Source organism: Cyprinodon tularosa, unplaced genomic scaffold (assembly GCF_016077235.1).
Source record: "Cyprinodon tularosa strain WSP-4 unplaced genomic scaffold, ASM1607723v1 ctg909, whole genome shotgun sequence".
NCBI classification, from domain to species: domain Eukaryota; kingdom Metazoa; phylum Chordata; class Actinopteri; order Cyprinodontiformes; family Cyprinodontidae; genus Cyprinodon; species Cyprinodon tularosa.
In genome coordinates, this window is record NW_024039684.1 from 867 (window position 1) to 131036 (window position 130170).

At 43.8% G+C, this 130170-nt stretch overlaps 6 protein-coding genes and 1 non-coding gene across 8 annotated transcripts; 3 read left to right on the forward strand and 4 right to left on the reverse strand.

Moving 5' to 3' along the window:
* Positions 1-1700: 1700 nt before the first annotated feature.
* LOC119776101 (dematin-like) lies at positions 1701-25480 on the forward strand. Its single transcript, XM_038274340.1, has 17 exons — positions 1701-1778; positions 7390-7456; positions 7975-8009; positions 10141-10221; positions 10303-10431; positions 12993-13037; positions 14083-14266; positions 16679-16723; positions 16895-17047; positions 17235-17335; positions 17413-17518; positions 22111-22169; positions 22261-22303; positions 22393-22400; positions 22497-22553; positions 22643-22723; positions 24489-25480. The coding sequence occupies exons 3-17, from the start codon at positions 7995-7997 to the stop codon at positions 24600-24602; spliced, it is 1221 nt and encodes a 406-aa protein (XP_038130268.1). The 5' UTR covers positions 1701-1778; positions 7390-7456; positions 7975-7994; the 3' UTR covers positions 24603-25480.
* Positions 25481-34152: 8672 nt separating this feature from the next.
* On the reverse strand, positions 34153-62868 carry si:dkey-220o5.5 (actin filament-associated protein 1-like 2). The gene is made up of 16 exons (XM_038274335.1): positions 62616-62868; positions 51838-51972; positions 51672-51749; positions 51508-51569; positions 48392-48509; positions 46194-46420; positions 45923-46102; positions 45743-45829; positions 42751-42820; positions 41396-41625; positions 41203-41312; positions 38086-38203; positions 37757-37847; positions 37502-37668; positions 37290-37400; positions 34153-34753 (listed from the first exon to the last, which is right to left on the reverse strand). The coding sequence occupies exons 1-16, from the start codon at positions 62629-62631 to the stop codon at positions 34727-34729; spliced, it is 1827 nt and encodes a 608-aa protein (XP_038130263.1). The 5' UTR covers positions 62632-62868; the 3' UTR covers positions 34153-34726.
* A 3536-nt stretch (positions 62869-66404) lies between these two features.
* Positions 66405-83430, forward strand: LOC119776100 (ras-related protein Rab-14-like). The gene is made up of 8 exons (XM_038274339.1): positions 66405-66485; positions 66792-66850; positions 69905-69958; positions 70053-70230; positions 80783-80849; positions 82139-82226; positions 82306-82336; positions 82507-83430. The coding sequence occupies exons 2-8, from the start codon at positions 66799-66801 to the stop codon at positions 82679-82681; spliced, it is 645 nt and encodes a 214-aa protein (XP_038130267.1). The 5' UTR covers positions 66405-66485; positions 66792-66798; the 3' UTR covers positions 82682-83430.
* Positions 83431-88227: 4797 nt separating this feature from the next.
* Positions 88228-93377, reverse strand: mak16 (MAK16 homolog (S. cerevisiae)). The gene is made up of 10 exons (XM_038274338.1): positions 93198-93377; positions 92631-92680; positions 92029-92138; positions 91891-91955; positions 89446-89597; positions 89314-89368; positions 89158-89232; positions 88969-89079; positions 88830-88895; positions 88228-88770 (listed from the first exon to the last, which is right to left on the reverse strand). The coding sequence occupies exons 1-10, from the start codon at positions 93210-93212 to the stop codon at positions 88564-88566; spliced, it is 906 nt and encodes a 301-aa protein (XP_038130266.1). The 5' UTR covers positions 93213-93377; the 3' UTR covers positions 88228-88563.
* Positions 93378-94091: 714 nt separating this feature from the next.
* On the reverse strand, positions 94092-94193 carry LOC119776107. The gene has a single exon (XR_005279737.1). It is a non-coding gene; the product is annotated as a small nucleolar RNA U13 (small nucleolar RNA).
* Positions 94194-98785: 4592 nt separating this feature from the next.
* Positions 98786-106657, reverse strand: spinb (spindlin b). Of its 2 annotated transcripts, none has more exons than XM_038274341.1 (7): positions 106532-106657; positions 103402-103674; positions 103224-103272; positions 102984-103078; positions 102744-102899; positions 99525-99758; positions 98786-99429 (listed from the first exon to the last, which is right to left on the reverse strand). In XM_038274341.1, the coding sequence occupies exons 2-7, from the start codon at positions 103439-103441 to the stop codon at positions 99230-99232; spliced, it is 774 nt and encodes a 257-aa protein (XP_038130269.1). In that variant the 5' UTR covers positions 103442-103674; positions 106532-106657; the 3' UTR covers positions 98786-99229. The 2 variants fall into 2 exon arrangements, with proteins under 2 accessions (XP_038130269.1, XP_038130270.1); XM_038274342.1 differs by having other exon boundaries at positions 103402-103500; positions 106532-106653.
* A 10150-nt stretch (positions 106658-116807) lies between these two features.
* mfsd14bb (major facilitator superfamily domain containing 14Bb) lies at positions 116808-127251 on the forward strand. Its single transcript, XM_038274337.1, has 12 exons — positions 116808-117176; positions 118340-118432; positions 118535-118597; positions 119135-119262; positions 121044-121158; positions 121453-121671; positions 121745-121858; positions 124258-124329; positions 124426-124538; positions 124613-124710; positions 124801-124943; positions 125948-127251. The coding sequence occupies exons 1-12, from the start codon at positions 117159-117161 to the stop codon at positions 126176-126178; spliced, it is 1407 nt and encodes a 468-aa protein (XP_038130265.1). The 5' UTR covers positions 116808-117158; the 3' UTR covers positions 126179-127251.
* The last annotated feature ends 2919 nt before the right edge of the window (positions 127252-130170 follow it).

Sequence of the window (130170 nt, forward strand, 5' to 3'; positions counted from 1 at the left end):
ACCACAGCAGGTAGAGATGCCTTCAGGTTCCATATGATGATCCTGGCTCTATTCTTCACATAGAAGGGATTCAGATTTTGTTTTTGTGGAATATTTATGGGAAACAGGAAATTCCAGGACTCCTGCTGCATCAGAGGGAGATCCAGACTAAATAGATGCAGATTGAGGGGAACATGAATCCATCCAGCAGCTACACAAACATCTTGAAGAGAAACATGAAAGCACAGTGAGAGCCTGAAGGGGCCACACTGCTTAAAGAATCAGTCTCAGATTAAACCGTATCGGAGGGAAATGAACCATGATACGTGGATAAAAGCAGACCAAATGAGACGCAGATCAGCAGTTAAATGCTGATTCTTCCAGCTGTAGCAGAGTTGTTTCATTTGTAGATCAGCAGCTGCTAGATGACTCTGCAAATTATGACTCAGCAGATTTCGGTGTCCGACCCACTTGCAGCCTCCAGCTTCGATGCTTTAACCGTACACTGCAGCAAACTGCAGCAAGACAAGCAGCTTCAAAGGCAGGAGGAAAACAAGAGCATCCACCATGAGAGCAGGAGACATCCTGCCGCAGAGCAGCAGGGAGAGAGCAGGAAACATGGCAGGAAGTCCTCAGGGCTTTGAATATTCACCCTAACGTTAGCGTCTAATAATTACAGCCAGGGAGAGAAGGAGGAGAGAGTGGAAACATCGACTGGACTGAAGCTGTGCTCGTATAGCACATGGAGAACGGGTCTGATCTGATCAGAACCAACAGAGAGGTTTATGAGCTGGTGGGTCTGATGGGGGGGGTCAGGAATCCATCCCCTGGAAGCCTCAGAAGATGCAGGGATCCTGCATGTCTGCACGGAAAGCCGAGTCACCATGTCAGAAAAAAAGTAAAAAATAATAGTAGTATTCATGATTCATAGTTTGTCCTTCTTTAACAGAAATAAAGTCCAATAATTACCTTTATTACCTTTGAACACTGGTGTCCAACGGTCCCTGAACGCAGCACGTTCAGGCCCAGAGATTGTCAGCATCCATGTCAGCCTGCAGGAAGTCAGTGACCGGCACTAACGACCGCCTCGGTGATACTAACGGGATAATTTACGGCTGCTGGTCCAGACACAAAGAGATGGAGACAAACAGGCAGAATAACCAGCCAGTAAACTGTCCATTTATTCAGCTTGTTAGAAGGATGAAGGAAAGCAGACACCCTGAGGGGGCAGGATACAGGCGTCGAGTTCAGAATTTAAAATATAAAAACTTAAAACACTGAAACTAAGAGTTTAAACCTTTAGTTTCATAAATTAGTTTTCTTTTCTGCAGCTTTGAAGAATAAAATCTTTTTTTTTCTTATTCATGCAAACTTCTAGAAGCTTCATGGTGCATTCAGTGACAAAAACGAATTTCCTGCATCTTTACCAGCCTGACAAACAAATTCCTCCGTCCTCCTACTGACCTGCAGCTGCAGGAGAGGCCTTGAACTAAACGCTGCTGGATCGGTGGTTTGATTTAAGCTCCGGGGCGTGGCAGGGGGGCGGGGCTCACCTGCTGCTGTGACCCCGGGCTCTGTGTCGGAGTCGTGGTGGTCCGATGGTGGGGCTCTGTGTCAGAGCAGTCTTACTCTCATTGTGTCGCCCACATCTCTGCCAGCTGATTGGACAGCAGGGTGTGGTATCCTAGCAACGGGCAGATATATCCCAGCATTCCTCCCAGTTATGTGGCGTCCCAGTGGACTGTAGGCAGATCAGCCTGCAGGACGCTGAGGGAAGGACACGAGGACAGAGTTCTGTGGTGAGTTCTGGTGTCGGTTTCACAATTTCATCTTCAGATCATCGCTTAGCAACAGAGTCCACTTCCTGGAAATCAAACAGCTTCCTAAAATAGACGGCAAAAAAGATGAGAGGAGCAGGAGGAACATGGTTTATTCACCCAGACCCGGGTTCTTCTTCTCCTGGGTCCTCATGTCTTCCAGGAGGAGCTGGATGAGAGTCGGTGTTAAACTGAGCTCATCTGATCCCTGGGTCCATTTCAGCCTCAGTCTCTGAGTTCCAGGGTAAATTTATGGAGATTGATTAGATACGTTCGCCTCATTGATCCGAACCGATCCACCTCTGGAGACCTCCTGACGCCTCCTCTCTGTCTACAGACAGTCGCGGTCAGATAACCGGCCCACACGTATTGCTCCTGATGGATTTTTTTCAATAAACCTGGGCAGCAGCTGGAGGATCTTCCTCTTTAACCCAGTTAGCTATAAAGCTGCTGAATGCTGAGGAGCAGCAGCTGGTTCTGGTTCTGGTTGATCAGATCAATGATGATGACCCAACATGGTGATGAGACTCTGGTCCGACTCTGACATCTGGAGATTAGAGCATCTCGCCAAACAAGTCATCTTAAGGCTCCTAAAACATAAAATCAGTTCAGTCCAATCAACAGATTCCTAGTCCGGCTCGTCCATTCCCGGTCATCAAGTCCAACAGCTAGAGTCTAGCATTCATTGTGTTGCTGATTCTGCAGCAATCCCTACCAGCAAGCAAGCATGCAGCGACAGTGGAGAGGAAAAACTGCCTATTAACAGGATGGTAAAAATGAAAAGGGGGATCAGAGGTCTGCAGCTGCAGGTGATTCTTTGGGTTTTCGAGCTGCTTTGGACAAAATAAATTCTAATGGTTATATTTTATATCAGAATTAAAAAATATTCTAGGTGTTTTAAAGTCGCAGGGAAGCGGCTGTTCCAACCGTTATATTTCCGAAATCTCCCGAGTGGTGCCCGACTTTACACGAGTGATAAAGTGAATGTGATTGGTCGGTTATGAAGGGGGCGGGATTGATTGTGGCCGGTTTGTGGGAAGCATCTTGCTAACCAGTTAGCATCTTAGCGCTAGCAGGTTCCCAATGGGAAATTCAACGCTGTCAAGGAACGCTATGGACAGAGGAAACATGCAAGAGGAGGAGAGTTTAGTGTCGGAGGTCGTGGATGAGTCTCCTCCGTCATCCATCTTTTATTTAGAGGAGGAAAGCGGGGACGAAGATGTTGTGGAAGAGGACGCCAGGGCGGCAGAAGCTTGGTTTGGTGTAGAAGGCTTCCAGCCGTACATGTTTGAGCCCTTGCCTCGCAACGCTGCCAGTTCTGTTAGCTCTACGCCTGCCGAAGACACAGACGTCCATCCCCGTGGACACTGGGACGCAACTCAGTGGGAAAGGAAAGGATTCTGGTTTCAACCGTTGCAAATATTAGCTGCGACATATGAATCAAGATGCTATGACCGAAAACATTTGATTGACAGATGAGCGTTGATATATGATTGGATGAATTTAGGTGTTCAGGCTGACGTAGAACTAACTGGGCTGCAGAAGATAACGGAAAAAAACAGATTTTAAGACAGGATTCTTTTTTTAAATAAAAATTTTCTAACTTTTGGTACAACATGGTCTGATAAAGAGTGCATTTATATACATGTTTAAGCCAGAATTATTTGACATTTAAATAGGATTTCTCTACAACTTTAAGGCTAAATCTATACAGGAGAATGATATATTGTTTGATGGTTGCTTTGTGGAAAGCAGCTCCTGGGTTTGGTTCTTCCGGCACTGAGGTTCCCTCCAGGTTCTCCAGGTTCCTTCACTGCCTCTGCTCTGCAGCAGAGCGAAGCCCAGAGGAGCTCCAGGGAGCATGCTCAGATGAATGCCTGCGATAAATGCAGAAGAAGGACCAAAACGACTCCTCATCTGGATGTTAAAGCAGTTAAAACCGCTTCACTCTGCATTTCCGGGCATCAGATGATTCTTAGGAGTTTTTGTGGGTGCAGAGAAGCTTCAATCCAGTTTCAATTAGCTATATTATTAAATGCAGTCCAGTAATGATGAGTTGCTGAGATACAGACACACCTCAGAACGGATCAACAGAGGATTTTATGTAGAAATATCCATTTTACTGAATAATTTTGAAGATCTAGATGCTGTAATCGTTATTTTTTCTATGCAGAGACGTTATTGCTCGATGTTTACTCCTTTCTTGCTGCAGCGTCTGGAAGAAAACGTTTTGCGTCATGCGTCCGCTCGCCGCTGCGCAGAGGCCATGTGAATCCTGTCATTGGTTAGAACAGATGTTTATTTGGAATCCCTGCTTGAATCAGGGGTTTCAGACAGTAGATGGTTGGAAGGAGCTTTATTTATTTATATTTTTACTTTATTTCCCATAAACTTGAAAAAAGACTCAGGTGCTCTCAGGTAGACGTGGGTCTTGCAGCTCTAGAGGAACCGTGACGCCTGCAGATCAGGTTAAAGGTTTTTTATGTGGTTCTGTTTGGCTTTTCTTCACACATCAAGGTTCTGAAGCAAGTTTGATGTTTAACAAACAAACTTAACAAAATGATCCAAAATAGTTTGACTTTGTAAATTTAACCTGACCTCCACACTCCTCTGATCTGCGTCCGGTGGAGCCTCTGGTCGATGTGGGTCGAAGCATCCATGGAGGCCCCCAGCCTTCAAGGTCTGCTGCTGATGTCATGAGGCGCCATTCCTCAGCAGGTCTTGATTGGACCAATCAGAGCTGCTCCAGTACCAGAGGGGCGACCAGCAGGATGGCTTAGAGGGGGCGTCATAGGTTGATCTGTCCACCCAACCCCCTCTGACTGTCCATAGAAACATCCAAGGCATAGGTGGTCATAATGTTAAGCCTGGTTGGTCTGCATGCTTAGAAATGTTCTGCTAATAATGAGAGAGAAGAGGCTCGTTGATCTGAAGCTCTGATTGGTCCAGAACGCTGCTCGTCTATAAACTGGTTTGGATGAATGAATCCAGTTTAATGAATGAAGGATTCAGCATCCGAAAGTGACCAGAATTCCCACAGCTCCCAGTCTGGCCATTAACAAACCATTAGGACATCAATAATTCAGAGTGTGGGTGACACCAGAGCCCAGTCTGATCCATCCAGCCTAGAATGAACCCCCCCCCCCATCCAGAGGATCATAGCGGGCAGGAAATCATCAGCATCTGTCTGACTTCAGGTTCACAAGCCGTTCATGTTTACATTAATCCTATCATATCTTTGGAGCCAACATGAAACCATTTTCTCGCCCCCAACAGGGGGGAATGAACCGTTAGGTAATACTAGGCAGTTGCTAAGGGCCCCACGTTCCTGGGGGCCTCATAAAACTTCATTTACATTTATAATTAATACAACAATTTCTTATTTGTGCACATTAATTATGTTTTTGATAAAATCCTTTGGCTAAAATGCCATCAGAACGCTGATAATATTAAGTGTGTCTCAGCCCCCCCCCCTTCAGTGTCCACCATATTGGATCAGTCCATTTGCTGCACATGTTCAGAAAGGTCCAAACAGACAGCACCAAACCATTTGAAAACAAACCATGCAAAGAGCAGTGTTGCCAACTTAGCGCTTTAGTCGCTATATTTAGCCACTTTTCAGACCCCTCTAGCACTTTGATTTCTAAAAAGCTCCTAGCGCCAAATCTAGAGACGTTTTTTCTGCTACTGGAGACTTTGGAGACAACATCTAAAAGCAGCGAACTCTGCTCTCCAGAGCGAGTAGATTGGTAACCCCGCCTCCTGCTCTCCTCTATCTTGTCTGCTGTCATGATTCATGCAGCTATTATTTAATCCAAATGAAAAACCATAACACATGAATGCGCATGCTGTCTGCAGCGCATGCTGTCTGCAGCTCATGCTGTCTGCAGCGCATGCTGTCTGCAGCTCATGCTGTCTGCAGCGCATGCTGTCTGCAGCTCATGCTGTCTGCAGCGCATGCTGTCTGCAGCTCATGCTGTCTGCAGCGCATGCTGTCTGCAGCGCATGCTGTCTGCAGCTCATGCTGTCTGCAGCGCATGCTGTCTGCAGCGCATGCTGTCTGCAGCGCTGATGCAGTAATGCAGAGCGCTATGATCACTCCTCTGAAACAGTTTATTAACCCCTAAATTAGCTTAAAATGTAGAAACCAGCCAGAAAAACATGTACGCTTTTATTATCCTGGTGCCTGCAGTTTGGATTACATACATTGAAACCGCCTTCCAGCTGCTGCAGTGAACCCCCAAGAGGCGAGCGGGCCTGAGGCAGCTGCTGCTGGGGATTCCCAGTGACAGCGCAGCGCCGGTATGTGGGGGTCTGAGCGGCTCCCACAGAGAAATAATCTTTGAAGGCAGGATGGTAATCTGGATGAACTGACTGCACAGACCATGTTTTCAGGAGGACTTTCTCACTTCAACATAGATTCTAACTACTTTTTACCCGCTGATCATAGCTAATATAGCTGCCATTGTTCCAGGGAAAGAAAGGATAGGGTAGCTCCGCCCACTGCGCATCAGACCCAATTTACCACCGAGCAGCAAAGATGCTTCAGCTGCGCATCAGAACTAAACTGGTACAAACATCTAAAAGGAAGCAGCACGCGTGATTTAGCTGCTTCTGCTGCTCTTGGTGTGAACGTAGCATAGAAGTGGCTAGCTTCCAGCCATGGCGTCTTAAACAATCATTGGGGGGTGGATTCGTTCAGGAACCAATCGTGTACAACATCCCGTCTTTTGTGATTGGTTTGAGTTATTCATTGATTTTTCACCATTTATTTTTGTTTTACTTCCAGATCTTCTATTTCACTGCTTACTAAGCGACTGTGAGGAGATCTTTAAGCCACATGGTAAAAAATGGGTCAGAGAAGATCTACTGCACCTTTAATGAAGTGTGGTAAACAGAGTCCAATATTTGAAGACATGAAGAAGCAGCATTCTTATAATAAATGTCACCATAATCTAAGAAGGATAAAAACGAGGCAGAGGCACAGCGCTTTTTTTACTCAGAAAGAAAAACATGTTTTATTAACAAAAGAAGAAGCCCGGTTTAATTTTTTATTTATTCACACGTTTATCAATAAAAGGTTTGAAGGTGAGGGAGTTAATTCCAGTTCCAAGGTATTAATATTCGTGTTCCACCTCAATGACTTTCCCCTCCAGAGTGGACACTGCTGGAAGGGTTTGAATCCCGTTCTTATGCTTTAAAAACAACATTAACTTTGTTTTGTCAGCATTAAGAGAAAGCTAAATCTTACAGATAAATACTGATGCATATTTATCTGTTTTATTTTTACAGAAGTCATGTAATAAAGACTCCTTAGCGTATTATATATTATAAAGTTTTGCCTATTTTAGAATAATTTCCTTTTTTATATTAAAGATTTGCACTTTTGGGGTTAACTTTATCACTTTTTAGTGTTTTTGTGTGTTTGTGATTAGTTTTAAATAGCTGCTGTCTGTGTTTTGTGTGGTTTTGCAGCACTATGTGTAATAATCATGTATTTATTACAAACATTTAAAATTGCTGGATTTTTGTGCTTGAAGCTGATGTTCTCTGGGTTTCCTCTTGTTCATGAGTCTCTGTGTGTTTTTTTTAGGAGCTGATTGGGCAGACGAGCCCAGAAAACAAACCCATCCAGAGATGATCCACCTTTTCTCTGTGAGGTAAAAACACTCAGCTGGTGTTCCTGAACGCAGCTTCCCGCTCCTCCGCCTGTTTTAGCCCCACAAAGCCGTGCACTCTGGAACCGTCCCTTTGTGTCATTTGGACGTGTCGCACAATGAAGCGCCGGCGGCCGTTAAGCTGCAGCTGCAGCCGAGCATGATGGGAGTTCTGCTCACATCCAAACAAGTCATCTGACCAGAGCCGAGTCCTCAGCTCACATGAATGCAGATGCTGGAATCAGGGGACAGCAGAGCTCAGCACCAACTCGCCTTTATAGACCTTATTCACCACCTTCCTCTGGTTGAGCTTTAGGAGGTTCAGGTTTAAGCCAGTTTCCCCCAGAAGGAGCCAGTCTTCATGTTCCCCCCCCCATGCTAAACTATGCTACCTTCCCTCTGTGCCCTGTGGACCTGGTTCTGCTGCTCTCCCATCAGTCTGCTGTGGACTTGTTCACAATTATCTCTCTGTATTTTACCTGCATGGTTTTAACTTCCTGTCTCACCTGTGTCTTCCTCAGGATCTGACCAACCAGCAGGCATGATGATGCCAAAGGTGAGTCTCTTCCTGTTCCTTCAAATGGGGGAGGGGCTTAACAGGAACCCAGATCAGAACCAGCTGAATCAACAATCTCCATACAAAAAAACATCTTCTAACCTTAGAACTGGAGCAGTGTTTAGGCTGTTTGCTCAGAAACCGCAGACAGGAGGCCTATGATTGGTCAAATCTCCATCCGCTGTACTCTATGCGTATTTCCTGTTTGGTTCCTTACCGGCTGGTTTTGTTTGTCTGACCGCCATTGTGGAAAACGACTGGTGAAGATGGAGCAGCTAGCAGAGCGAGGTGAGAACGCTGGGACCCTTTTTCCACCCGGATCCCCGCTCTTTTTGGCCCTCATGTCTCTCCATTGCGCACAAACTTGCCCCCACTTCCTCACCGCCGCATCTAGACCCACAGCTAATTCCTGAATGGCAATCTTGCGTTGTGGCGTGGAATAACATAGCGCAGACCACGCTTCAATATTGGGCAGAAATCAAAAATATCTGCGACACGCTGCTGCGGGAGGATAACCAGGCCTTCAGGCTACGTTCACACAGCAGCCTGAAGTGACTCAAATACTAGTCTATTAGATCCTCCAGAACTCAGTCGGGTCAAAGCATCAGAGAAACATGAGGACCTGCTTCTTCACGTGGGTCCCAGCATCAGTACCGGAGCATCAGCCTGTGCCTCCTGGTGACGGGGCCGCTGCTCTGTCACACTAGCATACCTATAGTCAATAGCATGTGGAACACATCAGAGTTGCGTTTATCCCTTAGTTTTGTACGAAAAATAGACTTTAACCTCTCAAAACCCGTTGGATCACCGGTGACCCGTTTTAAAGCCTTTTCAACTAATAACTCAGAATGCATGAAAATTCCAGGGGTAAAATGTTTACCAAAATAGTCCTGTTACACAACGTCAGAAAGCTAAATTCTCCACAAATCAAAGGCCAAGTTCATTTTATGGACACAGTGAGCACCAAAGCACAATTAAACAGAAAGAGCAGCAGGTCAAAATGTAAACATGTCAAAGAGCCACAACGAGCAAGAATGTCTAAATAAAAAAACAACTTTGAGTCTGTTTGAACTGATGCAGCTTGGGCTGTGTTTTACTCACCCAATTTTTATTTATATATTCAGAAAGTAGAAGGTGTTAGCTTTCAAATATTGCATCACACGTGTAATTTGGGCTTAAAGTTCCTCAGTTATTTGCTTTTCCATTTGGGTATGCAGAATAGGCGAGAATTTCCCAAAATCAGGAGGATGTTGAGAGGTTCGACAGGCGTGTTTCCCTCTAGTCATGCACAAACAAAACTATTCAAGGTCAGATCGCTGTACGCTTAAAAAAACACCAAGAAGTAAGTCATTTATTTTTTTTTTGTGCATGACTAAAGGGATACTCACCTCTTGAGGAAGTTTAAAGTCTATTTTTCATAAAAAACTAAAGGGATAAACTAAAGAGTAAAACAGGTAATGACTATGGGTATGCTGGTCTGACGGGGTATGCTCATCTGACAGATGATCAGAACCCCCCCATAAAAGGGTATCTGGTCAGACGAATTGCTGATTTCCATTATTGGAGACCTTCTCCATAAGGCAAAGCCTTTGCTCCTCAGATTTAGCCGTTGTTTCATTTAAATTTACCAATAATTTCACCAAACTGGACAGAAAATAAGAATAACAGAACAGCTTATGTAACGCATGCCTGTTACACCTGAAATGGTTGCACAATGACCTCTGACCCCTCCTTGGAAAGGTCTGAGCCTCTAGTTTCCAATATTGGCAGCCATTAGGGGGCGGGGCTAAAAATGAATACCTGCTGTTGCATTACTCCCACAGAGTCACACACGTCAGGTGGAATTTTAAATCTCTTTTTATTTGTTTACACAACTATAAAAAAAATACTTGTGAAAAAATAATTTTGAAACATGTTTTAGAAATTTTAAAGCCCCATTTGAAAGGCGCGTGGATGAAACCCCATGTGACTGTGTTTGGGCCATTTCTATAAATAGATAAACATCAGCAGGTATCAGCTGGGTCCTGTACCAGGCCCGCCGGGTTTAAGGGGTTAACCATGAAGCTCCGTGCTTCTGTCGGTGAAACTGACCTCTAACCGTGTTCCCGTCTCTGTGTGCGACGCGGAGCAGCAGCCGGCTCAGACGTCTCCAGGGAGCGTCTTGTCGCTCAGGGGGACCAGCGTTCCTGGCTCTCCTGCTGCTGCCATCGTGGTGAGTCAAGATGAACTCAGTAGACCTTCAGATCAGTCCATCCTCTGTCCTCTCTGACCCGTCCCCCGTCTGTCCCTGCAGGCCAGGGTAGAGGACGGCGTCATCGGCTACAAGGACCTGGCTGCACTGCCCAGGGACAAGGCCATCTTGGACATCGAGAGACCCGACCTGATGATCTACCAGCCGCACTACAGCTACAGCCCCCTGGAGGTGACTGACCAGCAGATTAGGGTTCAATCTGTCTGACCTCCTTCTGGGGGCTGATGGTTCTCAGAGAGTCTTTGCTGACATATTATGGCTCTTTATTGCTGCCTTTTGTGTTTTTCCTCTGAACATTAAGTTTATTTGTTGTCTTTGCTTTTCTGAGCTCGTTTTAAACCGACTGTAGTTCCTCAGCACCATTTCTTTCTGGCTCCTAACTGGTCTAAAGAAAAGATCTGCGGATCAAAATCTTTCCCTGATCGTCTCACATCTTCCTCATTATTCACAGAAACCGTGGAAATGTTAGAAATTACAGCTGTACAGTTCACCAGATCATCCAGTCAGATCGATTCAAAGTTTTCTATCTAAGGAAAACCAGCTGATTGCATCGACTCATTGACTCTTCAGCAATCCCTCACACTAAGCATGCTTGTAGCGACAGTGGAGAGGAAAAACTCCCTTTGAACAGGAAGAAACCTCCAGCAGAACCAGGCTCAGTGTGAGCGGCCATCTGCTGAGGCCCACTGGGGTTCAAGGAGACAGAAGCAGACATAGAAAAAGAAGCATAGATACAAAAGGCAACTGTCAACCAGCTCCACAGGCGGCCCCGTCCAGGAAACACACAGCCAGGCAGACGAGCTCCGAGCCAGCTCCCATGTCAGAGGATGAAGAGAGCACATCCAGTTAGTCACAGTCAGAGAAACAGGACTACACTGGAAAACAGGCCAAGCTCCAACATCTAGAAACAAAGGTGTTGATGGCAGCAGCACAGCTGATATTTCTCTCCAGGATGGAGTCACAGCCAAACAGGAACAGACCAGATGAAGCTACTATGAGAAAAAGCAGAGAGAGCAGAACGTTAGAGATTGAACTAACAGATTCTGCAGAGTGGGAGAATAGAGATAGAATGAAGCAGAATGATGAAAAAGGGGTCCCTATGTCCTCCAGCAGTCTAAGCCTATAGCAGCAGAACTATAGAGATAGCTCAGGATAACCTGAGCCACTCTAACTAGAAGCTTTATCAGAAAGGAAAGTTTTAAGCCTAGCCTTAAAAGTAGACTGGGTGTCTGCCTCACGGACTCTTCCTGCTGATTGGTTTAGCTCCAACTGGTCTCTGGACCAATCAGAGTGGCCTTTATGAAGGTAGGTTGGTGTCTTTATTATTCATTCAAAAAAAGTTGCTTCAATCAAAAAATATATTTTCAATTAAAAACACCTTCACTTCAATGATAATAAAAAATGTGAAAATAAAAATACATTTGAACACTGATTTTGGCTTGCTTGAACTCACAATGAATCCTGGGATATCCAAGGATAGCGAGGATACATCAGACCCGTCCTTCAAATCAAGCAAAAAAAAAAAGGTCAAATTTTTCAGCCGCATAACGAGGAGTCCTGGAATGAGACCAGACCTCGGCGCCGCGCTATGACGTAATCGGCCTTCAAATCTGGCCTTCTGAGGACGCAGCCCATGAATTTGAACGCAGCCCATAGACGTAGACGCCTCTATGCTGCAGATGAGTCACAGCGTCCGCCATGTTGAATGTGGCTAATCTACTGATAGACTCAGACACTTAAACAGTATCAGAGGGAATTTACTCTCAGAATATAGTTTATATTCCTAATATTTTTATTTTTCTAATATTATCAGTTTAATTTTGTAGCCCTTTGGCTTCATTCTCCTGACTTTATTGTCGTAATTTTCTTTCATTGAAGTTAAGGTGTTTTTAATTGAAAATATGTTTTTTGACTGAAGCAACGTTTTTTAATTGAATAATAAAGAAACAAACAGGCCAGTCTGGGTCCAGTCGCCTCCTAACTGGGAGCAGACAGGAACCAGTCAGAGGGTCAGAAGAGCTGCTGGTCCTCAGAGGGTCTGTCTCTCTTAAAGCGACAGGCACCCACACGGTGAGAAATTATTCCCAGGGGTTTTTCTTCTCAGGCTTCTCAGAATAACTTTAAAGCACATGGACAGAGTATTGTTTTCACTGACTTGATAGACACAGGTTACCTGAGGGCAGCTCCTCCTGCTGGTCACAGCTGGAACTGCAGCACTGCTGTCTCAGGCTACAGCGGATACTCTTGTTTATGTTATGGGGGCAGACCCACCATCCCGCTCCATTTAGATGCCTCCCTTGTCCAACATTTTGGCTCAGACTCTCGTTAGCAGGCCTTAATTAAGGAGCTCGTTAGCAGGCCTTAATTAAGGAGCTCGTTAGCAGGCCTTAATTAAGGAGCTCGTTAGCAGCCCTCTGCTGCTGGATGACTGAGGAGGAGATCAGGTGTTTCAGCAGAGATTCAAAAGAAAAGTTTTCAACATTGCTTTTTGTCTTAATTCTCAGTAATAAAGATTGTTTTAGACATTTAGATTTATTTCAAATGATTTTTCTTACAGATTAACTTTATAGATCTATATGTTTTAGATTTTGAATCTTTGTTTTTTTTGTGGATGATTTCTGGTTAATCTGCTGTTATCATTTCTTTTGTTTTGAATGGTTAAATGTGTTTAGGTGGAAATCTGCCGCCTGTTTGTTTTCTGACCTTCTCTTTTGCTCTGCTTCTCCTTGCAGAGGTCCTTGTCTCCTCGCTCCATCTCTCCTCCTCCCTCCCCAGAGGTAACCACCACCCCCCCATCAGCTCAGATGTTCTGTAGGCGTCACTGAGATGTCTGCCTAGTTCCTGTGAATCATCTCATTGTTCCTCTTGCTGCTGCTCTAAACCCGAATCCGGCTCCAGCCTTTCTGCTGCACCTTGTTGCTATGGACTGTTTCCTAGCAACCAGCAGGCAGAGTCTGTAGATGGTTTGGACCTTCTGTGGTTCTGAGTGCTCCACATAAAGGTGTGATGTTCATCGTGGTCTCTGTCTGAGATGGTGACGATGAAGATGCAGCTTCATGGCAGCCCCTCCCCTACCTGTTGCTCCATCCACCTTCAGGGAACCTGTTTCCATGGAGGAGCCTGGAAACAGTAGCAGGTTGAAGATCAGATTCACAGATTCGCAGCAGGAGCTGTGGGGAGATGGAAGGTGGAGGGTTCCCAGAAGGTCAGAGGTCAGGCTCATCATCAGGCTGAGGAGATCTTCTGGATGCTTCCACTTGCAGCTCTGGTTCCAACCTTCAACAATGTCCTTCAGAAGTGGCTCCTGACCCAAAGAAGTCCAGGAAGGTTCTGCTCTAAGATGTGGAGAGAAGTTTCATCATCCAGGAGGATCTCAGCTGCTCGTCCAAAGTGAAAGGAGAAGCTGAGATACTTCAATAGGCCAGGGTCCATCTGTTTGGATGGACCTAATGGGTCCAACTAGGATCAGAACTCAGCTCTGCTGGTCTGGGTCTCATGTTTGAAGCTGGTTCAGCTGGATGAGGTTTGCTGGCTCTCCACAAAGGTTCTGATGAGGATTCTGGGTCATAAGTTCCTCTGGAACGAGTGAGAAGATTTAGGTGTGACTGAGATGGTCCAAAATGTCCTCCAGGATTTCCTGGTTCTTTGGTTTATAGCTGAATAACGACCTGCTGGTGGGTTCCAGCGATTATTCAGAGATGCTCCACAGGAGGAGATCCTCCAGGTGTTTCCTCCCCCATGGAGTCAGAGTCAGCATAGATCTGGAGATCTGCTTCCTCACGGAGCTTCGCTCTCATCCTTCTGTTTCTGCTTTCTTCCCAGAACTTGTCCAAGGAGGCCCGGGACTGGCTGGAGAACCGGTCCCCAGGAGATTCTTCACCTTGTTCCACCATCCAGAGCAGCAGAACGCAAAGCTCTCACACACCGCCGACGCTAAACACACCCAGCACGCCCAACACACACCCCGTCGGCACCAGAACCGCCATGCAGCACTTCCACCGACCCGGTAAGCACCTAACCCACTGACCTCCAGTCTTCATTGGATTTTTAAGACTGTTCTTCCAAACATCTTCGCCTAGAACCACATCAGGGCCGCGGTTCTGATCAGAGTAGAGAGGTCAGTAACCCCCGCAGTAACGGGCTCATTATGCCGCCGCCCGCAGCATATCACCACGCTACCAGAGAACGTAGAAAACCAGCTTTATCAAAGACTCTTCATGCTGTTCCAGAGCAACAGTCAGGTCTTTCCTGGTGGTTTTCTTTTTCTGATAGTGGAGATGATTATGAGCTAAATCACAGGATGATGTAGATATTAACATTTGCGACGATCACCATCAGGAATTGCTGCTCGCTCGCCATGTTTTCCAAGTAGAGGACGCCCAAAATGACGTCATTTGGTCGTACGGACACGTCGATCAGAAACCAAGCTTAAAGTCGTAGGGAAGTCATATTTATACGTCAAATAATTCAGGCTTAAACGTTAATATACTTTTTATCAGACCATATTGTCCCAAAATTTAGACCATTTCAATTTTAAAATAATCCCGTCCTTTTTTCCCGTTATCTTCTGCAGGCCAGTTAGTTCTACGTCAGCCTGAACACCTAAAATCGGCCAATCACATATCAACGGTCATCTGTCAATCAAATGTTTTCGGTCATAGCATCTTGATTCATGCGTCGCAGCTAATATACGCAACGGTTGAAACCAGAATCCTTTCCTTTCCCATTGAGTTGCGTCCCAGTGTTCACGGGGATGGACGTCTGTGTCTTCGGCAGGCGTAGAGCTAACAGAACTGGCAGCGTTGCGAGGCAAGGGCTCAAACATGTACGGCTGGAAGCCTTCTACACCAAACCAAGCTTCTGCCGCCCTGGCGTCCTCTTCCACAACATCTTCGTCCCCGCTTTCCTCCTCTAAATAAAAAATGGATGACGGAGGAGACTCATCCACGACCTCCGACACTAAACTCTCCTCCTCTTGCATGTTTCCTCTGTCCATAGCGTTCCTTGGCAGCGTCGTTTCTAAGCCACCAATTTAGTGCTACTTGGTCCCAAAGGAATTTCCCATTGGGAACCTGCTAGCACTAAGATGCTAACTGGTTAGCAAGATGCTTCCCACAAACCGGCCACAACCAGACTTGCTTGAGAACCTTCCGCCACAACAATCCCGCCCCCTTGATAATCGACCAATCACATTCACTTTATTCACTCGTGTAAAGTCAGGATCCACTCTGGAGAATTTGGAAATACAACGGTTGGAACAGCCGCTTCCCTACGACTTTAAAGCCAGAGGGTCTGATGCTAAACGTGGCCCGTCTGGGTTCTTCAATAATCGGATTAAACATCCAACCGTGTTTGATGACAGGTGACAATCAGGAGAAACCAGAACAGAAGCAGAGCTTGTTTCTGTTGTGATCTGCCCTGAATTAATTGTTCATTTCACCACCTGCCTACTTCTGCCTGGTCACTAATTATCACTGATCTCATCCACCTGCATCCGTTCCTCTATATTGGGCTCAGTTCCAGCTATCGGGGCTAGATCATGATTGCTCCCCGTTTATTGTTTTGTTAGTTTTAGTTAGTCCAACGTTCATGTCCCCGTTCCAGTGAGGAGATTATTCTGGAGCCAGTGTCTTCTGGCGAGTTTAATCCCTAACCAGTGGTGAGAGCGTTTTAGGGTTTCCTTTGTGATTCTGATTTCCTGATCCTGTCCCTCTCACCCACTGGTCCTGTCTGTCCCCGTCTGATCTGTTTGCCTGAACCATCCTTTGGACTCTTGCTGGATTCTGCCTGTCTGTGCATTTCTGTCTGAGCTTGTTGCTCCGAACCTTCCTTCACGCTACGCGGATTCCTGGAAGCCTGGATCCCTGTTTCCTGTTTGGGTCAGAGCCTCCGATCGAGCGGCGGCCTCCTGGATTCCTGAGCATGATCTGTTTTCCCCTGACCCGGATCAGCTGCCTGCCTGTTCTCCGGGGCTGCAGCATCGGGGACGCTCTGGTCAGCTCAGGGCTGCATCTCATTGGCTGATCCTGCCTATAGCTGAGAGGATGGTCTGAGCTGTTAAACCAGAGTGTCATCCCCCCCCCCCGCCCCCCCCCCCCCCCCCCCCCCCCCCCCCCCGCAGTCGCTGCACGTCCGCAGATCCACATCAGCTCCATGCTTCTGTTCTGTCGGTTTATGGTTGTGTTTTAATAAACTAATCCTACTGATAGTCTCACCTTGAGTACTGGCTCCATCTGCTCCGTTTTATGACAGTTTCAGGCCGAGGTTCTGCAGGACTTCCTCAGATTCCGAAAAAAATGCTAAATAAAAAGGATGTTTTTTAGATTTTAGGACTGAAAGAAAATTCTTTTATTCTTTGTTTGAATCCCTAATGCCCTTTAACGTGTTTTCTGATGAATGTTTTGTTTTTCTGTGGTAGAAAATGGATCCAACATCTATAAGAAGCCTCCCATCTACAGACAGGGTGAGTCTGGGACACTGAAGCAGGAAGATCAGTGCCTCTGAGGCTGAATGTGGGTCAGCTGCTGCAGCCCCCCCCCCCCCCTTTTAATCAGCTTTAACATGCTGTATGTGTGTGTGTGTGTGTGTGTGTGTGTGTGTGTGTGCGTGTGTGTGTGTGTGTGTGTGTGTGTAGATGTGTCCTCCTCCGCCGTCCCTCAGGGGAAACACATCGAGGATCTGATCATCGAGTCCTCAAAGTTCCCTGCAGCTCAGCCTCCGGATCCAAACCAGCCCTCAAAGATCGAGACCGACTATTGGCCCTGCCCCCCCTCCCTGGCTGTCATTGGTATGACAACCTCCCAAATCCCCCCCCACCCACCCACACACCCACACACACACACACATTCCTATAGTCATAAATACAGCAGCTGCTGGTGCAGGTCAGCTTATATCTGAAGATGAAATCACACAAACACTCTGTCTCCTCACATCCTCCCCTTATTTCCTCCCCTTGTCTCCTTTCCTATCTGCAGAGAAGGAGTCTAAGAAGAAGGAGGAAGACGAGGAGGAGGATGGGGAGCAGGAGGATGAGCTGTGGGGCCTGCAGGTTCTTCAGAAACAGGAGCTGAATAAAGTAGGTGGAGTTCAGAGTTTTTATCCGGGCGGTTCTGGCGGCTCCTAAAACGGTTCTACGGTTTGATTCCGGGTCAGATTCAGTCCAACCTGGGAAAGATCATCCTGAAGGAGGAGCTGGGAAAGACTGCAGGTCCTCTGAGGAGGAAGACCCGCTCCCTGCCAGACCACAGCCACAACTCTGGTATGGATGGATGGATGGATGGATGGATGATGGATGGATGGATGATGGATGGATGGATGATGGATGGATGATGGATGGATGGATGGATGATGGATGGATGGATGGATGATGGATGGATGGATGATGGATGGATGATGGATGGATGATGGATGGATGATGGATGGATGGATGGATGGATGATGATGGATGGATGATGGATGGATGGATGGATGGATGATGGATGGATGGATGATGGATGGATGATGGATGGATGATGGATGGATGGATGGATGGATGATGGATGGATGATGGATGGATGATGGATGGATGATGGATGGATGATGGGTGGATAATGGATGGATGATGGATGGATGATGGATGGATGGATGATGGATGGATGGATGATGGATGGATGGATGGATGGATGGATGATGGATGGATGATGGATGGATGATGGATGGATGATGGATGGATGATGGATGGATGAATGATGGATGGATGGATGATGGATGGATGATGGATGGATGGATGGATGATGGATGGATGATGGATGGATGATGGATGGATGGATGATGGATGGATGATGGATGGATGATGGATGGATGATGGATGGATGGATGATGGATGGATGATGGATGGATGATGGATGGATGATGGATGGATGGATGATGGATGGATGGATGGATGATGGATGGATGGATGGATGGATGATGGATGGATGGATGGATGATGGATGGATGGATGAATGATGGATGGATGGATGATGGATGGATGATGGATGGATGATGGATGGATGGATGATGGATGGATGATGGATGGATGGATGGATGATGGATGGATGATGGATGGATGGATGATGGATGGATGATGGATGGATGGATGGATGATGGATGGATGATGGATGGATGGATGGATGATGGATGGATGATGGATGGATGGATGATGGATGGATGGATGGATGATGGATGGATGGATGATGGATGGATGATGGATGGATGGATGGATGGATGGATGATGGATGGATGATGGATGGATGGATGGATGATGGATGGATGATGGATGGATGGATGGATGATGGATGGATGATGGATGGATGATGGATGGATGGATGGATGGATGGATGGATGATGGATGGATGGATGGATGATGGATGGATGATGGATGGATGGATGGATGATGGATGGATGATGGATGGATGATGGATGGATGGATGATGGATGGATGATGGATGGATGATGGATGGATGATGGATGGATGATGGATGGATGATGGATGGATGATGGATGATGGATGGATGATGGATGGATGGATGGATGGATGATGGATGGATGATGGATGGATGATGGATGGATGGATGGATGATGGATGGATGATGGATGGATGATGGATGGATGATGGATGGATGATGGATGGATGGATGATGGATGGATGATGGATGATGGATGGATGATGGATGGATGGATGGATGGATGATGGATGGATGATGGATGGATGATGGATGGATGGATGATGGATGGATGATGGATGGATGATGGATGGATGATGGATGGATGGATGGATGGATGATGGATGGATGGATGATGGATGGATGATGGATGGATGGATGGATGATGGATGGATGATGGATGGATGGATGATGGATGGATGATGGATGGATGGATGGATGATGGATGGATGATGGATGGATGGATGATGGATGGATGGATGGATGATGGATGGATGATGATGGATGATGGATGGATGATGGATGGATGGATGGATGATGGATGGATGATGGATGGATGATGGATGGATGGATGGATGATGGATGGATGGATGGATGGATGGATGGATGATGGATGGATGGATGGATGATGGATGGATGGATGATGGATGATGGATGGATGATGGATGGATGGATGGATGGATGGATGATGGATGGATGATGGATGGATGGATGGATGATGGATGGATGATGGATGGATGGATGGATGATGGATGGATGATGATGGATGATGGATGGATGGATGGATGATGGATGGATGATGGATGGATGATGGATGGATGATGGATGGATGGATGGATGATGGATGGATGGATGATGGATGGATGGATGATGGATGGATGGATGATGGATGGATGGATGATGGATGGATGGATGATGGATGGATGGATGATGGATGGATGATGGATGGATGATGGATGGATGGATGGATGATGGATGGATGGATGATGGATGGATGGATGATGGATGGATGGATGATGGATGGATGGATGATGATGGATGGATGGATGATGGATGGATGATGGATGGATGATGGATGGATGATGGATGGATGGATGGATGGATGGATGGATGATGGATGGATGATGGATGGATGGATGGATGATGGATGGATGATGGATGGATGATGGATGGATGGATGATGGATGATGGATGGATGATGGATGGATGATGGATGGATGATGGATGGATGATGGATGGATGATGGATGGATGATGGATGGATGATGGATGGATGATGGATGGATGGATGATGGATGGATGGATGGATGATGGATGGATGGATGGATGGATGATGGATGGATGATGGATGGATGATGGATGGATGGATGGATGGATGATGGATGGATGATGGTGGATGATGGATGGATGATGGATGGATGGATGGATGGATGGATGATGGATGGATGATGGATGGATGGATGGATGATGGATGGATGGATGGATGATGGATGGATGATGGATGGATGATGGATGGATGATGGATGGATGATGGATGGATGATGGATGGATGATGGATGGATGGATGGATGATGGATGGATGGATGGATGGATGATGGATGGATGGATGATGGATGGATGATGGATGGATGATGGATGGATGGATGGATGATGGATGGATGATGGATGGATGATGGATGGATGATGGATGGATGGATGATGGATGGATGGATGGATGATGGATGGATGGATGGATGGATGGATGGATGATGGGTGGATGGATGGATGATGGATGGATGGATGAATGATGGATGGATGGATGATGGATGGATGATGGATGGATGGATGGATGGATGGATGATGGATGGATGATGGATGGATGGATGGATGATGGATGGATGATGGATGGATGATGGATGGATGGATGGATGATGGATGGATGATGGATGGATGGATGGATGGATGGATGGATGATGGATGGATGGATGATGGATGGATGGATGGATGATGGATGGATGGATGATGGATGGATGATGGATGGATGATGGGTGGATGATGGATGGATGATGGATGGATGGATGGATGATGGATGGATGATGGATGGATGATGGATGGATGGATGGATGATGGATGGATGGATGGATGGATGATGGATGGATGATGGATGGATGATGGATGGATGGATGGATGATGGATGGATGATGGATGGATGGATGATGGATGGATGGATGGATGATGGATGGATGATGGATGGATGATGGATGGATGATGGATGGATGATGGATGGATGGATGGATGATGGATGGATGGATGATGGATGGATGATGGATGGATGATGGATGATGGATGGATGATGGATGGATGGATGGATGGATGATGGATGGATGATGGATGGATGATGGATGGATGGATGGATGATGGATGGATGGATGATGGATGGATGGATGATGGATGGATGATGGATGGATGATGGATGGATGATGGATGGATGATGGATGGATGGATGATGGATGGATGGATGGATGATGGATGGATGATGGATGGATGATGGATGGATGGATGGATGATGGATGGATGATGGATGGATGATGGATGGATGGATGGATGATGGATGGATGATGGATGGATGGATGGATGGATGGATGATGGATGGATGATGGATGGATGATGGATGGATGGATGATGGATGGATGGATGATGGATGGATGATGGATGGATGATGGATGGATGATGGATGGATGGATGGATGATGGATGGATGATGGATGGATGATGGATGGATGGATGATGGATGGATGATGGATGGATGGATGATGGATGGATGGATGGATGATGGATGGAGATGGATGATGGATGGATGATGGATGGATGGATGATGGATGGATGGATGATGGATGGATGATGGATGGATGATGGATGGATGGATGATGGATGGATGATGGATGGATGATGGATGGATGATGGATGGATGATGGATGGATGATGGATGGATGGATGGATGATGGATGGATGATGGATGGATGGATGATGGATGGATGATGGATGGATGCTGGATGGATGATGGATGGATGATGGATGGATGATGGATGGATGGATGATGGATGGATGATGGATGGATGATGGATGGATGGATGGATGGATGGATGATGGATGGATGATGGATGGATGGATGGATGATGGATGGATGATGGATGGATGATGGATGGATGGATGGATGGATGGATGATGGATGGATGATGGATGGATGATGGATGATGGATGGATGATGGATGGATGATGGATGGATGATGGATGATGGATGGATGATGGATGGATGATGGATGGATGGATGGATGGATGGATGGATGGATGGATGGATAGATAGGTCGGTCGATTCTCCTGTTATCAAACTTTCCCTCCTTTCTCCTCCAGCGTCCAGCGCCTCCAGGTCGGTGTATTTCCCGGCGTCCTCTAAGAGCGGCCTCTCCAGGGTAGGTTTGGTTTTTTCACGTCTCCTGATCGATGAACATCCAGATGGATCCAGATCAGTCAGCTGATGATGAAGGTGTCTTTATCTTCTAGCTCCAGTCTGCAGAGTTCAGCTCCTCAGAGAAAAGTCCAACAGGTAAAAATGTCTTAATCCTCTCCAACACCTTCTCCTCTCTCCTGCTGCTCGTCACACTGATTCGTATTTCTGTCTCTGTCCGTCTGCAGGACTTCAGGTACAGCCGGCACCTCTTTAACCAATCAGCTGCTGAGGAGGTAACTAACTGGTTAAACTGGTTTAAAACCATAATTCTGTGTTTGATTTGGGTCAGAATGGAGACTCCAGGATGGACCGGGGGAACTCGCTCCCCAGCATGCTGGAGCACAAGGTGAGGCAGCAGGAACCAGGTGCTGCAGCGACCCGTGGTTCTGGTGGTTCTGGTGGTTCATCGTTTTCATGGTTTATCTGCGTCTGTAGATCTTCCCATACGAGATGCTGGTGGTGACTCACAGAGGACGGAGCAAGCTGCCCCCTGGAGTGGACCGGACCCGCCTGGAGGTAAAAACAACCACCAATTTCATCTCCAGTTTCATTTGTTCATTTCTATTCAAAGCAGAAAAATATCAGCTCTTAATTAAGATCCGAACATTTAGACTCGAAATAACATTGAAACATTTTTATAGATGGAAATATAGATAAAAAATTTGGGTTTAGAGGGAGACAAAGAACCTGGAGACAAAGGACATGTGGAGCAGCTGTGGATGAAGGAAAGTGGGGAAGCTGAGGGAGACAGTGAAAAAGAAACCATTAGTCAAGAGGAAAAGAAAAACAGAGAAAAAAATGTAAGAGTAAACTAAACACAAATAGGACCAAATATGGCAAGACCTTTTTGAACATAAACAATCAGGAAATCAAAAAGAAACAAAATGCACACGTCACAAACCCCTCACATAATCTTTGTGTTGCAACCAGCTCTGCTCTTTGAGGATTTAATGGATTTCTACCAACAATACTTTAGTTTTCACACAAAACATAGAACTAAAAGTTCAGGATGCTGTCATTGTTTGGCTGTGACTCCATCCTGGAGAGAAATATCAGCTGTGCTGCTGCCATCAACACCTTTGTTTCTAGATGTTGGAGATCAGCCTGTTTTCCAGTGTAGTCCTGTTTCTCTGACTGTGACTAACTGGATGTGCTCTCTTCATCCTGGTTGACAGTTGCCTTTTGTATCTATGCTTCTTTTTCTATGTCTGCTTCTGTCTCCTTGAACCCCAGTGGGCCTCAGCAGATGGCCGCTCACACTGAGCCTGCTTCTGCTGGAGGTTTCTTCCTGTTCAAAGGGAGTTTTTCCTCTCCACTGTCACTACAAGCATGCTTAGTGTGAGGGATTGCTCCTTAGATAGAAAACTTTTAATCAATCTGACTGGATGATCTGATGAACTGTAAAGCTGTAGTTTAACAGGAAGCCAATGAAGAGAAGCTTGGATAGGAGAGATATGATCTCTCTTTTTCGTTTTGATCAGAACTTAGACTGTGTTAGGGTTTGGTTGAGGTTCTGAGGACCCAAATGCAGAGGCAAGGAAGCACGGGTGAGTTTGTGTAACTTTAATGAAGTTATCACAGGTAACAGAAGCAGGAATCCAAAAATCCAACAAAAAAAAAGCAACACAAACCAGAACCATGGAGACATCAGGGAAATAAATGCATGAAGATCCAGAGAAAGACAAGGAACCAGCACTGCTGCACAGGGAGAGTATATACGGGAGACTGAACCAAGACCGGACTAATGAGCTGATTGGGAGCAGGTGTGAAGAGAGGATTCTAGAAGGAGCTATGGAAAAAGAAGACCAACACCAGAGGGCAAGAAAAGAAAAACCTAAGAATTCAAATATATCCAGAAAACCCCAATAAAGCTAGAAAACAAAGAAAATAATGGATTAACATGAAACTGAAAACTCACTGAAAACTTAACAGAACCAAGACCGTGACTGGATGCAGCATTTTGGATCAGCTGAAGGCTTTTAACTACAGTTTGTGGACTTCCTGATAGTAAAGAATTACAATAGTCCAGCCTTGAAGTAACAAATGGACTAGTTTCTCAGCATCACCCCTGGACAGGAGATTTCTCATTTTTGCAATGTTCCTCAGATGAAAGAATTTGATCTGGGATTTAAATGACAGGTCCTGATCAAAAACAACACCAAGATTTTTTACTTTATTATCTGAGATAGGTTTAATCAGTTGTTCTCTATAGTTACCTGTTTGGTTTATTGGTCGTCGTCATTGGTTACTGACTGTTCTGTCGTTTGTCTCCTGTCTGCAGAGACATCTCTCCCAGGAGGAGTTCCTCAGCGTCTTTGGGATGCCCATCGAGGAATTTGACCGCCTCTCCATGTGGAAGAGGAATGAGCTGAAGAAGAGATTTTGTCTCTTCTGACCCCCCTGGGACTTCATGTCCCAGAAGCCCCTGCTCCTCCCGGATGGGCCAGCGGAAAGCCAATCGAACTGTGAATGTGATCCTGAGACGGCGGCGCCGCCGTGGACTCTTCGGTTTGTGGTTGTCGTCTCAGACGGCCTTTGGGTTTGCAGAGAAACACGGAGCGGGCTTAGAGTTCTGCTGCACACATTGACGTCACCAGCTCTACTTTCTAGAGCTGCGGAACACCAGCTTCACTAAACTAGAGCGAGCGCACAGCAAACGGCTCCACAGCGCGGGGCAGGGCGGGCTCTGGTGTGGTGGGCGTGTAATGATATGGGATGTTCTTCCAGCCCCCCCTGCCTCCCCTCAACATTCCCACTGACCCGGGGTCAGTTTCCACAGCAACTAGATGTGGGCGGTCTCTAACAGAGCCCCTCCTATTGGCTTAGCCAGCGATGATGTCACAATGACAGCGTTTGTTTTCCAGCGCTGGAGAAGAAAAACAAGGAGCTGGTTGTTGGGCTGAAGCTGATTAATCTGCAGACAGACCAGAACTATTCACATGGGTAGAACCAGAGAGGAACGCTTCCATGGAGGAACCATCTAGAACCTTCATCTGCCTCAGAGATGATGTCACAGCTTTACTCTGAACTGTTCTGGTCACCAGCCAGAGGAAGAAGGAGAACTCTGAGATCCTCCCAGGAGAGGAAAACAACAGCCTGTTGGCTCCAGTTCCCATGTTCTAAAGGTTCTAGATGTCTCCCTGCTCCAACACAACTTAGTTCCCTCTCAGCTGGGTCTCTGGAAGCAGGAAAGTTCTACAGGGTTCTAGAGGCAGCGCTCGCCTCTGCAGGAGGTCAGACGATGAAGCATCAGACCCTGCAGGGGTCGGAACGGAGCAAACCTTTAAAGGTGGCCATGATCTGACCGGCTGAACCCAGACCTCATGCTGGTTCCAGACCAGTTCAGCTTCAGTCCAAATGAGATCCAACCTTTGGCTCCTTGTTTTCCTTCATTCGTCTTTTAGCAGAAACCACTGCCGCACACACACAGACTGAGGCGTCGGTGGCGATCAGACCTCCATCAGCAGGTCGGTGACCTTCAGTCCAGCTCTTGTTGCTTCGTGACCAAATGATGTGCAGCTATTTTTTAACCTCCTTAAAAAAACTGGCATGTTTGTTATGAAATCATCTAAAAATGTAAAAAAAAAAAAAAAGAATCAAGGCAAGCAGGAAGAAAAATAACTTTTCTGGGATTTTAGACCTAAACTGGATCTAAAGCACTTTAGCGTCAGAACCAACATCAACTCGTCCGTTCCCTGTAGCTCACACGGCTCCGAGTCTGGAGCGGGTCCGATTCATAGGCGACTCGTCACAGAGTTCATCCAGCAGTGATTTAAAAGTCTTAGAGCAGAGCAGCTGTTCCATTCATTCAGATGAATCATTTATTTAATCAATACTTATTTGATTGATTATTTAATCAATCAAATGAATCCGGTTGGTTTAAAATGGCCGACAGGAAGCAGAACAATAAAAGTTCCTCTCAATAGGAGATAAAATACAATGAAATTACTCTGCATGTAAAACAGGCTTTATTTGGTTTAATCAAAAACTAAAACTTAAAATCAGAAAACTTGGTTCAGTAAATAGAAAATATTTAAGTTGAACTTATTAATTAGATCAGAATAAAACTATAACTTCCCCAAACCAGGGATTTAAAGCTAAATCCTGCAGAGGGCGCTCTGAGCCTCACCAAGGGTCCGTTTCACTAAGCAGGTTTACCAAAAACTCTTAACGTTTCTAAACCTGAAATATGGGAAACTCTGAGTTTTCCGTTTCACAAAGAGAGTTTATTAAACATCTGTTTCTGTTGCCATGGTAACATCCTCCCAGAGCTAACCTGGTCAGCAGGATTTCCTCAGTTAACTCAGTTTCCTCTGTCTCTGCTCTCCTTACAGCCAATCAGGCTGCTTTAGTTCCTGATTTAGTCAGATTTTTGTCATAGTTTTGGCATAAAAAAATATATGTATTATTCACTAGGTCTGTTAGACACATTAGGGTTTTAAAAACAAACATTTCATGTCCGCTTGACAAGGATCTTATGATAGAATGAAAGAATGAATGAACAGAAAATTAAATATTTATAGGGAGATGATTCTAAACTCAGTGACAGGATAGGAGATTTGTTTTTGGTTTGTTTAATATGATCGAGATGTGGATAATTACATTTTTATTTAGTTATATTTACAGTACATGAAGAACTACTGAAATTATACACATAAATAGATTAATTAATTCCATGGGGGAAAATAAATGTTAGGATTAGGATTCACTCGATCATAACAACCTAATGAGACGTTTTACTACGTAAAAGAAAACTGAATCAAGGTGAGGAGGAACCCATGAGATGATGAACAGGTTCTATATATTAGAACATTTATATTATTCATCCTCTCCTCACAGGTGATTTCACCTAAATAAATACATTGATCTACTACCATTCAAGAAATAATCCCGTAATATGTTCACGGTAAAAACCCTCTATGGCAAGCCGTTTTGATATGTACTAGTTTTACTGATTGTGTTTTCCTGATATCTAAAATAACCATTTTTGTTCTTTGTCTAAATGACCATTTCAAACAAAATTACATTCTCCACATCTAGAATAAACATTCTGGATGTCTATAAATTAATTTAAGATATTTATATTCCTAATATTACTGCTCAGCATTTGTATGGTTTTAATTATAAAAAAAAAATGTCTCAAATATCATAAATACATTTTCAGTCAAGCTGATAGATGTCAGAATGTCCACTTAAAATGTTTCTGTAAACATTTGTAGGTATATAAAACCTAATTCTTAGTGGTACAATTTTTGTTTTTTAGCTCTCTAAAATTCAGTTTCTGCAACAAAAGTGTAATTTATAAATTATATTATTCCAGTTTAGTCTAAGAATGGCATTTTTATCAGGAAGAATCTTAATTTAGTGATCAACAAATGTAACACTGAGAGTGCTTTTAATAAATGTCAAACGGCCTGCCATATTTTACACATTAACTGGAGCAGCAATCTTCTCCTTTGCAGCTGTATTGCTGTTTCTCTGTGTTTTAAAAACCTTCTCCTTTTTATTTGCTTTTCTGCATTAATATCTCTAGTTCCATTGGGGTGAAATAGGCACTTCCTATTACCTGTCGTCATGGTGAGTCGTTGACTGGCGGCTACACTGATAATGGCTTTTCGTACTCGTTACACACGTGCTAAACTCTGAGTGGTTCTACTTGGACTTGATTAAACGAATTGATAGCAGCTGTTGTGAAACTGAAAACTCAGAGTTCCTGACTTTAGGCTAAATTAATTTAGAGTTGCAGATTTTAATTTGAGTTTGTTAAACCTGCTTCCTAACCTGGAGAGAAACTTTAAGAAACAGAAAACTTTAAGTTTGATTAAAAATGTGTTTGAGGATGCTCCGATGGTTTCTGGGGAAACTTTGCTGTTTTTACCAGCAGAATATGGTTTAAACGTTAAAGTTTGAACCATATTCTGCTGCTATTTTACTGCATGTTTAGGTTTTATCAGAGACGCCTGATGATTCCCCATCACTCTGAATGACTCCTGTGATTTCCTCTCAGCGCCTTTAAGTCCGAGCTCAGGGACTCAGACCCCTCCCTCTCACTGCATTGAATCAAAATGAAAACCTTTAATCACGCCGACACTGCTTCCTGTATCTGTGGAACAAAAACAAAGAAAAAACCCTGAAAACTCTAAAAAAAAAGATGGAAGCTGTGAGACGAGGCAGAGCGGAGAAGCATCCGTCACTTTGAGTTTATTTCTTCATGTGGTTTCTTTCTGAACAGGTCGGTGCTGTGTTCTGATTGGCTGCTTGCTGTGACCCATGACACAAAGATTGTTCCACGTTTCTCTTCTTGTACATTTTGAGCAGTTTGAATCTGTTGTTTTTTTATTCTTTAAGCCTGCAGGATGACTCAGATGCTCGTTAACATTTCAGAGCTCACTGCTTCCTCTGGATTGAACAGCTTCCAGATGTTTCTGCAGCTTTCAGATCCATTCATGCTGCAGGAGAACCAGGTGAAATGAACCATCCTGGTCTCCTGACATGTTAGGATGGAGCAGTCAGTTCAGAGGGTCCATGGAAAGGGTTCTCAGAGGGTGGGTTAGGGACCTGGGGTAGTACACAGAGACCAAGCAGAGGGACGAGACATGTTTGTCACCTCCTGATGTGTATGGAGACCCAAAAGGGACAATATTAAATAGGTCCGAATATTGTAAACTATAAATCTACCGTTTGTGTTTCATACATTTTGAATGATGGAATTCATTAATGAAATTATAAATTTTATTTGAATTCCTGGAAAGTGGCTGTAAAAGCCTCAGAAGCTGGTTTGTGTAAAGGAAGCTGAAGGCACGGAGCTGCAGACACATCTGGTCAAACATCTCCTCCTTTACTCGTTTGGTTTCCATCAACTCAGTCTGCTGAGCGTTCCTGCACCACTCATGGTTTCAGGTGGAGGTTCTCTGACCGTCCGACGTCGTCCTGCTGCTGTACATACTGAACCCTGGATGATGTTCTGATGTTTGCTGTTGATGTTTCATATCTGGATGCAGCTGTTGTAACAGAGGAATGGAGAAGTTACAATAAAGAGCATTTTTAGCAGCTTTCAGGACAGCGTCTCCATGTTTCTGTGACTCCATATCTTCATTAAAGCTGCCATGGTTTCACGTCCCTCTGACGGTATTCATCCAGAACCTGGGATCACTCTGGAGACCAGATCGACATCCAGCCTCAACTGAGCAGAGAAGGCACCTGATGTTCTCCTCAGGGGAGGAGGCAGCTTCTCTGGGCTCAGCTTCATGGTTGGACCATCGTGGATCTGATGGATCAGTTCTCGCAGCCAGGCTCTGTGACAGGCAGGAGGGGGTATCATGGTTTGGGCTCTGATCATCTCAGCATTGAAGCATAAAGGTCCAGCAGGGATTTTAGAGCAGCATCTACCTCCCTCAGCACCATATCTTCTCCCTGCTTGGGAAACCAAACTCCACAGACCCAACCACAGTCAAACTGAATTAAATCCTCACAGATGAACATTTTCCACCCAGACTTTAATATCCCGCTTACAGATCAGTATTTGCTCAAACAAAAACCTTCTCCTGAGTCCAAACTGCAGAAAATATGTTTTAAAAATTCTACAAAAGACATTTTATCCTGGTAAATTTCATCCATCAGTCGTTACACAATGCTGTTTAGTACAGGAGGAACACGGTTACAGATTACTTTTAAATAACGATCAATTTGAGCTGTGATTGGTTGACAGATTAGTGACATCAGAACTTCAGCAGCTGGTTTTCTCACAGTATGTTGGATTTGGCGACCCCTCTGGACAGTGGATGTCACTGCAGCTCTGATCCAGGAGCTAAAACTGAAACTTCAACCTTCAGAAAATAAAATCCACATCATTTGTCGTGATGTAACAGGAATTTAGGAAGTTAGGTCACCTCAATGAATAAAACCTCAGACGAACAACAGGTGAGAGGTTAGGCCACCATGACATCATTTCCTGAGAACAAACGGAACAAAAAAAGCAGCAGTAAATGATTCTTCTGCTCCGCTGATCAGATTTATCGACACAGGAGAGGATCCTCAGCAGGAAGTACATTTCATTCTGCTTTTATCAGGACTGTAGGACCTTAAAGAAGCAACTGTGGCAACCCCAAAAAAACTTTATATTTTTGGTCTGAAAAACAATTTTTAATTGTGAAAACCTAAAAAAAACTAACAGTAAATAAAAGAACAACAATGGAAGTCAGTTCAGAAAACCATAGTAGCTTTAGTGGCTTTTGATTCAAGGGTTCATTGTTTTTTTTTATGTTTAATTTCAACAATATTGCAAAAATCAATCCACTGGACTTTGTTTCCAAGTTTGAAGACGTTTCTCTTCCATCCAGGAAGCTTTTTCAATTCAAAATGTCAGAAATAGCGTTTAGTTCCAGGTTTTATCCAGCAGCCCAACAAAGCCTGGTTTTAGTTTAGAAAACATGCAAATAGAAACGGATGAACGGGTCCACCCCTTTGGAATGGGGGTCGTTTGGCTTCTTTGTTAGCCTGCAATGCCCCATACCTGTCTATGTCTCTGAAAGGGGGGTCGTTAGAGGGAATTGTTGGCCTGGCTGGATAGGCGAGATGTTTTGGCCCCCTGAATGGGGGTAGGGGTTGCGATGATGGCAGGAAGGAATCAACTCTGTTGCTGCGTTGAAGGTTTTTGAAAGCTCTCATCAATAAAAACCGCTGCTGAAGAGACGACTGCAGTTTCTTTACTACAGCAATAAATCCACTCATTTAAGTCATAAATAAATTACCCCGAGCTGATGGGGGGGGGGGGGGGGTTTAGGGATGGACATCACACCATCAGCTTTGAAGCAACTGCAGAGGTTGCGGGTTTGAAACTCAGATTGTTTCTGTCCCCGAAACAAAAGAGGTTTTATTTAAAAAAGCAGATGACAAATTTCTCCACAGCGAGACAATAAGTGCTAAAAAAAAATTTCCGTCTCAGTTTCACATCAATTGAAAAATCTCAGGATTCTAAATTACAGAAAAATTATGGAAGAGGATTAGGGCCACTGCAAAAAAAAAATAAATAAATTAAGTGATTTTTAAATTAGACAGCATGGGATTAATTTCCACTGTTATGCTGATGATACCCAGCTATATCTGTCTATAATCCAGATGAAGCTAAACCATTACATAGATTACAGGCATGTCTTGAAGACATAAAAACCTGGATGACTCTTAACTTTCTGCTTCTGAATGCAGACAAAACAGAAGTTCTAGTCTTTGGACCAGAGTCTCTGAAAAAGAAACTGATTAGCCAGTCACTTCATTTGGATGGGATTAAACTGATTTCAGATAATAAAGTAAAAAATCTTGGTGTTGTTTTTGATCAGGACCTGTCATTTAAATCCCAGATCAAAGAGGTTTCTAGAATTTCCTTCTTTCATCTGAGGAACATTGCAAAAATTAGAAATATCCTGTCCAGGGGTGATGCTGAGAAACTAGTCCATGCATTTGTTACTTCAAGGCTGGACTATTGTAATTCTTTACTATCAGGAAGTCCACAAACTGTAGTTAAAACCCTTCAGCTGATGCAAAATGCTGCAGCCAGAGTTCTGATGAAAATGAAAAAGAGAGATCATATCTCTCCTATCCTGGCTTCTCTTCATTGGCTTCCTGTTAAATCCAGAATAGAATTTAAAATCCTCCTTCTCACATATAAAGCCTTAAATGGCCAAGCTCCATCTGATATCAGAGATCTGATTGTTCCTTATGTTCCTAACAGAGCACTTCGCTCTCAATCTGCAGGTTTACTAGTGGTTCCTAGAATTTCTAAAAGTAGAATGGGAGGCAGATCTTTTAGTTATCAGGCTCCTCTCCTGTGGAACCAACTACCAGTTTTAGTCCGTGAGGCAGACACCCTGTCTACTTTTAAGGCTAGGCTTAAAACTTTTCTTTTTGATAAAGCTTCTAGTTAGAGTGGCTCAGGTTATCCTGAGCTATCTCTATAGTTATGCTGCTATAGGCTTAGACTGCTGGAGGACATAGGGACCCCTTTTTCATCATTCTAGCTCTATTCTCCCACTCTGCAGAATCTGTTAGTTCAATCTCTAACGTTCTGCTCTCTCTGCTTTTTCTCATAGTAGCTTCATCTGGTCTGTTCCTGTTTGGCTGTGACTCCATCCTGGAGAGAAATATCAGCTGTGCTGCTGCCATCAACACCTTTGTTTCTAGATGTTGGAGCTTGGCCTGTTTTCCAGTGTAGTCCTGTTTCTCTGACTGTGACTAACTGGATGTGCTCTCTTCATCCTCTGACATGGGAGCTGGCTCGGAGCTCGTCTGCCTGGCTGTGTGTTTCCTGGACGGGGCCGCCTGTGGAGCTGGTTGACAGTTGCCTTTTGTATCTATGCTTCTTTTTCTATGTCTGCTTCTGTCTCCTTGAACCCCAGTGGGCCTCAGCAGATGGCCGCTCACACTGAGCCTGGTTCTGCTGGAGGTTTCTTCCTGTTCAAAGGGAGTTTTTCCTCTCCACTGTCGCTACAAGCATGCTTAGTGTGAGGGATTGCTGAAGAGTCAATGAGTCGATGCAATCAGCTGGTTTTCCTAAGATAGAAAACTTTGAATCAATCCGACTGGATGATCTGGTGAACTGGAAAGTTCCTTCAGATGACGTGATGTGAATATGAGCTATAGAAATAAACTGAACTGAAATGAATTAAATATTTCAGTTTAATATGAGAAAAAAGTCAGAATTCTGACTTTAATCTCAGAATTTTAGATCTTAATGTAGATGAAGGTAGAGATGTGGAGCACTCAGCTTCACTGACAAAGATGTGAGTTGTTTAGGAGGAACAGGAACACATTGGTGGAAATGATGGAATTAGGCTCAGATAGTTATTAGTCTTTTTCCGTCCCTGAGGGTCCCTGCTGATTATATTTCATTAATGGAAGAGCAGAAGGTGATTAAAACAAGAGAGCTAGTCTGGTCTCTAAAACAGACACGGCTACGGCTTGATGCTAACATGTTTGTTAGCTGTTAGAATTCAGTCAAAATTCTAAGAAAAAAGTCAGAATTCTGAGATAAAGTCAGAGTTTTTCTTTTTCTCATATTATACTGAAATACAATTTTAAAATCAGTTACATTTTTTATTTTTTCAGTGACCTCAATCCTCTTCCTTAGAAAAATACAATTCAAAGTTTAGAAAATTTAAAAGCAAAACCTGGTTGGTTGAGTTTAATTCCTAAACAATTTACAGTGTAGGAAGGCTTATGATGTCATTTCCTGTCCAGCCATTGGTCCTCAGTTTTTGATGTTAGAAAAACACAGATAACCAAACAAACCATTTTGTTATTTTAGATGTTTTCTGTTTTTTTAAAGGCAGCAGAGTTTCACATATTTAGTCCCCAGAGGCAGATCTGGTGATTCTAGGGCCCAGGGCAGAAGACGGGCGCACAGTTGGTTCATCGACCCCTTTTTTTTCCAGCTGCAGATCAACCTGATCTCGGCTGAAGGTTGAGAATGTTGAGTTGTAGTTTTCCTCTATTTCGAGAATAAAGCCATAAAATTACGAGAACAAAGTCGCAACAAGAATAATCATCAAATTACGAGTGTAGAGTCGTAACATTACGGGAATAAAATTGTAAAATAAGAATAAAGTCTTAATATTAAAAGAATGAAGTGCTAAAATTATGAGAAACAAGTTGTATTTTATGACATCTCTTCCAAGAAGACAACTTTATTCTGTTAATATTAAGACTTTATTCTCGTAATGTTACAACTTTTTTCTGGTAATGTTACAACTTTATTCTCAGCAATAAATAAAAAATAAAAAAGGTCTAGCCTGGCCCTAATACTCCGTCATAGAAGGTTCAAATCTACTTTGGCCTGAAAAAATTTGTTTTTATATAAATTTGACCTTACTTACAGCCTTAAAAAGATGTATTAAAAATTAGTATGTAAAATATTTTTGTGGGTTAGGATGATATTGTTTACTTCTCAATAAATAATTAATGGGGTTGCCATACCCTCTTTAACCAACAGCATCAGGTTCCTGTTATTGACTAGCATTAGCATTTATCACCGTTTGGAACATTTCTGTATTATGTGCCGAATACGTACCAGCACAAGTAGAGGTTTATTCATGTGTCCCTGTGGGGCCCCTGGCAGCCGGGGCCCATGGCAGCCGGGGCCCCTGGCAGCCGGGGCCCATGGCAGCCGGGGCCCATGGCAGCCGGGGCCCATGGCAGCCGGGGCCGTTAGCCTCTGTTCATCGCTAATCAGTGTTCCCAGTAATCATCTGTTCCCAGCTCCTCACTGGGATTTAAATATTCTCCAATCAGAAGTAGATGGACGGCGGCCTTAAAGGGACGCGCTCAAGAAAAGTTGAAGGTTTTTCTGATCCTGAGGAAAATGAACATTTGAATCTGAAAATCCCTTAAAGAGAAAACCTGGTTTCTTCGGTGTGTAAAAACGGTGTTTAAGTCCAAGTGACCAATCCGAGCAGAGAGCTTCTCCGAGGCCTTTTAGTGACGCTGATTTTCCTGTCAGGCTGTAGATGGTGGACCTGATGGAGGACATCAGGCTGCAGCTTTGGTCTCCCATTCCTGGTGAAAAAGGCAAAAACACATCGATAGAAATTATCTCTAAGTGAATCCAGACAGTTTATAATCTTGATGTTTAATCAAAAAGGAAAAAAACAAAACAGTAGTCAAAATTTCTTTTAAATTTGGTTTAAAATTTCTTCTATTTGAAGAAAGAGTAAAATCCAAAAATACAACAATCTCAACTAATATAAACATTTTTTTAATATCTTTTTAAAAAGTTTCAAAAAAACATCAAGAAAAAAGTCATTTCAATCATTTAAGATAATCAGATAAATGTCCTACTCTGGCTGATCTGTAAGGATAAATTATTCACAAAATGAACACAGAGGACGTATGGATGTCGCACCACAGTATAAGTCGCATGACCAGCCAAACCATGAAAAAAAGTGTGACTTATAGTCCGAAAAATACGGTAAAGCATATCGAACAGGGACAAACGAACAGTTTCTGCTGTTTACAGTAATTTCACCTGTTATTACTCAAGTTAAGTTTCTTTGAAAATATTATTGAAGTAAATGTAACTAGTTACGAGCTCTGAATGAACAGCCTTCAAAATAAAAAAGTAATTCCTAATTTCATAAACACGTTTGTAGGCTCTCATTGGTGGAAAGAAGAACAGGGTGAACATATAGGAATACATTTAAAGGTACAGAGGACGATCTTTTATTTCTGGGTGGATCATCTCAATCAGTGGTCCTCCTAACTGTCAATCATTCTGGGGAAACGTTTAGGTAGCGCCATGCTACATGCTCGTCCCGTTAGCCATCATTTTCTGCGCACTTTCAGGCATATATCTGTGGTGAGCTACGGTTTCAGACAGTCACTGAAGCTCACCTTTCTCACTGCGGTTCTTTGAAAATGGCCGAGGGTCAGCGTGGGCTTGAAGGGAAAATTATTTGTTTGGAAATTAATTTTTCTATGACATCCTTTACCTCTTTCCAAAACCATATCATACCTCTGTCCTCTGTGCATTTTGGACATACATCAGGTATCTCCCCGTTATACCTAGAAAATTTCTATTTATAAATCTTTAAAATCTGTTCTTTTTTGTTTTGTTAGGAATGTATGAATGTAAACCATAATCAATAAAATAATAAAATAATTTCGCAGTCAGTTCTGGATTTGATGTCAGAGAGCCATAATTTAGAGGGGGGGGGGGGTGGGTTTCGTTATCTTCTGCAGGCCAGTTAGTTCTACGTCAGCCTGAACACCTAAATTCATCCAATCATATATCAACGGTCATCTGTCAATCAAATGTTTTCGGTCATAGCATCTTGATTCATGTGTCGCAGCTAATATACGCAACGGTTGAAACCAGAATCCTTTCCTTTCCCATTGAGTTGCGTCCCAGTGTTCACGGGGATGGACGTCTGTGTCTTCGGCAGGCGTAGAGCTAACAGAACTGGCAGCGTTGCGAGGCGAGGGCTCAAACATGTACGGCTGGAAGCCTTCTACACCAAACCAAGCTTCTGCCGCCCTGGCGTCCTCTTCCACAACATCTTCGTCCCCGCTTTCCTCCTCTAAATAAAAAATGGATGACGGAGGAGACTCATCCACGACCTCCGACACTAAACTCTCCTCCTCTTGCATGTTTCCGCTGTCCATAGCGTTCCTTGACAGCGTCGTTTCTAAGTCACCAATTTAGTGCTACTTGGTCCCAATGGAATTTCCCATTGGGAACCTGCTAGCGCTAAGTTGCTAACTGGTTAGCAAGATGCTTCCCACAAACCGGCCACAACCAAAAAGCTTGCAAACCTTCCGCCTCAACAACCCCTCCCCCTTGATAATCGACCAATCACATTCACTTTATTCACTCGTGTAAAGTCGGGCACCACTCTGGAGAATTCGGAAATGCTACGGTTGGAACAGCCGCTTCCCTACGACTTTAAACAGAGGGGGGGATTCAGATTTCAGCTTTCAAAAACCTACAATACAGCGATACAGTTGATTCCTTCCCGTCATCATTGCGGCCCCCATCCCCATGCAGGGGGGCAGAGCACTTCCCTGTTCAGCCAGGCCAACAATTCCCTCCCTTTCAGAGACATAGACAGGTATGGGGCATTGCAGGCTAAAGAACTTAAACAACCCCCATTCCAAAGGGGGGGACCCGTTCATCCGTTTGTGTTTGCATGTTTTCTAAACTAAAACCAGGCTTTATTGCGCTGCTGGATAAAACCTGGAACTAAACGCTATTTCTGACATTTTGAATTGAAAAAGCTTCCTGGATGGAAGAGAAACGTCTTCAAACTTGGAAAACAAAGTCCACTGGATTGATTTTTGAATTTTTTGGAATGACTATGACCAGGATGACTGAGAATCTTCACCGGCAGAGCTTCCAGAACATTTGGTTGGTTGAGCTCATTTTATTCTATCAATTATTGTTCCATAATATTCTTGGTTTCTGAACATCAAAGAGAACAAAGCTGTTGTGAACTACACCCAGGTCAAAGCTGACCTGTGATCTTTTAGTTCTTTTTCTATTTAAAGGGGTCATTTTTCACCATCGCACTGCTCCGGTCTATAAAGGACTCCTCACCTTTTTCCTTTGGAAAACCTTTCCGTGTTCAATGAAGAGCGCCGAAGGAGCTCGCCGCAGCGAGTTTTTAGCGGAGGCCGTCCGTCGCAGCAAAGGGTTCAGGAAACCCGCCTGGACCAGAGGAGACAGCCGAGGTAACATGAGAAACCAGTGGAACCAGTGAGCGAAAAGTTTCTGGAGAGCGTGAGCTCCTCAGGAGCAGGTTGTCTCACCTGAGCACGCTCAGTGCAGATGGCCAGAGACTGCCTGAAGGAGGTGCGTTTGTTTCGCCTCACAGCGGACACCAGGTTGGCTTCAGAACCGGTTCTCAGCTGCACCGTCGGTGCGTCAACCAGCTTCAGTTTCTGGACGTCGCGCTGCACTGCTGCTGCCTTTGTGTCTGAAAAATCAGAGTCCAGCTTGTTACGCCTTCTTCTTTCAGAACGAACAATTCCTTATCTTAAAACTTTAGTCTTGTTCTGACTCACTGCTGCCGCCGCTTAGAACCGTGTTGCTGTAGGTCACAGAGTCCCTGGAGGACATGGAGTTACGGTGAACTGAATCCTGAGAGCTGTGAAGCTGTGTCCACAAAAACGACACATATGATGCAGACAGAAGGCGTCATCATCAGTCAAACCTTCTACAGAACATCACCAGAATCAATTTGTTCTACATTTGAAGATGCAGCAGGTCCTATTGTTTCAATTAAAAAAAGGCTCCAGATATAAAGCAAAACCTTGGATCTCAGTGAATCTAAACCTCATCCATCATTCACTTTAGCAGGATGTTTGACATCATTCCTTGGTCTGGGTCGTACCATGGGTTCCAATAAGGAGGAGTTGGAGTAGACGGGCTGGTTTCTGATGGTTCTGCTCAGGCAGAAGGGATCGTCCATGTAGGTGTTGGAGGCGGGAAATCTGCGAGTTTGCAGGCCGCTGAGAAGAGAAGATTAATGGGAGATTTAAGATAATAAAACCTTAATGGAGCATGGTGACAGTTAATGTAGTCATTCATGGTGAACACACGTCCCTCATTTCAAGAAACAGTCCCTGTTTTGGACCACCTGTCTCCAGGTAAAGCTGTCCCTGGAAATGTCCCAGATTTGACCGTTTTATGGGGAATATTTTCCATATAAACTGTTATTATAGTAGAAAGAGCGGGCAAGCATGCTGAGAACAGAAACAGCTGTTAACTTATAGATGAGGAGCAGAGTGCACCAGTTTTAAGATGAGGAAGTTCGTTATGACAGCCAGCTGGATGCAGCTACCTGTGTTACCCTAAAACCCCCCCCCCGCCCCGCCCCAAACTGCCTGTGCAAAGCCAAGCCTACAGTCATGGCCAAAAGTATTGAGAATGACACAAATATTCTATTTTCATCTGATCTGCTGCCCTCTGGTTTTCATGTCAGATGTTTTCATCACATCCAGAAATACAATTGCAATCATATTCTGAGTAACAAAAGCTTTTAATGACAGAATGAGTTAATGCAGTAAGTCAATAGTTGCAGTGTTGACCTCTCTTCTTCAGGACCTCTGCAATTCTCCCTGGCTGCTCTCAATCAACTTCTGGACCAAATCCTGGCTGATAGTGTCCATTCTGCACAATCAATGCTTGCATTTTATCAGAAGGTTTTTGTTTGTCCACCATCTCTTGATGATTGACCACAAGTTTCCAATGGGATTAAGATCAGGGGAGTTTCCAGGCCATGGACCCAACATCTCTCTGTTTTGTTCCCTGAACCAGTTAGATATCAGCTTTGCTTTATGGCAAGGTGCTCCATCATGCTGGAAAAGGCATCGTTCATCACCAAAGTGCTCTGGGACGGTTGGGAGAAGTTGCTCTGGGAGGACATTCTGGTTCCATTCTTTATTCATGGCTGTGTTTTTAGGTCAGACTGGGAGAGAGCCGACTCCCTTGGCTGAGAAGCAACCCCACCATGAATGGTTTCAGGATGCTTTACAGTCGGCATGAGACCAGACTGGTGGTAGCGCTCACCTGGTCTTCTCCCAACAAGCTGTTTTCCAGATGTCCCAAACAATGGGAAAGGGGATTGCTGAGAGAAAATGACTTTCCCCCAGTCCTCAGCAGTCCACTCCCTGGACCTTTAGCAGAATATCAGTCTGTCCCTGATGGTTTTCCTGGAGAGAAGTGGCTTCTTTGCTGCCCTCCTTGAGACCAGGCTTTGCTCCAAGAGTCTCCGCCTCACAGTGCAGATGCACTCACACCTGCCTGCTGCCATTCCTGAGCAAGCTCTGCACCGCTGGTAGCCCGATCCCGCAGCTGAAATACTTTTCAGAGACGGTCCTGGCGCTTGCTGGTCTTTCTTGGCTCCCTGGAGCCTTTTTGGCAGCAATGGAACCTCTCTCCTTGAAGTTCTTGATGATGCCATAGATTGCTGACTGAGGTGCAATCTTTCTAGCTGCCATTCTCTTTCCTGTTCGGCCATTTTTGTGCAGTGCAATGATGACTGCACGTGTTTCTTTAGAGATAACCATGGTTCACAGAAGAGAAACAATGATGCCAAGCAGCAGCCTCTTTTTAAAGTGTCTAAATTGCCGTTATAAAAACTGAAGCAGTAGACTTTGTAAATATTAACATTTGAATCATTCTCTAAACTTTTGGCCATGACTGTAGAGCCTCCGCTGTTCCTCCCGTCTTGCTCCGCTCTGATTTATCCTCACAGCTCAAGGAGAGCATGCGGAATATTATTATTAAATTCATAGGAAATGAACACTTAATTTAATATGACATAATTTTTAAAAATCCCCACCAGCATCCAGCAGATGTTCAGTTTCTGCCCAAATATTTTCTTTTTGTTGTGGATTTTTGTAACAGGGATAAATAGTATCATATAATCTTTTTCATCCTATCACAGTAATAACAGCTTATCTAAAACAAAAAAGGCACAGCTGGATCTATGTACACATGAATAGAAAATAAGTTTAGGATTGTAAAAAATACACTCCTGTTTGGTTTCACTATAACTTTTTTAAAGGAAAGAATATTTTTAAGCCCTGAGAGATTATTTTTCATTCATCTATAAGTTTAAAGACAAAACATGTATTTTTGGTGCAGCTGCTTCAAGCTGCTTGTGAGAATGATCCACATTTATAGATGTGTTTTAAAGGTTGTACTTTAATCTGAATATAAGAATCTAACGTAACTTTTTTTAAAGTTACACAGATTTTAATCCAGGCTGCTGGAGGCGACCCAATGCCCTGCAGCTGTCCAGGATACAGTAGAAACAACTGGAGGACATTTCATTTATAGTTAACATTGTTCAGAAAAAAAATATGTTTTTCAATTTGTAAAAAAAGTTTAATTTTACTTTTTTGTGATGGAAAAAAGACTCTGTATTAAAGCCAACCGGCCTGTTCCTGAACACAATGTTCTGTTGCTCACAAGGGAAGAAGAAAGAGAGACCAGATGGCTCTAATAACCACTATTGATTGATTATTTATCTTTGGAAATTGAAGAGGCACATTCCAGGATTTCACACTTGATTTTTGTTTAAATATTAATAAATATGTAAAAATGGATGAAAACATCACTGTCCCTGTTTCCTATTTTAATTTTCATAAAATGTATTTATTTTTTATCTATGATCTGGAAATGTCCCCAGATTAGATTGCAGAAATCTGGTGACGTTATTCATAAGTTCATCTCAGCACAATGCAAAGAAGTAAATCTAGAACATATCCTGCAGGTCCCAGGTCCTCAGCGTTCATTGCCCTGCATGTCTCAGGACAGTGGACTTCCAAGCTGTTGAGCAGTCATCACTGACTCCAGATATGCGGCAGCAGAACAGTTGGTACTGAGGACCAGGCCTGGAGACTTCTCTAGTTAATTAACGTTTGCTCCATTTGTAATACCATCAGTTGCCAGCAGATGGAATCAGAGAGCAGGATATATCGGTTGAAGCAGTTTATCCTACCTCAGGGCAGTTCCTGTTTGCTCCTGAGTGTTTTTGTCTGGACAACCATGACCAGCAGCCCCGTCCTGCAACAGCTTCAGCCATTTTTGTTTTTCCTCTGATGAGCTCACCTGAAGTAACAAAGATCGGACAGAAAGATTTTAATGAGGAGCTGATAAAAAAGAGGAAACTGAACTACTGACCTTGAACTGACCTCCAGCACAGCTACCTGGTCACCGAGCATGCTCAGTGAGATCCTGTTGGCGTGGCCTTTGTCTGCCCCAGCTCCGACCTCGCAGCCTCTGAGTTGGACCGTGTACTGAGGCGACCGCCTCTCCCCTTCCTCCTGTTTCTCAATGTCCTCTCCGAACATGTTGAGGACTCCACCCTCAACCTGACACAGTAAGTTCTGCCACTGACAGTTCATCAGAACATTCAGGAACCCTGCCAGTCAAAACATCACACATCACTGACACACATTCGGATCTAAGTAACAGAAATCAGAGAAAGGGATTTGCTCAAGTACTTGTTGTATTTATACATATCCGAATGCGGTTTTCTTAAATTTGGATCTAGATCTCAGAGTGTGTTCCTCTCTCTCTGGGAGTGGGGTTTGAACTCAGAACCTCTGGATTCCAAACACAATGCCCTAACCACGAGGCCGCCACTCCCCAAAGCAGGCATTAGTGTGAAGGGTCTTTCCTAAGGACCCACACTGGTAGCTCATTCCCCCCAGCTGGGATACGAACCCAGGATTCCTATTTGCAGGTCTGGTGACTCACTACTTTCTGTGGTCTATCTTATTTGTCTTGTTATGAACATGGATCCCAATGCCCAACAACCAATCAGTGATCAAGCTCCCAGACTGCAGGTCTGAATCCCAACAGTATAATTCTCAAACACTCTTGGTCAAAGTGGCTGACACTTCACCATGGACCATCAGCCCATTCTCAGATGTTCCTATAGACTCCTGCTATTTGGGTTTGCTTTTTTCTGCTTGCTTCATACACCCAGCAATCCTATATTGTTTGAGGAGTTACTTGCAGAGCTTAAACCCAAAGTACGTTCTGCTGACAGACAGCCTCTGTGTTGCCCTGATTAAGGTCTTTGTCACTTAGTCAAGCCATCGGTAGGACCTGTAATTATCAGCCACACACAGGTCTGTGTCTCCATGGTTTTGCTTGGTCCTCTTTTTACAGTCTGGATCCCTCCTGGCTTAGATGTGAATTCAGCAGTACAGCATTAGGGGCGATACTCTTGGTTTGTGCAGATTTATCTGTTTGACTATGATTTGAGCCTGATTCCCATTTTCATTTGCTGCTCTTACACACAGCCAAGAAAAATACATCAGTCCACAAGTTATTTGATGAACATATTTACTACCCCCACTGGTGTGAGCATTAAATATAAAGTAACAGCATAATACTGCGCACTATTAAATTGGTGATACATTTGATGGTGACCTTAGTGCACGTTAACAATGAATGCCTTATCTGCCATAACTTCAAATTCTCCATCCCTATAGCTTTGTTCCCTCTTTAGTCCCTCAGAGCTGTTATGGTTCAGTACCTTTATCTTTGTTGGTGTCATGGAAAGCTGAAAGTTTCTCCTCATCAGAGTCAGTCTGGACTTCGCTGGACTGAAGACAGAATAAAAAACACATTATTACTTTTAGTTAGATTATTAATTCGTCTGTTAGAACAGTGTAGGAATCATTGGCAGCCGGTCAATAGAGGGCGCTAGGGCGCCACCCCACCCAATGACCTGGATTAAGACATAAAACACAAATGAAACTTAAATTATAAAATAAAAATATTTAAAAATAAATTAATATATTTATAAAATATAATATATTATAATACATTTGAAGCAATCATTGCCTATTTTGCATACCCAAATGGAAGCAAATAACCGAGGAACTTTAAGCCCAAATTACACGTGTGATACATCATTTTAAAGCCAACACCTTCTTTTTGAAAATTTTAAAATGTTGAACTTTCAAAACTTTAACAAAAAAAATTGGGTGAGTAAAACACAGCCTAAACTGCATCAGTGTAAACATAACTCAAAGTTGCTTTTTTATTCGCAAAAATACTAGGTTTGAACAGCAGTGACAAAGACATGCTTGAGAAAAGGCATGTTTAATTTCATTACATTTGTTCTACATCACGTTAAACATCAATAGCAGAAAATTTCAGACCTCTAGCTGCAACAATTCCAGAGCTGTGGGGCTTTGAACTTTTGGTGTCACCAGCATCTCCAAATCTCTCCAAATGTGCCAAATTGAGCCATTTGACCCATAGAATAACACTGATATACATAGTGGGCCCTTTATCTACAGAATTCATTCATTGGACTTTATGAACTAAAATAAAACTATAATTTTTTAAATGTAAAATGTTTAGGATAAAAATATAAAACGTCTGAATAAAATCGAGTCTTACAAAGATGCAGAGACTTTTGTCCTGTAGGAAGGAAGACGATGTAAAAAAAATACCAAACATCACAGGCAAACGTTTGAGGATACCAAGCAAGATACCAAGCATTAATATTTTTATTACAAATATACTGGATTACTTTTAATCTGTGGACCCTTATGGATGAATGGAGTATAAACAATTGAAGACTGGATTTATAAAACGGCTTTTGGACGCCTTCAAAGGTTGGTTGATGTGGCTGCTTTGCCATATTTACATTTTGACATGCTTCTATGTATCTGTGCTAATTGTGCTTTGGTGTCCGTAAAATGAACTTGGTGATTAAATTGTGTCTAACATGTCTATATTGGTAAATATTTTACCTTTGTAATTTTCATGCGTTCTGAATTGTTAGGTGTAAACACATAAAAACCCGGCCGGTCATCGTTGAATTGGTGACGTATTTCCATAAATCTTCACCCGTAGACTTCGGTTAAAAGTTGCCCATGCACAGTAGCTCCTCTTCTTTATTTGCTCACCACCTCCCTCCACAGCGCTGACCTAGGTGTCGTACCTGAGTGAAGTTGGCCCCCCCACCTTCTTGAAATTAGACAAAATTAGTGTCAAACGTTTGTGCAGCACAAATTTTCGTTTGTGCCGCCATCATTTTAAAGATATAAAGAGATGTTTCTAGAAGTCATCAAAGGTCAACCAACCCCCCCCCCCCCCCCCCCCCCAACCCCCCACACACACACTTTCTTCAAATAAGACAAAATTGGTGTCAAACGTTTGTGCAGCAAAAACAGATGTTAACTGACCTTTGATGACCTGTACAAAATATTCATAATATCATTAAAATGACAGCAGTACAAATGAAAATTTTTGCCATTCAAAAATATACAATTTTGAAATTAATTTTAAATAAAAAAATATTTAAAAGATCTATAAAGATATATATTATCATTATCATTTTAATGATGTTAATAATTGTTTGTAGAAGCCATAAAAGGTCAGTGAACATTTGTTCATTCTGAAACTCTGAATTTCATATAAATTATAAGTTGCTAATTTATGATTATATAATTTTAAACTGCGGCACAAACAAAAAATGTTGCTGCACAAATCTGCACAAACGTTTGACACGATTTTGTCTAATTTGAAGAAGGTGGGGGGGCTGGTTGACCTTTTGACCTTTACATTTTCATTAATATCTTCAAAGCCAAAGCAGCACAAACGTCAATCTTTGCTGCACAAACGCAGCTGAGTTATTTGACACCCATTTCGTCTGATTTGAAGAAGGTGGGGGGGCTGGTTGACCTTTTGACCTTTACATTTTCATTAATATCTTCAAAGCCAAAGCAGCACAAACGTCAATCTTTGCTGCACAAACGCAGCTGAGTTATTTGACACCCATTTCGTCTGATTTGAAGAAGGTGGGGGGGGCTGGTTGACCTTTGATGACCTCTAGAAATATTTCTTTATATCTTTAAAACGATAGCGGCACAAACGAACATTTTTGCTGCACAAACGTTTGACAACAATTTTGTCTGATTTGAAGAAGGTGGGGGGGCTGGTTGACCTTTGATGACCTCTAGAAATATTTCTTTATATCTTTAAAACGATAGCGGCACGAAGGAAAATTTTTGCTGCACAAACGTTTGACAACAATTTTTTCTGATTTGAAGAAGGTGGGGGGGGGGGGGGGGGCAACTTCACTCAGGTCCCAGTCGTCTGTTAGAAAGTGAGGCTGATTGACAGGTTTATAAATTCATTTAGCTCCAAGGCTAGGCTAACTACATGCAGCGGGGCTAAGGCTTTATTCTGCTTTCCCTGCCTCCTTTTTTAAACCTCAGGATCAGCATGGATAAAGACAGCTAGGACTGATTTAAAGCACTTTGCAGAACATTTTAGATTATTTGTTTTTTTTTTTGTTGGCATTCATTCATATAAATATCCTGGTGTGATACCTTAGTGTACATTTGATTAGTTTTTGGTATATGTCTATTTTAAAGGTACAGCCCCCCTGAGAAAACTCCACCTGCCGCCACTTCTAGTGCGATCTTGTATTTTTTGATGTTCTTCTCTGAGAGAACTTTGCTGGTTTCTCACAAACAAAGACGTCAGGAATGTTATTTGTTTCTTACCCTGCAAGACAGCCGCTGATCCGATTTACTGAGAGAGGAGAAGCTCTGCGTCTCCACCTCACCTTCGGTGCTCACCTCTTCTATCACCTTCACACACGAACACAGACGGTTCATTTGAGGTACATCAGAAAACCACTAAATCCATGAAGTTTAACGGCGCTGTTTGTGTGTGCTGCTGACCCTTCTCCACTCGTCAGCCTGCTGGAAGCTGCTGTAGCCCAGAACCAGAGACTCTGAGCCCACTGGGACCAGTTTGAGCTGGTGCTGGATCTTGGCGTGGCTCTTGGACTTATAAAAGGACTGACAGCCATGAAGGTTCAACTCCAGCTGGGGCAGCAGGTCCCGAGCAAATTTATAACACTGGTGGACATAAACAGAGAAAAAAAACATTTTCCATCCGTCTGTCAGTCAATCCAACACTCACCCCCCCCACCCCACCCCCACCCCTCACCAGCAGCATGTCATTCTTGATGATGAAGAGCTGTTTGCTCCACTGTCCGAGCCACCTCCTCCTCCACAGGTATCCACAGAGGCGGGACTCTGGAGCGGGCCGCAGACAGATCTGTGAGGTGCTCCACTGGATATAGTGTGCTCTGTCCTTCACCAGACTATCTCCTTCATCATCATCATCTTCCTCACCATACGACTCATAGTGGCTGCTCTCTGACTCCGCCCTCTCTGAAGGATAGAAACATTTGCTATTTTACTGTTTTTTTACACAAACTTCCTGTAATGTACCTGTAAGGGTTGCTGCTGTCAGACATAGATAGACGCCACGTCATCGGGTAAGAGGTGTGCCAACAGAGCGGCCATCTTAGGTCAGACCAATCTGAGATCAGAGAGAGTACACTCCAATTGAGGCTACTTTATGATTTTAGACACTCTGAATCCGGGGAACTTTTAACCAATTTCCAGATAAACCAGCTGACTGCAAACATCAATGCTTCAGGCTCTAAAGGGGACAAACTGTTTGATCTGATTTTTTTTTAATACATAATTTTGATTTTGTAGCAAACTTCCAGAGCTTCCCCTCAGGATGCCCAACCTCTATTCTGCTCATATTATTATATATATATGAGGCTTCTCTAAATCCTCCTTAGCTGTGAGTGTGATTGGTTGTTTGTTCTGTTTGTCTCTGTGTCTTGGATTAAGCGTGACAGAATATGGATGGTTTACTTTTATGTTTACAAAATCACACCTAATTTACTTAAGATTTTGACAAAGTAATAAATAAATTTTTGCTGATTTGTTACTGTGTTTTGCTGCAAAAAATAGAGAGTGCCACTTCCAATTATAGATGTCCCACTTTGACAATGTAGTTTCACCAAACACACGTCGCTTCGACCAACTTCTCATCTTTCGCGGTTTTCTCCGCAGTGAGCTGGTCATGTATTCTCATGAAAGTTCGCCTCGCAGATGGTTTGTAAGATGGATCACCTGTGGCTGCCTGGAGAATCAGCGCTAGCCCATCAACTTGTAGCTATTCACTGACTGAGGAGATTGGTTACCTTGGCTGATAGAGCTGTGCTTATTGCTGCATCCATGTCAGCACGTCACTTTTAATGTGGTATGCTGATGAAGGTTCTCAGTCATCCAGGTCATAGTCATTCTGTAAAAATTCAAAAAAACAATCCACTGGACTTGGTTTCCAAGATTTGAAGACGTTTCTCCACCTCTCCAGGAAGCTTTCTCAATTCAAATGTCTGGATCCGCAGTGAGTTTGAGTCATATATGGACAAGGCCTTGTATTGCTTGGAAACATGCAAATGGTAACCGATGAATGGGTCGTTTGGTTCCATCGTTAGCCATCAGGATAACGATGGAACCAAATGACCCATTCATCGTCTTTAAATCTTTGAAACCAAGTACAGTGGATATTGTTTTTAATTTTTACAGAAAGTTTAATGTGGTTATTTGACAGTACAACGTTTTCGCCCCCAGATATACATCTGTTCTAAAATATCAACGTGAAAGTCACCATTAATATAGACCCAGCTCCCAACCTCCCAGTCTGGCATCAACAGCTCGTTAACGATCCACCATTATTATATATATATATATATATATATATATATATATATATATATATATATATAAGCTAGGCATTACAATCACTTCGACCATAAATCTACTTCGATCCGACAGAATAGTGAGGGGTGTGTTTGTAGACAAGGCATACTTCTTTCCATAAGAAGCCAGCTTCTTTCTCAAGGTTTATTCATAACATGTTACTGTTTAACCAAAGTGTCTGTAATTAGTTTTGAGTCTGACTACTTTCCGTTGTTGTAAGTAAGGAGGAATGAACGCTGCTCAGGGAGAACAGGGCTGATTACCAAGCAATAACGGCCGTATGATGAACGTATCTCTTTGCAAAGAAAAAAATAAAGTAAAAAATGGAGGGAAATCCATCTATCTCCGTTTATTTAACTGGAGTTGAATACTTCCCACTACAATATATATGTATAACTGCTTATTGTGATATTATTTATGACTCGTCTTCTTGTGATTAGAATTAGATCTGAGGCGTCTCCTACTCATTCTGACAGCAGCTGCTTGAACTGTGCTCTGATCCAAGATGGCCGCCCTATAGGCATGTTGACCCAGCTTCCAATGAGTCGTCTACGTATTCATGTCAGTGGCTGCAGGTACCTGTGTTGGACACAGTGCTTTCTGCCGGTACGTAAGGTTCTGCCTCCTCGTAGGTATCCTCATCATCATCACCCGCAAGCCCACCGGGGGGGTGAGGAGGAACGGTGGGGCCCTGCATCTGCAATAAATTAGATACGCCAATGGTGAAATACTGAACACATTTAGAACAAGGATGCAGGACTGATAGAACTGGGAAAATCCTGAGATGTGGAGCCTGCAATAGAAGCCTGGTTCCCCTCACCCCTCCCTCTGCGCTAACAAAGCATCACGTTCTTTAAACTCGGATCAAAGCTTAAGTTTACCTGCTTCACAGAACCGGACAGCGCAGAACATGCTATCTACACCTTTCTCTCTGAGTGTAGCTGTTAACGACTGTAGAACCTTCGACCCGATATTCAGCAGACAACCAGGATGGTTTTAAACAAGTTTATTTTTAACAAAAAGAAAGCGGTGGAACATCCTCAGGGCGAGTTATCGGATTTTCTGACGATACAGGAAACTCAGGTCAGTGACAACAATGTCCTGCTGATTACAACTAGGAGGAAAGTCACTCACCTGGCTTAGAGTTCAGTCCGATTGAGAGAGAAAGGAGGAACCTGGGGAGAGAATGTCCGCCACATGTGGTCATTATCATTTCTGAGGGTTAGGGTTAGCCAAGCAAGCAACAGTATCTGTGAGGCATAGTCCAAAGCCTAAGAACAGTCCAAACCAGTTCCACAAACCAGGACAGCAGAGAGCTAAGGAGCTGTCCAAGTAGAGTCCAAGCTGAGGTCAGTAACACAGTCCAAGTCCGGTAACCAGCAGAATCCAGGAAGTCAGACCAAAAATCAAACTGAACAGAGCAGACAGGAAAGAGGCGAAAACCGAACATCCAGAAGCAGAAACAGGACAGAATCAAAAAGACAAATCCCTTACTTGATGGCTAGAATTACTCTCACCGAAAAAGCTAGAATAATCTGGCGCTGATGACGGGAAAGCAAACACCATAAATAGCTGCGGGGAACAGGTAAAACAGATCGGCAGTAATCAGCCGGAGGGCCAATTAGACAGGTGTGCAGGGGCAGGGCGTGCAGGTGGTACAGCGGTTAGCACCCATGACCCATGTGATGAGGCCTTGGTCCTTGACGTGGCCCACCCGGGTTCGAATCTGACCCATGGTCCTTTGCCACATCCTCCTCCCCCTCTCCCACACTACTAGTGCCAAAAACTCAACAAAAAAGAGGTGTGCAGGGGCAGGTTTATGACACTAGCAGGAAGACCTGGAACCAGAAGTCACAAGGCCTGCAGTAACAGAGCTTACCACAGCTTGGACAGGTTAAAGCCTGGTTTATGCTCAGAAACCAGGTGGTCTGCGCCTGGCACACCTCGGACACTATCCCAGACACCATGCAGGACGTTTGTAGCTCTGTGCAACAGTCTGTTGGTTTGCACTTGAAGCCAAAACACGCAGCGCCACAGCCAGTCTTTGGCTAGTCTTTGGGAAATCGACACACAGACACGTGCTGCGTCTGTCTCCCTGCCAGCTGCTCCTGCTGGTCTAGATGCGCTGCAGACAGAATGCTCATTCATGCTTGCTGGAAGATCTCCTACCGCACCTCAAGCGGTTAATGATTTCTGATTTGGCAAAATAAATACATTTTTACCAAATATTGTTTTTTGGTTTTACCTCCATGAATTTACATTATAAATCGATCCAAACAATTGCTCTAAATTTGCTTAAAAAGTAAATTGACCTTATTCCAAAACCTGTGGTTCCCAAACATAAAATCCCACCTTTTTTATTTGTCTTTCATTCTTTCTGTACGTGTTAGCTATTAGTTAAGTGAGCTTCACCAGTTTAGCTTTCGCTTAAATTGGAGTTGAATAATTGTTCATAAATTATTACATTTTGAATAGATGTTAATTTATTGTTATTGTTAATTATTGGGGCTCAATTAACATTTTGATGTATTATCCTAACACAGCCTTTTTGTCAATGTTCACAGAGCAACACGAGTCTGAAGTTATCTGATTAAATAAAAGAAATGCTTAAAAATGCACAACAGTATATAAATAATGTTAAAACAGAGGAAATGGACAACCAACAATGCAGCAACTGAGTTGATTCCTTCCCGCTATCATCGCAGCCCTAACTCCGTTACAGGGGAACAGAAGACCTCACCTGTTCAGCCAGGCCAACAATTCCCCTTAACGACCCCCCTTTTAGAGACATAGACAGGTATGGGGCATTGCAGGCTAACAAAACATTTGCATGTTTTCTAAACTAAAACCAGGCTTTGTTGGGCTGCTGGATAAAACCTGGAACTAAACGCTATTTCTGACATTTTGAATTGAAAAATCTTCCTGGATGGAAGAGAAACGTCTTCAAACTTGGAAACAAGGTCCAGAGGATTGATTTTTCTAACTTTTATGGAACAGTATATAAATCTGTGCCGTACTTTGTTCTAAAATCCCAATAAACTACTTTGAAATGAACGGGTGTGAATACTTTTCTAAGGCTCTGTGAACACTGCTGTGTTCTAGATGGTATCGTGTGTGTGTGTCGTTGAGTGTGTGTCCATCACGTAGACCAGATGCTAATCTGCCGCCATCAGTGACCACTTCCTCCCTCTGCAGATCTGTCAGCCAATAGGAGCAGGAGGAGATCGCCTCACATGTAAACAGTCCACTTCCTGTAACTCCCAAACACACACACTTGCTAACCCTGTCATCTCCTCCCAAACCTCAGGAGGGCCCGGTCTGTCATTACTGACCCACATCACAGGAGCTCCGTGGTCTCCTGCGCCGCTGCTGGATCCGGATCTAAAAAACAAACTTTCTTCTCTCCGTCTCTCCTTCCTTTGAGCTCCTCTTTGAGGTCAGAAAGTGAAGAGGGTTGGCAAGCTGATGGGAGGATGGCCTTTTTTCACCCGCATTGACTAATGATGCTGCCGTGTTTCCATGGTTACCAGAGATAATGGGGAACAGGAGCTTTTGTTGAGGTTATTCTAATCTCTAAGGAGACAGGAACCTTCACAGATTTTCAGGCTGTTTTTTTTTTAAACGTTCCTTTCCAATAAATCTGTGTTTTTTCTGGATAAATCCTGACATGAGGCCAGTTTGATGGGTTTGCTCACCCTGTTCCTGAGCCAGGCGGACGGGTCCTGCTGTGAGACCAGCTCTGAAGACCAAACTCCTTCTGCAAAAGCAGCAAAACCAGATTAGAGGAGGCAGCAGAACACAGAGAACATGGAGACCACTGGTTCTGGGTTTATTTCCTGTAAGCAGACGCAGGAGGTACCTGTCCCCGGGGCGTCCACATGCTCGTTGCTTGGAGACGACGATGGACAGCTCATCACCATGTACTCCGCGTCCTCCACTGGAAACGGCACAGACATGTTCACCATCATCAACCGAGTCTGCCCGGATCTCTGAGCAGACTGGGGAAACAAGCAGCAGAGTCCTACCTGGAGCGTCTGGAGTCTGCAGTTTGGAAAGAAGCTCTGAGATCGATTTCTTCTGAGCCTGAGCGATGTAGCTCAGGTTCTCTGAGTCCAGAACCGTCAGGAAGGACTGCAGGTCCCAGATCAGCTTAGCTAGAACTAAACAGAGATGGAGAGACAAGTCAGTTACAGCACGAGTCTGCGATCAAATAGGTGAGAAAGACAGTTATTGAACAGGTGACGAGTCAGTTACTGAATGAGCCAGTGCTCGAAGAAGTGAACGAGTCACTCGGGTAAGAAGAGAAAGATGAAACGACTCAATCATCTTAAGTTATTTAGCTGGATGAGTCAATTATCCAACAAGTACTCAAACAACTAGTTTAATCTGTCATTAAACAGGTTAACAGCCGAACAAGTCAGCTATAGACCAAGTCTGCATTAAAACTGGTGATCAGCTGGGCGAGTCACTGATTAAACGTGTTAAAAGCCTAAAAACAGCTGGACAAGTTAGCTACAGGTGAACGAGTCGCTCAGGAAACAAGTGAAAACTGAACGATATGTTAATCACAAAGCTAGGCGAGTGAATTACCAAACAAGTCAGCAATCAGACAGGTGAACAAGTCAGCTGTTAAAAATGTTAAAAGAGGTGAGCAAATGAACAAGTCGGCAGTTAAACAGTTTCAAACTCGGTCAGTTAGCATGAGTCAGCAATCAAACAGCAGGATGAGCTAGCTAGTGAACAGATTAACAAGTTAACGAGTCAATTACCAAACATGCCCTCACTTACAAGACTTTCCAACAATCAGAGAGCTTAATAAGTCAATAATAACACAGGGGATAGTCAGTGACTGACTCTTCACACCTGAGGAGTCAGTTACTGGACGAGTCAGCGATAGAAGAGCTCAACGAGTCAGTCTCAAAACAGGTCAGACGAGTTGGTCTTTGGTCTGTTTTAGCTCTTTAGCATCATGTTTGCTGTCATTGAGAGGAGTCTGAAAGCAGCAGAGATAACTCTGAACATCAAACGGGTCCCACCGGTCATCTCCGTGTCCCACTAAGTCACAGCTGAAGCTGCTGTTGATGAAGAGACGAAGCAGTGACTCATGTTTGATCTCTCAGCTCCTCCTTATCTCTGTTTACTCTAAAACAGACCGACTGTCTGTCTGTTCGCCTTCAGATCCTTAATGTTTAACTCTCTCCATGATTCCTGCCAAACAAACAGGCGGAAATCCACAAACTTCACAGGTTCCTGCAGCTTTAACTCCATCAGGCGTTTTCAGCTGTTAATAAACGGAGGAGCTTTAAATATCAGCAGCACCATGAAGGAAACTATTCATAACAAAGCAAACTTATCAGAGCGATGAAGTTTGTTTGCGCATTCATGCTCTGACCTCAGCAGCCTTTGCTCTGCAGGTCTGCTGGCCTTAAAGGATTCGTTCTCAGGTTTGAATCACACTCTCACAAGATGGCTGCCTCTTCTTCAAGAAATAATTAGGTCCATTGTTTTCCCTCCTGCTCAGGTGAAAGTCCCCCATGACAGGTGTTCTGATGCTCTGGCCTTCAGGTTTTAATGGATCAGAGGAAACACGCTAATAGGCTTCAGGATGCTGCTAATATTTAACTCAGAGTAAAGAGCAGAGACAGTCTATTTGGTTTTCAGCTTCTGAAATGCTGGTTCTTCTTGAAAAAAAAAAACTATCCGAACCTAAACTACGCAAGGTGTCCTTTAATTCCTGCTTTTATACTTTTATAATTTATTCCTTCTTTAATCACCAGTTCATCTGGAAGAGCAACATCACCAGCAGTAAACCACCTGATAAAGGCTGCAGTCTGAAGATCCATACAGAACTTATAATCACATTCAGCAACATCTCAGCAGGAATAGCGTCTTTAGTGAACCTGCTGCCCTTTAGAGAAGGATCTGGTTAAGCTAGAGAACCTTAAGCCGGGCAACATCAGCCCAGTTCTTCCTTTGGCTCGTGGATCAACAGCCAGACCTCTCAGGTCTACTGGATCAGAACCAAACATGGAGAATCAGTGTTTAGGTCTTCTGCTCCACTAATCTGGAATAAACTGGTCTTTAAATGAGTCTTTAAATCAAAACTAAACTATTTGTTTTAAAACCTTTGACTGAGATATCTAAACATTATAAATGAGGTTTTCTGTCCAGCTTTCTATCTTTTAATCAATCATTCATTTTTTTATAGATTTTTATTCTCTTCTAATAGTCATTAATTGTTTTATTACCTTTATGCATCTTTGAATTGTCCTGAAACTAAAATATTATATATCAATAAACGTGTCCTGTCTAAAGCTGTGAGAGAAATTGCTCCTCTGTAATCAGGGACTCACAACCAACCTAAACCTTTAACCAACCGCACCTCAACCGGCCTATTTTCAGCCATAAGCATCCGTGAAGTAAAACTTATCAGACCAAAAAGTTAATTTTAGTCTCCTCTGACCACCTGACTTTCCCCCATGACTCCTCTGGATCATCCAGATGGTCACTGGCAAACTGAAGACGGGCCTTAACATGTGCTGGTTTAAGCAGGAGAACCTTCCTTTCCATGCATGACTTGTGAATTACCAACAGTAACCATGGAAACAGTGATCCCAGCTCCTCCCATGTAGATCTGGGCTGATGTGTCACCTTTGTTGAGACCCCACCAGGTGAGATCTTGCATGGAGCCCCAGGCTGAGGGAGATTGACAGTCATGTTTAGTTTCTTCCATTTTCTAATGATTTCTCAAACAGTGGAGTTTTTTCACCAAGCTGCTTGGCCATTTCCTCATAGTCCTTTCCAGGCTGGTGAAGGTGGAGCATTCAGTCTCTGGTGTCTTTGTTAGTAGTTGGATTCTTACTGTTATTAAAATGGGTCCAGAGGGACAAGTTTGGGAACCACAGCTTTAAGGTAAGGGGGAGGTATGCACTATAGGTCAGGGCTGAATGGTCCTCACTACGTACAGTAAGATGAGAGATTGTTTTTCTGAACATCCAGCCAGAGACATGATGGAGCATTTAGACCAGGGGTCTTAAGAACCGGTTCCAGAAAGGGCTGCAGGTTTTCTTTCCAACCAAGCAATCAAACATAGGACTCCATTCATCTCACCAATTCATCATGTTCAGATGGACACTCAGTTGATGAGATGAATGGAGTCTGGTGTGCTACTGCTTGGTTGGAAAGAAAAGCTGCAGCCCTTTCTGGAACCGGTTTGAAACCCCTGATTTAGACTGAAGCAGATTAAATTTAGAACGGCCTAATCAAAGTCCAGACCTAAAAACACAACCGACATTTGGTGGAAAGACTGAAATAAACACTGAGGTGTTCTCCTGAGGCTAGATGATCAAAGCTAAGAAGCTGAAAGCTAAGAAGCTGGAAGACCTGCAGCTGGAGAAGCAGAGGAAAAGGGTTCTACAAATACTAACGCCCACCAAATGTTTATGATGTTTTTTTATAGCAAACTATTAAAAAAACATATTTCCATTTCCTTCCATGTTCTGTCAAAAGATCCACTAAAATGCTCTAAGGTCGGTGGAACAGGAAGAAATGAGGAAAAGATCCAGGGTGTGAATACTTTAGTTCCGGTTATGGAAGCGTGTTCTCAACCCACAGAGATCACATGACAGTAACCGTACCGACTGGAGGAAAGTGGATCCCAGGCGGCCTTCATGCTGTGGTTCAGATCCAGATCACGGTTCTGGATGTGCTGATAGAACCAGAGAGAGGATCTAAAACTTGGTATTTATCTTCTGATCCTATTTTGATGAATGAGCCTTGGGGGCGTGGGCTTGGAGACAAAGACGGCCTGTCTTGGTGCCCATTGAGGGGACAGACTGGGTCCATTCAGTGCGTCCGCCCAGAGTGGGAGACCAAGGTTAAATGTTTCTGATTAACTCCTCTGCTGTTTCACAGAGCTGCTTATCAGGCCGTTGCTGTTTTAAACACCGGGATCCACATACCTCACACACCCACACCGCCGCGACAACAACAGACAGCAGGAAGGCAAACACCAGGGACCCAAAACCTGCGATCCACTCTGTCAGCATCACCTCTGGCTGTAAGGCCCCAGGATGCAGCAGTGATAGCTGGACGCTTCCCTGCCCTAAACGAGGCGCCTCAACACAAAGCCCCACAACTGAGAACCCAGAGAGCGACTTCTATCCAGGACAGAGGCTGTAATCATCTCGCATCTATAAAAATAAAACCAGATCTAAAAGGACAACGGGTCCAACTGTGACCAGGTTTCGTGAACGCCCGTTAGTTACACCTGCTGGACATGAAACCAGTGGCAACACTAGGGGGTGTAAATTGCAAGCGGCTGTTCCAACCAGTGTGTTTCCGAATTCTCCCAGTGGTGCCCGACTTTACACGAGTGAATAAAGTGAATGTGATTGGTCGATTATCAAGGGGGCGGGATTGTTGAGGTGGAAGGTTCACAAGCTAGTTTGGTTGTGGCCGGTTGGTCGGAAGCATCTTGCTAACCAGTTAGCAACTTAGTGCTAGCAGGTTCCCAATGGGAAATTCCATTGGGACCAAGTAGCACTAAATTGGTGACTTAGAAACGACGCTGTCAAGGAACGCTATGGACAGAGGAAACATGCAAGAGGAGGAGAGTTTAGTGTCGGAGGTCGTGGATGAGTCTCCTCCGTCATCCATTTTTTATTTAGAGGAGGAAAGCGGGGACGAAGATGTTGTGGAAGAGGACGCCAGGGCGGCAGAAGCTTGGTTTGGTTTAGAAGGCTTCCAGCCGTCCATGTTTGAGCCCTTGCCTCGCAACGCTGCCAGTTCTGTTAGCTCTACGCCTGCCGAAGACACAGACGTCCATCCCCGTGGACACTGGGACGCAACTCAATGGGAAAGGAAAGGATTCTGGTTTCAACCGTTGCGTATATTAGCTGCGACACATGAATCAAGATGCTATGACCGGAAACATTTGATTGACAGATGACCGCTGATATATTATTGGCTGAATTTAGGTGTTCAGGCTGACGTAGAACTAACTGGCCTGCAGAAGATAACGGAAAAAACACAGATTTTAAGACAGGATTTTTTTTTTTAAATAGACATTTTCTAAATTGCCGGACAATATCGTCTGATAAAGATTACATTTATGTACATGTTTAAGCCAGAATGATTTGACATTTAAATGATTTCCCTTCGACTTTAAAAATCACAGAATAAACCAAGATCTGATTAGGTGTTGTCTTTATGATTTCTACAAGCAGGTTTACCACAAGAGTAGATTAAACTGGTGGCACACGAATTAAACCCTGAGATCATCCAAAAGTCCTGAGGCTATCTGTGTTTTCAAACCTCTAACCACGATACAAATGAGCAGAACTTTGAGGAAAGTTATAATTTGACCGTGACGTCACGGTGCGGTAAGCCTAGCGCCATTCTCCCCGCTTTACAAGCTAAATCAATGGGAACTACTAGACACATCTGCAATCAACAACAATTATTGAAGATTTCCAGAGGACTTCACCATTGAAATTCACCAGAGCTATAGTGAAACTGACAATGCCCACGTGCATGGCAGCTGGATGCTGGAATACATCGGGGAAAAGTGGAAAAAAAGAGTTATTCCACCTTTCTGATTCCTGATCCTCCACGGACGGGTTGGTCGTTGGATCGCCAACTTGAAGAGGGAGGATTTGCCATCGAACTTCTGGCCAGAGAAAAAACCCGTAATATGTAGCCAACATTTGGAAGAAGAATGTTTTCAAGATATCTTGGATAATAGCGCGTTGTGACAAACACCAGATACAGCACTGGGACTTGATCAACAGCCGATACCGCACCATGACGTCACTAACCAGTAGGTGGCAGTAGTGTTCTTTGACAAACATGGATGCCTCCAGTAAAGCACATTCACATGAAAATTACTCTGAATTAAAAACACTGATCATTTATTGAACAGGATGGAATCATTTCACATTTAAAGAACTTTTAGAAGTTTGTAAATGTTTACAACGGGCAGAAAGTGCTTCCTGTATGAGCTCCCGTCACTCATCCATCCACAGTAATGTCCGGACGCTTTGCTCATCATAGAACTAGATCAGCTAGGAGGAAACAGCAACCTTCTTAGGAGAGTTTTTTTTCCTCTTTAAATCAAAAACTGCTTGTGCTGCTTCCCCAAAGACTGTGCTACTCTGGGCGGAGAGTCCCAGCCGACCGTGTGCAGAGGATGTGATATGCAGCGGCCATATTTTAGTAAAGATGTGATTGGCTGGGATTAGAGAAACTCTAGATTCATAATTCAGGAGGACGGTTCCTCCGGGAGAAGCAGAGAAAACCAGCCACCTGGGAGTCTGAGCATGATGTTGATGAAAAGCCTTTCTCCGTGGTCAGCGGACCGTCCTGCTCGTTGTCGCTCTGACTTTGTGTATTTTTGGTCTGAAGCCACAGAGAGCAAAGGGCCTGAGCTGCTCCTGTAATTGGCTCAGACGGCAAAGTTCAGAGAAAGTCATTTAAGTACAGCCGCCATGACAACCAAACCCTGAAATTAGGAAGATTTGATTCCTGCAAAACCCCCAAACATGGAGCTGGTGTCTTTGTGGGGACACCTTCATTTATAGACATGCTTTGATCACATGTCTTTTTGTGTCTCAGGTCAGAAGGACGTTTGGTCATGGTTTGCTGCGGCATCGTGGGATTTTGGCTCCTAACATGTGGAGAAGAACAAACATGTGTTCAGCAGGGGCGGATTTAGGAAATGTGGGGCCCTAGCAAAGACAGGCAGGGGGCCCTCTGAATGGAGACGACAACACATCAAACAGCCCCATTCTCCAGATATAGAAATGTTAATAGAATAGACATCCATTATCTGTTCTAGGTTGTGTCCCTCTCTTCTTGTCCCTTTTCTTCTTGTTTTCCTCTCTATGTTTTGTACTCAGCTGACTTTTCATGCTGTCTCTAAAGGAATGAAAGATTTATTCCAAGCACTAAGCTCACTTAGCTGATTGCTCCTTCCTGTGTTTCCAAAAAGGCCAAAGTAAATAACCCAGTCCTTCTTTTCACTGTAGACAAGCCATGATCTGCTTATCTGTTCTCCATTTTTCATTTGGATGAAATAATAGCTGCATGAATCATGACAGCAGACAAGATAGAGGAGAGCAGGAGGCGGGGTTACCAATCTACTCGCTCTAGAGAGCAGAGTTCGCTGCTTTTAGATGTTGTCTCCAAAGTCTCCAGTAGCAGAAAAAAGTCTCTAGATTTGGTGCTCGGAGCTTTTTAGAAATCAAAGTGCTAGAGGGGTCTGAAAAGTGGCTAAATATAGCGACTAAAGCGCTAAGTTGGCAACACTGCTCTTTGCATGGTTTGTTTTCAAATGGTTTGCTGCTGTCTGTTTGGACCTTTCTGATCATGTGCAGCAAATGGACTGATCCAATATGGTGGACACTGAAGGGGGGGGGGCTCAGGAGGAAATTCGCTCATTCGCTTCGCGCTCACCTTCATTTTCCTTCCGCTCCACGCTCCCACAGATTTTCTGACATTTTTCCTTCCTGTAATGATGTCAGGGCGCTGCGACACACGGCGTTTGATTTAATGATGTGACCGATTCATGTGGATCGTTTTATTTAACTGGCTGTTAAATGATGGCAGCTGTGAACGTAACACCTCGCTCCTTCATGTTGTTTCCTCTTTAATTATTCATTTATTTTAAAAAGGTCACTCTGAGTTCCATTGCAAATTAGTTAATTCCGAATGATGCATGTATGCAATCCATTTTCAAAAACAGGCCCTAACCCACTCTGCATTAAGTGTAGATAGTTAATGTTTTGACCATATTTTATCCCACTTTTTATCAAACAATATGCAATCCTCATGTCTGCGATTATGTGGTAAAGTTGAAACATAGACTTAGATAAATGTTATAATCCAACTTTTTAAATGACATTGTGAGCGCATCGGAGCGAACTGACCTTTGAATTGAAAACCGCATATTTCTTCTGCTCTGCTCACATGCTCTGGCTGAGACACACTTAATATTATCAGCGTTCTGACGGCATTTTAGTCAAAGGATTTTTATCAAAAACATAATTAATGTGCAGAAATAAGGAATAGTTGTATTAAGCATACATGGAAACAGAGTTTTATGGGGCCCCCAGGAACATGGGGCCCTATAGGCACCTGCCTGGTATTGCCTAAAGGTAACTCCCCCTCTGAGTGGACCGGCTCGCTTTCATCTCCTGGTTGGTTCCTTGTGAGAAGAAAAGGTTCCCATTCATTCTCCTCAGTTTCTTCCAGTGATTAATCCCACTAGCGGCCCTCAGCACCACAGAAACCAGCACCTCCCCTTCACAATCAACCCATCACTATAATAGATTAATGTGACACTGATGAAAAGATGAAGGTTCTGTCATTGATTCACTGCTTGGGTTTGATGCTCATATGGGAAAAAAAGCTGCTGGTCTGGATAAGGTGAAGACACAAACACCCGGAAATCTGATGGATCTAAACAGTCCATTAACGGGGTCCCTGGGGGCCACAAGGGAGGAGGGGGCGATGATGAAGAGGAGGAAGGAGGAGGAGGATGGAGGCATGGGTGTTTCCGATTGTTAACATACCAACGGTGAGATAAAGAGCCTGCAGCAGAGCAGGCTGACACTCTGCCTCCTACAGGCAAAGAGCTGCAGCTGCAGAAAGTGCATGGAGCTTTCAGTAAATAACTCTGAAAGCCAAACAATGTTTATTCATTGAAAAGGTTCATTGTGCTGCTTGTAGAAAAGGCCAACAGAGACAAACAGCCCTGCTGAACGTTATTAACATTCAGTCCATGAAGATGAAAACAGCCCTGACGGTGTTTTATTGTCAGCAAGCTGGTGGAGATTCTCAGTCATCCAGGTCAGAGTCATTCCCAAAAAACGTTCAAAAACAATCCGCTGGACTGAAGACGTTTCGCTTCACATCCAGGAAGGTTTTTCAATTCAAAATGTCAGAAATAGCGTTTAGTTCCAGGTTTTATAGAAAACAAGGCGTTGTTGGGCTGCTGTATGAAGCCTCCAACATCCAGGAAAGTCAGAGCTTCCTGGAAGCGAAACGTCTTCAGACTTGGAAACAAAGATCAGTGGATTGTTTTTTAACCTTTTTGGACAGTTAGCATGTTGTGTTTTTAGGCTTCTGGTTTCATTCTTCCTTACATCGCAGCCAAACTTCTTATTTTATCATTTTTTATCCACCAATTTAAAACAAAATATGGCTTTACCAGATGGTCTTAAGGGTTTATTTCATCTATAAAGGTCATTTTCTAATGTAAACACAGATAATTCAGCTGCTTTCTATTGTTGTTGGTGCAATATTTCTACATTTCTAAAGTAAACCTCTTCATATTACTTATTTACCTTTATTTTAAACATTAAGCAACAAATATATACATTTTTCCTTCAAAAGCTAAAGCTCCATTATAGGATAAGCAGATTTTTACAAAAATCATAAAAATAAAGGACTTCCTGCACTGGAAAAAATCGAAATCTAAATAAGTAATTTTTTCTTAAAATAAGTGAATTAGTTCTTGGATTGAGGAGGTAAAAGAGATTTTGCAAATGGAAGCAGGAACATTTACATTTCAAATAAGAAAACACAATTTTATTGTCTTATTTAAAGTGCATATTATCTAATTATCTTATTTTAAGAGTAACTATCTTATTTACCCACTGAAATAAGAATTTCTTTCTTATTTCTAGATTGTTTTTCCAGCGTGTCCACTCCTTGATTAGGGTTATTTTTTAAGCATAATTTGATGTAATCTGGTTCTAATCTGACCTGTAAAAGTTCAAATGTATTAATATTTTGGGTCCAAACAGGAACCAGAACCAATCAAACAAATACTGAAGTGATTTGAGTCTTTTAAAGATCATTTATGTCTCATCAAAATCATCTTATTTATCTGCTAAAATTAAGGGTAAATACACTTAATTTAAGATCGTTTTAGATCGTTTTTGCAGTGTGGTGATCTTTGACTAACTGCAGTAAATCTGTAATGGTTCAGTACACTGCAAAAAATTAAATCTAAGGAATTAATTTCTTTCTTGAATTGAGGAGGTAAGTAAAACACTTTGCAGATGGAACAAGATCATTTATATTTAAAACAAGAAAAATCTATTGTCTATTTCAAGAGCACATTATCTAATTATCTTGTTTTAAGAGTAAAATCACTATTGGCAAATCATCTTATTTACCTACTTAAATTAAGGGTAAATGCACTTAATTTAAGATTTTTTCTAAACTTATTTTATGTATTGTTTTTGCAGTGTACCAGTGATTATAGCTTCGGTCCTGTGGAAGAACTGGAAGCAGCTTGGTAATGAAAGGAGACCTGAAGCAGACTTTGGATGCTCAGAGAAACAAAATGTTCCACCTTTTTTTTCTCACCTTCTCACAGCAGCAGTAAACTGCAAAAATCTAAATAAGTCTTTTTTTTTCTTAAATGAAGTAAAAATTTTTCTTGACTTGAGGAGGTAAGTGAGACACTTTTTCAATGGAACAAGACAATTTACATTTAAAATAAGAATTAAAAAACAATTACATTGTCTTATTTTAAGAGTAAAAATACCCATTCCATTGGGAAATCATCTTATTTCCCTTCTCAAATTAAGGGGAAATACAGTTAATTAAAGAGATTTTTACTTATTTCTGGGTTGTTTTTACAGTGTAGGCCCTTTACATCATCTCACAGTAAACCAATGGTCTGAAAACCCTTCAAATGTTATATTTTAAATCTTTAGTTGGACAGATGTTCTGTGCTGTAAAGAATTTATTCCAGCATAGACGAAGCAGAGGCTGTAAACGAGCTCGTTACCTTTCTGTTTGTCCATGTCTGTTTGTCTCAGCGCCGGCTCATCTCCAGTCTCATGTCTCTGCTGAAAGAATCCAAAGCAGCCGGCACAACTCCTCCCTGAACTCCCTCTGTTGGCTCTGTGGGAAGCAGTTTGAGGTCCAACAGCCGGGTGCTGCCTGTGCAAGACCTCAGTGCACGGAGGAGGAGGAGGAGGAGGAGGAGGAGGAGGAGGAAGAGGAGGACCAACAATCTCATTATTTGTTAGCCAGAAAAACAAGCTTAGATTCTGAAATTCTCTCTCTGACTTCTTTCAGATGTGACTGACTTTATTCTGCTGATTTCCTCCTCTGTCCTCTCAGCTTTAGTTCACTTCATTCTCTGTATTTTAGTTTGTGAAACATTCCAGTATGGTTTTAGCTTTTCCCACACTGTTATGATTTAATTCCTCCTCCCAGCAGTCAAAATGCATGTTCTGTGGTTGTGCATTCAGGGAAGGAAAGGTTCCAGAGGTTATTGGTCCCAATCTTCTTAAAGTGTTTCACCAACAGAGCGGACCTCTGCTCTCCATCCTGGACCTACAGAGAATAGTTTAATCCAATGGACCAGAAAGCCCATTAACAACAGCAATAAATAACAAAAGCAATTAACCAAAGACACCGGCCTGCATCTGGACAGAGAAAAGCCGCCCAGTGGACAACTTTATCAGAATCAGAATCGGGTTTATTGCCATTGTTAGTGAAGGAGTTCACAACTAGGAATTTTTTATGGTACAATCGTGCAACATGAAACATATATGAAATAGTAAATAAAATTATAAAAAACTCTAAAAAGACTGGGGTATAAGGCATGCAAAAAATATACTAATATATACACTTAGGATAAAAATATGGATAAATAAAAAAAAAAATATATATATATATATATATATATAAAAAGTAAAATGTACAAGGTAGTGCAAATAGACCAGTGTGCAATACAGCAGTGTAAATGGCATGGGCAGGTTATGGAGTCTGATATATAGTGTTCATGAGTCTTATGGCAGAGGGGAAGAAGCTGTTTTTATGCCTCCAATTTAAAAAAAATGAACTGGTGATTTCTGATGGAGGATTTTACACTGTGCCATCCCCACAAACTGGTTTTTATTCCCCACAAACTGGTTTTTATTCCCCACAAACTGGTTTTTATCCGTTATTAAACAGGATGTTTTAAATTTGAGCTCATCAACCCCTAAAAGTGGTGGTCTAGAGATTTAAGAAAGTATTTTATAATCTTTTTATTGTTTTATTGATCCAACAGCTGACATACTGGATTTAGATTATGTATAATATAGGGGATAAGAAGGTGTGAGTATGAATCTGAGGGCAGCCAGATCCATTTCCTTTCAACAATAAAGATAATCTAAATAAACAACATGAAAAACAACATAAAAACATTAATACTGAAATACTATAAAAGCTGTAAACAGAGCTGGGTGTGAATGTGGTGTGTTGGTTGTCAGAAGGACTTGGAGGGGCGCGAGAAAAATAAAAAATATATGGGATTTTGAAAAGGCTAAACTGTTATGTGAATGGATCGGTTGGAAATGGAGAAAGAAAATGAGGAAGACGTGGATTCTGAAGGCTGGACGCCATTAAAAAGAGGGAAAAATAAAACAGATGAAGGGAAGAGAAGTGGTGATATTTAAGGGAGGGAAGGAGAAGTGGAAGGAAGTAGTTCAGAAGATGAAAGGAAAGTTAGGAGGGAGGAATTTAAAGTTTATTAAAACTTAAGAACAAAGAAAAACCGGATAACATCAGCCCCATTGCCGTGTCCAGAGAAATAAAAAAGAAACTTGGAGATGTTGAAATGATAAAGATTCTGAGATGGAAATCTGTTGGTAGTCTGAAAAAATAAAGAATAAGGCTTTAAATGTTGGGAGAAAATAAAAAACTTAGAGGAGTGATTTATGGGATACCTCTAGATGAAGATCTTAATAAAATGACGAGAAGAATTGTTGGTGGAAAAGTGAATAACTTAAAGAGATTGTCAAAAACAAAAAATGGAGAAAAAAAGGAAGCTTTTCAATCCTCATTAAATGTAAGGAAAAATAGTTTCCACCAAATATCAAAACAGGTTATCTCAGTTTTACGGTCAGACCTTATATCCTTAGATCCAACACTTTGTTGCTTCAAATGTCGAAGGTCTGGAGACACAGCAGCAGTTTGAAAGGGAAGCAGAGATGTGCAAAACATCACAAGTTTAAAGAATGGAAAGAAGTACGAAAAAAATGTTGCAACTGTGGAGGAAAACGTAGAGTTACTAATGGAGGATGTGAAGTAAGGAAGAAAGCAAAGGAAAATTATACAGACTAAAAACATAAGCTTTGCAGAAGCAGCTAAAAATGTTTAAAAAACTGGAGAAAACAAAAGTAATGATATTTAATGAAAAACAAATAAACGAGGACATAAAATTAAAATTATATAGAGCAAATAAAGTATATAAAGCCTTAAGGACTGTGGTTTGGTGAGAAACTAAAATGGAATATAAATATTGAAAAGATTGTTGATAAATGTAAGAAAGTCTTAAATATTATGAGATGCTTGGTTGGCAGTGACTGGGGAGCAGATAAACAATCACTAAATCAGATTAATACAGGTATGATAAGATCTTTGGTTGAATAGTTTACAGTTCAGCAGCTAAAACACATCTGGCTAAATTAGACATTATCCAACATCTGGCATTAGGATTATTTACTGGAGCATTTAAACCACATCAGCAGCAGCAATGGGAGAAATGCTGTTAGATTTAAAAAGAACAAAACTACAAATAAATGATTGGTTAAATCTACAAGGTAATAACTCTGGAAATTTTAAATCCATAATGAGAAAAAGAAAAGAAATGAGAAGTTTTGGATGAACAAATGAAAACAAAATAAAAGAATTTAAAATGACCAATTTAGAAATTACTCAGACAGCAATATCCGTTCTACCACCATGGATTCTAGCTGAAGCAATAGTAGATAAAGAAACAAGATAAATCGCACACGGTAGATAATCATTTGAGAGAGATATTTCATAATCCTTTAGTTTTATAGTTTAAACAAGTAAATCGGAGGAAAAGAGTTTTATTCAAGAAAAACTGATGGAAAATTGGCAAAAGGGTGGGATGAAGAAAAACAGGAAGATGATTTTAAAATTCAGAAGATGGTAGGAAAAAGAAGAAATGGGAAAGAGGAGAGAGAGATAACAAGGTTAAGATTTGAGCAAACAGGACTTAATTAAACACTTTTCAACATTCAAAATCAAACTACCGGAAAATTTGATTACTGTGGAAAATCTGAAACAATAGAACATTTTATACTGGAATGTCACCAATATGAAAGAGAGAGAAGATATATGAGGAGAGAGTGTATAGATTCATTATTATAATTTATATTATTAAGGAAGAATTTAGAAAGTAAACATTTACAAATAAGTATTTGATTTTTAAAGAGAACGAAATTATTTAATAGAATTTGATTATAGAGAGGGTGAATGTGAGTATGATATAGACGGGTAGAATACAAAGTTATGTATAAGTAAGTAGTTTTTTTGTTGTTGTTTTGTTTTCTTTCTTTTTTTCATTAAAAATTATATATATGTTTATTAGTAGATAGTCCATCAAGAACCACACTCCATACCAGGAAGTAGCGGTAAGGCTACTAAATGTTTGTTGCCAACCGCCAAAAGAAAGGCGTGAACGGCGGATAGCTCCACTAGGTGGCAGCAGTAACTCTATTAGATGGAATCTGCGGTGAAAAGCAGAGGAAGAAGAAGTAGAAGCGGAAGCGTGAGACCGTGACGGATCAGCGGTTTAACAGCTCTAACCAGCAGGTTAACCAGTCTACAGGAGAACCAGACCACTGCAGCTAAGGTAAAACTACAGGTTCTGGTTCCGGACGGTCTGACAGGCTGTAGTTTGATTATTTCTGCCGTAGTTTCAGAGAAAAGTGGCCTCCTGCTGTTAGCTGTTAGCAGTTAGCCGCTTAGCTCAGAGAGGGAAGTCAGCTGATCGGCTTTAAGACTTCTGCTAAAGAAGGTAAACCGCCATGGAACCGAGTCCAGGGTCCAGACTAGCTTCCACCGGGTCGGGTTAGGGTTCTGTAAGGGAGGGGGGATCCGGTTCAAGCTGTCGGAACCGGTCCGGGTCTGATTGTTTCCCTGTTTGTCTCCTTTCCAGAGTCACGATGACAGCCGCTCCCTACAACTATTCCTACATCTTCAAATACATCATCATCGGTGAGTCCGGCAGCTCCGACCCAACAGAACCGCACTGATCAGAACCGAGCCCGCTTCACCATGACTCCTCATTAAGAACGTCTTTCAGAACCTCATTCAGTAGCTGTTAAAACCTCATTCAGTAGCCGTTAGAACCTCATTCAGTAGCCGTTAGAACCTCATTCAGTAGCCTTTAAATCCTGATTCAGTTGCCTTTAGAACCTCATTCAATAGCCGTTAGAACCTTATTCAATTGCCTTTAGAACCTCATTCAGTTGCCTTTAAGTCCTCATTCAGTAGCCGTTAGAACCTCATTCAGTAGCCGTTAGAACCTCATTCAGTAGCCGTTAGAACCTCATTCAGTAGCCGTTAGAACCTCATTCAGTAGCCGTTAGAACCTCATTCAGTAGCCGTTAGAACCTCATTCAGTTGCCTTTAAATCCTCATTTAATAGCCGTTAGAACGTCATTCAGTAGCGGTTAGAACCTCATTCAATAGCCATTTGAACCTTATTCAATTGCCGTTAGAACCTCATTCAGTTGCCTTTAAGTCCTCATTCAATAGCCGCTAGAACCTCATTCAGTAGCCGTTAGAACCTCATTCAGTAGCCGTTAGAACCTCATTCAGTAGCCGTTAGAACCTCATTCAATAGCCGTTAGAACCTCATTCAGTAGCCGTTAGAACCTCATTCAGTAGCCGTTAGAACCTCATTAAGTTGCCTTTAAATCCTCATTCAATAGCCGTTAGAACCTCATTCAATAGCCGTTAGAACCTCATTCAATAGCCGTTAGAACCTCATTCAATAGCCGTTAGAACCTCATTCAGTAGCCGTTAGAACCTCATTCAGTTGCATTTAGAACCTCATTCAGTTGCATTTAGAACCTCATTCAGTTGCCTTTAGAACCTCATTCAATAGCTGTTAGAACCTCTTTCAGTTGCCTTTAGAACCTCATTCAGTAGCCTTTAAATCCTCATTCAGTAGCCTTTAAATCCTCATTCAATAGCCTTTAGAACCTCATTCAGTTGCCTTTAGAACCTCATTCAGTTGCCTTTAGAAACTCATTCAGTTGCCTTTAGAACCTCATTCAGTTGCCTTTAGAACCTCATTCAGTTGCCTTTAGAACCTCATTCAATAGCCGTTAGAACCTCATTCAATAGCCGTTAGAACCTCATTCAATAGCCGCTAGAACCTCATTCAGTTGCCTTTAGAACCTCATTCAGTTGCCTTTAGAACCTCATTCAGTTGCCTTTAGAACCTCATTCAATAGCTTTTAGAACCTCATTCAATAGCTGTTAGAACCTCATTCAGTTGCCTTTAGAACCTCATTCAGTTGCCTTTAGAACCTCATTCAGTAGCCGTTAGAACCTCATTCAGTAGCCGTTAGAACCTCATTCAGTAGCCGTTAGAACCTCATTCAGTAGCCGTTAGAACCTCATTCAGTAGCCGTTAGAACCTCATTCAGTAGCCGTTAGAACCTCATTCAGTAGCCGTTAGAACCTCATTCAGTAGCCGTTAGAACCTCATTCAGTAGCCGTTAGAACCTCATTCAGTAGCCGTTAGAACCTCATTCAGTAGCCTTTAAATCCTCATTCAGTAGCCTTTAAATCCTCATTCAATAGCCGCTAGAACCTCATTCAGTTGCCTTTAGAACCTCATTCAGTTGCCTTTAGAACCTCATTCAGTTGCCGTTAGAACCTCATTCAGTTGCCGTTAGAACCTCATTCAATAGCCGTTAGAACCTCATTCAATAGCCGTTAGAACCTCATTCAGTTGCCTTTAGAACCTCATTCAGTTGCCTTTAGAACCTCATTCAGTTGCCTTTAGAACCTCATTCATTTGCCTTTAGAACCTCATTCAATAGCTGTTAGAACCTCATTCAGTTGCCTTTAGAACCTCATTCAATAGCTGTTAGAACCTCATTCAGTTGCCTTTAGAACCTCATTCAGTAGCCGTTAGAACCTCATTCAGTAGCCGTTAGAACCTCATTCAGTAGCCGTTAGAACCTCATTCAGTAGCCGTTAGAACCTCATTCAGTAGCCGTTAGAACCTCATTCAGTAGCCTTTAAATCCTCATTCAGTAGCCTTTAAATCCTGATTCAGTTGCCTTTAGAACCTCATTCAGTTGCCGTTAGAACCTCATTCAATAGCCGGTAGAACCTCATTCAATAGCCGTTAGAACCTCATTCAGTTGCCTTTAGAACCTCATTCAGTTGCCGTTAGATCCTCATTCAGTTGCCGTTAGATCCTCATTCAATAGCCGGTAGAACCTCATTCAATAGGCGGTAGAACCTCATTCAATAGCCGGTAGAACCTCATTCAATAGCCGTTAGAACCTCATTCAGTTGCCTTTAGAACCTCATTCAATAGCTGTTAGAACCTCATTCAGTTGCCTTTAGAACCTCATTCAGTTGCCGTTAGATCCTCATTCAATAGCCGGTAGAACCTCATTCAATAGGCGGTAGAACCTCATTCAATAGCCGGTAGAACCTCATTCAATAGCCGTTAGAACCTCATTCAGTTGCCTTTAGAACCTCATTCAATAGCTGTTAGAACCTCATTCAGTTGCCTTTAGAACCTCATTCAATAGCTGTTAGAACCTCATTCAGTTGCCTTTAGAACCTCATTCAATAGCTGTTAGAACCTCATTCAGTTGCCTTTAGAACCTCATTCAATAGCTGTTAGAACCTCATTCAGTTGCCTTTAGAACCTCATTCAGTAGCCGTTAGAACCTCATTCAGTAGCCGTTAGAACCTCATTCAATAGCTGTTAGAACCTCATTCAGTAGCCATTAGAACCTCCATTCATTAGCCTATAGAGCACGGGGCACCAACCTTTTGAATGCTGAGGGCTACTTTGAAGGTACCGAGTCATAGGCAGGGCTACTAATACTGAGCTGTGAACTACAGGGGTTCACCCAAACCTCGTACATTATAAACATCTCATTTAGCAGCCAGTAAAACCTTCGTCTTTAGCTTTTTCCAAGGTCATTATTGATCTCTCTCCATCTTGTCAGTTCTCCATCATGTTCGCATGTTCCACCTAACTCGCTGCTGTGATGCGTTTGTGTGTTTCAGGTGATATGGGCGTCGGGAAGTCGTGTTTGCTGCATCAGTTTACAGAGAAAAAGTGTGAGTATTCTTTGCTCCGCCTCCTTCAGCTCAGGCCCAGGAGCTCCCTGGGGTTTTAGTTCCCACGGTGACGGGCATCTGTCTGTGTCTGCAGTCATGGCTGACTGTCCTCACACCATCGGTGTAGAGTTTGGGACGAGGATCATGGAGGTCAACGGGCAGAAGGTGAAGCTGCAGATTTGGGACACAGCGGGTCAGGAGCGCTTCAGGGCTGTTACCCGGTCCTACTACAGAGGGGCCGCAGGGGCCCTCATGGTCTATGACATCACCAGGTATGAAGGTGGGCGGGGCAGAGGTAGGAGTGTCCACTAGGGGTGGAACGGTTCACAAAATCCACGATTCGGTTCGGTTCACGGTTTCGTGGTCACGGTTTTCGGTTCGGTTCGGTATATGTTGATTGTTAGGAAAATCTACTATGTCTTGTAAAGTACAATGCATATGTATAAACCCTGTGAACGTTTAATTTAATATGACATATTTAAAAAAAATCCTCATCATCCAACAGATGTTCAGTTTCTGCCTAAATATTTTCTTTCTGTTGTTGATTTTTGTATCAGGAATAACTAGGATCATCCATAGTTTGTATGAACTCTGTTTGTTCTCTGCTTCCAAACTCATCATCTCTTCATTCATTCCTGCAATAAGAATTTTCTTTTAAAGTTGTGAGATTCGCTCTAGAATCTCACAACTTCTTCCTGGTCTGTTGAAGCACCAATAGTCCGCATCCAATTATTTAATTAATTGCTCTTAGTTTTTTGGATTATATATGAACTATGCTCTAATTTCTAGTTACCGATCTGTTTTTACTATAATTTAATTTGAAAAACCAGGTCTTCTGTACATTCTTTTTCCTGTTTGGTGCGATTGCAATAGCAGGTCTTGATCTGGACGGACCAGAGGGGAGCAAAAAAGAGCTCAGTTCCATATTTCGACGGTGAAGGACGGAGAAGACGTACGAGGACAGAGAAGTAGCGGAGGATGTGGAACAGCTCTCATTGATTTACATGACAGACACAACGTACTTGAGCAGAGCGGAGCGCTGACGGAGTATGTGGAATCTGGGGGTAAAGGAGGACAAATGCACGTCGGACAGTGCAACGAAAATCCGGACTTTCCGCCCTAAAGCTGGACATCTGGCCACCCTTCTTCCAACTCCTGTTCTTTCCCACTCGCCATACCCACACAATTCTCCACAACAACTGATTTTTTTCTGCTACGCTGCTTCTTCTTCTTGTTTACTACTGGTGGTTGGCTTTGGTCGCAGTACCGCCACCTTCTGCTCTGGAGTGTAAACGCTTCACCTATGAGAAAAAGGAGCAGCGCATGAACCGAACGAAACACACACGAACCGAACCGAGACAGTCGAACCGAACGATTCGGACGGTTTTCATAAACCGTTCCATCCCTAGTGTCCACAGTTATAGAGTCATGCAAAGAAGTTTAGTCTGAACTATATGCTAACGCCGCTGCTTTATAAACAAATGTTTATAAACTGACAGCTCTGAGGTCAGTGTTTATAAATTCTGATGTCTTATCTGTTTTTATTTGGCTGCTCTGAAGGATCTCAGTCCTTCAGTCTTTACGGTCTTTAATTTTTCAACTGTAATCTCCTATTTAATGCCAGAAGAATAACTCTGATCTGAAACCTTTTTAGAGACGGAATATTAGGAGTGTTTCCATTAGCTTTTTTAATGCGCATTTTTAAGGTATCGCATCAGTTTGATCAAAACGGAAAAATTTGACTTCCTGTTTACTACAGCCATGTGTGACGGGAACACGCTCTGTGATGCTTAGTTAATTTGCTTCAAACCAAACGGAAACAAAAGAAATTCACTTTGTTTTGAAAAGTTTGCTTAAAATTAGAATTTCAGTTGAATGTAAGCTATGGCTGCTACTAACCATTATTTTGCAAATTGATTAATTTGTCGATTATCTTTTAGATAATCGGATAGCAAAAGGTTTATTAAAGAAGGTTTTTTTGAGAATTAAACCAAGTGAAACTAAAACTTTTCCTGGATACAGCAAACTGACAGATGAAAAACTATTTTATTTTAGAATAGAAAATCCTTTTACTGTCCCACAATCGGCAAATAGTGGTGTTACAGCAGCAGCATCAGGTTATATATATATATATATATATATATATATTAGGGGTGGAACGATTCACAAAATCCACGGTTCGGTTCGATTCACGGTTTCTGGTCACGGTTTTCGGTTCGATTCGATACATATTGACTGTTACACCGAAATTCCATAAAAAATTATGAAATTAATGAAAAAATCCCCCCAAAAATAATGAATTGTAATTATTTTAAATGATCCACGGAAACCCTGGATCATTTCCGTATGTTTTGCTGCTTTGAGTTTAATCATCTGGCACATGCTCTCTAACCTGACAACAGCCAGATGCATGTCTCGCTCATGTCTCGCTCCGCCACATGCATCTGGCTGTTGTCAGGTTACATGCCCTCTACCATCTCCAAGGAACTCAGAGGGGAGCGGACGAAGCCACAGTGGAGGCTGTAGGCTTTGATTTGAGCAGCCGGTCTGGAGCGCAGCGGAGCGGAGCGCTGACGGAGTATGAGGGATTTCGGGGTTAGCATGACATGTTGCTGTTAGCATAAACAAAACGTGTTGCACAATGCTTGCACACTGTTGCACTTTTATCCACAACTTTCTTTCCGCCGTCATCGTAGGTCACTCTAAATTCAAAGTGGTCCCATACAGCAGACCTATAAAGTGCTGCTGGCGCGTCTTCCAACTCCTGTTCTTTCCCACTCGCCATACCCACACGATTCTCCACAACATCTGATTTTTTTCCCTGCTACACCCGGCTACGCTGCTTCGCTTCTTCTTCTTCTTCTTGTTTACTACTGGTGGTTGGCTTTGGTCGCAGTACCGCCACCTTCTGCTCTGGAGTGTAAACGCTTCGCCTCTGAGAAAAAGGAGCAGCGCATGAACCGAACGAAACACACGCGAACCGAACCGAGACAGTCGAACCGAACGATTCGGACGGTTTTCATAAATCGTCCCATCCCTAATATATATATATATATATATATTTTTTTTTTTTTTTTTTTTCTCTCTCTTTTTATTGCTATTAATACTAGGGCTGAACGATTTTGGAAAATAATCTAATTGCGATTTTTTACTTTGATATTGCGATTTAATGCGATTTTTCTATCCTGGTTTAATTTCTCATGTCTTTTTAAACATATACAAACAAATCTGTTTCATAATAATCAGATTTATTTAAAGCACAGATTACAATAATAAACGAAACAAATCTGTGTGCGTTTACCTTATTAACATCTTCTCATGTTTCATGAAACGCGATATATAAACATAGACTCCACTCCTTAAACATTGTCAGATTTTAACAGGACAGTCTATAAATAAATAAACAAAATAAGAAACGAAATGAATCACTGATCTCCAGTCAGTGGCATCAAACATACTAAAGTGCAGCATAGTATACCGAATGAATTACTTCTTTCAACCTGTAAACATTTTAATAGGTTAACCAAACTCTCAAATAAACAGAAAATAAATTAGTGTATGACCTTTTTAAATCCTAAGAAACGTTTTGAACAATCATATAAATTATATATTCACTCAGTAAGAGCAGCAAACAACTATTGTAAAGTGCAAAAAACATATGGCACTGTAAGCCACAAAGATTTGTCTCTGTATTTTTTTAGAAGCTCACAGATTTTTTGCCAGGAAAATCAGCATGTCAACTTTTGCTGGTTTCAAAGAGGAGCGAGTGCAAGTCACTATATTCCCTCCAGCACTGAAAAGACGCTCTGAAGGAGCACTTGTGGCTGGGACACAAAGATACTTGCGGGCCATGTTGCACAGTTGTGGAAAGTTAATCCTGTGCATCTTCCACCAGGCCAAGGGGTCTTCCTCTCCATCGATGGTAGGAGTCATGAGGTAGCTGTTTATCTCTGCCTCAACAACATCTTCGGGTTGCATGCAAGAAACAGAAGAGCCCACAGCAGTCTTGAAGAAACTCCCAAGAGACTTCTTGCCCTTTTCAACAGAGGGCTTTGCATTTTTAGGCATCGTTGTGGTTTCAGTACGACTTCTCTTCTCCTGTCAGATAACAAAAAAAATACAGTAATTAGTGTTGAGGTTAAATTATAACTAGAAAGATATATTGTGTTTATGGAATCATAAATGTGATAATTACCAACCTGGTTATATGCACGCCTTGCTGGTTGCATAATTTCAGTTTTGAGTCGGGTCTTAATGGTGGGAATGTTGTCTGCAGCGATGTACTTGGTTTTGAACCTTGGGTCTAGAAAGGATGCAACATCCAAAAGCTCCTGGATGCTGGGGTCACTGTACTTATCGGTTAGGTAATCCAGGGTCTTGGTCTTAATTGACCTTGTCAGGTCAGTGTCCTCTTGGTTTTCAGCCAGGACTGATGTGGACAGAAGGTGAAGAACTGGATTTAAGTAAGAGATGCTGACGTACTCCTCTCCAGAGAGAGCATCCGTAAACTCCTGGAGAGGATGCAGTGCCTTGTGAATGGACTCCAACACCTCAATATCCTGCCAGGTTGGGATCAGGGAGCGTGCATATCGGTCACCTGACAACACCTGAGTGATGGCTTTGAGCTGCTCTAGCACCCTGGCAATCATCATTTCTTTGGATCCCCATCTTGTAGGGCATTTCTAACCGGTTTTCCCCACTCAGTGACACACCCACTGAGAAGCCCACTCTGGTGATTGGCAGCTCCATAGTCAGAAACGTGGCATTAGAGACACCAGGGACCATAGTCAAATGTTTGCCGGGGGCCAGAACGGGCGACATCAAATCCTACCTGAAACTACTGGCTAAGGATAAGGTTAAATACAGTAAGATTGTTATTCACGCTGGTGGTAATGACACCCGGTTACGCCGATCGGAGGTCACTAAAATTAGTGTTGCTTCGGTGTGTAAGTTTGCCAAAAAAATGTCGGACTCCGTAATTTTCTCTGGTCCCCTCCCTGATCTGACCAGTGATGACATGTTTAGCCGCATGTCGTCATTCAACCGCTGGTTGTCTAGGTGGTGCCCTGAAAACAACGTGGGCTACATTAATAATTGGCAATCCTTTTGGGGAAAGCCTGGTCTGATTCGGAGAGACGGCATCCATCCCACTTTGGATGGTGCAGCTCTTCTTTCTAGGAATCTGGCCACATTTATTAGTCCTCCAAAACCCTGACCACCCAGGGTGCAGACCAGGAAGCAGAGTTGTAGTTTAACACACATCTCTGCAGCTTCTCTACTGTTACCCACTCTTTACTCCATCCAGACAGTGTCTTGCCCACGACCAAAATCTAATAAATTAGCAAAGATTCCCAAAGGAGTAAATCATGATAATCTAATTAAAATCAAAATAACTCAAATTGGGGAAAAAGTTAAAACAATTAAATGCGGTCTGTTTAACATAAGATCGCTTTCCTCTAAAAGTCTACTAGTTAATGACTTGATTTGTGATAATCACATTGACTTGTTTTGCCTTACAGAAACCTGGCTGCAGCAAGAGGATTATGTGAGCATAAATGAGGCAACTCCTTCAGGCTATTTGGGTTTTCACGTCCCCAGGGGTTCTGGGCGGGGAGGAGGAGTGGCAACAATCTTCCAGTCTGACTTACTGATTACTCCCAAAACAGTTAATACCTACAACTCTTTTGAACATTTAACCCTTAATTTCCCTGATCCAAATTTCAAGGCAAGAAAACCTCTTCTTTTTGTAACTTTGTATCGTCCACCAGGTCCTTACTCTGAATTTTTAGATGAGTTTTCAGAGTTCCTTTCTGATTTGGTATTAAATACTGACAGGGTCATCATAGTGGGAGATTTTAACATCCATGCTGACATTGAAGGCGATAGCTTAAGAGCAGCCTTTAATGCTATCTTAGACACTATTGGCTTTGTTCAAAATGTGAATAGTCCCACGCATTCTCATCTTCATACTTTGGATCTTGTGCTGACATACGGCATAGAATGTGAAGAAATAACAGTTTTTCCTCACAACCCTGTCCTCTCTGACCACTTTCTAATAACCTTCAGGATTACTTTAACAGAGTTCTCCTCCCCCAAAAGAAGGTTCAATTTTAGTAGATCTTTATCAGATAGTGCAGTTATAAATTTTAAAGAATCTGCTTCACTTTCTCTCTCCTCTGTGTCACTGAGCAGTGCTGCAGAGTGCAAAAGTTTAGCTTATTCCCCTTCACAGGTTGATGATTTTGTTGATGGGGTTGCTAGTTCTCTGCGTATTGCCTTAGACAACGCAGCTCCTTTGAAAATGAAAACCGTTAAAAATAGAAAGCTTGCTCCTTGGTTTAATGCAGAGCTGCGTACTTTGAAGCAAAATGCTAGGAAACTGGAGAGAAAATATCGCTCCACAGGCCTGCGAGAGTCCTTCCTAGTCTGGAAAAATGGTTTACTGCTGTATAAGAGGACCCTTTGTAAAGCAAGAGCAGCATACTTCTCCTCATTAATAGAGGAGAATAAGAATAATCCTAGATTTCTTTTTAATACAGTTGCCAAACTCACCCAGAGCCATAGCTCTGTTGAACCGTCCATTCCACCTGCTCTTAGCAGCAATGACTTTATGGGATTCTTTATAAATAAGATTGATCTTATTAAAAATAAGATCATAAGCACTCCTCTATCCGCGATTGTACCTGAGGTAGTCATGGAATCTGAACTGGGTTTAGACTGCTTTGATCCAGTTGAACTCTCTGAATTAGCAAAATTATTGTCTTCATCTAAGCCTTCAACTTGTATGTTAGATCCAGTTCCAACCAGGTTATTTAAGGAGGTATTCCCTTTGATCTCCTCCTCCATTTTAGATGTGATTAATCTATCTCTGTTACAGGGATATGTACCTAAAGCTTTTAAGGTTGCTGTAATTAAACCTCTGCTTAAGAAACCGTCTCTTGACCCAGATGACTTGGTCAATTATAGACCTATATCCAATCTTCCTTTCTTATCCAAAATTCTTGAGAAAGTAGTTGCCAAACAAGTTTGCGATCACTTCCACCATAATGAACTTTTTGAAGAGTTTCAGTCTGGCTTTAGAGCTCATCATAGCACTGAAACAGCTCTGGTGAAAGTCACTAATGATATTCTCATGGCCTCAGATAATGGACTTGTATCTGTGCTCGTCCTGTTGGATCTTAGTGCTGCATTTGATACAGTTGACCATAATATTCTTTTAGAAAGACTTGAATATTTTGTTGGAATTAAAGGAACAGCACTAGACTGGTTTAAATCTTATCTATCTGATCGAATTCAGTTTGTTCATGTTAATGATAGATCTTCAACACGCTCAAAGGTTACCTGTGGAGTACCACAGGGATCAGTGCTAGGACCAATTCTCTTTACTTTATACATGCTCCCAATTGGTAGAATTATTAGACAGCATGGGATTAATTTCCACTGTTATGCTGATGATACCCAGCTATATCTGTCTATAAATCCAGATGAAGCTAACCCATTACATAGATTACAGGCATGTCTTGAAGACATAAAAACCTGGATGACTCTTAACTTTCTGCTTCTGAATGCAGACAAAACAGAAGTTATAGTCTTTGGACCAGAGTCTCTGAAAAAGAAACTGATTAGCCAGTCACTTCATTTGGATGGGATTAAACTGATTTCAGATAATAAAGTAAAAAATCTTGGTGTTATTTTTGATCAGGACCTGTCATTTAAATCCCACATCAAAGAGGTTTCTAGAATTTCCTTCTTTCATCTGAGGAACATTGCAAAAATTAGAAATATCCTGTCCAGGGGTGATGCTGAGAAACTAGTCCATGCATTTGTTACTTCAAGGCTGGACTATTGTAATTCTTTACTATCAGGAAGTCCACAAACTGTAGTTAAAAGCCTTCAGCTGATCCAAAATGCTGCAGCCAGAGTTCTAATGAAAATTAAAAAGAGAGATCATATCTCGCCTGTCCTGGCTTCTCTTCATTGGCTTCCTGTTAAATCAAGAATAGAATTTAAAATCCTCCTTCTCACATATAAAGCCTTAAATGGCCAAGCTCCATCTTATATCAGAGATCTGATTGTTCCTTATGTTCCTAACAGAGCACTTCGCTCTCAATCTGCAGGTTTACTAGTGGTTCCTAGAATTTCTAAAAGTAGAATGGGAGGCAGATCTTTTAGTTATCAGGCTCCTCTCCTGTGGAACCAACTACCAGTTTTAGTCCGTGAGGCAGACACCCTGTCTACTTTTAAGGCTAGGCTTAAAACTTTCCTTTTTGATAAAGCTTATAGTTAGAGTGGCTCAGGTTATCCTGAGCTATCTCTATAGTTATGCTGCTATAGGCTTAGACTTTTGGAGGACATAGGGACCCCCATTTCATCATTCTGCTTCATTCTCTCTCTGTTCTCCTATTCTGCAGAATCTGTTAGTTCAATCTCTAACCTTCTGCTCTCTCTGCTTTTCCTCAGAGTAGCTTTGCCTCGTCTGTTCCTGTTTGGCTGTGACGTCATCCTGGAAAGAAACATCAGCTGTGCTGCTTCTATCAACACCCTTGTTTATAGATGTTGGAGATCGGCCTGTTTTCCAGTGTGGTCCTGTTTCTCTGACCGTGACTGAGTGGATGTGCTTTCTTCGTCCTCTGGCATGGGAGCTGCCTTGGAGCTCGTCTGCCTGGCTGTGTGTTTCCTGGACGGGGCCGCCTTTTACAGCTGCTTTTTGTATCTCTGCTTCTGTCTCCTTGAACCCCAGTCGGCCTCGGCAGATGGCCGCTCACACTGAGCCTGGTTCTGCTGGAGGTTTCTTCCTGTTAAAAGGGAGTTTTTCCTCTCCACTGTCGCTACAAGCATGCTTAGTGTGGGGGATTGTATTTGAGTCAATGAGTCAATGCAATCAACTGGTTTTCCTTAGATAGAAAACTTTGTATCAATTTGATCTGGTTGAACTGTAAAGTGCCTTGAGATGACATGTGTTGTGAATTTGGCGCTATATAAATAAACTGAATTGAATTGAATTGAATTGAATTCAGTGATGAGGGAGTGCTCAGGAAGTTTGAGTTCCCTTTGAGCTTCAGCCATTGCTGCCTTCTTCTTCCAGCTGTGGGAGAAGTGCCCCACCAGCTTCTTGCACAGCCCTATTGCTCTGGACACTCTGTCATCTTTAAGTGCATGTCCTGCAACATAAAATTAGATTATTAGATTATATTATTATGCTGCAAATCTACACTTCATTTCTTAATAAGTAATATTAAGTACATTTATATCTCGTAATTTGTTACCTTTTTTTTTTATCAATGTCTATATCAAGTCTTGCAAGTTATACAGTTAATTCATTACAACAATACCTCCAAATTGGTATTGAATATCAGCCGATATGCAGAGCACAGGTACTGGATCATAAAATGAATGGATTGGTGCATCTCTAGTGAAAAAGGATATCAACTTTCACATTCTTTTACTCAACCCCTTACATTACACACACATTCTCTCTCTGCGCATTCACAATCACTCACTCACACACACACCCACACAGAGATATTCTCTCTCTGCGCATTCACAATCACGCACTCTCATGCTGAGATATGTTACGTACCGATGGCAAGATGTAATCGGTGCCCAAAACACTGCAGTCTGGTCCATTCATTTAGTTGTGCTGCCAACACCATGTTTGATGCGTTGTCCGTCGTTATGCAGATGTGATTTTCTTCCGGTAAATTCCAGCTAGCCAGTCCCTCTCTCAAGCCAGCAGCAATGTTTTCCCCTGTGTGGTCGTCCGGGAAGTAGGAAGCTTGAAGGCAGCGAGCTTTAAGATTTAAGTCCTCGTCAATATAATGCACTGTTAGACTCTGGTACGGCTGCGCTGTTCGGCTTGACCACAAATCTGTAGTTGTTGCAAAAACTCCACTGTTTTCAGCTCCGCAGCAACTCTGTCTCTGCATTTTTTGTATAGCTCAGGTATTGCGACTTGGTTAAAATATGTGTGCGAGGGCATTGAATACCGCTTATCCAACGTGTGTACCAAAGCCGTAAACCCAGGCTTGGTCACTATACTGACGGATATCATGTCTTTCGCTATAAACTCCGTAATTGCCCGAGTTATTTCAACGTGCCGTTTCGCATTATGTTCATAGGGAGTAACACTTTCAAACAGTTCGGTCAGTGATCCCTGTCGGGTGGTACTTTGCTTAACTGACGCTGAGGCACTGGTAGTTGCCATTCTAGCCATGCAGCTATCATACATAGCCTTGTGGTGTTTTTTCAAGTGCTGATAGAGGTTCGTCGTGTTACCTCGTGAGGTAGCAACCATAGCAAGGCATGTCCGGCACAAAACCTGAGTTTGCGCAGCGTCTTCTTTCTTAAACCCAAAAAAATTCCACACCAATGACGTGCCGCTCCTCTTTGGTACCAGACCTTCAGTTGTGTCGGTGTTTGTGCATTCTGACGCCATTGTTCAGCAAGTTAGTCGCAGACGACATCAGCTTTCCCTCTGTGTTGTTTGGCTAGCGCGTCACCGTCACGTGACCATCACGTGACCGTCAAATCGCGTCCATTGCGGTTAGAAAATCGCGTTTTATCATATCGCGATATTATTGCAAATGCAATTAATCGTTCAGCCCTAATTAATACAGAAAATACAAAAATTGATGTGAATTCGAGCTGAATAAATATCTCAGATTTTACGTCTTTTTTTCTATTATTTCTTCAATCTTTCATGTTTTTCTGTAAGTTGATTTTACAGCCTGTGGGAATTTAGTTTCAGCTTCTGATGGGGGGGGGGGGTTCAGAGGTTCCTTTGGTTTCTGTTGAATAACTCCTTGTTGATGTGCTGCCCCTCAGGAGGAGCACCTACAACCACCTGAGCAGCTGGCTTACCGACGCCCGGAACCTGACCAACCCAAACACGGTGAGTCAGGATTTATGGATCGGTCAGCACCCAGAGGAGCGCCTCTGATCCGGCCAGCAATGGGGGGCTAATGAGATCTTTGGGTTCTAGTTTAATGTTCTCAGAACCTTTACTGTAAATATGATCTCTGATATTTACAGGTTCAGTCTGTGGCTGTAATCCCGTGTTTGGTCAGTATGGGGACCGGTTTCCTCTAATGTCTCTAAGCAGCTGCTGATCCAGATGTGTGTTCATATAGAACCATTATAGTGATGTCATGAGATGAGCCGAGGCTTCGAGGCACGTGTTGAGTAATGGAGGGCGAGAGTCGAGGCGCGATTCATTTAGGGGAGGGGCCAAAATTGATGACGTCCGAAACGTCTCTTCCCTGATACTTTGAGACGGCTTCAGGAAGTGGTTCAGACCGCGGGAGAAATTAATGGACCAGAAACTTAATTTAAACAGCCCCAGTATTCAGTCAAGATGTGGGATTTTGTAGGAAAGCCGCTGTCAGTTGGATAGATTCTTTTTTCTTTTTTTTTTGTTGGATAGATTCTAAGAATAGATTGGTTGGAAAAACAAACAATCTAGTTGGTTAAAACTATTCTGGGTAGATTAAACAATGTAATGATAAAATCTAAGCAAGTCACTGTTACAGTTGCAACGTTTTTTAGTTGTATTACTTTCTAGCAAGTCGTTAGCATAGCTAGTGGCGTCGTCTGTAAGACATTGATTTCCATGTCTGAGGTTGTTGGTTCAAAACCCACCGTAGACTTTTATAAGTTGCAGTAATACTGAAGTATTTTGGCTAGTGTGACTAATTGGGTAAAAACACTGCCAAATTAGATCGGTTGGTTTAACCAAAAGATTGGTTGAGCACATAACTTCCAACCCGATTAAAACCAAAAACTGTGGAAAAACTATAATTTTTTAATAAAAATGACTAAAATCTTTAATTTTGTTCATCATTGCCCAATTTGCACAAATACTTTCACTGTCTGCTTGAGCTTATTTCACTAAAATGGCAGAAAAACTGTGAATCTAAAATGATTGTTCTCTTATAAGACTATTAACACTAAAAAATATTTTTTTTTATAAACACTAGTCATTAACAATTTCAAAGGAACTTTGATGGGAAAAGAAACGTTTGCAGATTCTATCACTACCTGTAGTTCTGCAGGCCACCAGTAGGCTTATGAACCGTGGGGATCGGTGAAGCAATTAGCCCAAACGGTTCAGTGAAGCTTCATGTTGCCATGGCTACAGTTGGAAGGTTGAGGTGGTTAAAGGGGACCTGCTCCGTTCTCCAGGTCATCATCCTGATCGGGAACAAGGCGGACCTGGAGGCCCAGAGAGACGTGACGTACGAAGAGGCCAAACAGTTCGCCGAGGAGAACGGTGAGGGTCCGTCTGCTGGGGGGGGCAGGGGGCCGGGTTTGTGGTTCTGACCGGGTCTGTCTCTGCTTCCTGTGTCCAGGTCTGCTGTTCCTAGAAGCCAGCGCTAAAACGTAAGTTTCTGATGCGGCGAGACTTCTGTTCACTTTATTTCTATAGCGCCAATTCACAGCAGGTCCTGTCAGGTCAACCAGCTGACTGCATCCATCCCTCACAGCAGGCAGGCAGGGGGCCGGTTCTGTTCAGGTTCTGTTCGCTCACAGCTTCTGGGTTTGTTCCTCAGGGGGGAGAACGTGGAGGAGGCCTTCCTGGAGGCGGCCAAGAAGATCTACCAGAACATCCAGGACGGCAGTCTGGACCTGAACGCCGCCGAGTCCGGGGTCCAGCACAAACCGTCGGCGCAGCCGGGCCGGGTCAACACCGACACCCAGCCGCCTAAGGAGGGCTGCAGCTGCTAGCCTCAGAACCGGCAGGCGGACCGGGACCGGCACCACCGCAGTCCACAGCCTGTTCTCCAGTCGGACCGGGACCCCAATCAATCACCCAATCAGACTGTTTACGGTCCGGCCCGGTTCCGTCCCATCCTCATCCAGACCAGAACCAGTTCAGCTGGCAGGTCCGGACCCAGTGAGAACAGAGAGCAGCTCTCCAGAACCACAGAGTCCAACGTTCAGCAGAACATCCGGATCTGAAAGCCAGAACCGGCTTTAATGTGGACCTCTACCTAGAACCTCTGATCCGGGTCACAAACAAGATCAAGCCCAAATCCTCCCAACCTGAGTCCTTTTGGACCGGAACCAGCCCCGCATCTCTCACTCTGGGACCGCCCTGTTGGGTCGAGTCAATCAGAATCCCCATAAAAATCCAGAACCAAATAAAAAACCATAGAACCGTCCAGGACCCGACCCAAAACTAGTTTCTTTCCTCGTAGTTCTGAGGATTCTGGGAAACAGTCCCTCAGTCAGAACTGTTGGTCCAAAGCGGCAGGTTTTGGACCACTCCAGAACCTGGTCCGTGAACTCTAAACACAGATTCTAGCAGAACCGGGCCAGGATATCACAGCGGGCCAACGGGTTGCAGCTTTCTGTACCTTGGTTTTGGACCTGCCGGTACCGATGTAGAGCAGGAAGAACCTGAGGGCAGCCGGCGCTGCAGGAAACTGGAAAGGTTCTGCTTTTATTGGACTTTTACAGAACCAAAAAAAAAATAATAAATTCACGTTCTTCCTGTCAGATTCTGGTTTATATCCATCAATCAGAACCGGTCCTCGGCCCTGTTGGACCCTCCGGGTCATGGACCTTTGGTTCTGCCAGAACCAGAAACCTCTACGACCCAAAGTTCTACAGCTGGTGGGTTTCCATCAGAACCGAGACCGGAGAACGTTTAGCCTCAGTGGATCCGGTTCTAAATCAGCGGCACGGTTCTGAACCTGCAGACGGTTCTGCAGAGTCAGGCTGGTATAACAACAGAACCGGGCCTTTATGGGCTGGATAAATGAGAAGGAGAACCTGTTCCGACCCGGTTCCCTTCGTTCTGGTGTAGTTCAGACCAAATTCTAACAGTTTGAGGTGAAGGCCCGTTCTGCTGACACACATCAGAACCAACCTGGGTCCATTTAGCCGCCTCTGCTGAGTCATGAGGAGTGCAGCAGAACCAAGCAGAATCCTTCTTTTCGGGTCGGGTTTCTGGTTCTCCTGTGAGGCTTTTTAGTTTAAAGGTTCTGGCGGTTTAACGGATCTTTGAGGTGAAACCAGACATTTTAGAAGTGGTTCTGGTGCTTTAGACGGTTGATGAGGTTCTGTTCATCCCATCCCGGTTCTCCCAGACTGATCAGTGCGGCGCCGGCCCAGGTTCTCAAACTAATAACATTTGCTTCGTTCATTTTTCCCCCTAAAAAACATAAAATCTGAGTCGGTTTCTCCTAAAATTCTCCAAACTGAACCGTTGGGTCCAACCTTCCTGTGAGCCGGCTGTCCTGGTTCTGGTCTCCGTCCCTCTGAGGTCCGTTTGTACATATCCAGAGTGAACTCTGCTGATTGGTGGACGCTCAGTCCCTTCTAATTGTTTTTATAAGCGCAGCATCATCATCCCCCTCCTCTTCCTCAGCAGAACAGTCCTAGAACCACGTGATCGTCGTCTACACTCAGATCTCCATCTTCACCTTCTTCACCTCCTGATCGGCACTTTAGTTTTAGAAGTTTTCTGAAAGTTTCAGGACCAAAGAGTGGAAGACGGCAGCATTAAGTGTCTGGATTCTTTCTGTTGGTTCAGTCGCCTTAAAGCTTCGCTCACCAAAGGAAAACAGGAAGCATGTGATTTAAAGACATTACTACACTAACTACTAGCTGCCAGCAGGGGGCAGTGCGCTGGACCTCTTGATCCGGGCTCGATGACCGAGCCTCTAGATCCAGACGTATCTGCGCTTGCCGGCTAAATCGTTATCTGCACATTTTCTTCTTCTTCTGTTTTTGATTCCCTGTCTGCTAACCCCTCCGACGAGCTTCTCATGATTCTTTATTTATGTCCTAAAACGTTTTGATTTTCCTGCCATCATAAAACCACCGGGACTCAGTTATTATTTGTAAATAAAGTATAAATAATATACGAACCTGATGTGCTTCTGTTGTCTTCCTGATGGGGGCAGCATTTAACATTTTGAAGTTGGATCTCATTTACATTTTGTTTACATCATGAAGCCATTTACTTTGGTAAAGTGTCGTTTCCCACCATGAGATTTCAAGGAACTTTACAGAAACAATTCAACCATCCTTTGAAGTTTTATATTAAAGGAAATGAGCTGATTGGATACAAACATTGACTTTACAGGATTTGCTCCTAATGGAGGCCGAGGCAGTGGGATGGATAAGAGAACATTACAGTAAAAAACTAAATGCTGAGGCCATAGCTGTCTAAGAAATACTACGGAATGGGAGAATAGAGATAGAATGATGAAAAAGGGGTCCCTATGTCCTCCAGCAGTCTAAGCCTATAGCAGCAGAACTATAGAGATAGATCAGGATAACCTGAGCCACTCTAACTAGAAGCCGGTCAACGAAGAATAATTAATGGATCATTATTTATACCTAAAACTAATACGTTCGCTGTGATTTAATGAATTTAACGTTGATCAGTTAAAAGAAAAAAAATTTCATTGCGATCACTGAGTCTGGGAGCGGCCATTTTAGCCCAGATATAGTAGCCCCTCCCTCCTGCCATCTTCCAGCAGTGACATCACGGTGCGGTAAGCCTAGCGCCATTCTCCCCGCTTTCCAAGCTAAATCAATGGGAACTACTAGACACATCTGCAATCAACAACAATTATTGAAGATTTCCAGAGGACTTCACCATTGAAATTCACCAGAGCTATAGTGAAACTGACAATGCCCACGTGCATGGCAGCTGGATGCTGGAATACATCGGGTAAAAGTGAAAAAAAGAGTTATTCCACCTTTCTGATTCCTGATCCTCCACGGACGGGTTGGTCGTTGGATCGCCAACTTGAAGAGGGAGGATTTGCCATCGAACTTCTGGCCAGAGAAAAAACCCGTAATATGTAGCCAACATTTGGAAGAAGAATGTTTTCAAGATGACTTGGATAATAGCGCGTTGTGACAAACAGCAGATACAGCACTGGGACTTGATCAACAGCCGATACCGCACCGTGACGTCACTAACCAGTAGGTGGCAGTAGTGTTCTTTGACAAACATGGATGCCTCCAGTAAAGCACATTCACATGAAAATTACTCTGAATTAAAAACACTGATCATTTATTGAACAGGATGGAATCATTTCAGATTTAAAGAACTTTCAGAAGTTTGAATTCTGAATATGAGCGACTTTTCCTTTAAGGATGGACCAAAGCAGAGAATAAAAACCTTCCAGCTTTAAGTAACGTTGGTGCCATCTAGTGGTGAGGTGGAGCAGGTACATTTCCTGAAAATTAAGTTATTTCTTATGGTATCTGACCCAGAAGCTTGTGTTTGGGTTTGGTTCGGATGAACTGAGTATTCCCACCGTCCACTTTATTAGGTACACCCTATTATTAGCAGATTGGACCCCCTTCTGTCTTTAGAACAACCTGCCTTCTTCATGGCATAGATTTATCCTGGAGAAGAACCGAACCAACCTGTCAGAGATGGTCTAGTGGACTGTGCTCTGGAGGTTACTGGAGTAACAAAAGCTCCTGGAACTGGTTTGAGACAATCAGAGCTGTGTGAGATGATCCATCATCCTGCTGGAAGCAGCCTCCTCTGCCTTTATACTGGACTTGGTTCTGGGAACTGTGACGGCTGGAGAAGGTTGGTGTCTGCTGAACCAGTCCTGTGTGGACGAGGTTTAGGAATGTCGTGTCCCTCTGAAAAAATGTTTACCAGGAATCTGGAAGATTGGAGCAGCTGCAGTGTTTTGGAACCACTATGAAGCTGAATAAGTCCTGTCAGCGCCCCCTGACCCCAGCTCAGCTCCCTGGCCCAGTTTAGTTCCCAGGAGACTTTGATAAACACGTTTACGTTCGTGACGGTAGAAAAGAATTCATGCACAGCATCAGGGATCATCCCATCATTGGTTTAAAACCAGCACACATCAAAGGTTCGTTTCCTCATCGTTTCCATCTCTAAGAGTGGCTGGAAGACCAGCGGCAGCCATATATGTTTACTATGAAGAGACCCGTCAGTTTTATTTCAGTTATGCTCATTTTCATTATGGCCTGTTGGTATTTAAATAAAAACCACCAAATAATTAGTTTCAATCACACAATTTCTTTGGGGTTGGACTCGGTGCTGCCCCAACTTGTTCACCACAAACCAAAACAAATAGTTTTCAAAGATGATGCAAAGTTAAATTTGACACTGTTACCATTAGTTCTAATTAAATTCTATTCAGTTTATTTCTATAGCTCCAATTCACATCATGTCATCTCAGGTCACTTTCCAGTTCACCAGATCATCCAGTCAGATTGATTCAAAGTTTTCTATCTAAGGAAAACCAGCTGATTGCATCGACTCATTGACTCTTCAGCAATCCCTCACACTAAGCATGCTTGTAGCGACAGTGGAGAGGAAAAACTCCCTTTGAACAGGAAGAAACCTCCAGCAGGACCAGGCTCAGTGTGAGCGGCCATCTGCTGAGGCCCACTGGGGTTCAAGGAGACAGAAGCAGAGATAGAAAAAGACGCATAGATACAAAAGGCAACTGTCAACCAGCTCCACAGGCGGCCCCGTCCAGGAAACACACAGCCAGGCAGACGAGCTCCGAGCCAGCTCCCATGTTAGAGGATGAAGAGAGCACATCCAGTTAGTCACAGTCAGAGAAACAGGACTACACTGGAAAACAGGCCAAGCTCCAACATCTAGAAACAAAGGTGTTGATGGCAGCAGCACAGCTGATATTTCTCTCCAGGATGGAGTCACAGCCAAACAGGAACAGACCAGATGAAGCTACTATGAGAAAAAGCAGAGAGAGCAGAACGTTAGAGATTGAACTAACAGATTCTGCAGAGTGGGAGAATAGAGATAGAATGAAGCAGAATGATGAAAAAGGGGTCCCTATGTCCTCCAGCAGTCTAAGCCTATAGCAGCAGAACTATAGAGATAGCTCAGGATAACTCAAGTTATAAAACTAAGAAAATTAGGTCTAAGGAAGTTATCATCCAGAATTGTATACAAATTTTACTTTTAAAAATAGTACTTTTAACATTTTTACTGGAGTAAAAAGTTGATCCACTTACTTCTATAAGTGTGTTTAAACATCAGGATTTATCCTGGAGGAATAAATATTAATACTTTGAACTCCTCCGATCATCAGTAGCTGCTCGGCAGAAGAAGGGAAACGGATCAAAACATTAAAACATTTACAGTGAGAAAAATGACCCAATTCAAAGCCGCCAATCAGAGGCTCTGCAGCCTCTTTAGCCCCGCCCACTGAGCTAGATGGGTGAAAATGAAACTTTGAATTATTTATTGTAACTTTTATTTATCATATTTATTAAATGAAATGGTAGATTTGTGTTTTTTATAAAAATGTACTTTATTTAATCCTCCATGAAGCCAGGAGGACGAACACGTGGTTTATTAACGTTTAACCGATTTGAAAGTTTATTGAATCTTTGCAGATTTTAATCAGAACTGTTTCTGGAGTAAATAAAATGTTCTGGTTTGGGTTCTGATGAACGGAGCTCGGTTAGAGTCCCTCTGGGTCGGTCCGATCCAGGGCTGGTGGTTAAACTGGGCTCCGCTCTGGTTCAGAGAACTCGGACAGCAGCAACCTTAGTCAGAGCGTTGCCATGGCAACGGAAGGGGGTGGGGGGTGTTAAGCAGTCCTGGCTCGCCGCCTCGGGCGTCTCTACGTGGTTCTGCTCTTGGAGGCGGGTTCTGTCTCCTGCTCGTACTCGATCTCCACGTAGGCCCGCTTCTTCCGCACCGCCGACCCGTTGGCCGGAGATTTGCCTTTAGACCTGGAGGCCTTCGCATGGACCTCCATCTCCTCCTCTTCCTCACTCGACCCCTCCTCTTCCTCTTCATCGCTGCTCGTCTTCAGCTTGTTCATATCCTGAAGAACAAAGTGGTGAGCAGCGTCCTCCAGACCAACCTGGACCTTCCAGGACTCACCTCGAAGTCGCTCAGGTCGCTCTCCTCCACGTCATCTTCTGCCACAAACTCCCTCTGCCCGACGTCCTGCACAGACAGGAAGTTCTTTCAGAATAAAGCGCCGCCCTGACCCGCCCTGATGAAGACTCCTCTTCCTCACCTCATCGTCCTCTTCCTCCTCCTCTTCCTCAGAGTCCGACTCGCTCTCGGCCTCCTGCTGCTCCAGCGCTCTGTCGAAGGCGTACACCGGGAAGTTGTAGATGTCTCCGTACTGAAACAGAAACAGGACGGGTGAGTCCGGCGGGTCGGATCAGAACCGCAGTCATGGGCCCGGTTCTGCTCGGCGTACCGTTCCCTGCTTCAGCCTCTCCAGCAGCTCCTTCTCGATGGCGTTGTCCAGCTGTGCGGCGATCAGAGCTTTCTCCTGCAAACAGAAAGAAGGAGACGGTGAAAAAGCGGTTCTGATGGGTTCGGGTCTTCGGGGTTCTGATTGCCTCCATCTTACCTCCTTCCTCTTCTCTCTGCTCTCCACCTTCCTGCTCAGAGGAACCAGCTTCCTCCTGGAAGAGAAGAAACGGCAGACATGAGGAACCTCCTGGTTCTGCCGGTGGTTCTGATGCAGTTCTGCAGAACTCACTGTCTCTTCAGGACCAGTTTGCGCATTCGGATCAGGTACTGGGTGATTTTGGTGAACCTCTGCTTGCATTTGTGTCGGATGAAGCGAGGCCAGTAGATGAGGTTCTGGTCGATCTGCTCCAGAGCTTTCTCATAGTTCTTACTCAGCTTCACCTGCAGACAGACATTCACAGCGGTTCTGACCCAAATACCTGGAGCGGCAGCTAGAAGAACCCGGTTCCATGAATGTGGACCCTCGGAACCACAGCGGAACCGTAAATCTACATGTTTGGAAATAAAGAACCAAGATGAGCCCAAAGATGGTTCTGTTCCACCAACTGCACCGATATTCTGGTCAAGGTCCAACAGAACCAAACTGGATCATTTGAGCCACAGACCTGTAGGACATCAAACTAAGGTGACCCAGAATGAAACACAGGAGAGGCTGCATAATGCTGAGGTTCTTAATCTGGGTCAGTTCTGACCCAAAACCTTCCGCTGGCTGAAGAAGGTTTTAGGTTTTCAGAACCTCTGAGAAAAACAAGAAAAGTTCTGGAACGACTTTTCTAGGATCTAGAACTAAACCTGACAGATGTGAGCTGAAAAAGACGAGTCCTCAGGATCCTCAGAGCGATTTATCAGGTTCCAGGAACCTTTTTGAGTTTTATAACAAACTAACTGGCGACCATGAACACAGCGGTTAGGTCAGATGATTGATGGTATTTGTTTATCAGATGGTAGCCATGGAGACCAAAGGGCTCATTCTGCTTGTGAAAGGATGGACCAATCACAGCGTCAGCTGCAGTGATAACACCTCCCTACAGGAGGAAGGAGAAAATAGTTTCCATCTTAATCAAAGCCTCTTCAAGCGGTTCGAGAGCCTCAGACATTTATTTCCAGGATGTTTCTTCCATAGTCGGCGGTGAAAGTGACGATATTTATGAACTAAATCACCGGATGTCTTCAGACGTTTACTCCTGCGAATCCTCGCCAACAAGAGCTGCCATGTTTTCTGTGCGGTTCCGTCCTCATAGTTACAAATTTTCCCTGGTCTCTCCGACACGTCGAGCATAAATCAAGCTTAAATAAAACCGGCAGCAGATATTTAACGGATCTACAGAAGCTCCAAGTTCTGGTGGAACCAGAACCTGTCAGAACATCAGGAAGAAACGGGGAGACAGCATCATGGAAACCAAGCAACCTTTTTATAATACGGACCGATTTAGACCAGGGGTCACAACCTTTTTAAGGCGTAGAACTACTTCCTGGGTGTGGAGTCATACGAGGGGCGAACCTGACTCCGCCAGATGGATTTGCTCCGCATATCCATCTGGAAACCTTCCGTTGAAGTAATTTTGTGAAGGGGCGAAAATACTGGTTAGCTGATTGGCCTATGTTGGTGATAGACGGGCCAAATAAACCAATCAGATCAACGAAGCATATGACGTACTAACAGAGCGACGACGAAGAGGAGCCAATTGATAGATCAAACTCTTGGTGAAACCAGTCGGGAGAAGAGCAAAAACATGTTTTCCTCTGAGAAAAGCCTCCAGAGCAGTGTTTTGCTCTTCTTTCAGTGAAGAAATACTCTGTAATGCTCATAAAACTTGCTCGATAGCCACGCTAACGCTAGTTTCATCGGCTGAAGCCGCCATGTTCTTTAGACTGAACTGTGGCGCTTCTCGTTGCGTCACACCTCAACCCGCCTCAAAGCCAACGCTGATTGGACGTTCGTTTGGTGAACGGCTCCAAATTTTCTTTAACGGAGAGTCTCCAGACTGATCTGCGAGTGAAACCTTGAAAGCTCGCGAGATCAGGATGGTCTCACCAGGCTAGCGAGGGGCAGCCTTTGAACCTTCATGTATCTTAGATGCAAGCGTGAAAAACAGAACAGAAAATAACATTTCTAAATCAGCCTACTGGTGAGTTGTTCTGTTTTCAGGCTAAAAAGTTTTGTTTGTCTGGCCGCCATTGTGAAAAACAACTGGTGAAGATGGAGCAGCTAGCAGAGCGAGGTGTGTGAGAACGCTGGGACCCTTTTTCCACCTGGACCCCCGCTCTTTTTGGCCCTCATGTCCCTCCGTCGTCGCACAAACTTGCCCCCACTTCCTCACCGCCTCGGCCGTATCTAGACCCCCAGCTAGTTCCTGATTGGCCCTTGCGTTGTGGCGTGGAATAACATAGCGCAGACCACTCTTCAATATTGGACATAAATCAAAAATATCTGCGACGCACTGCTGCGGGAGGATAACTAGGCCTTTAAATGTTAAATTAACAGACTCCGCCCCTTCAAATCAGCCAGTAGTCTTCCAGGACCGCTGAGGCTGACGGTTCTGGTCGGATTTAACCCAGACCCCTTGAATAGCGGTTTGAACGACTACCTGGATCAACCAAACATCCCGTAATAAGCTGATGGTTCCGGAACAAATCTGTTCATCAGTCATGATGATGATGATGGTGGTCTCACCTTCTCCCACATCCTGGCAGGAAACGCCGCTCTCTCGATCACCTTCATGTAGAGGAAACACTGACCTGGAACAGAAAACGGACTTGTTAACGCTCCGCCCATCTGGCGCCGCCGATGATGATGATGACGCAGCTTCACCTTTCTCCTCCCTGATGGTGGCGTACTGGCTGTTGGCCAGCGGGCAGGCCGAGCGGTTGCACTGCCCCGTCAGGTTGAACTCGTTCCGACAGAAGTTCTGGCCCTTTGTTCTGAGCGGGAAGAGGGACACAGAGGACCGTTAGGGTTCTGATAGATCCAGAACCAGAACCTTCAGAACTTATTGAAGCTGAACCCGATGAACCCCTCCTCCAGAAGCAGAAATAAATCCAGCAGGTCGAGATGGAAACAGAACCTCCACAGAAGGTTCTCAGAACATTTATCAGAACCAGGGTCCAGAACCAACACTGATTTAAAAGTGCAGGAGGTAGTTTTTATGCAGATCTGGACGAATCGGATCAAACTCAACCGTTTGGGTTTCAGTTATTTTCTTCTATGGATCGAACAGAATCTAGAAAATGATCATCTATAGCAGTAAGTATGTATGCTGGTCTGACGGGGGGGTATGTATGCTGGTCTGACGGGGGGGTATGTATGCTGGTCTGACGGGGGGGTATGTATGCTGGTCTGACGGGGGAGTATGTTGGTCTGATAGAACACCAGTCCGGTCCAGACAGATCCATTTGTGGGAGTTTCGGACTTACTTGACTTTGAAGGAGCAGAACTGCTTGTTTCCGATGATGTCCCAGATGACCTGCAGTGAGCAGAACAGAATCAGAACCAGCAGAACCACCTTTAACAGACAGAGAGGTTCTGATCCACATCTGAAGGACCCTCCAGAACTCCTCTATTGTTCAGATCTTTCTTCCTGTGATCCGGATCAGGAGTTCTGGACGGGATTCTACAACCGGAACCAACCAGGAATCCAGCAGCAAACAGAAACAACAGAACCTCGGGAACTGGATCCATGTTTTCAAAGATGGACTTTTAGTTCCCCGGAAATGAGCTTCATCTGAACATTCAGAACCACCTGATTGGCTGATTTATTTCCATTCAATGCTTCAGATTCCTTTAACTGTGGTGTTGGTGGCATCGAACCGGGAAATAGATCCACTAAAGTTCTGTTTGATTGGATCAGAACCTTTGGGAAACACTGATAACTGATCCGGTATCATTTAGATCGGTTAGAGGTAGTTTGAAGCAGTTTAGCTAACGTTAGCCTGGGGCTAAATGCTACATGAAATTAGCCCCAGAGGAGCCGATAAACTCACGTCGTCGTGCTGCATCCTGACTTCCTGTCGGTTCCTCTCAGACACTCAGCGAGCTGGTTCCGGTCCAATTCAATCCGTTTCTTTAATGTCAGTGAGGGATTGATGTTCGGAGCCACATGGACCATCAGAAGGACACCATCTTTGTTTAGCTGCAGATCTCGCGCTGCGTCACAGACACGGACAGGAAGTGTCGCGATACTTGGTCACATTCGGGATAAGCGCTGCAGCGCCACTCTCAATTAATATCCATTTCGGTCCAATTAGATTATTAAGCAGGCTTTTTTTGTTAATTCTGATTTTATTAATAAAAAGAAAAGAAACAAATCCATGAAATAAATTGAAGAGTAGATTAGGTTCGATCAAAGCATAAATACCAAAAGAAAGAAGTACAATTTCGAGTGAACAATCTCCAGGGGTCGGAATAAAAATGATAATAATAATTAAAAAAATAAAAAATAAAAGTAGTGATAGTGATTAAAGGAAAGACAAATTTCACTCAGCTGGATGTTTTCAGGCCTTTGTTTCTGTTGTTGATTTCAGATAAAGAGATTAGATCAGTGAAATATGTCACCGCTCCCATTTCTTTATTTCATTTGGATGGAAATCACTGCCAATCACAGGTGGCTTTCTTTGTGCTTGTTTAAATAAAGTTGAGTTAAGCAAAGTGTTTTATTGTTCACTGGTGATTATCTTTAGTTGTATGGAAATAAAATGAATAAGAGTTTAGTTGCTCGTAGGAGGTTAAGAAATGCGCCATTCGATTTTTCAGTAGTCAGAGAAGCTATTTCATATTCAAACTATCATAGAGAAACATCTTCGATATTTTTGTTCTTTCATTGCTTGTAACGATTGTTTGACTTTAGAGAGTGTAGTCATAGCAATGTTGCGGTTCAGGATCAGATGGTTTGAAGGTACATTGCGTAACAAGGTTAAGTCGCACCTCCTCACAGATAAACTGTGATTCAACCAATCATCATTTTCATGAACCGAAAGGATCAGCGTTAAACATGGCGGCCACCATTCTTATTGCTCTGCTTTGACTCTCTGACTCACGGTTTTAGTGCAACTTTCTCCTCTTTCTCTTCAACATCCACCAAAAAGGCTCTAAAGCAAAGAGATCTGTGATGTAAAAAAAAATAACTTGTGTTGTTCAAAGCTCCAAATGTGAACCTAAAGAGGAGGAATGGAGCAAACCAGCAGAGATGCATTATGGGTGTAAAACATAGAAAAGATGAGGCGACACCTGGTGTCGGGAAGTGAAACTGCACTAAACAATATGGCGTGGTGTACATTAATTACTTTATGAGATTTAAAGCGAAATAAATCAAAAAAGTAAATAATAAGAACGTCAGTTTAATACATGGATAATATGATTTATTGGACATGTAGAGTCCTTTAGAGATACAACTTTGGTTCATGAAATAAGATTAAAAAAATATTACCATGTTGATATTTGTCAGATAAAGTTTATCAGGAATTAGAAAAGTTAATCTATCCATGATTTGGTTTGTTTGCTGAGGTGAAGCAACAGGAATCTTTCTAGGATACTGGAGGTTGGCCTGTTTTCCAGTGTAGTCCTGTTTCTCTGACCGTGACTAACTCTCCACTGTCGCTACAAGCATGCTTAGTGTGAGGGATTGCTGAAGAGTCAATGAGTCCATGCAATCAGCTGGTTTTCCTCAGATAGAAAACTTTGAATCAATCTGACTGGATGATCTGGTGAACTGGAAAGTGACCTGAGATGACATGATGTGAATTGGAGCTATAGAAATAAACTGAATAGAATTGAATTAGAACTAATAATAACAGTGTCAAATTTAACATTGCATCATCTTCAAAAACTATTTATTTTGGTTTGTGGTGAACAAGTTGGGGCAGCACCGAGTCCAACCCCCAAGGAATTTGTCTGATTGAAATTAAATATTTAGTTTTTGTTTTGTTTGTTTTTTAAATACCAACAGGCCATAATGAAAATAAGCTTAAATGAAACAAAACTAACGAGTCTATTCTATAAACTGAATTAAATTGACCTTCATGATGTGGGATGTCAGAGCAACAGATCTATAATCACTGAGGACTGTTGGCTGAGTCTTCTTTGGTCCTGGAACAAGGCGGGAGGTCTTCAGTCTCTCCAGTTGCCTCTTTACTTGACCTCTAGATACAGGCAGGAGGAAGATGGAAGGAGCAGCAACGTCTTCTGATTTGGTTTAGAACAAACACATAGAAGCAGACAGAATAGAATCAACCTCATTAAGCTCACGATAGGCGGGATTTAGGAACACACTGCCATCTAATTGGTAGCCTGAAAAATAACTGACATCTACCACAAAAGTGTGAGTAGATCCAGGTCTAATCGAAGCAGACCTACAGATTTATAATTGAATTGAACTTTATTGATCTCACATTGGGAAACTCACTGTCTGCATTTAACCCATTCCCTCAGGAAGCAGTGGGCTGCCATTGTGCAGAGCCTGGGGAGCAGTGTGGAGTTAAAGGTCATGCTCAGGGACCCAGAGTGTCATAGCTCTATGCCCTAACCACTAGGCTGCCGGCCGTTCAGAAGACCCCAAGAATACAACTTTATAGTTTTAACATTTTTTATCTTCTAGTTTTCTTTACATATAGAAAAAAATGTAGATTCCAATTCATTTCAGATTCCATACATTTATTTATTGAATATTGATTTTCTTTTTACTTACTTAAGAAGGTTTTTACTGTTTCACATATAAGGTGGCAAAGTTTCTGTGTGAAAGTTTTTTGGGAAAAACAAACACTTCTCCCCATAACAAACCGGGTTCTTTCTCAAGGTTTTTTCTGATAAACCAAAGTGTCTGTAAACTGTTTTGACTCTGACAACTTTCACAGCTTTTCCACTGATGTGAGACAAACTCTTTCTAAATCAGAACATCATGCTTTGATAATTGTTTTGTTCTCTTTTTACTTTTCAAAGTTAAAGCACCGACTGATCTCTGTATATTTAACTGGACTGTATAGTTGAATAATCGGTTTTGCTATTACACCACTGTTAAGGCTAGGCTTGAAACTTTCCTTTTTGATAAAGCTTCTAGTTAGAGTGGCTCAGGTTATCCTGATCTATCTCTATAGTTCTGCTGCTATAGGCTTAGACTGCTGGAGGACATAGGGACCCCTTTTTCATCATTCTATTTTGCACTTATTACATCTTGATGTTTAGTTTTTCTTTGTTGTAGCTTCATCTTGCTTGTTTTTGTTGAGCTTTGACACGGTCCTGGATGAAGGCTTCAGCCGGGCCGCTGCTTCATGTTCTGTAGATGATCTACTTGGTCTATCAGTGGTTAACTCTTCCTCTCCTAGAGCTACTGGCTGCACGTTCATTGTAACTAACTAGATCTGCTCTCTTTCTTCCTGTAGACATGAAGCTTTTCTGTTTCCCTCCTGAATGAAGCTACTTCTACAACTAACCTTCTACTTTTCTCACGCAGATGGCCCTCCTGGATCAGAGCCTCTGAGTTTATTTTGTATTTTCTACTTTCATATTTCTGGTTTTAGTCGCTACTGAATCACAGACGGAGTCGTATGAAAAACAGGTTTTTATTCATGTAAATAAAGCGAGCTCTCCATCGCTGTACAACACTGGCATCTGTAGTTGGCACCCTGAAACATCAAATTTACAGCCATCTTCACGTCGCCTCTGCTCAGGGGGCGGGGCTAACAGTATAAACCAGGAAACATAAAAATAAAACAAGAGGCACCAAAAGCAGACAGGCCTGGACCGAACAACCGAAAAACTACAAACATGCGACAAACGTCGGTTATTAAGGCATGCAGTAACACTATCTGAACAGAGGCGGAGCCACGGTGCACACAACCAATCACACGACAGATCCAACGTTTTCTGGGGAAAAAAAACAAAAACGGACCCTGTTTTATCCTCAAACATCACATCTGCCTTTAGGGGCGTTACGGTTCACATTCCCCAGTGATTCTAGAGCAGCAGTGGGTGGATTCTAGATCTACTTTCTAGAACCAAATGGAAGGAGAGTCAGTGCTGCTAGCATGGTTTCTCCACGAGTCCTGACAGAACATCTGGATCCTTTCAGCTGGTTTCCAGCTGCAGCAGGGCTGCTTGTAGTGGAAAATGTTGACGATGTCAAGAAACGGAAAATTATTTAGAGAACGGATTAAAAAAAAGCTGCATCCAGACTGGCGTCTAGAACTAAATACGGATCATTCAATAAAACATCTTCAGTCACTGTAAGAAATGAAAACTATGTAGATTTTGTTATTTCAAGGTTCTCCCAGAACATCCAGATGGAAGTCAGATCTGTTCTAGAATTACAAAACAAGACGTCACAAGCACTTTGATTTTACCTCAAGTTCTAGGATCCGAACCCCGATGAAGGAAATAAAAGCTCTAATCCTCCAACGAATAAAGCTGAGGTTAAACAACCACTTCTAGAGCAGAGATACGTTTATAGATTCAGTCATTATAGAACTGCATCAGATCTATAAATCCTGGTTCTCTGTGGAAACTAAAGTTCCACTTTCAAGGCGACCGATGAAGCCAGGAGCTTCAGGTTCACTTCTGTTGGTTTTAAAAGGCTTGGATTTCTGGTGACTTTAAAGGTCAAAGGTCAGGAAGGCAGGATGAGATGTTTTAAGGTTAAAAACCTGAATGGACCTGGAGAAACATGGAAATGAAGAAACATCAGAATTTCCACTAAAACAAGAACTGGGAAGGTTCTGGGTCCAACAGGAAGTAAAAAAAATAACTCTCCAAAATAAAACAGATTTTAAAGTTTGCTACCAGATATCAGCCGATAAACTGGTCTCAGAAGAATCCAGCTGTTCCGGACCCGACCCGGCTGTTCCTTTGCTCTGGAACGGTTAATAGGTCCAAACCAGATCAGAACCAGATTCTGGTTCCTAGAGCCACAGCTCTAGAAGCAGCTTTTATCTTTACCTTGATTCTTTTCAGAACCACGGCCCGCCGGTTCTAGAACTCTGCGTTTGGTTCTGGGTTGACAGATTTTATTTCTACGAATCAAAAGTAAAGGTCTAAGCTGTTAAAAGGCGTTTTCTGAACCGGGTCTGGGCCAGAACTGCAGCTTCTGAGGAACCAAAAGGAACAGATCAGGAATCTAGATTCTAAAATTAGAAACGGTTGAAACCCGAAGCTCCTGGATCAGATTGGATCAGAGATGTTCTCCGCCGGCCAGCAGAACCTTCTAGATCGGACCCTTCAGGCACGTGAGATATGGATCAGGCAACACGGCACCAGGAAACGGATCATAAGAGCTACAGAGACCAGGAGGCGGTCCAAACACCGGACCGGACCTGCCAGCACCACACAGGTCCCAGAACCGGCTCCATTCCTACGAGATCCAGAACCTCCTTTCTCCGGCCGGGAACCAAGCAGCTTTGACAGAACAGAAACACAGAGGAACCGGTACCGTTCATTCAACGGCGACCCGAGAACTTCAGACGGAACAAGTCTGGACCAGAACAGAATGGTGTCCGTTTTTATACAGATGGGAACAGGTCGGGGGGGGGTTTGGGTCATACCGGAACCGGTGACATCACACAAAATAATCCAGGATGGTTCTGGGCAGAACAATCTGTGGTTTGGATCAGAACATTTAAACAGTTCAACTATGTGAAGGTCGTTTTGGCACAAATGTATTCAGAGCGGCGCCGGTCCGAACCGAATGCTTAATTACAGGGAACGTCTTTACTGGACCCGGAAACAGAACCCCAGCAGCTGACCCGCTGCGTCCGGCACCAGAAGCAGGAGTTCTGGTCTGGGCCGCTCCCTTCATTAACCCCATGAGCTCAGAACCACAGGGGGTCCAGCTCGGTTTCAGGAAACGGGCGGTTCCTCTGGATTCTGTCTGCAGGTCCGGACCGACGCAAAGGTTTATGATGTTTGTGACGAGTCTCAGCGGAACCAGGTGAAACATTAAAGAATAATGACTGATTAGGACGCGGCGCCACACAACTCGTCTCTCTGGATGCCCTGAAATCCGGCTGCTGTCCTGGAACTTTCTGGGCTCCTAGGAGGTCTTGACCAGGTCGTAGACGTAGATGTGGAAGTCGTCGTTGAACTTGATGAAGTAGACGGAGGGCTTGGCCTCCACCTGGTGGATCACCATTCCCGAACGCTTCCCGCCACCCTCTTTGGCGTACTCCACCTGCTTCCCCACCAGACTGTCCACCACCTCGCCAGGTTCCCGCTCTGACGCCATATTGTCGTCTGTGGACACAAACACAAGAACCTTTGCGTTATAGTAGCCCGAACGGGCCGGAGCACGGCGCCCTGCACTGAACTGGGTCTGGACAGACACTCACTGCAGTCGGGCAAGATGCGCAGGTCTCCCTCTTTGTAGTCGTCCAGCAGCTGGTACATGTACAGAACCGGGTCCTTCTCATAGGTGATGTAGAACCAGGATGTCATGATAGGGGCCCGAGCCAGAACCATCCCCCGCCACTCCTCCTTGGGACCTTCCTCTGTCTCGAACATGTGCTCCACCGCCTTACCGATCATGGTCTCGGCCAGCATGGAGTCGCTCACCCGAGCCTGAGCTGGAACAGTCACAGAGAGCGGGTCAGAACCACTCAGCTCAGTTCTACTGGGTACGGTACAGAATCCAAACGATGTGGCGGCGGTTGGAAACATGGCAGGGAGTAGGAGCATGAAGGGTGGATGCCACCTACCCAATGGGAAACCAGGCCCCCCCACAGGAGCACCCACCCCAAAGACCAGGCCCTCCCACAGGAGCACCCACCCCAAAGACCAGGCCCCCCCACAGGACACCCACCCTAAAGACCAGGCCCTCCCACAGGACACCCACCCCAAAGACCAGGCCCTCCCACAGGACACCCACCCTAAAGACCAGGCCCTCCCACAGGACACCCACCCTAAAGACCAGGCCCTCCCACAGGAGCACCCACCCTAAAGACCAGGCCCTCCCACAGGACACCCACCCTAAAGACCAGGCCCTCCCACAGGACACCCACCCCAAAGACCAGGCCCTCCCACAGGACACCCACCCTAAAGACCAGGCCCTCCCACAGGAGCACCCACCCTAAAGACCAGGCCCTCCCACAGGAGCACCCACCCTAAAGACCAGGCCCTCCCACAGGACACCCACCCCAAAGACCAGGCCCTCCCACAAGAGCACCCACCCTAAAGACCAGGCCCTCCCACAGGAGCACCCACCCTAAAGACCAGGCCCTCCCACAGGAGCACCCACCCTAAAGACCAGGCCCTCCCACAGGACACCCACCCCAAAGACCAGGCCCTCCCACAAGAGCACCCACCCTAAAGACCAGGCCCTCCCACAGGACACCCACCCTAAAGACCAGGCCCTCCCACAGGAGCACCCACCCTAAAGACCAGGCCCTCCCACAGGACACCCACCCCAAAGACCAGGCCCTCCCACAAGAGCACCCACCCCAAAGACCAGGCCCTCCCACAGGACACCCACCCTAAAGACCAGGCCCTCCCACAGGACACCCACCCCAAAGACCAGGCCCTCCCACAGGAGCACCCACCCTAAAGACCAGGCCCTCCCACAGGAGCACCCACCCTAAAGACCAGGCCCCCCCACAGGACACCCACCCTAAAGACCAGGCCCTCCCACAGGACACCCAACCCAAAGACCAGGCCCTCCCACAAGAGCACCCACCCTAAAGACCAGGCCCCCCCACAGGACACCCACCCTAAAGACCAGGCCCTCCCACAGGACACCCACCCTAAAGACCAGGCCCTCCCACAGGACACCCACCCCAAAGACCAGGCCCTCCCACAGGACACCCACCCTAAAGACCAGGTCCTCCCACAGGAGCACCCACCCCAAAGACCAGGCCCTCCCACAGGAGCACCCACCCCAAAGACCAGGCCCTCCCACAGGACACCCACCCTAAAGACCAGGTCCTCCCACAGGAGCACCCACCCCAAAGACCAGGCCCTCCCACAGGAGCACCCACCCTAAAGACCAGGCCCTCCCACAGGAGCACCCACCCTAAAGACCAGGCCCCCCCACAGGACACCCACCCTAAAGACCAGGCCCTCCCACAGGACACCCACCCCAAAGACCAGGCCCTCCCACAAGAGCACCCACCCTAAAGACCAGGCCCCCCCACAGGACACCCACCCTAAAGACCAGGCCCTCCCACAGGACACCCACCCTAAAGACCAGGCCCTCCCACAGGACACCCACCCTAAAGACCAGGCCCTCCCACAGGACACCCACCCCAAAGACCAGGCCCTCCCACAGGACACCCACCCTAAAGACCAGGTCCTCCCACAGGAGCACCCACCCCAAAGACCAGGCCCTCCCACAGGAGCACCCACCCCAAAGACCAGGCCCTCCCACAGGACACCCACCCTAAAGACCAGGTCCTCCAACAGGAGCACCCACCCCAAAGACCAGGCCCTCCCACAGGAGCACCCACTCTAAAGACCAGGCCCTCCCACAGGACACCCACCCCAAAGACCAGGTCCTCCCACAGGACACCCACCCTAAAGACCAGGCCCTCCCACAAGAGCACCCACCCTAAAAACCAGCCCCTCCCACAGGACACCCACCCCAAAGACCAGGCCCTCCCACAAGAGCACCCACCCTAAAGACCAGGCCCTCCCACAGGACACCCACCCTAAAGACCAGGCCCTCCCACAAGAGCACCCACCCTAAAGACCAGGCCCTCCCACAGGACACCCACCCTAAAGACCAGGCCCTCCCACAGGACACCCATCCCAAAGACCAGGCCCTCCCACAGGACACCCATCCCAAAGACCAGGCCCTCCCACAAGAGCACCCACCCCAAAGACCAGGCCCTCCCACAGGACACCCACCCTAAAGACCAGGTCCTCCCACAGGACACCCACCCTAAAGACCAGGCCCTCCCACAGGACACCCACCCTAAAGACCAGGCCCTCCCACAAGAGCACCCACCCCAAAGACCAGGCCCTCCCACAGGACACCCACCCTAAAGACCAGGTCCTCCCACAGGACACCCACCCTAAAGACCAGCCCCTCCCACAGGGAACATCCACACAACAGACAGCCATCCCAGGACTGGTAGCCCTAATCCAGAACAATATAACCCCAAACAGCCTAAACCCTCCAAAACTGCAGGAATGAAAGAAGGTAGTTTGTGAATTTTCTAAGCTGTTGTGTTTCTGGAAACTTAATACTTGGACTGCAGTTCATTGAATCTGATAGACATAGATCAAGTCTCCAGTTTCTACAAAACGTTTGAGCCATTTTATTTTCCCCAAATTAAAGCTCTAAAAGCAAATCAAATCAAACTGCTCTAGAAATACATTAAAAGATGTAATAGTTTAGAAGTCAAAAGGTCATAGATCTTTATATCTAGATTTCAGTGTATTTTACTGATGAAATTATACCATTCCATTAAGAATCCCGTGTCTGCTAATCTAGACCTTCCTAGATATGGAAGTAGACATGCTCTAGAATGTGACCATCTGGATCTCAGCCAATCAGAGGTAGGAATGTCTTCCAGATGTCGAAGCGAGGCAGTGAACCGGCAGTGGCTCCTCACCCACTCTGTCAGGGAGCACCTCCAGCCCCACCACCCGCTCGTCGGAGTGCAGCTCCAGGCCATAGACGCAGTCGAAGCCGTCGTATTTGATCAGGTACAGGGAGGGATTGACGGGTACCTGGTCCAGGACCGTGCCTTTCCACTGGGAGGATTTACCTTGTGGGAAGAGCAGAGCTCTTTGCATCATTCTTTAAAAACCAGAGAAAATCTTCACTATCGCATCACTTAAACCCAACTTACTGCCCTCCTTCCAGATGTGCTGGATCCTGCAGCCAACCATGTTCCTTTGGGGCTGAACCAGAGTCTTACTGGGACCAATGCTGGTCTTCTGCTTCCTGCAAGACGGAAAAACCTTCCATAAAACATGTTCATGACTCCATGTTGGCGCTAACTGGCACAGTAACACCATCGACTCTTGGCTTCAACCTCTGGTCCAAAAGAACCAGACATTTATACTGGAGGTTACATTTTAGGACCTACTTGTGAGGATTCTTCTTCTTCATCATGTTTGCAGAGACGCCTGGATGTCCTGGAACAGAAAACACAGAAAGGTCAGCAGGGGGCGCTGAGATCCGCCTCAGCAGAACCGAGCAAAACAGGCTGGAACCATCGGAAGCCCAAACATTTGATGTCTGAGAAGTTCTGGTCCCAAACTCACCCTCGTCCTCCTGGGGCCCCGGAACCGCTGGAGTCTTCATTCATCCACCTGTGGTGGGGGTGGGCGGGTAGAGGCGGCCAATCAGGACGCTGCTTCAGTCTGGACTCAGAGCAGGGTTTGGGGGAGGGAGAAGGGAGGGGGGAGGGAAGGGAAAGGGGAGGAGGGAGAGCCAGGAATTAGTCCAGACCCCCGAGGCGGCTCATCCGGGTCGGTTTAACGCCTGGAGGCTGAGGTGACGTCAGCTGCTGGACTCCAACAGGAACAGAAGATTTTCTGCAGAAACAAAAACCCATAACTGAAACATTTCTCCAGGATCTTATCTGAGTTCTGTTCATCTATAGTTCTGCTGCTATAGGCTTAGACTGCTGGAGGACATAGGGACCCCTTTTTCATCATTCTGCTTCATTCTATCTCTATTCTCCCACTCTGCAGAATCTGTTAGTTCAATCTCTAACGTTCTGCTCTCTCTGCTTTTTCTCATAGTAGCTTCATCTGGTCTGTTCCTGTTTGGCTGTGACTCCATCCTGGAGAGAAATATCAGCTGTGCTGCTGCCATCAACACCTTTGTTTCTAGATGTTGGAGCTTGGCCTGTTTTCCAGTGTAGTCCTGTTTCTCTGACTGTGACTAACTGGATGTGCTCTCTTCATCCTCTGACATGGGAGCTGGCTCGGAGCTCGTCTGCCTGGCTGTGTGTTTCCTGGACGGGGCCGCCTGTGGAGCTGGTTGACAGTTGCCTTTTGTATCTATGCTTCTTTTTCTATGTCTGCTTCTGTCTCCTTGAACCCCAGTGGGCCTCAGCAGATGGCCGCTCACACTGAGCCTGGTTCTGCTGGAGGTTTCTTCCTGTTCAAAGGGAGTTTTTCCTCTCCACTGTGCCCTGAGATGACATGATGTGAATCGTTGCTATAGAAATAAACTGAATTCAACAGAATTCGTCTGCCTAAAACGGGCCGATAGATTCACCTCCATCTCTCGGTGAGTTTGATGTAAAAGCAAAACTATCCCCCAACCCCCCAGTGAGAGGATCGGCTGCGTGGCGATGAGGCGGCCGTTGGCTGCAGGAGGATCCTGCTGATGCATGCAGCTGCATGCAGCGCTGCAGTAGTTTCAGGGTCAGGCTGGTTTCCTGTTCCTGTTGTGAGGCTGGAGCAGAACGTGCCGCCGTCATCTCAGCAGGTGTCACCCTGGAAACAAAGCAGCAGCTTATCTGGAGTTTCTCTGTGACTGAAATCTAAAATGAAACACCCAGAGAAGCTTCTGCTTTCCTTCCCCTGCCGCTGAACATGGTGGCGCTGCAACATGATGGCGCCCAGCTCAGCTACAGATCTAAACGCCAGGAAACGTCCACGTGTGGTGATGCTTGATGATCAGAGCCAACATCCGTCTGCAGAGACTAAAGGCAGAAAGTAACAGAACCACACGGCCCTCAGTCGTCCTTTTACAGGATCCGTCCTAAAAAACTTTTTACATTGGGATTAATCCCGAAAATTTTTTATTTCTACTTTATTTTCTCAGATTTTGTTTCTAATTGTTTTTATTTATTGTTTTATCCATTTTCAGAGAATCCACTCAACCTAACAGTCATGTTTTTGGACTGTGGGAGGAACCCGGAGTACCCGGAGAGAACCCACGCATGCTCAGGGAGAACATGGAACCTTCTTGCTGCAAGGCAGCAGGACGACCCACTGCTCCACTGTGAAATACGTTCTTTTTTAAACTGCGTTTCACAGAACTCTTCACTTCAAGCCCAGAACTAACAGTTTATTTAACTTTATGTAAAACTGAAAAATATAATAAAGAAAATACAATTGGAAAAAATAAAATATTAGAAAGCAGCAAAGTCAAATTTAAAACAACCTTCATGATTACAAGGTGTTTAAAGAGTAAAATATTGTTCGCTTGAAGCAATAAGGGAAGAAAATTCCCTCAAAGGAAGAGAACCTGCTGTGGAAAACAAAGACGGCTTGAATTCCCCATTTCAAACGGAACAAACCGCTGTTCTGTCAGACCAGCATACCTACAGTCGATACGCATGCAAGACGTCAGATTTGTGTTTATCTCTTTAGTTTTGTACAAAAAATAGACTTTAAACTACCTCTACGGGCGTCTATCCCTTTGGGTTTTTTTTGTCATGTACAAAAAAACAAAAAAAACTATTTAAGGTCAGATCGCCATACGCTTCAAAATGCTCATCTGACAGACCACCGGTGTTCTGTCAGTTGAGCATACGGTTTATCCTTTTAGTTTTGTAAACAATCTGCGCTACAGCATCAAACAACCACAATGCTCTCATTTTCAGGGACTTTAGACTTTTAAAATAAAGATAAATTCATCACTTTGACACAGACTGGCTGTTTCATAGCATCAGTAGACAGAAAACTGCTGGTTTTAGCAGCTAAATGCTAAACAGGGAGGTCCCCGTGGGAGTGGGGAGTACCAAGATGGCGGACGGTGGCTTCACTTTTTTCTGACAATCAGCAATCCAGTGAATAATTAGAGATCAGTGGGATAGATGCATGCGTATTGACTATGGGTCGACTGGTCTGACAGAACACCGGCAGCGACCAGTTCCAAGCCGAAACGATTTATTTATTTATATTTTTTAAATTGTTGAATCTAGGTGGAAATATCTATGCTGAAATATTCTCCAGAAGGTTCTGATTTGTTCTGCCCTTCAGTCAGATTCTTGGGAACCACATGTGGACCAGGTTCCTGGGGGCCCCTTGATGAATGGGCCCTGGTTCCCCTCGGTGGTGGCACCGGCCCTGACCTTCTAACTGCAGCGCCCCCAGGCGGCCAAATCTCAGAGCTCCGGCAGGACCCGCTGTTTGTTTTGGTTGCTGAGGATGATGAAGAGGTCCATCATCCAGAGGTCACGCAGTTCCTCCAAAAAAAAAAAACCCGCCGCTGCAACCCAACGTGTGGCCGCCACGCGCCGCAGAGAAACGGCGGAAAGTAGATTCCTCCCGCAGAGCCGTTAGTCACAGACCCTGCAGAGGCGCAAAAAGAGCCGCAAGAAGAGGCGCAAGGGAACAAAGGCAGGGGGGTGGGGGGCAGGGAGCCGAGGAAAGCCGTGGACCGAACCCACGGCTCGGTTCCGGTTCCGATGCGGCAGCAGCGGCTACTCACCGAGCGGCGATCAGCGCTGCCGCATAATCCCGATCAGCCGCCGAAGCTCCGGATTGATCCGCTGCCTCCGATGAGGCTCCGCTGCGCCAAGATGGAGGGAGGGCGGGAAAGTCTGGCCCCGCCCTTCAAAATAAAAGCACCGGCCAGAGGGAGGCCTCTGACCCAGACCCCCGCATGGTTCCCCTCTAGGAACTCATTCTTTTTATTCTGAAGCTTTTTTCTTTTTAATGACCAATAAATATTTCAGAAAAAATATATTTTTGCTAATTTTCCATTAAGCTGTGGTTTTCAATTTTCTTTATTTTCTCAAATAATCAAAACGCGGGAGGGGAGCTTGGTGTACCCACAGGGGCGGATTTGGGAAATTTGGGGCCCTAGGCAAAGACAGGCAGGGGGCCCTCTGAATTGAGAAGACATCAAACAGCCCCATTCTCCAGATGTAGAAATGTTAATAGAATAGACATCCATTATCTGTTCTAGGTTGTGTCCCTCTCTTCTTGTCCCTTTTCTTCTTGTTTTCCTCTCTATGTTTTGTACTCAGCTGACTTTTCATGCTGTCTCTAAAGGAATGAAATATTTTTTCCAAGCACTAAGCTCACTTAGCTGATTGCTCCTTCCTGTGTTTCCAAAAAGGCCAAAGTAAATAACCCAGTCCTTCTTTTCACTGTAGACAAGCCATGATCTGCTTATCTGTTCTCCATTTTTCATTTGGATGAAATAATAGCTGCATGAATCATGACAGCAGACAAGATAGAGGATAGCAGGAGGCGGGGTTACCAATCTACTCGCTGTGGAGAGCAGAGTTCGCTGCTTTTAGATGTTGTCTCCAAAGTCTCCAGTAGCAGAAAAAAGTCTCTAGATTTGGCGCTAGGAGCTTTTTAGAAATCAAAGTGCTAGAGGGGTCTGAAAAGTGGCTAAATATAGCGACTAAAGCGCTAAGTTGGCAACACTGCTCTTTGCATGGTTTGTTTTCAAATGGTTTGCTGCTGTCTGTTTGGACCTTTCTGAACATGTGCAGCAAATGGACTGATCCAATATGGTGGACACTGAAGGGGGGGGGCTGAGACACACTTAATATTATCAGCGTTCTGATGGCATTTTAGCCAAAGGATTTTTATCAAAAACATCATTAATGTGAACAAATAAGGAATAGATGTATTAACTATAGATGTAAACAGAATTGTATTTGGTCCCAAGGAACTGGGGGCCCTAAGCAGCTGCCTATTATTGCCTAATGGTCAATCACCCCCCTGCTTCTCTTACAGATCAACTCTGACACTTTCCACCCTGCTCACCTCTCTGGGCTCCACCTGGGTGGAGAATCCATCCATCTTCTCTCTCCTGGATCACACGGCTGTGATTGCGGATCAGCTTGAACTGCATCAGTTCCTATCATTCCATTCATAGTTTATGTAATGATATTAAATTATGTAATATTTTTAGGATAATTATCATTGATGATGGGTGAGTTTATTACACCTTAATATTAGCTGCCTGTTTTCCCACAATAGTTTATCTAATTAGGACAGTTCCTCTGTCTGGATATACAGTTATAATCTTTATTCTACACGTGGCAAAGATTTGGGAATGAAGGAGAGCGACGTCCTTCAGCTAAGTGTAATATTTTGATAAGGCTGGAGCCATGGATGTCTAATCATCTGCTAATGTGTTTGATGTAATGATGTGATGATTTGGCAGAAAAAGCCATTTTAACTGTTAATCACTTCCCAAGAAGTGAGCCCAGAGGTGAGCAGCTGCCTTCTGTAAATTCTAAGCAACTTCTCTGATCTGAGTAAGATTACAATTTCTATCAGATTCTAAACCAGAGAGATCGAGCTCCAAGGTGCATACACCGAGCCTATCTTTAGCAATATAATAATATTCACTGTGAGGTGCCTCAGGGTCAGCGTCTGGGGCGTCTTTTTTTCCTCTATATTAAACACAGTTTGGTCCAGATAAAAGTTGTTTTTAACCGGTAGAGGAGTTTTCAATGAGATTTTGTAGATGTTGAGGATATATCAGGCCAGCATAGCTCCAACTCTAATTAGAGTCTGTTCAGGTTATTAGATAACGCTAGAAAGCTTAACTATTCATTAAAAAAACTCGATTCATGTCCTTTGAGTCAGTGAAGGTCCAGCAATCTGTGTTCAAGCTTGTGTTTCCAGTGAAGAGAAACCTCAATGTTTTAACAAGAAGCAACCGCCATCAGACCCAGAACCATCAGATGAGTGTAAACCTGACATGATCAGATGGGGGCCCAGACACACTATTTAAAAACTTCAGAGTTCTGATTTTAACCGGGAATGCTGGTAGAATCTGAACATACCTTAAGGCTTTAAACTCCATATTTCTGGGTCAGTTTTCATCCAATCATGTCTGCCTGATCTGAGAGGATTTCCTGCACAGACGGCAAAAAGCTGCTCTGAGGGCCTCAGTGTTCATACTTTTATTTTTGACTGTAGAATAATATGGAAGCTTTAAAGGAAAAGTCCGGTCAGCAGGAATAATCAATTAATCATTATTTATACCTAAAACTAATGCCATCCCAGTGATTTAATGAATTTAGCTTTTTAATCAGTAAAAAAATAAAAAATAATTTTCGTCTCAATCACTGAGTCTGGGAGCGGCCATTTTTGCCCAAATCTAGTAGCCCCTCCCTCCTGCCATCTTCCAGCAGTGACGTCACGGTGCGGTAAGCCTAGCGCCATTCTCCCCGCTTTCCAAGCTAAATCAATGGGAACTACTAGACACATCTGCAATCAACAACAATTATTGAAGATTTCCAGAGGACTTCACCATTGAAATTCACCAGAGCTATAGTGAAACTGACAATGCCCACGTGCATGGCAGCTGGATGCTGGAATACATCGGGTAAAAGTGAAAAAAAGAGTTATTCCACCTTTCTGATTCCTGATCCTCCACGGACGGGTTGGTCGTTGGATCGCCAACTTGAAGAGGGAGGATTTGCCATCGAACTTCTGGCCAGAGAAAAAACCCGTAATATGTAGCCAACATTTGGAAGAAGAATGTTTTCAAGATGACTTGGATAATAGCGCGTTGTGACAAACACCAGATACAGCACTGGGACTTGATCAACAGCCGATACCGCACCGTGACGTCACTAACCAGTAGGTGGCAGTAGTGTTCTTTGACAAACATGGATGCCTCCAGTAAAGCACATTCACATGAAAATTACTCTGAATTAAAAACACTGATCATTTATTAAACAGGATGGAATCATTTCAGATTTAAAGAACTTTCAGAAGTTTGGATTCTGAATATGAGCGACTTTTCCTTTAAAGGACAGGAAGCTGTAGACCGAGGGATCCTTTCCACTTATGTTTTAATATCTATTAAATGGCAGCATTGCTACTAAAATGAAACATGGAATAAGGGATGGTGATTAGGAGGGATTGCTGAGGTCAGGTTAGCACTGACGGAGCTTTCACTGGATAAATTAATAAAGATACTGAGGAATTGAAAGTGACAATATTCCAACATATTTTTAGAACAGTAATGTCTATATAACTGTATTTTATAAATCTGATGATAATTTTTTGATTTTCATGAAAGGTTTGCTTGGATGACTTTTTTCCATTTTTCATTCCAACTTCTCTTACATGTTGTCTCATTGAGATCCAAGATCTCATTTGCAACAGAGACCTGTTTAAAAATAATTACAAACACAGCAATAAGAAAAACAATTAAAATGTTTGACGTGGTTGAAATTAGCTGAAAAATGATCTAAGAACAAGAAGAAGTTTCATAGCAGGAGACTTAATTGATTTAAGGTGGAAGCTTCAGATACCTTCTGAAAAGGTCCATAAATAAATGGAATAACTGCATCTTTATTCTGGTGCAGCATTCACAGTTGGAAAACTAATGAATTAATTAATAATACTGAAAGAATTATACCTTTTAGTGACGAATATTTCAATCTAATTCTAATTGTGTCGTTTCTTTCTAGAAATTGTCTGGCAGCTTTTATTGTGAAAACAAAAACAGGAAGCTGTCGTGTTGTTGTTGTTTTTTTATTGCTGCATGAAGAATCGCATGTGTGCAAGTTTGCTTTGGAGCTAAAAATCTTCCACTGTCCCTCCCGCCTTTCTGCTGCTGGCCAAATAGTGAGTCCTGTGGGTGTGTCTAGGCACCCAGATTTCCTGCCAAATACTGACCCTGAACGCAGCACTGCTTGTTGCAGAAGGGATTAATGGCAGCAGCTCAAACAGCTTCTTAAGGAAACCAACACGTCTTTTTAAAAGTTGCTGATGACGACACACTTTCCCTGAAAGATGGGATCAGCTTCCTGTTTATGGAGGACCAATCCTGCCATAATTAAGATACGTACAGAAATAAACCAAGGACTTAATAATATAGAATTGATTTAAAAAGTAGCCAATAATACGACAGAGTAATAGTCCCAGGCTGGAGATTATTTTCTTCAATTTTGAGAGTAAAGTTGTAAAATTATGAGAATCAATCCATCAATCATCCATCCATCCATCCATCCATCCATCCATCCATCCATCCATCTTCTTCCTCTTATCCAGGGTCGGGTCGTGGGGGTAGCAGCTTCAGTAGGGAGGCCCAGGCGTCCCTCTCCCCAGCATCTTGGTCCAGCTCCTCCGGGGGAATCCCAAGGCGTTCCCAGGCCAGCAGAGAAACATAGTCTCTCCAGCGTGTCCTGGGTCTCCCCCTGGTCCTCCTCCCGGTGGGACATGCCCAGAACACCTCACCAGGGAGACGTCCAGGAGGCATCCTAACCAGATGCCTGAGCCACCTCAGCTGGCTCCTCTCGATAAGGAGGAGCAGCGGCTCTCCTCTAAGTCCTCCCTGGATGACGGAGCTCCTCCCCCTCTCTAAGGGAGAGCCCAGCCACACTATGAAGAAAACTAATTTCAGCAGTTTGGATCCGGGATCTCTTCTTTCCATCATGACCCAAAGCTCATGACCATAGATGAGGGTAGGAACGTAGATCGCCCAGTAAATCCAGAGCTTTGCTTTTTGGCTCAGCTCTCTCTTCACCACAATAGACCGGTACAGGGCCCGCTTCACAGGTGACGCCGCACCAATCTGCCTGTCGATCTCCTGCTCCATCTTCCCCTCATTCGTGAACAAGACCCCAAGATACTTAAACTCCTCCACTAGGGGCAGTACATCCTCCCCAACCCGGAGAAGGCGCTCTACCCTTTTCCGGCTCAAGACCATGGTCTCTGATTTGGAGGCACTGATTCACACTCGGCTGCGAACCGCTCCAGTAAGAGCTGTAGATCACACCCTGATGAAGCCAATAGAATCACATCATCTGCGAATAACAGAGATGCAATCCTAAGACCACCAAGACAGACCCCCTCAACACCTTGGCTGCGCCTAGAAATTCTGTCCATATAATTTATGAACAGGATCCGTGACAAAGGGCAACCTTGGCGGAGTCCAACCCTCACCGGAAACGAGTCCGTCTTACTGCCGGCAATGCAGACCAGGCTCTGACTGCTCAAACAAGACCCCACAGGGCCCCCCGAGGGACACGGTCGAATGCCTTCTACAGATCCACATGTAGACTGGTTGGGCAAACTCTCATGCACCCTCCAGGATCCTGCTGAGGGTGTAGAGCTGATCCAGTGTTCCACGGCCAGGACCAAAACCACACTGCTCCTCCTCAATGTCAGATTCGACTATCTTAAGACGAGAATAAAGTCGTAATGAGGATAGTCATAAAATTAAGAGAAGAAAAACGTAAAATTATTAGCATAAAGTCATAAAATTACAAAAAACAAGTTGTATTTTATGACAACTGCTAAAAGAAGCACTCTTTCCTAAATGAAGTTCTACTTTAGCATCGGTTTGACAAATCAGGAAATCTTTTAGCAGCAGCATCAAACTGGGCAGGATGTCAAAGTGGACTCTGGTTGCTGATTGGTGGAGCTGGTCGGCCGTCATCTGCTGGGCGGAGCTCCAAGCTTTCTTTCTGAACAGGTTGTTGTAGGACGACTTCATTCTTGTAATTTTACAACTTTATTCTCGTAATAGAAGAAAGAAAATCTCCAGCTAAAATACTCCGTTGTACAATATTATGAATTTTTGTGGCATTAAATGTGACAAAATAATAAAAATAAGATATTTCTTCATCAATCGATCAATTATTCATCTAAAAATATAGATTTTAACTTCCACTTTTATTTTTACTTTTCTTTTTGCATTTATACGGCCTTATTTTTAACCAACTTATTTTCTGTTATACATTTCTTGAACTCTTTAGTTTGTCTATTTATTGCAAATGGGTTTTTTTTTGTTCTGCAACCTTTTTAATTGTTTCATATTTATTCACACCGACATTTTTAAAACATGTTTTTATTTTTGTTTAACACTTACTTACACCACAACATTTTTAAAGCATGTTTTTAATCTACCATAAATATTTACCTTCATTTTATTTTAACATCCTTCTATTTTTGGAACAATGATTTATTTCTGCCTCTAACTTTTCTAACTGTTTTTTTTACCCAAATAACTTTTGCCTGCCCTGTTTTTTTTCCTTCTCCTGTTTTTCCACTTCGTCTATTTTCACCAAATATATGAAACACTAAATCTGCATTCCATAAAACATTATTTGGCCAAATAATGTTTTATTCACCTCCTGCATTGTGAATTGGTCTGAAAACATTCCAGTTTCTCTAAATTAATTAAAAGCTAATTTGATTAGATTCCAAAATCTTCCAGATAAACTTTAGTTTCCAAACACAGAATCCATCTCAAACTATAATATGGTTTTCAACCATGCTTCCTTTACTCTTTGTACATAATAGTTATTCACAACAATCGCCATTAACTGTTTTTATTTAATGCTTGTACAAAAGTCCAAATACTTCATTACTTTACTTACATAGAAATGTTGGATATCTATACTTTACTGCAGTAATTATTGTTTAGACAACGTTTTAGTTTTAATTCTTAAATTTCTTTGCAATTATCTCTACTTTCTACTCCTTACATTTTAAAAATAAATAAAACTTTATTGATCTCACAATGGAGAAATGAACTATCTGCAATTAACCCATCCCCTTTGGGAGCAGTGGGCTGCCATGGTGCAGAGCCCGAGGAGCAGTGTGGGGTTAAGGGTCTTGCTCAGAGAGCCAGAGTGGCGGCGGGTTTCAAACTCACAGCCTCAGGATTCCAAGCTCTATGCCCTAATCACTCTTCACTAACAGACTCCTCAGTTTTGTTTCATTTAATCTAATTTTTGTTGGTAAAGTCTCGTGTTGGTATTGAAAAAAAAAAAATCATCAAAATGATTAGTCAATCCAGATAATTCGTTTCTTTGTGGTTGGACTCGGTGCTGCCCCAACTTGTTGCTCACCACAAACCAAAATAAATAGTTTTTCAAGATAATGCAAAGTTAAATGTGACCATTAGTTATAAAACCCAGAAAATAAAGTCTAAGGAAGTTATTATCCAGAATTGTAGAAAAATGTTCCTCTAATAAGGTAGAGCAGTAAAGCTTCTGGCCTTTACTGGAGTAAAAGGCTGAACTTAATCAGCAGGATTTATTCTGGAGTAATAAATATTAATACTTTTAATTGTATTCCTGTATCTGTTTCTCTCCCCTGACATTATTATTAATTTCTTTTTAATGTTCTTGCTTCGTTAATGAACATGATTTGATATAAAAAAAAAGTAAAAATAAAAGATGACGTATTTTTAATACATATTTTTCATGTTTGTAAAAGTCGCTGTCAATGGAACGGTACGGTGGCTGAGAAGTGCAAAACACATTTACAATTCAAAAACACATTAACAAATAAAAAACAAAATAACATTTGAAGAAACAAAATTATATTTTATGAAACAAATGTATTTTTGAAAAAAAAGTTTACATTTTTAAAAACACATTTACATTTTAGCAAACAAATTTACATTAACAAATAAACAAAATAACATTTGAAGAAACAAAATTATATTTTATGAAACAAATGTATTTTTGAAAAAAAAAGTTTAAATTTTTAAAAACACATTTACAATTCAAAAACACATTAACAAATAAAAAACAAAATAACATTTGAAGAAACAAAATTATATTTTATGAAACAAATGTATTTTTGAAAAAAAAAGTTTACATTTTTAAAAACAAATTTAAATTTTAGGAAACAAATTCACATTTTAAATAAGTTAGATTTTAGGGAGAGAAAGTTTCATTTTAGAGAAAAAAAAATACATTATAGGGAAACAAATTTACATCTAAAAAAAAAAATTGACCGTTCGGAAACACTTGTACAAGTGCAAAGACCAAACTGCAAGTGGCAAAACACATTTACATAGCCAAAAACAAATTAACAAAAGACGGCTACACGGAAAGGGAATGTCCCAGTGGCCGGATGTGACGTCACGATTACCCTGACTTGTAGTACAAACAGCTCAATCTGTAGTCCTCCTGCTTCACGTGAAAAGTCAGCGGTGATTTTAGATGGAAAGAATTGCACTGAAGCTGTTTTTCTTACGTTTACGCTAACCGAACAATGTTTTCAGCCAATTTTCACCATTTTGTTCTTCGTGCGGACGGTCTCTGGAACTTTTACGGGACACGGTACAAGGTGGCAGGACCAAGCAGCAGGGCCGAGCTCAATTCGTGGCAGTGGCTGCGGCAGAGCCTGCCATCGGAGTGGCCGTTGTTGCCCGCTGCCGGCAGAGCTTGCCATCGGCCTCTCCGATGGCAAGCTCTGCCGGCAGAGCCTGCCATCGGAGAGGCCGATGGTGGCCGCTGCCGGCAGAGCTTGCCATCGGAGAGGCCGATGGTGGCCGCTGCCGGCAGAGCTTGCCATCGGAGAGGCCGATGGTGGCCGCTGCCCGGCAGAGCTTGCCATCGGAGAGGCCGATGGTGGCCGCTGCCCGGCAGAGCTTGCCATCGGAGAGGCCGATGGTGGCTGCTGCCGGCCGAGGCCACTTATTCGCAGATAAAGTACTCCGTTCCATCAAGTAAATGTGACATTATAAAAGTTTTAATGCAGTTTATTAAGCAATAACATCACAATAAAAAGAAACCCATAAAGAATACATTTTAATACAGGTTATTAAGCGATAACATCACAATATATAGCCTATATATATATATAAAACAATCTAGTTAGAAGTACTATAAATAAGGCATTTGCCGAAAAACGGCAGGAAAAATACCCAAAAAATAATTAAATACCAAAGAAAAGTAATTAAAAAACTACATGACAAAATAATAGTGGCTCCGGCCAGTAATACGCCCGGCCCTGCTGTTTGGTCCTGCCACCTGGTCCGTGTCCCGTAAAAGTTCCAGAGACCGTCCGCACGAAGAACAAAATGGTGTAAATTGGCTGAAAACATTGTTCGGTTAGCGTAAACGTAAGAAAAACAGCTTCAGTGCAATTCTTTCCATCTAAAATCGCCGCTGACTTTTCACGTGAAGCAGGAGGACTACAGATTGAGCTGTTTGTACTACAAGTCTGGGTAATCGTGACGTCACATCCGGTCACTGGGACATTCCCTTTCCGTGTAGCCGTCTTCTGTTAATTTGTTTTTGGCTATGTAAATGTGTTTTGCCACTTGCAGTTTTGTCTTTGCACTTGTACAAGTGTTTCCGAACGGTCAATTTTTTTTTAGATGTAAATTTGTTTCCCTATAATGTATTTTTTTTCTCTAAAATGAAACTTTCTCTCACCTAAAATCTAACTTATTTAAAATGTGAATTTGTTTCCTTAAATGTAAATGTGTTTTTAAAAATTTAAACTTTTTTTTCCAAAAATAAATTGTTTCATAAAATATAATTTTGTTTCTTCAAATGTTATTTTGTTTTTTATTTGTTAATGTGTTTTTGAATTGTAAATGTGTTCTTAAAAATTTAAACTTTTATTTTTCAAAAATACATTTGTTTCATAAAATATAATTTTGTTTCTTCAAATGTTATTTTGTTTATTTGTTAATGTAAATTTGTTTGCTAAAATGTAAATTTGTTTTTAAAAATTTAAACTTTTTTTTCAAAAATACATTTGTTTCACAAAATATAATTTTGTTTCTTCAAATGTTATTTTGTTTTTTATTTGTTAATGTGTTTTTGAATTGTAAATGTGTTTTGCACTTCTCAGCCACCGTAGAACGGCCTCCGCAGTGTAATGACAGCTTCCCTTCAGCAGGGGTCTATAGTTTGACTCAAACTGATCTGGGATCAGATCTTATTTCAACTCAGCCGATGACCAATCAGGGAGGAGCTGGTCCAGAAACAGTTGGGTTTGGGTTGTTTACGAGGACATTCGAGCGGGGTGGCTTCTGTACGCCTATTCGGTAGAGTCATGAGACGAAACAGCGTCACCGCCCCTCTGAAGTACGCCTGGGATTAAACCAAACAGAAAGAAGGTAAAGTTACAGTCAAAGCGGAGGAATTCTGGTAAAAAGCGAAAGCGGAGCGACTCCTCCGGACTTTACAGCGACCCGCTTTACATGCGAGCAGCGCAGACACCACGGAGCTGCTTCCACACGGCGGGACACCCTGGAAAAGACGGAGAAACCTCAGGAGGATGTCGAGTTTCGAGGACTGGGGCTGAAAGTCGTAACGCCAGGATGTGAGGCGTCCCAGGGGAGAGCGGAGACCGAGGCCGCCGGCGGCAGGATGTTGGTCCGCAGCTCGGTGAGCGTTAGCCGGGTTAGCTGTGTGGGCTGCTGGCGATGTGCTGCGATAAATTACAAACTCTTCTGGTTGTTTATCCGCCCGCTGGTTTCACTGTTAGCGGCTAACTCAGGACAGCGGAACCAGGGCTGCCTTCCGGTGCAGAAGTTGGCTTCTGGTTCGGAGTTGAGCTCCTAATTAAAGGATTATTTTAACAGTTTTAATCCATCTGCTTCAAAATCTACAATACTGACAGGGATTAAACCTGAATGCCAGTGTACAACAGAGGAGATATAAATATTAGTCAATAGAAATAATTATTTTATCATTAAACACCAAAACATGAACATTTTATGGGTTATTTTACATTGACTACATCAACCTGGGCGGGATTATTAATCTATCTGCAGTAAAGTTTTAACTCTGAATGTGGGAAATTTGAAAAAGATGTAGAAGCGGTCATAAAGTTTATATTATGTGAAAGAGTTTTTAATTAACCCTTTAAAGAAGACCAGCTCTGGTCTGGGTTGCTTTCCTGTTGGAGAAGGTTCTCACAAATATAGTACTAGTCCTTATTTAAACACTCACCTTAGAGGTGACCCATCATCACACACCTGGTACCGAAACCAGCCTAACTGGACCGGGTTATTCTGACACATTGAATCCATAATCACCAGGTTATCCTGAGCTATCTCTATAGTTCTGCTGCTATAGGCTTAGACTGCTGGAGGACATAGGGACCCCTTTTTCATCATTCTGCTTCATTCTATCTCTATTCTCCCACTCTGCAGAATCTGTTAGTTCAATCTCTAACGTTCTGCTCTCTCTGCTTTTTCTCATAGTAGCTTCATCTGGTCTGTTCCTGTTTGGCTGTGACTCCATCCTGGAGAGAAATATCAGCTGTGCTGCTGCCATCAACACCTTTGTTTCTAGATGTTGGAGCTTGGCCTGTTTTCCAGTGTAGTCCTGTTTCTCTGACTTTGACTAACTGGATGTGCTCTCTTCATCCTCTGACATGGGACCAGGCTGGTCTCTCAGTTTAAAGCTGCTGCAGCTGAAACGGACCAGAAACAGAACCCTGAATGAACCGGGTTGCTGCTGCAGAAAGCTTAGCTGTATAGTTCAGTGATCAGATGTGACCGATGGACCCGGTTCTGACCCGTACGTGTCTCTGCTCTCCACAGCTGGGTCGGACCCGAGCCAGAGTGACTCACGCCGTGGTGGTGATCTTCCTGGAGTTCTTCGCCTGGGGCCTACTGACCACGCCCATGCTCGCAGTGAGTAAACGGACTCAGCAGAACCGGTTCTGCTCTGGTTCTTGTTTGGGGGGGGTTCTGATGCGTGAGCTCCGCCAATCGGACCTGAACCGTCTGTTTCAGGTTCTGCGGGAGACGTTTCCTCAGCACACCTTCCTGATGAATGGCCTGGTCCACGGCGTCAAGGTGAGACTCGACCCGCAGGCACGTAGCAGGAAGTGGCTCGGTGCTGCAGCCCGAGATAGCAGCGTCGTCATGGTTACCATTTGCAGGAGGAACCGAAGCGGCTCACAGTTTCCCCTCCCCGCGGAACCATCGTCTGCACACAGGAAGTCCGGCTCCTGTCATGACGGATGGTTCTGCTCCTCATAGGGGCTGTTACTGGTTCCTGACCCGGTTCTGCCTTTGATCCCCGGTCCAGGTGGTTTTGAAACGTTTCCTTAAAGGTGAAACGTATTAAAAAGCAAAAGGAAAACAAGCAGAAGGTTCTGTTCAGAATCAGCACTATAGGATGTGCAGAACTCCCAGAATCAGAACATCTGACCGGTTCTGATTCTGGGTTCTCCACGTTTCCTTCGCTCTGGGCCTAAGCTGCTCCTCCTCCTCCACTGCGGCTCAGCATCAGTCAGAACAGAACCAGCTCAGAGAGTCGGACTCCCTGATGGCCTCTGACTGGGCCCTGACCCGGTACCAGCTGACGGTTCTGTTTCCCTGTTCTTCTAGGGTTTCCTGTCCTTCCTGTCGGCGCCTCTGATTGGTGCTCTGTCCGACACCTGGGGAAGGAAGTCCTTCCTCCTCATCACGGTCTTCTTCACCTGCGCCCCCATCCCCTTCATGAAGATCAGCCCCTGGTGAGTCCAGCGCTTCTCTGGCGGTACCAGTTCTGAGTCCAAATGGACTCTAATGGTAGAACTTTTATTTCTTCTGTTGGAGAATCCTGGTTCTGTTAGATGTGTTTCTAGACCCAAACGATGCGTTTACTGAACAGGAAAAAGATCTGATCTGACTAGAGAAAGACCTGGCATTTATAAAATAGATTGTATGCACTGATCTCATTCCCTGGATCGCCGATCGCCCGTTGGCAGTTCAGGGTTGAAGTACAGCCACCGGCCGCCATGTTGGTACTCCCTAGCTAGACCGGTATCAATGTAAACAATCTGCGCTACAGCATCACACAACCATGATGTTCTCATTTTCAGGGACTTTAGACTTTAAAATAAAGATAAATTCATCAGTTTGACACAGACTGGCTGTTTTATAGCATCAGTAGATTAACTTTAACTTAGAATAAAATAAATAGACCCATCACATTGCAGAGTCATTATGAAGTCAATAAATCATGTAATATAACATAATTTACAAATTCATCACAATAAAATGAATGTGTTAATGGAGCAGAATAATACTGATGAGCCAAAAGTGATTAATTGATGATATACATGTAATATACATTTATTTATATATATTTATTTATTTATTAGCGGACCGCTGCCTGGATCCGGACCCAACCTGATTTAAAACATTTATAAATTACCGCATGTTGTCTAACTTCACTTGCGCCTCTTCTCCTGTTAATACGGTAAAGCCCTGGGACAAAACAATAAAATTGCTACTTTTTCAACTTTATTTTGCAGTGACATTTATAGAACTGTCACAAATTAGAATTATATTGTAGTCCTGCTGCCGGCTCAGATGCTCAGGTTCTGTTCTGCTGGAGGTTTGGACCGGGCTCTGGTTCCTGCAGCCTGAACTGAGGATCCAGCCCTGATTCTACAGGAGCTCAAACCGTCACAAGGTTCTCATGTGAGCCGCCTTCCAGCTCCCCCTGCTGGTGGCTGGTGGTTCTGCATGGACCAGCAGAACCTTTAGTTCTGTTCAGAGAAGCTGATCCTGATCCGATCTCATGTCCTGGATGCTCTGAGCTCGCCTGCAGGGTCACTGGTTCCTGTTGTTCTGCTGGAGTTCTGAGCTCAGGCCCGCTTGTTTCTGGGTCATGGAAATGTTTGAACTTTAATTTTATCCAGAGACCCAATAAAACAGAATTTATCTCATCAAGCAAAAGCAGAAAGAATCAAATCTACATGGAAGGTCAGAAGTATTCATACCTCTGTGGTTCTGCTCCTCCTACCTGCTGGGTTCTGGTCTCTGCTGGCGGTTCTGCTGGATCAGAGAGGCTCTTTGCCATCACCCTAACCTTTAGCTCCGTCTCAGATTCTCAGTTAGATTCAGAACTCTGGACTGAGCTGGAAGGGAAGAAAATGTGATCTTTACAACGCAAAAATAGGATAAAATCAGTTAAAAACATTTAATATTATTCAAAAAATAACAATTTTATTTGAAAAAATATTCAGAAATATAAATATCTAAGAAACAGTTTCACTCAAAACCTTTTCCTAGATTAAAAAGTTTGTAAAAGTTTAATTTCCGTTTTGTTTTTTTTTCTTTTTGTTTTTAATTTCTGTTTAAAAAAAACTGTTTTACTAAAGTCAGTCCATAGACGACCAATCAGAGACAGGGTGATAAACGTCATGGATCAGTCCTGTCGACCAATGAGAGGATTTGGACAAAATGGTTCTGTAGACCGGTTCTGTAGATCATCTGACACCTTGGTGGACCTGGTTCTGTCTCTCAGGTGGTACTTCGCTCTGATCGCCGTCTCAGGAATCTTTGCCGTTACCTTCTCCGTGATCTTCGCCTACGTCGCTGACATCACTGAGGAGCACGAGAGGAGCGCCGCCTACGGACTGGTACAGAAAGCCAATCGGATCGCTCGGTGTCTGTGACATCACTGGAGTTCTATTAGAAGCAGCTAAATCATTTCTGTTCAATTTGTCCTTTTTTTTTTCCGTCTTAAACGTCCAAATGAGATCTGGGAATTTAGCAGGAAGTGACATCATCACTTTAAATTGATTTACAAACTAATGGAAAGTTAAAGTCTGCCCCCTGCTGACAGGAAGTGGACCCTGCAGAGTTTCTGCAGATGAGTCCATGAGCTCCAGAACCAGAACCGCCATCAGAACCTTATCTCCTTCCCCTCCTAGGTGTCCGCCACCTTCGCCGCCAGCCTGGTAACGAGCCCGGCCATCGGCGCTTACCTGTCGTCGCGCTACGGGGACAGCCTGGTGGTGCTGGTCGCCACGGTGATCGCGGTGGCTGACATCGCCTTCGTGTTCTTCCTGGTTCCGGAGTCTCTACCGGAGAAGATGAGGCTGTCGTCGTGGGGGTTCCCCATCTCCTGGGCCCAGGCCGACCCGTTCGCTGTGAGTCCGTAGAACCCATCAGAACCTCGGGGTTCCGCCGTGGCTTTCCTAACGTCTTCTGGTTTGGTTCCAGTCTCTGCGTCGGGTCGGGAAGGACTCCACGGTGCTGCTGATCTGCGTCACCGTCTTCCTGTCCTACCTGCCTGAAGCGGGCCAGTACTCCAGCTTCTTCCTCTACCTGAAGCAGGTAAGACGCTTCTCTGTGATCCCAGCCCTGAACCTAGCAGCAGAACCGTCCCCCACGGCCGCTGCTGGTTGGATCAGAACATTCTTGTTTCTCTTCCTGAACTCTGCTGCTGGACAGCAGACAAGATAGAGAAGAGCAGGAGGCGGGGTTACCAATCTACTCGCTCTGGAGAGCAGAGTTCGCTGCTTTTAGATGTTGTCTCCAAAGTCTCCAGTAGCAGAAAAAAGTCTCTAGATTTGGCGCTAGGAGCTTTTTAGAAATCAAAGTGCTAGAGGGGTCTGAAAAGTGGCTAAATATAGCGACTAAAGCGCTAAGTTGGCAACACTGCTCTTTGCATGGTTTGTTTTCAAATGGTTTGCTGCTGTCTGTTTGGACCTTTCTGAACATGTGCAGCAAATGGACTGATCCAATATGGTGGACACTGAGGGGGGGGGCTGAGACACACTTAATATTATCAGCGTTCTGATGGCATTTTAGCGAAAGGATTTTTATCAGAAACATAATTAATGTGCACAAATAAGGAATAGTTGTATTAACCGTACATGGAAACAGTTTTATTGGACCCCAGGAAAGCCTAGTTTTGCCTAATGGTAACCCCACCCCCCCCACCCCCCTGTGCTGCGAAGGGGGACCAGGGTTATTCCCCCCCTGAAAATTTTGACTATTTGAAACGCTATTTCCTGTATTTTGAGGTAGAAAGCAGCTAACCTTTTGTCTTTGCTCCAACACACTTTAATCCTGATTATGGGAAGGATGTGAGATTAACTAGAGCTGGAAATTTAATAAGGAAGACATGAGATCATTTATAGCTACAATATGATGTTTTATAGGTTAATCCTAACAATCAGAAAGGGTAATGCTACGTTCACACTGCGATTTAGCAGCAGAAAAAAGTAGTTTGAATCTATGTTGAAGGTTTTCCCCTACTGTTGGTGGCGGCTGCAGTAGATGTTAGCGTTTTTAGGGTATGTGTTACAAATTTCAGGCACCTGGATAATAAAAACGAAGATGTTGGCCAAGCTCCAACATCTAGAAACAAAGGTGTTGATGGCAGCAGCACAGCTGATATTTCTCTCCAGGATGGAGTCACAGCCAAACAGGAACAGACCAGATGAAGCTACTATGAGAAAAAGCAGAGAGAGCAGAACGTTAGAGATTGAACTAACAGATTCTGCAGAGAATAGAGATAGAATGAAGCAGAATGATGAAAAAGGGGTCCCTATGTCCTCCAGCAGTCTAAGCCTATAGCAGCAGAACTATAGAGATAGCTCAGGATAACCTGAGCCACTCTAACTAGAAGCTTTATCAAAAAGGAAAGTTTTAAGCCTAGCCTTAAAAGTAGACAGGGTGTTTGCCTCACGGACTGCGCTGTGACATAATCAGCCTTCAAATCTGGCCTTCAGAGGACGCAGCACATGAATTCAAACAGAGCGTATATCTCTTGGGCCTGGCGTCCCCCCCAGAGCAGCTGGAGGAGGTGTGTCTGGATCTGGAAGTCTGGGCATCTTTGCTGAGACTGCTGCCTCTGTGACCCTGTGAATAAAGAGGAAGAAAATGGATGAAGTTAATTTAGGCTTTAATAAACAGTTTCAGAGGAGTGATCATAGCGCTCTGCATCAGCAGTGCTGCGTCTGACTCCCTGCCAGCTCCCAGATCAGCTTCTCTCATTGGTTGATGCAGAGCGTCCAGCAGCTAAAGTTACATTTTTCTAACTCCAGCATCGGCTGCTTTTCAAAATGTAAATATTTGAACAAAGTTTCCACAGGAGAAACGCGGCTTACTACTTATTTTTTCAGTAAAGGCCGTAAGTCATCATGTCCAGATTGGACTCGCTTGATGAGATGAATGGAGTCTGATGCTGATGCTTGGTTGGAAAGAAAACCTGCAGCCACACGGCCCTTTCTGGAACCACTTTGACTCCCCTGACTTAGAGCCTGTGTTGCCAAACGAGGCTTTATAAGACTTTTACATTTTTGCAGCTCCAGACAGATTAGTTTTTTGGCTCTTTGAGCAGTTTGGGTTGCCGGCCCCTGTCCCACAGCGTGCCGATCAGAGCCGAGGAGATTTTAAGGCGGGTCGTTTGACACAAGTCAGTGAATGTTCCCACTGCCACTCAAAGCTAATTGTTCATGTTTTCGGGCCTCTGATGCAGCTTTAGGTGTTTTTAACCCTGAATCAGGTGCATTCGCTGTTTACTGTGCGTTTTATTTGGTTATTGATGGCGTTTTGATTAACAGTCTGCAGGTTTTAAATCCGATTAATAAACGAGCCTAAATGTCTTCACAAGCTAAAGAAAATCTGCATCCAAACACCATCAGAGTGGAACCTGCAGGCGGCCTCTCGTCTCTTCCTGGAATCTCCTGGGTTTTCCATCCTAACGGCTCCGTTTCCTCTTCCAGGTGATCCAGTTTTCCCCTGCAGCCATCGCTGCCTTCATCGCCATGGTGGGAGTCCTCTCCATCGTCGCTCAGGTAGCGCTGCGGACCATCTGGGCCTCGGTTCTGGAGGTTATTTAGCGACTGGCAGAACTTAGAAACTAAACGGGATCCGTCTCTCTCTCCCATCAGACCGTCTTCCTCAGCATCCTGATGAGGACCATCGGGAAGAAGAACACGGTTCTGCTGGGTCTGGGCTTCCAGCTGCTGCAGCTGTGCTGGTACGCCTTCGGCTCCGCGCCGTGGTGAGTCCCTGCTCCGTTCCCGTCTTCCCTATAAACCCCCTGGTTCTGGTTCTGATGTGGTTCTGTCCCTGCAGGATGATGTGGGCAGCAGGAACCATAGCTGCCATGTCCTCCATCACCTTCCCAGCAGTCTCTGCTCTGGTTTCGCACAACGCAGCCGCCGACCAGCAAGGTGAGCTCAGCGGGTTCCGTTCCCGCCCCGTTCTCCTGTCCGACCAGAACCGGTAGCAGAACCTTGAGTGCTGCTGTGCTGTGTGTCCAGGTGTGGTTCAGGGGATGATCACGGGGATCAGGGGTCTCTGTAACGGTTTGGGTCCGGCTCTCTACGGATTCATCTTCTTCCTGTTTGATGTGGAGCTGACCGACGTGCAGCCGGCCACAGGAAGAGGAGAGCAGAGCGCACAGGTAACCCTGACCCCATCGGACCTTTTTACAGCGGCACCTGTTAGGGTCCAGAGATCAGAACCTGGACTGGATCCTGACCGAGAATCAGAACCAGGATCTGATGCTTCCAGGAGGCATCAGGTGGAGTTTAGCTAACCTCAGGCTAAAGTTCAGGCTGATGGACGCCAGCAGGTGAATAATCCACCTCCTCATCACGTAGTTCTCTTCTGAACCAGGAGGTGGCAGCAGTGACACTGTTAATTGAAGTAATTCAACTTCAAGTTTTCCTTGTAAATAAGTAAACTGACTAAATCACTGCAGTGAATGTCTGTAATCGAAGCTAAATACGACAGAAACAGAATTCAAGCTGTTTTCAGACCATTTAATACCACATTATCACAGCAGCAGCAAAATAAAAGCCTCACGCCTTAAGAATAAAGTTGGGTTATTTTCTAAATATCAAGCTATCTCTCTTTTTATACCAGCCGTCAGGCTAGCTGATGGCTATGCTAGGGAACGGGACAGCACAGTCCTTTTGGACCCTTCATCTACATCTACCTCAAGTATTTCTATAAAAGAAAAGGTGTTTTCTCCCTAATACCAGCTAGCCGATGCTACACTTTAAAATCCCATTGATAAACTCGTTGCTTCTTCCCAGGCTCTGAATGGGCGTCATGCTTCTGCTTTTCCGCTCCTGGACCTGTTCCAGACTCAGCCTCAGCTTATTTTTAATATTTACTCCTAAAATCTCTCAAGCCTTTGGTTTCATCTTTCCTTCTTTTCTGTGCGCAAGACTTTTGAAAAACCTGACATAGTTTACTGCCAAACAAACAAACAAACGTCTGTGACATGATGTAGAGTTCTCTGAACATTGCAGCCGCCTGATGGGGAAGAAGCTGTTGCAGAATCTGCTGGTCCTGCATCGGGTTCTGATCCAAACATCAAGATTAATGTTCTGGATTGTTTTTTTTTTTCTCCTGAAAAGTTCAAACGTTAAGTTCTTCCCATCCTGGTTCTGTCTGCAGAGATCCGTTATCCCAGGTCCGCCCTTCCTGTTCGGAGCATGCGCCGTCATCCTGGCTCTGATCGTCGCCGTCTTCATCCCAGAGAACCTCCGATCCGTCGACGCCAAGAACCAAACGGCCAGCAAGCCGGCCCACGGCTCCACCGCACACGCCCAAAACGGCGGCACGCCGACCACGGCCACCAGTGACGCCGAGGACATCGAGCCGCTCCTGCAGAACAGCAGCATGTGACCAAGCGGCGGGCCAATCGGCAGCTCCGGTTTAACTCCAGGTTTCTGTACCTGAGCGGCCATATTTATCCGCCAGCGTAGCTTCACTCGCCCTCCTCTGATTGGCCGCCGTACTGCTGCGGCGAGCCTAAGGGGTATGTTCAGTCTGGAGGGACCGAGAACACGTCCCGCCTCAGCATCTCCATCGCCAGGAGGTTTCCCTCCTGGTAACCATGACGACCGCCTCCTGGTAACCCGGAGGGAAGCATTAGAACTGGTTCTGCTGCTTTCAGGTCCACTTTTCCAGATCCTGATGGGTCCTGGTGGTAATGTCTCATCATCATCTTCATCATCATCAGTGTTTTTTTGGGTCTGAAGTCGGACCCGACCTAATCAGGGGATCAGAACCAAATGGTGCCTTTTGTTTTTTTCTTTTGCTTTTTATCTTTAGACTGAAACATTCCTAACCCACCCGTTACCATGGTTACGGCCAGGGGAGGCTGTATCCTAGCAACGTTTTTACATCAGTTCAACTACAGGTGATGGATGTTGGAGGAATCGGGTCACAGCCTAGCTGTTATTCTGGGTCAGAACCGTCACAACCTCATCAGGCCTGTCTTTGGCTTTAACTTGATTTCATCAGATTGTTCCAGAACCTTCCGTGTGGTTTATGGGGTCCGGCTGGAGTCCGTGTTGCTGCTGCTGGAGGCTTTTCATCAAACTAAAGGTTCTGTAGAACTTCCAGATCCGTTTGGGTCAGCAGTACCACCTGACCTGGTTCTGGTCAGGTGGTACTTGGACTTGTTCTGGAGCTGAAATCAGAATTTTTTTACTTTATTTCAATGCTTAAAAACTGCTGCAGCTCTGACCCGACCCGGTAGCATCGGTACCGTCCAACATGTTCCTGAAGCAGCTTGGAAATATGCAGACGTTCCTCCTCCCTGATGCAGAAGCTTTGCTGCACTTTAGTTTCTCTAAAGGTGCCTCTTATTGTCCTTCATGTTGGTCTGTTTTTATAGAAACTCGTTGTTTGAAGTTACTGTTTTATCTGAGTTTGAATATCTATGATGACGAGAATAAAGACAGAAGTTTGAACTCTGTTTGTTTTTCTTTCCATTTGATGGAGAAACAAGAAACTGAAGCAGAAACCAGAACAGAACGTCTATTATAACCCACAAAAAAACTATAACCAGAAATAAAAGGATGGGATATTTTAGAAGATTTAATAACAGAAACTGAAACAAATCAAAATTTTTGGATAGAAGCTTTTTTTAAAAAAAAAGAAATTTACTCTGAAAATCTAAACTTCTGTTTATTTTAAAGGAAAAGTCGCTCATATTCAGAATTCAAACTTCTGAAAGTTCTTTAAATCTGAAATGATTCCATCCTGTTCAATAAATGATCAGTGTTTTTAATTCAGAGTAATTTTCATGTGAATGTGCTTTACTGGAGGCATCCATGTTTGTCAAAGAACACTACTGCCACCTACTGGTTAGTGACGTCACGGTGCGGTATCGGCTGTTGATCAAGTCCCAGTGCTGTATCTGGTGTTTGTCACAACGCGCTATTATCCAAGTCATCTTGAAAACATTCTTCTTCCAAATGTTGGCTACATATTACGGGTTTTTTCTCTGGCCAGAAGTTCGATGGCAAATCCTCCCTCTTCAAGTTGGCGATCCAACGACCAACCCGTCCGTGGAGGATCAGGAATCAGAAAGGTGGAATAACTCTTTTTTTCACTTTTCCCCGATGTATTCCAGCATCCAGCTGCCATGCACGTGGGCATTGTCAGTTTCACTATAGCTCTGGTGAATTTCAATGGTGAAGTCCTCTGGAAATCTTCAATAATTGTTGTTGATTGCAGATGTGTCTAGTAGTTCCCATTGATTTAGCTTGGAAAGCGGGGAGAATGGCGCTAGGCTTACCGCACCGTGACGTCACTGCTGGAAGATGGCAGGAGGGAGGGGCTACTATATTTGGGCAAAAATGGCCGCTCCCAGACTCAGTGGTTGAGACGAAATTTGTTTTTTATTTATTTATTGATTAAAGCTAAATTCATGAAATCACCGCGATGGTATTAGTCTTCGGTATAAATATGATCCATTGATTATTCCTGCTGACGGGACTTTTCCTTTAAAGCTTCCATATTATTCTACAGTCAAAAATAAAAGTATGAACACTGAGACCGTCTGTGCAGGAAATCCTCAGATTGGATGAAAACTGACCCAGAAATCTGGAGTTTAGAGCCTTAAACATGTTCAGATTCTAACAGCATTCCACGTTAAAATCAAAACTCCAAAGCTTTACAATCGTTTGTCTGCGTGTTTAATTAGAAATGAGACGTCATGTTTCGATCTGATCGGATTCATCCAGGAGCCGATGGCGTTTTCTGTCGTCTGGATCAGGTTTCAGAATCTCAGTCTGAAATGATTTCAGTGTCTCTGCTGCTGAGCCACCTTATCATGATACTGCCACTCCGTGCTCCACTGCAGCGATGGTTCTCAAACACCAAGTATCTCTTTCATTCTTCATAAATCCTTTACCAAAATTTAAGATTATGAAATTAAAGCAATGGAAGAACAGTTGTTAAACATCGGTGTGAAGTTGAGGAGAAAATGAGACTCTTGCAAGAGAATGTTCAAATTTATTTAACGTCCTCAGACGGAGAGATAGAGCTCTGACTTTTGCAAACTCAGTACAAACATTTATACAGCAACGCCCAATACACACACGCTCCCTTGGAACTATCCCATCCCTACATAAAGCAATTTCTCACACTTGAAAATTTGGTTATTCCTAAGAAAGAACACAAGAACATCCGTTTTAGTCAGATAAACATTCAGAACAGGTTTCCCGTTGTGTGACTCATCCCTCCTTCACCTCCTCTAGAGTCGGGAGGAAAAAGGGTGAAAAAAACACTCAAACATTTACTGGAAGCTAAAAAAAAACTGAAGGAAAGATTTCAGCCTCGGAAACTTCTGGATGAAGCTTCAGTCAAACACAAAATTTTTAGTTTTTAATAAAAACAAACAAAAAACACTTTAAAAAACTTGTATTTAAACTTCAACACCTAGGTCATGTAGATGCTACAAAAATACTCTTGAAACCTAAAAAAATGATTCTGCTTTTTATCCATTTGGTCAGAACTTTTATTTCAACCTAAATATTTAGATTTTTCTGTTCAAACTCAGCAGAAAACAAACCCAACCCTAAAACCGCTTTACTACAGCTGATTTATTTCAGTTTAATAAAAATCTAAAGCTGCAGATTTAGAGATTTATTTTTTTTTATTTTAAATGAAGTTTTTTTTAGATTTTAAAAACTTCAGAAAACAAAAAGTGTGAGAAGAAACGGGAAGTTATTCCATTAACTTAATCTCAAAACCAGTTTTAAAGTAGTTCTAAAGAACTTTCAGTTTTGGTTGATTTTGACTCCCCCCAGTGGACAAAAGCTGTATTGTTTCCCATGAGGAACATTGCATAGCATGGTAAAATCCTGAGCTCTGGTCTCCTGCTGTTGGGTTCATCATTTCTGTTTCCAGTGCCTGACAGATGGGCAGCGATGAGGTCATGAATTTATTACCCTTTACCCACTGGGGAAAAAAACAGTTTAAACGAATCGGCTTTTAGTGGCAGTGGGAACAGCTCACTGACGCGTGTCTATTGGGGTCAAACAACACGGCAAACCTGTGTTAAAACTGGCTCGGGTCGGCATGCTGTGGGAACACCAGAGCTGAATCGATCCACTAAATTACGTGATACCATTGAACGCAGCATACGAACGTCAGCACACCGCGCCAGTCGCCTCTGATCTAACGAGCAGAATCAACTCTGTTTACAATCGATAAACATGGAGCAGCTCTGGTGAGACGGATTCAGACAGATAATAGTCAGAAACAATAAAGCACACTGACCTCGCCCTGGCTTCCTTCCATGTTGCTCTCCATTGTTTCCTTCCCTGATTCCTGTCGCGCCGGCTACATCATCATGGTTAACCCAGCGTGATGATGCAGCG

What these genes read in the sequence shown, in the direction of transcription:
- LOC119776101 (XM_038274340.1), top strand. An exon ending in ACAGCTACAGCCCCCTGGAG is followed by an intron (nt 10,432 to 12,992) that starts GTGACTGACCAG and finishes TTCTCCTTGCAG; the next exon opens with AGGTCCTTGTCTCCTCGCTC. An exon ending in TGGACCGGACCCGCCTGGAG is followed by an intron (nt 22,724 to 24,488) that starts GTAAAAACAACC and finishes TCCTGTCTGCAG; the next exon opens with AGACATCTCTCCCAGGAGGA.
- si:dkey-220o5.5 (XM_038274335.1), bottom strand. An exon ending in CAAACAGGAACTGCCCTGAG is followed by an intron (nt 38,204 to 41,202) that starts GTAGGATAAACT and finishes TTCTCTTCTCAG; the next exon opens with CGGCCTGCAAACTCGCAGAT. An exon ending in TCTGCACTGAGCGTGCTCAG is followed by an intron (nt 37,401 to 37,501) that starts GTGAGACAACCT and finishes CCTCTGGTCCAG; the next exon opens with GCGGGTTTCCTGAACCCTTT.
- LOC119776100 (XM_038274339.1), top strand. Translation starts at nt 66,799, where the DNA reads ATGACAGCCGCTCCCTACAACTATTCCTACATCTTCAAATACATCATC. An exon ending in ACCTGACCAACCCAAACACG is followed by an intron (nt 80,850 to 82,138) that starts GTGAGTCAGGAT and finishes TCCGTTCTCCAG; the next exon opens with GTCATCATCCTGATCGGGAA. An exon ending in CTAGAAGCCAGCGCTAAAAC is followed by an intron (nt 82,337 to 82,506) that starts GTAAGTTTCTGA and finishes TTTGTTCCTCAG; the next exon opens with GGGGGAGAACGTGGAGGAGG.
- mak16 (XM_038274338.1), bottom strand. An exon ending in TTCTGCTCCTTCAAAGTCAA is followed by an intron (nt 92,139 to 92,630) that starts GTAAGTCCGAAA and finishes CTTCCCGCTCAG; the next exon opens with AACAAAGGGCCAGAACTTCT. An exon ending in GCAGAGAGAAGAGGAAGGAG is followed by an intron (nt 89,233 to 89,313) that starts GTAAGATGGAGG and finishes TTCTGTTTGCAG; the next exon opens with GAGAAAGCTCTGATCGCCGC.
- spinb (XM_038274341.1), bottom strand. Translation starts at nt 103,441, where the DNA reads ATGAAGACTCCAGCGGTTCCGGGGCCCCAGGAGGACGAGG. An exon ending in GGGGCCCCAGGAGGACGAGG is followed by an intron (nt 103,273 to 103,401) that starts GTGAGTTTGGGA and finishes TTTCTGTTCCAG; the next exon opens with GACATCCAGGCGTCTCTGCA. An exon ending in AAGAAGAAGAATCCTCACAA is followed by an intron (nt 103,079 to 103,223) that starts GTAGGTCCTAAA and finishes TCCGTCTTGCAG; the next exon opens with GAAGCAGAAGACCAGCATTG.
- mfsd14bb (XM_038274337.1), top strand. An exon ending in GCCTGGTCCACGGCGTCAAG is followed by an intron (nt 118,598 to 119,134) that starts GTGAGACTCGAC and finishes CTGTTCTTCTAG; the next exon opens with GGTTTCCTGTCCTTCCTGTC. An exon ending in TTCATGAAGATCAGCCCCTG is followed by an intron (nt 119,263 to 121,043) that starts GTGAGTCCAGCG and finishes TCTGTCTCTCAG; the next exon opens with GTGGTACTTCGCTCTGATCG.